The sequence below is a fragment of the Hyperolius riggenbachi genome, chromosome 12 (genome assembly GCF_040937935.1).
Source record: "Hyperolius riggenbachi isolate aHypRig1 chromosome 12, aHypRig1.pri, whole genome shotgun sequence".
NCBI lineage: Eukaryota > Metazoa > Chordata > Amphibia > Anura > Hyperoliidae > Hyperolius > Hyperolius riggenbachi.
The window spans coordinates 201,205,471-201,327,496 of NC_090657.1; the positions used below are offsets into that span (position 1 = coordinate 201,205,471).

Consider the following 122,026-nt stretch of genomic DNA (forward strand, 5'->3'; position numbering starts at 1 on the left):
TGGAATCCGACCCTAGAGGAGGGGGTACTGTAATGATCCGCTCAGCTGGATGCACTGGCAGACCGCTGTTTGACCATTCCTCTAGTCTGTGGGCTCCAGGTCTCTGCAAGAGAGACCTGTCTTTCCATTACAAGTTTCTGGTCTGTTCTGCTGCTGAGGAATTTGCATACACTCGTTATGCAAATCCCCTACCTGCCTCCTTTGATGTCTGGCAGTATAAAGAGCTATGTTTCCCAGAGTCCTTTGCTGGTCATAAGGGTTAGTCCTGTGGAACACTCTTGGAGTGTCAGCCTTGCTCATTGTTTGAAGATTACTTTAGAGTAATTCCTGGAACTGCACTAGGCAGATTCCCTAGTGCAGTTAGGATTGCATATCTGTTTTGTTTGTCTGTTGTGATTGTTCTGTCCCAGCGGTGGTCGCCAGGAAGTCATTCTGATCTTTGTTCTTGGAGTATAGCTGGAGCAGCGGTTGCTACCAGCTATCTCCTCTAATCTGTATTGCCTGGATCGCACTCGCCTTGCGCTAGTGCTGTGGATCCGTCTCTCTCACTTATTCCTGTTTTCGTGTATCTGTCTTGTCTGCTACGAACGCTTGCTGGAGGCTCGGTGAGGTAACCGTTAAGCAAGCGCTCGCGTCCTCTGTTTCATGTTTGTCTGTCGGTGGTTAGTTAGGCGTGCTTGTCTCTGTTGTGCTTATCACACGGAGACCACGCATAAATGCGTGCACTGTTGCGAATGAGTGCGGTGTTCGCGTTTAGTTAGCGTTTATTTTCCTTATCTTCTCATTGTATCATTTGCTGTGCCTTTGCTACTCTCGTGCTCTGCCTTGCTGTAGCCTTGTGTCACCTCTGGCAATCGCCTCTCTCGCGATTGCATTCCTACTTCATATCTGCTGTTGTGTATGCACCGTCGCGGGTTGGCGACTAGTTTGGTGCACACACATACAATCTGTCCCTGTGCTCATCCTCTTTCGCAATCGCTTCTCTTGCGATTGCGTTCTCACTTGGTTTCCTTTGTTGTGTGTCCGCCGTCGCAGGGTGGTGGCTAGATTGGTGGACATACATACATTCCTCATCTGTGCTTATTCGGTCTTGTGTCGCTGTTAGCAATCGCCATCTCTGGCGATTGCCTTCTCACTTTGTCTTCATGGTTGTGTGTTCATCGTCGCAGGCTGGCGACTAGTTTGGTGGACACACATACCCTCTGTCCTCTCTCTTTCAGGGCTATCTTGCCTTGCGTTTCTTCCCTTCGTGCAATTCCTGTCTGGCGTGTGTGGCAGGGTAGAGGAGCTGTTCCTTTGCACTCCACAGCTCCACCTGTCGACAGGAATTTCCCTCTACAGGTGCATTGCACCTTTTGCTGGGTTCCCTCAAATTACTTGCTTGTGGAGGATTTCCGCAATGTCAGCGCACGTCTTGTGCGCTGATCACGGAGAGAATTCCACAATCGTTACACTATGATTTTGGATGTGGGGATTCATCATTCTCTTTCTAGACCCTTATCTTAGCTACAGCCCTTATATATATTTTGCAACCATCTACGGAATAGTTCTTTATAAAAGGCTTGGTTGTCTGTTACAACACCATTTACTTTTGTCACTTATGTATTTTGCTAGGAACAAAGATACCTGAAGAATTAGTGGAGATTTTGATATCCGAGTCCTTCCATTCCCACTCTGAGGGACTTCAGTCTGAAGAGAATGGCTGGTTTACATGAAGATGACTTATATGGATCCTTAGAGATGCAGATCACACCTCATTTCTGATAATATAATACATGATGCACTAAACATGCCTGTTGTGCGGACAAGTCCAGGGTAATTGGTATCATCCCGATTCAATACTTCTGAATTAAGAGATAAAGGGAAGACCATAAGACCAAAGTGAGTAAAGTATGTAGGGTGTCAAGCCCTCATAAATTACTTTATGCAGGTGCAAAGGGTCTCCTTTAATCACAAGCTCCCCCCTTTGATGCCTGACTCACTGGATCGGGCAGCTAGACGGAGCCGAATGCACATCAGGGGTATAGGACACCCCTATGCCTCTCTGGCAATCTGCACGGCACTTTGTAATCCCGATCACCTCGTCATCAGTGAAGCCAATAGCCAGCTGCTGCTGCTCGAGCTGGGGCCCCACTGAATCCTAGCTCCACCCCTAAAGGACCAAAGTGCTGTTGAAAACAGTTAATATTTGTTTAGCATTTTCACATTAAAGGCCGGTTCACACGGGTGCTAAAGTAAGGAGCTTGGTGCTCCTCACTTAAAGAGAACCTGAGATGAGAAGCATCTCACGTTCCATGCTTACCTGGGGCTTCCTTAAGCCCCCTTGAGGCCACTCGTCCCTTACAATCTCCCCTGGTGGCTGTGGACCCTGGCAATTCAGCCCTTCATTGGGCATGCGCCTCCCTCATGCTCCTGTTCCTCAGCCACGGGAGCGCAATGTGCTCCTTTTCCCTCTCCCTGTTTATGGTAAAAGTTCAGTGAGCACCGTTTTATTTACCAAGCCCATGCTGCATCTGGTCTGCTCTTCCTCCTGGCATCTGCATGCTTTATGCCGAGATCCTTCAACTTCTGATGCGTGTCATGTCATCATGAGCCTCCAGGGGCAGCATACAGCACAGAGGAAGAGTAGACCAGATTCAGAGTGGACTAGGTAAATATAACTGCACTTTACAAGGAAGGGGAATCTGGCTATGGTGCGGGGTGGGGGTTCTATCATGATGCTTGTGCTGGTGGCCCGGGCCACTGAAGTTCTGCCCATGTGACTTTATAACCAGTTAGTGAAGCTTCCTCTTGTACCTTTAGAACAGTGTTCCCCAACCCTGTCCTCAAGTACCACCAGCAGAGCAGTGCATGTTTTGTGGAAATCCACACAGAAGTATTTCATCAGCTCTGCTGAGACACTAATTACCTCACTTGTGAATATGTGCCATTTCCTGCAAAACATGGACACTGGGTGGGCCTAGAGAACAGGGTTGGGAAGTCCGGACCTATAATATTTCTCTCCAAGGCAGAGAACACACTAGATGCGATTTTGCATGTGTCCGGACGGCAAAGCGCACACAATTCCACAGGCTATTGAAGTCATTAGTCTTGCTCTGGAAAACGCTCACCGTGTTTTGTGTTTGCGATTTTCCATGCATTTTTAAATCGCATATCTTTCTGCTTTTCCCTGCACGATGTGCACATTTGCATACAGTATATTCTGCCAGAAACGCAGAATTGCAGAATAGCGGCAAAGCTTTAGCAGAAAACGTAAAAGCCAACAGAGACCCGGAAATTGATGGGGAAAATGGCCCTGCAAGTGTGTTTCCTGCCTAAGCAGTGGAGAGGACTATTGTAGTCAATGTTATGAGTACTCACAATGCACAAAAACCTACAGACTGTGATAGGGAGGGGAGCCAAAATCAGAATGTGAACTCTGGCCATACACAGTACTATCCAACTGTACCACAAAATGGCCATACACAGTACTATCCAACTGTACCACAAAATGGCCATACACAGTACTATCCAACTGTACCACAAAATGGCCATACACAGTACTATCCAACTGTACCACAAAATGGCCATACACAGTACTATCCAACTGTACCACAAAATGGCCATACACAGTACTATCCAACTGTACCACAAAATGGCCATACACAGTACTATCCAACTGTACCACAAAATGGCCATACACAGTACTATCCAACTGTACCACAAAATGGCCATACACAGTACTATCCAACTGTACCACAAAATGGCCATACACAGTACTATCCAACTGTACCACAAAATGGCCATACACAGTACTATCCAACTGTACCACAAAATGGCCATACACAGTACTATCCAACTGTACCACAAAATGGCCATACACAGTACTATCCAACTGTACCACAAAATGGCCATACACAGTACTTTCCAACTGTACCACAAAATGGCCATACACAGTACTATCCAACTGTACCACAAAATGGCCATACACAGTACTATCCAACTGTACCACAAAATGGCCATACACAGTACTTTCCAACTGTACCACAAAATGGCCATACACAGTACTATCCAACTGTACCACAAAATGGCCATACACAGTACTATCCAACTGTACCACAAAATGGCCATACACAGTACTATCCAACTGTACCACAAAATGGCCATACACAGTACTATCCAACTGTACCACAAAATGACTGAATAAATAGAACTATCAAATCAGTCAGTTATTTGATTGAAACTTTTCTGTTCATCAAACAATGTTTTAATCAATCTTTTCTATGAGAAAATTGCTGCCATTTCAGTGGGTGCTCTACCTCTGTTTCTTATTTGGTATTACAATTTGAAGGATTTTTTATGCTTAAACATGCGATGCACCACCTCTGTTCACATTGCTAGTAAAAATAAACAAAATGTCTCGTTTCTTTGTAATAAAAAAAATAAATGTAATAAGATGTAAAAAACACATTTTAAAAACCGAAATAAAAACCATGAATAAAATGTTTTAAATACGATGTACCTTGTTGGTGGCATTCAATAATGAAACTAATAAAATCATCCTTGGGCCTGCTTTACATTGTCCAGGGCAGATCTAGATGAGAGTTTAAAAATGATGGGCTTATATTTCTTTACTCCAAATTCTAGTTTTTGCCTTGAGCCATATTAGGTTGCCTGGGTGTGAGTTTCTGTCTTTAGGTTGATGTAGATTTCCATGTGATTGACAAGGTTGGTGTTAATTGCAGTATTGTCCATATGGTCATTGATGCTATGCATTAAAGTGAGTCTGAAGCATAAAATAGAAAAAAAATGGATACTTGCGTAAGGAGGGGGAACGCTCTGGGTCCTATAGAGCCTTTCCATTCCTCTCCTCATCTCCGTGTTCCCCCGCAGGCTCCTCTGTTTACATCTCCACCGTGGGAGGTTTCGGGAGGCTTTGGGAGCCCGAGTGCTTTGGAAGACATGCGGCTCTGTACTGCACACGTGCGAGAGATGGTGCTCGCTCATATGTAGTGTGGAGCGGCCTGTCTTCTGGAGCCCAAGTGCTCCTAAAGACTTCAGAAGCCCACCCGCAGCAGAAGAAAAAGCAGTCTCCCATTGGCCATGGGATGGAGACTGCTAATGGGGGAGCCTTTTTTTTCATTATGCTATAGACTCCCTTTAAAGCAGGGGTCAGGAACCATTTTGTCTGAGAGAGCCATAAACACCACATATTTAAAAATGTAATTCCGTGAGAGCCATACAATATGTTTCAAACTGAGACAGTAAGGCTCACGTCCCTGTTTTTCATGGTGATGTGTATACAGTTGATCCTCTGGGCAGCGTAAGTGTCAGACAAGTCTTCAGCTTCTCTTGGGTTTCAGCAACATCAGCAATTTCCCAGAGGGCCAGACAGGAGAAATACTGACTAACAGCTCGTACAACTAGCTAGCTGACTTTGGAGTTGATTCACTTTGTAGGACGAGATTCCCACACTTTGATTGGCCCAATAGGCTGCCTGTCACTTGACAGGAAGCCTATTGGGCCAAAGTGCAGGGATCTCGTCCTACAACATCACTGGACTTGACAGGATCTAGAGTGGGACAATTAGAGCAGCCTTTAGTTTTGGGGTAGCATGAATAAGTTAGTAGTGCATACTACAGCAGTAGCGTGCCTACTTTGAAAATGTTACTTGCTCTGCCACACTAAGCTGTGCTGCTTGAGCAGTGTAGCTTAGTGAATCAATCCCCACTGATTTGTATGTGAGCCAGATGCAGCCATCAAAAGAGCCACATCTGGCTCCCGAGCCATACAAGGCCTGCGCTACCATAGAGGCAAAGGGGGCAATTGCCCCAGGGCCCCAGAGCTTGTAGGGGCCCCCAGTGGCTACAAGAGGAAAAAAATTTTCAAATCGACCTTATAGTTTTTGAGAAAATCGATTTTAAAGTTTCAAAGGAAAAAAAATACAAATTTTAAAACCTGCCGACTTTTAGGGTTTCTAGCATTTAAGGTGTATTTGCTATTAACCATTAATTTGCAGGATATGTTAAGGAGATCATTGGGAATAAGAGGAAAAAACTATTTTTCAAAAAGACCTTATAGTTTTTGAGAAAATCAATTTTAAAGTTTCGAAGGAAAAAAGTATACTTCTAAATGCGGTAAGTCACTTTTAGTAGCAAACCTAACGGTAGTGTAATTTTACATGCATCAAAAAGAGCAATACATTTCCTGACGAGGCTTCCTGGGGGTCCATACGCAGCCGCAGCGCTCTGGCCAGGAACGGATCTAGACCAAGTTGCGCCTGGGGCAAGGTCAGGTTTTGGCGCCCCATCCAAATTTTGCCGCCTTTTTAAGAATTCAACAAACTGCGCCTGGGGCAAGATACCCGCTTGCCCCCCCCCCCCCCCCACCCAGATCCGTCCCTGGCTTTGGCCAGGGATCACTATACAGCCGCAATATGGCTGCATGAAGATCCCTGCCATTTTTTCCTATTTTCCCAATTTTTTTTTATGTTTAGAGTGTGGGTTTTTTTTTTTTTAATTATGTGGGGTCCTCCCTCCTGAAACTTTTTAACCCCTTGTCCCCCATGCAGGCTGGGGTAGCCAGAGTGTGGAGCTCCGACCGATTGAGGCTTCACACCCTGACTATACCAGCTGCAAAAAAGTCCCTTAATTTTTGTTCCGGGGAATCTGTTGGGGGGCCCCCCAGGTTTATTTTACTCTGGGGCCCCATTGTTGCTTAAACTGGCCCTGGAGCCATAGGTTCCCTACCCCTGCTTTAAAGGGAACCTAAGCTGAGAGGGATGTGGATTTTTCCTTTTAAAATAATACCAGTTGCCTGACTCTTCCTGCTGATCCTATGTCTCGAATACTTTCAGCCACAGCCCCTCAACAAGCATGCAGATCAAGTGCTCTGTCTGAAGTCAGACTGGATTAGCTGCATGCTTGTTTCATGACTGTGATTCAGCCACTACTGAAGGCAGCCAAAGAGGACTGCAGGACTGCCAGGCAACTGGTATTGTTTAAAAGGAAACATCCATATCCCTCTTAGTTTAGGTTCCTTTTAAAGGGCGGTAAAGGTGAGATAGTTGGCACTGCAGCCTAAGATAGCCGATGCTGGGGTGATGTGGGTAGAGTTCACAACTTCCCTCGCTGTGGTGCAACCTGCGTGCTCTGATATGAGTAAAGGCAGCATGCATATAAATGAAGAGGATGAAAAGGATTCCAACATGTGAGGCACAAATTGCAGTACACGTAACAGCGTTTCTTTAACCACTTAAGGACTGCAGTCATAAAACCCCTTAAAGACCAGACACTTTTTTTTCCATTCAGACCACTGCAGCTTTAACGGTTTATTGCTCGGTCATACAACCTACCACCTAAATGAATTTTACATCCTTTTCTTGTCACTAACACAGCTTTCTTTTGGCGCTATTTGATTGCTGCTAGATTTTTTTTTTTTTTTTTTTTTTTACACACAGTTGTCCATTTTACAGAGATATTTCTCCCACCCAGCATGGGTATGTGTAAAAATACACCCCAAAACACATTATACTATAGTACGGCGATACCACATGTGTGACACTTTTTTGCAGCCTAGGTGCGCTAAGGGGCCCAAAGTCCTATGAGTACCTTTAGGATTTTCCAGGTCATTTTGAGGCATTTGGTTTCTAGACTACTCCTCACGGTTTAGGGCCCCTAAAATGCCAGGGCAGTACAAGAACCCCACAAGTGACCCAATTTTAGAAAGACACTCCAAAGTATTCCGTTAGGAGTATGGTGAGTTCATAGATTTTATTTTTTGTTACAAGTTAGTGGAAAATGACACTTTGTGAAAAAAAAAAATTCCGCCAAGTGTCATTTTCCATTAAGTGTCATTTTCCACTAACTTGTGACAAAAAATACTTCTATGAACTCATCATACACCTAATGGAATACCTTTGGGTGTCTTCTTTCTAAAATGGGGTCACTTGTGGGGTTCCTATACTGCCCTGGCATTTTAGGGGCCCAAAACCGTGAGGAGTAGCCTGGAAATCAAATGCCTCAAAATGACTGTTCAGGGGTATAAGCATTTGCAAATATTGATGACAGGTGGTCTATGAGGGGCCGAAATTTTTGTGGAACTGGTCATAAGCAGGATGGCCTCTTAGATGGCAGGTTGTATTGGCACTGAAGTGCAGGAAGCACAGGATGTTCTCAAATTGTGACCTGGACTTGTCAGCAGAGAATATGGGCATGTGATGTATTGGGTGTTTAGACCAATAAGACCGCAATACATTATTTTTGACTAGACCCATATTAAGGAGAAGGCCCCAAAAAATATTACGTTCGGAAACTTGGAGTGGTTTCCACCGAAAAGGCTGGGCATGTGTGAGGATCCGCTCGGCTGCCTGCGCAGGCAGGCAGCGTTTTGACCACTGTTCAGGTCTGCATTCTGCAGGTCTCTGGAAGAGAGACCTTTTGTCAGTTTTGCAGCTTGCTGCTGAGGAATTTGCATACGTTTGTCATGCAGATTGCCTAGCCACATCCTTTGTAGGCTTGCTCTATATATACCATGTGATATCACAGACCTGGGCTGGTCATAAGGGTTAGTCCTGTGAAACATTCCTGGAGTGTCAGCCTTGCTCATTATTTAAAGATTAGTTTAGAGTAATTCCTAGGACTGCACTAGGCAGGTTCCCTAGTGCAGTTAGGATTGCATATCTGTTTTGTTTGTCTGTTGCGATTGTCCTGTCCCAGCGGTGGTCGACAGGAAGTCGTTCTGATCTGTTGTTCTTGGAGTATAGCTGGAGCAGCGGTTGCTACCAGCTATCTCATCTGATCTGTCTTGCCAGGATCGCACTCGCCTTGCGCTAGTGCTGTGGATCCTTCTGGTCTGCTACTCTCTTGCTGTACTTGGATCGCACTCGCCTTGCGCTAGTGCTGTAGATCCTTCTGTTCTGTCTTCCTGGATCGCACTAGCCTCTTGCGCTAGTGCTGTGTATCCTATCTCTCACTTATTCCTGTTTTCGTGTATCTGTCTTGTCTGCTACGAACGCTTGCTGGAGGCTCGGTGAGGTAACCGTTAAGCAAGCGCTCGCGTCCTCTGTTTTATGTTTCTGTCGGTGGTTAGTTAGGCATGTTTGTCTCTTTTGTGCTTAACACGTGGAGACCGCGCATAAACGCGTGCACTGTTGCGATTGAGTGCGGTGTTTACGTTTAGTTAGCGTTTGTTATTTTCCTTATCTTCTCATTGTATATTTGCTGTGTCTTTGCTACTCTCGTGCTCTGCCTTGCTGTAGCCTTGTGTCACCTCTGGCAATCGCCTCTTTCGCGATTGCGTTCCTACTTCATATCTGCTGGTGTGTATGCACCGTCGCGGGTTGGCGACTAGTTTGGTGCACACACATACAATCTGTCCCTTTGCTCAATCTCATTCGCAATCGCTTCTCAGGCGATTGCGTTCTAACTCGGTTTCCTTTGTTGCGTGTCCGCCATCGCAGGTGGCGGCTAGATTGGTGGACATGCATACATTCCTCATCTGTGCTTATTCAGTCTTGTGTTGCTGTTAGCAATCGCCATCTCTGGCGATTGCCTTCTCACCTGTTCTTCTTGGTTGTGTGTTCATCGTCGCAGGGTGGCGACTAGTTTGGTGGACACACATACCCTCTGTCGCTTTGATCTCTCTCTTTCAGGGCTATCTTGCCCTGCGTTTCTTCCCTTCGTGCAATTCCTGACTTGCGTCTGTGGCAGAGCAGAGGAGCTGTTCCTCTGCGCTCCACCTGCCGACAGGAAATTCCCTCTACAGGTGCATCGCACCTTTTGCTGGGTTCCCTCAAATTACAGGCTTGTGGAGGATTTCTGCAGTTTCAGTGCACGTCTTGGGCGCTGATCACGGAGAGAATTCCACAATCGTTACAGCATGGTAGCTTCTTGGATTGGTGGTTGCGTATTGTGTGGCATAAAGGTTGGTCTCAGCTACAATTAAGTCGTAGAGACCAGAAGTGATCAGGAAAAAATATTCTGTCACTGCGGTGGGGTGGGTGACTGTTTGGCCGGGTGATCAGAAGCCCGCAGGGGACAGAGTAGGACCTGATCTGATGGATAGGAGTGCAAGGGGGTGACAGGAGGTGATGGGTGTCTCAGGGATAGAAAAGATACAATCAGAGGACTAGATCAAAAAAGTGATTGTTGGTTGATTGTGTAAGATGTATGTTTTAAGGATGACTGGAGCATGTATGTGGCAGGATGGATGTATAGTTTATGCCCTGGAGCCCCTCCCCCAGCCTGCATCTCCTCTTACCCATCACTTTGCATTCTCCTCCTCCAGCCGAGGTTTACTGCTTTTAAAAATAAATAAAGATGTGTGAATTAAAAATTCTTTCTATGAATGTAAAAGGAGCCAACTCAGGCTGTAAAAGAGGAAGGATTATTGATGTATTGTTAAAGAACAAAATCGATATCGCATTTATACAGGAGACGCATTTTCAGGAAGGGAAGGCCCCAAACATTTTCAATAAAAGATATAAGGAGTGGATCAATAACCCTAACCACCTCAAAAAAACCTGTGGTGTAGCAATTATTATAAGAACAGGTCTTGATTTTTCTGTTGATAAAATATATAAGGACACATATGCCAGGGAACTTATTGTACTGGGGAAGGTAAAGGGGGAACCTGTAACACTTGCTAATATATATGCACCAAACAGAGGCCAAGCGGCTGCTATAATTAATTTTATTAATAAAGTTATAAATAAAGCAAAAGGGACTATAATTTTAGGGGGTGACTTTAATCTACCGCTAAACCCGGAACAAGATACTTCAAAGGGTAGGTCATATTTGTCCAAAAATGAAATAGATGAAGTTCAAAAAACTATTAATGATAATAGAATGGTGGACATTTGGAGGATTAAAAATCCTAATGAAAGAGATTACACTTATTTTTCGCATGTCCATCAAAACTATTCAAGAATTGATTATTTTTTAGTCCAGCAGGATGCTATAATGTCAGTGACAGACGTAAAAATAGGACAAATCACGTTTTCGGACCACGCACCGGTGATAGTAACTATATTATTAGGGAAAAGATTTATGATAAGTAAACAATGGAGATTAGATGTCTCCCTGTTAGACAGTACAGATCATATGCAACAGGTTGCGAACGCTATTAAAGATTTTATAGAATTGAATGAAAAATCTGTCTCCTCATATGGTATCCTGTGGGACACTCTAAAATGCGTTATTAGAGGAACTTTGATCAGTATTAAAAGTAAAATGAACAAAGAAAAAAATAACAAGATTAATAATCTATTAACATCGCTTCAACATGCAGAATGTGAACATAAAAAATGTGCAACTATTAAAACTCTGTCAATAGTGACTGAACTTAGAACAGAACTTAATGGCCTTTTGGATAGTAAATGTTCATTAGAACACAAAAAATTAAAGAAGCAATATATGTTGGGGAAAAATAAATCAGGGAAAGTCCTGGCGGACCTCCTGAAAGATAAAGGGAAATCTAGTTTTATCCACCACATAATTGATAAAAAAGGCACAATAATACATGACACTAAACAAATCTCAAGAGAATTTTCTAAGTTCTATAACGAACTATATAATATGGATGAGTCAAAATTGCTAAACCCCAAAGATTTTTTGGATAAAATAAAACTCCCAAAGATAAGTCTGAAAGATAAATTGGAACTGGAATCCCCGATCTCCCTGGCCGAGTTCTGCAGGACTGTAAGGGAACTGCCCAAAAAAAAATGTCCGGGCCCTGACGGATTCAATGCCGAGTTTTATCAATCATTTACAGACATTTTAGCACCGCTATTTTGTAAACTTGTGAATAATAACGAAAACTGTACAGTTTTTTCGAATGAATCAAACCGAGCAACTATTACGCTGATTCCGAAAGGGGATAAACAGAACCCAAGTTGTGCGCAATTTAGACCAATTTCTCTCATAAATTGCGATGTAAAAATCTACGCTAAAATATTATCAAATAGATTAAATAAAATAATTGGTAATCTCTTGGGGAATCAACAATCAGGTTTTATTAAAAATAAACAAACTAAGGATAATATATATACCGCAATTAATTTGATCCAAAAATGTAGAACAAGAGGGAAAGAGGCAGTGGTGATCGCAGTTGATGCCGAAAAGGCATTCGATCGCATTTCAAGAGGCTTTATCTTTGCAGCCCTGGAGGAATTCGGACTGGGACCAATATTTATTGGGAACATAAGGAAGATGTATAGTAATCAAAGTGCAGGTGTTAAGGTAAATAACCAGACCAGTGACACATTCTCTATCTCCAATAGGGTTAGACAGGGATGTCCCCTGTCCCCCACATTATTTAATCTTGGCATTGAAACAATTATTCAAACCATTCAACAAGATAATGATATTAGAGGCATAAAAACGAAACAAGGCGAAATGAAGATATTGGCTTATGCCGATGATCTACTTTTGACCTTGACGGATCCACTCAGCTCGACTATAAAATGTCGAGATAAGTTTATTCTTTTTGCAAAATACTCAAATTTTAAACTGAATAAAGAGAAAACGGAGATTTTAAATATAGGCTGCCCGATGAAACTTATAGAAGAGATAAAACAAATTAGTGAATTTAGATGTAATAATTACTCGATTAAATACTTAGGTATTAATCTTACCAGTAACCTGGATCTACTTTTTAAGAGTAATTTTTTAAAAATAATGGACGAAAGTAAAAAAAAACTGAGATCTTGGGATCGCCCATGTTTCAATGTAATTGGTAGGATCAGCATTATTAAAATGCTGATCCTCCCCAAACTTATTTTTCTGTTGCAGAGTTTACCGATAGCCATCCCCACTGCATGGTTCCAGAACTGGCACAAGACATTTCAGAATTTTATTTGGAGTAACATTAAGCGTAGAATAAACTACAAACTGACCATGAAAAGAAAAGATCAGGGCGGACTGGCTGCCCCAAATCTATATAACTATTATAAAAGCGTACACCTGACAAGAATCCTAGAATGGAAAATAGAGATTACCTCCGATACAAATAAGAGGATCTGGCCACGGCTGGAGGAGGAGGAATCTGACTTGGATCTTGTTTTTACCTGGATTCCTAAAAACATTAAAAAGGTATATAACTTATCGTCCCATCCTCTGATTAAACCAACCTTAAAGTCATTGCTCTGGATAATTGAAAAATGGCAGGAGAATATGGGGTTATCTCTCATGACAACTTTGCGAGATAATCCAGACTTTCCCCCAGGTCTTGACCCAGCCTGGTTTGGCAAACATAATATTAGTCGGGAAACACGCCTTATTGATATCAGGGGTAGCCGTGTTCTGGGAATTAAATCGATCTTTGAGGATAACAATGAGGTTAGTTTATGGGGTTCTGCCCAGATTCACAGCTTTACTCGAAAATGGATCTCATTGTGTGCCCAAAGGGTGGAACTGAATAATTTTGAAAAACATTTTTATTTGGGAGAGAAAATGAATAAATCAATCTCTAGTCTATACTCAAATATCTGTGCTGCGGATCATAGCCAGGATCTCCCGGCGTATTGTAAGAAATGGGAAAGAGAGTTGGGGTTTAGTCTGGAAGGGTCGTGGCCACAAATATGGGCAAATAATTTTAAAATTCAAGATCCAAGGCTACAATTGATACAATTTAAAACAATTGGTAGATGGTATATCACACCACTTCGTATTAGTAAATTTGCAAGATGCAAGGTGGTGTGCTGGAGATGTGGACAGGGGGATGGAGATACCCTACATATGTGGTGGGGGTGCCCGATAGTCAAAAAATTCTGGGATGATATTTGCCTCCTGGCTGAGAGATTACTAAAAGAAAAATTTGAGCTTACACCAGAAGAAGCAATCTTCAGTTATATAGACACAAAAAAAAAAAAAGTCCCGGATGCTTATTGATTAAAGAATATGGCACAATAGTGGCCAAAAGTATTATTGTTAATAATTGGAAAAATCCGACCACTTTGGATATAAGGGAATGGTTCGTTGGGATGGATGAATTGTGTAGGAATGAGGGGTTGGGACATGCGGCCAACCTTGAAGAAGTGTGGAGAAGCCTCACAACAACTAACTTTAGTTAGATTACCTGAAAGAGAGTGACTGGGGAGAGGAGAGGGGCAAGTGTAAGTGGGTATGGCTGTATGTGTGTAGGATGTGTCTTTGAGAAGGATAGTTAAAATACCAGACTCGGCAGCAGTCGTTTATTGGTGAGGTAGGGTGTGAAAAGAAAGATCTATGAGGCTTGTATATAGCTACTACCAAACTATGATGATCGCACAATTCAGTTTAGGGGCATGGCAAGGAAGGAGTATTGCCAATGTCACATATAACTGATTACTCATGAATTTGGGTCTGTGTGCTGAGTTTGAAAAAAAAAAAAAAAAAAAAAAGATACAATCAATGCATTAGGGAGGTGATCGGAAGGGGATTTGAGGGGGATCTGAGGGTTTGGCTGAGTGATCAGAAGCTCACATGAAGCAAATTAGGGTTGATCTGATGGGTAGGTGTGCTAGGGGGTGACAGGTGTTGACAGGAGGTGATTGATGGGTGTCTCAGGGTGTGATTAGAGAGGGGAATAGATGCAAGCAATGCACTGGGGAGGTGATCAGGGGGAAGGTCTGAGTGTGGACGGGTGTTTGGGTGCCTGCAAGGGGCAGATTAGGGTCTGATTTGATGGGTAGCAGTGACAGGTGGTGACGGGGTGATTGATAGGTGATCAGGGTGTGATTAGAGGGGAGAACAGATGTAAGCAATGTACTGGCGAGGTGATCAGGGGGGGGGGGTCTGAGGGCACTCTGAGGGTGTGGGCGGGTAATTTGGTGCCCGCAAGGGGCAGATGAGGGTCTGATTTGATAGGTAGCAGTGACAGGGGGTGATTGATGGGTGATCAGTGGGTGATTAGAGGGGAAAACAGATGTAAACAATGCACTTGGGAGGTGATCTGAGGGTGGGTCTGTGGGCGGTTGATCAGGTGCCTGCAAGGGGCAGTTTAAGGTCTGAACTGGTGATTGACAGGTGATCAGTGGGCAATAACAGGGGAGAATAGATGAATACAGTAAATCGGGGGGGGGGGGGGGGGGTTGCCTGGGGAGGATCTGAGGGTGTGGGGTAATCTGGAGCCCCCAGGGGGCTGGTTTAGGACCTAATCTAAAACATAGCATTGACAGATAGTGACAGGGGGTGATTGATGGATGGGTGATTAGGGGGGTTATTGGGTGCAAACAGTGGTCTGAGGGGGTGATCAGGAGGGGTCTGAGGGGTGCTGTGGGAGATCAGGGGGATAAGATCAGTGTGCTTTGGTGTTTACTAGGGGGGGCTGCCTCCTGCCTTGGTGGTCCCTCGATCACTGGGACCACCAGGGCAGGAGGCAGCCTGTATAATACACTTTGTAATGTATACACTTTGTTTGCGGCAGATCGGGGTTAACAACCCGCCGGCGCTTCTAAACAGCCGGCATGTTGATGTCACAGGTGGGCGGAGTCTAATGCCGGCAGATGCGCGTCATCCCTGGCTAATTAGTCCCCCAGATGCTGCCTCCGATTGGCGTTACGTGGTCCTTGGGGTGCCACTTTGCCGACGCCTATAGGTAGTGGGCTGTAGGCAAGTGGTTAAAAGTCACATACCATATCTGAAGTGGGTGATGCAGTGAGTGCTGGGGACAAATTGCCTGACGGCCGTTTCATGCTAACAATGCGCTTCTACAGTTTAGCCTCCGTAGAAGCGCATTTTAAGTGCGAAACAGCCGTCGGGCAATTTGTCCCCTGCACTCATCGCATCGCCCACTTTAGATATGCTATGTGAATTTTAAAGAAACGTGGTTATGTGTACTGCATGTTGGAAACACACCAAGGCAATTACACCAAGCGTTGCTTTTTAGTAGGAGGGCTTTTTGGTTCCTTTTATCCCCCTATACATTCCTAGTAGTTTGGGTCATCCTGAGCTGCTTGGTTACTCTGTTGTACTGGTCCAAGCCCTATTTCATACAGCCTTATCAATCCCTGCCAGGTACTGATGAGGACCAAAAGTCGAAAACAGGCTGTCTACATGTGGGTTTGATATGGCTGTGTAAAATTTAAAGCTATAGGCTTGTTATACACTAGCGGTTCTGGATGCTTGCTTGGCTTAACAAGGGTGAAAAGGGATCATTTGCATATTTAGTAGTAGTGCATTGTGGGTAAGCACAAAGGTTCATTTATAACTGAATTATTGCAAATTTCCTTCTGTTTTAAGAAGGCAATTACACCAATGTTGGAATAAAAGCACCCGCAGTGCCAATTATCCTTTTCATTTTCTTCATTTATATCCCTTTAACCACTTGAGGACCTAGGGCTTTCTACCCCTTAAGGACCGGCCACTTTTTTTCCATTCAGACCACTGCAGCTTTCACGGTTTATTGCTCGCTCATACAACCTACCACCTAAATGAAATTTGGCTCCTTTTCTTCTCACTAATAAAGCTTTCTTTTGGTGCTATTTGATTGCTCCTGCGATTTTTACTTTTTATTATATTCAGCAAAAAAGACATGAATTTTGGCAAAAAATTTTTTTTTTAACTTTCTGTGCTGACAGTTTTTAAATAAAGTAAAATTTCTGTATACATGCAGCGCGAAAAATGTGGACAAACATGTTTTTGATAAAAAAAACCCATTCAGCGTATATTTATTGGTTTGGGTAAAAGTTATAGCGTTTACAAACTATGGTGCAAAAAGTGAATTTTCCCATTTTCAAGCATCTATGACTTTTCTGACCCCCTGTCATGTTTCATGAGGGGCTAGAATTCCAGGATAGTAGAAATGCCCCCCAAATGACCCCATTTTGGAAAGAAGACATCCCAAAGTATTCACTGAGAGGCATAGTGAGTTCATAGAAGATATTATTTTTTGTCACAAGTAAGCGGAAAATGACACTTTGTGAGGAAAAAAAAAAAAAAAAAAAAGTTTCCATTTCTTCTAACTTGCGACAAAAAAAAATGAAATCTGCCACGGACTCACCATGCCCCTCTCTGAATACCTTGAAGGGTCTACTTTCCAAAATGGGGTCATTTGTGGGGTGTTTACTGTCCTGACATTTTGGGGGGTGCTAAATTGTAAGCACCCCTGTAAAGCCTAAAGGTGCTCATTGGACTTTGGACCCCTTACCACAGTTAGGCTGCAAAAAAGTGCCACACATGTGGTATTGCCATACTCAGGAGAAGTAGTATAATGTGTTTTGGGGTGTATTTTTACACATACCCATGCTGGGTGGGAGAAATATCTCTGTAAATGACAATTTTTTAATTTTTTTTACACACAATTGTCCATTTACAGAGTTATTTCTCCCACCCAGCATGGGTATGTGTAAAAATACACCCCAAAACACATTATACTACTTCTCCCGAGTACGGCGGTACCACATGTGTGGCACTTTTTTACACCCCAAGTACGCTAAGGGGCCCAAAGTCCAATGAGTACCTTTAGGATTTCACAGGTCATTTTGCGGAATTTGATTTCCAGACTACTCCTCACGGTTTAGGGCCCCTAAAATGCCAGGGCAGTATAGGAACCCCACAAATGACCCCATTTTAGAAAGAAGACACCCCAAGGTATTCCGTTAGTAGCATAGCGAGTTCATAGAAGATTTTATTTTTTGTCAAAAGTTAGCGGAAAATTGATTTTTATTGTTTTTTTCACAAAGTGTCATTTTCCACTAACTTTTGACAAAAAATAAAATCTTCTATGAACTCGCTATGCTACTAACGGAATACCTTGGGGTGTCTTCTGTCTAAAATGGGGTCATTTGTGGGGTTCCTATACTGCCCTGGCATTTTAGGGGCCCTAAACCGTGAGGAGTAGTCTGGAAATCAAATTCCGCAAAATGACCTGTGAAAGCCTTAAGGTGCTAATTGGACTTTGGGCCCTTTAGCGCAGTTAGGGTGCAAAAAAGTGCCACACATGTGGTATCGCCGTACTCGGGAGAAGTAGTACAATGTGTTTTGGGGTGTATTTTTACACATACCCATGCTGGGTGGGAGAAATACCTCTGTAAATGACAATCTTTTGATTTTTTTTTACACACAATTGTCCATTTACAGAGATATTTCTCCCACCCAGCATGGGTATGTGTAAAAATTCACCCCAAAACACATTGTACTACTTCTCCCGAGTACGGTGATACCACATGTGTGGCACTTTTTTGCACCCTAACTGCGCTAAAGGGCCCAAAGTCCAATGAGCACCTTTAGGCTTTCACAGGTCATTTTGCGGAATTTGATTTCCAGACTACTCCTCACGGTTTAGGGCCCCTAAAATGCCAGGGCAGTATAGGAACCCCACAAATGACCCTATTTTAGAAAGAAGACACCCCAAGGTATTCCGTTAGGAGTATGGTGAGTTCATAGAAGATTTTATTTTTTGTCAAAAGTTAGTGGAAAATGACACTTTGTGGAAAAAAACAATAAAAATCAATTTTCCGCTAACTTTTGACAAAAAATAAAATCTTCTATGAACTCACCATACTCCTAACGGAATACCTTTGGGTGTCTTCTTTCTAAAATGGGGTCATTTGTGGGGTTCCTATACTGCCCTGGCATTTTAGGGGCCCTAAGCCGTGAGGAGGAGTCTGGAAATCAAATTCCGCAAAATGACCTGTGAAATCCTAAAGGTGCTCATTGGACTTTGGGCCCTTTAGCGCAGTTAGGGTGCAAAAAAGTGCCACACATGTGGTATCACCGTACTCGGGAGAAGTAGTACAATGTGTTTTAGGGTGAATTTTTACACATACCCATGCTGGGTGGGAGAAATATCTCTGTAAATGGACAATTGTGTGTAAAAAAATCAAAAGATTGTCATTTACAGAGGTATTTCTCCCACCCAGCATGGGTATGTGTAAAAATACACCCCAAAACACATTGTACTACTTCTCCCGAATACGGCGATACCACATGTGTGGCACTTTTTTGCACCCTAACTGCTCTAAGGGGCCCAGAGTCCAATGGGTACCTTTAGGCTTTACAGGGGTGCTCATAATTTAGCACCCCGCCCACTTGCCAGGACAGTTAACAAACCCCACAAATGACCCCATTTTGGAAAGAATACACAACAAGGTATCCCATGAGGGTAATGGTGAGGTCATTGAAAATTTTATTTTTTGTCACAAGTAAACGGAAAATGACACTTTGTTAAAAAAAAATTAAAAAAAAAATTCTGCTAACTTGTGACAAAAACTAAAATCTTTTATGAACTCACCGTGCACCTCACATAATACTTTAGGGTGTCCTCTTTCCAAAATGGGGTCATTTGTGGAATCTGTCCTGGCATTTTAGGGTCTCTGCAATCATTAGATGTATGGCCAGTATTAGGAGTTTCTGCTATACTCCTTATATTGGGTATACAAGTAAGGCACTCTGGGCTGAAAGGAAAAATGAACGGCAAACATACCTTGCTCCACATCAATGGCAGTGATAACCTCAGGAGAGAGACACCCCGTGCCACCCTGCACTCAGGGTGAGCCACCAACTTATGTGACTGGGCCTCAGAACTTTAGTATACAGCATTATGCCTGTAGGATACAGAAATATGCCTGCCAATAGAGATGACTCTGTGTGGCATTAAAGCATCATCATAGGCCCAAATCACATATAAACCGGGGGTGTCCACACTCAAGGGAAATTCAAACATGCCGTCTTATATCGCCAACCCAGGACAGATCAGCAATATCAAGCATGGAAACCGATCCTTCTTCCCACTTTTATGCTTACCCGTTATTTTTGGTTTTCAAGCTCACCTCTCCTCCACCTGGGACATTGTGCGAAAGACCAGTGAGTGTGTGCCTACTCCTGTGTCTGGAGTTCCCTAGGTTCTAATAGTGTACCTGCTCGTGGTACCTCTCAAAGCACTCCCCTATGCATAGGCCAGGCTGGTCAGGACAGCGGGGACAATAAAAACTGGTGTCATTCCTTCTTCCAGTCCTGCTGCAGACACGACAACGTTTTCTTCGGATGCGTTGACCTGGGGCACACGGAATCTGATAGGCGTAATGCCTACCATGCAGTCGGCTAGTTGCATCTGGGGGGGGGGGGGGGGCTGGCACCTCCTGGATACAGGATGTCCAGAATGATCTGTTCCTGAAATTGGAGGAAAGATCCAGTTCTCCCAGCCTTACTGTAGAGAACAAAGCTGTTGTAAACTGCCAATTGAATCAGATAAAAAGACACTTTCTTATACCAGCGTCTTGTTTTCCGGGTATCTAAATAGGGCGCTAACCTCTGGTCATTGAAGTCCACCCCTCCCATGTTGACATTATATTCGTGGACGACAAGGGGCTTTTCAATGACCTTAGTTGCCCGTTGAATTTGGACTGTCGTGTCTGTGTGAATGGTGGACAGAAAGTAAACGTCCCTCTTGTCCTTCCATTTCACCGCGAGCAGGTCTTCAGTACGCAAGGCGGCCCTCTGCCCCCGTTGAAGTCTGGTGGTAACGAGCCGTTGGGGGAAGCCCTGGCGACTAGGCCGCGCAGTGCCACAGCATCGGATTCCTTCTAACTTTAAGTGCTGAAAGAGGGCCACACTTGTGTAATAATTGTCCACAAAAAGATGGTACCCCTTCCGGAACAAGGGTGACACCAAGTCCCACACAACCTTTCCACTGCTCCCCAGGTAGTCAGGGCATCCGACCGGCTCCAATTTTGAGTCTTTTCCCTCATAGACCCTAAAACGACATGTATAGCCTGTGGCCCTTTCACAGAGCTTATACAGTTTCACCCCATACCGGGCGCGCTTGCTTGGGATGTACTGTTTGATGCCAAGGCGCCCGGTAAAGCGTAAGAGGGACTCGTCTACGCAGATGTTCTGTTCAGGGATATAAGCATCTGCAAATGTTGAGGACAGGTGGTCTATGAGGGGCCGAATTTTGTGGAGCCGGTCATAAGCAGGGTCTCCCCTTTCAAGACAGGTTTCGTCGTCATTGAAGTGCAGGAAGCGCAGGATGGACTCAAATCGTGTCCTGGACATGGCAGCAGGGTACAAGGGAACATGATGTACTGGGTTCGTAGACCAATACGACCGCAATACATTTTGTTTCATTAGTCCCAAGTGAAGGATAAGGGCCAAAAAGATTTTAATGTCGGAAACTTGGACTGGTTTCCACCCGTAAGGCTGGGCATACATGCTCTCCGGGTGCTCGGTAATGAATTGTGTGGCTTTACGATTGGTCTCAACCACAATTAAGTCCAGGAGAACCTGGGTGATGAACAGCTGCAAAAAGTCTAGGGCCGTTCCTAGATGAGCTGTCGCCACCTGGACTCCAGACTGGGCGGTGAAAGGGGGCACTACGGGTGCGGCGGAATCAGGGGATTGCCAATCTGGTTGTGCCAGCACCTCTGGGAGTCTATGGGTACTACGGGCCCGTCTTCTTTTTGGTGGCTGCGACGGGGGTACTACTGCACTTGCCACCGTACCAGTTTCCACTTCCATGCTGACGCTCACCACTTCGCCAGGGTCTACGGAAGCACTGGCACTAAGTCCAGGAGATGCTGCGCTGCTGGTGCCTGCCTCACCAAGAAAACTATCAACAGCGCTAGCACCACCCTGCTGCCCTTGAGGCGGATCCTGCGCCACCTGCGGTCTAACGACTTGGGGTCTGGTACGCCTGGCTCTAGCCGGGACCATAGCCTCGTCATCACTATCGGTCAGAGAACCACTGCTTTCTACAGGTTCAAATTCGGACCCGGATGATTCTTCCCAAAAGAACTCATCCGACTGGTCCATGTACCTGTATACCTCGTCATCGGAAAGCCCCCTTCTTGCCATTTTGGATTGCTAAATTTATGGGGTTTTCCTCCGAGACTACCCAGAAAAAAAGAGCACCTACCTAGAAAAAAGGGAGTATTTGAGAGGTATTGGGGTTGGTGGGAAGTGGGGTCTCAGAGGACAATCAAATACAATTACAGCACAATCGACTCCAATCACAGCACAATCAAATCTGATGCACTCGGAAGGTGATGGGGGGAGGGTGGGATTGGGTGTGGCGGGAAGTGGGGTCTCAGGCAATCAAACAATCACGGGGCAATCGAAGCCGATCACGGGACAATCAAATACAATTACAGCACAATCGACTCCAATCACAGCACAAGCAAATCTGATGCACTCGGAAGGTGGTGGTTGGAGGTGGTGGGGGGAGGGTGGGGTTGGGTGTGGTGGGGGGGGGGGAGGGTGGGGTTGGGTGTGGTGGGAAGTGGGGTCTCAGGCAATCAAACAATCACGGGACAATCGAAGCAGATCACGGGACAATCAAATACAATCACAGCCCAATCAAATACAAGCGCAGCACAATCGAATACAAGCGCAGCACAGTCAAAAACAATGCACTTGGACGGTGATTAGGGGGGGGGGGCTGAGGGCGATTTGAGGGGGTGGGGGGTTGATCAGGAGCCTGCACGGGGCAGACTGAGTCCTGATCTGATGAGAGGCAGACACAGGGGGTTACTGATCGCAGATCAGTTAGTGATTGCTGGGGAGGACAGATGTAAACAAAGAGCAGGGGATGTAATCAGAAGGGGGGTATGAGGGCAATCGAGGGCCTGGGCAGGTGATCGGTTACCCCCGCGGGGCAGTTAGGGTCTGCTCTGATGGGTGGGGGTGCCGAGGGGTGATGGACAGGTGATAGACAGGTGATCAGAGGGGGATCAGAGGGGGATCAGGGGGTAAGGTAGCTGTATACAGATGTATACAGTATACAGGGGGGTAGTCTGGGATGGGGTGTGGGGGTGATCTAAAGGTAGGGGGGGGGAATCAGGGGTGACTAGGTGGCAGTTAGGGACCTAAACTAAGGGGCAGCGTCGCTAGTTAGTGGCAGGTGGGGGGGTGGGGGTTTTGTAGGGGTGCAAGGGTGCTAGGCAGGGGTCTGCTGGGGTGATCAGGGGGGGTATGAGGCCTGGGGTGGGTCATCAGGGAGGCTGAGGGCAAAAAACAGCTGTGTTGTATATACTCACAATGTGCTTCCTCCTCGCTGGTGGTCTCTGCAACAATGAGACCACGAGGCGAGGAGGAAGCACGTATAAGGCACTTTGTTTACTTAACAAAGTGCCTTATACATTCTGATTGGCGGATCCCCGAGATCCCTCCGCTCGCCGGCGCTGCTAAGTGGCCGGCAAGCAGAGGCAAAATGCCGGGCTTCCGACTCCCGGCGGAGGATCGCGTCACTGATGACGCGTTTGCTCCGCCCACGCCCATACAAGGACCGCCGCATTTTGTCTATACGGCGGTCCTTGCGGCGTCAGCTTCCCGGCCGCCATTTGTCTATATGGCGGTCGGGAAGCAGTTAAAGGGAACCTAAAGCGAGTCTTCCATATTTTTTCCATTTTTTAAAGGGAAACTTCAGCCTAAACAAACATACTGTCATTAAGTTACATTTGTCAGAATAGATAGGTAATATAATTTTTTACCCACCCTGTTTTAAAAGAACAGGCAAATGTTTGTGATTCATGGGGCTGCTATCTTTTTGGTTGAAAGGAGGTGACAGGGAGCAGGAGACAGTTCCAACTGTCCTGTGTCCTGATACTTCCTCCCAGCTGCACACGCTAGGCTTCAAATGTCAAATTCAAAATGTAAAAAAAAAAAAAAAAAATTTGCACCAAAACAGCAGAACGAGAGTAACAACATCAGAAATCCCATCATGCTTTGCACAGCATCAGGGAAAAAAAGCCCGGGCAGTTTTCTTCTGTGCAGCTAAAAATGAGGCTTGGATAAGAGAAACAAAGTTCTCATGCCGTGAAACTGTTAAAGGAACACCAGGCCTTTTCAGTGCTGCTGAGTCGATTTTTAGTCTGGAGGTTCACTTTAAGCAATACCAGTTGCCTGGCTGTCCTGCTGCTGATCTCTATGGCTGCAGTGGTATCTGAATCACACACCTGACTCAAGTAGCTTATCCAGTCAGACTTCCGTCAGAGCACCTGATCTGCATGCTTGTTCAAGGTCTATGGCTCAGGCCATGTGTACAGTGGTGTAGCAGCCTCTTTGTAATGGGGCTTACTGCACTGCAATGCACCAAATATGCACTTTTAACAGTGCGGTACTAGGGTTGCGGTGTGGTAACTGCATGCAGGTTAACAGGTACAGTGTAGCACACTTTTCATTGACTGTATGCAACGCTTTGTGGCCATAACGTGCAGTACTACCATTCCATTCTGTTTTTTTCCTGTTATACAAGGAATACAGCAGATTGTCCCAGTGTGAACACGGCCTCAGGCTAGGATCATGGTGGGCAGAATCACTAGCATTGTGGAAAACCTATGCTTTTTTGCCCACAATGAAAGTCTATGGACAGCACTACAAAATGCATGGAAAAAGCACATAAGGTATTTCATTGGAGATGCAGAGGACTGCGGTTTTACATGCCTTTTTGATGTTTCTTATTAAATATGATGCTGTATTTTACTCCATTGAAAAAGTGAAATGCACTAAAAACACATGAAAAATGCAGTTGCATACATAAAAGCATGAAAAACTATAGAAACACAAAATGTAAAGAACACATGGTTTTCTGCACTGCCTAGCGTGTTCCTAACCTCGCAGTATTAGAGACACAGGATCAAGGGAACAGCCAGGCAACTCTCTCTGTAAGAACCAAGGTACATCTTCTTGCACTGCCATCAGTTACAATAAACAATTACCGACTTCAACTCATTATAGTAGACAGCAGAGATGGCAAATATGTTGGCAAAAAATCTGGCTTGCATGCAAAAATTTTATGCAGCTTGAATTAAACCAAATGCACCTCCTGCTGAAATTGATTGGCACAGTTCCAAGCTGCCTACAAATCAGGGGTGGTCTCTCCATGAAGCAACGTGAAACACGGGCTTCAGGGCGGCAACAATTAGAGGGCGGCCCCTCACCAAATGTCCCCCCTCCTCACACTGTCCTTCTACCCTCCCTAGGTGCGCAGCGCTGCTTCATTAAACTGCTCTCAGCGTTCCAGCGATGGGATCTCCATCCACCCATCCAGCCTCCTGTATCCATGGCTACAGGTTGGGTCACATGAGGCACTGCTGTAGTCAGAGAGGAAGCAGCACTTCACGTGTAGCTGGTGAACCCATCGCTAATCTGCTGGGGGTGGGTGTATGAGGTGACGTGCATTCTGGGGATCAGATGCTGCAGGCCAGCAGGGAGGAGATGCTGTCTTGGAGGAAGCAGAGGGAGGTAAGCGAGTGGCAGGGCCTACAATGTACAGCCCCATGTGTCTTCCCTATCCGGTCCGGCTTTGCACAGACATCTGTTGGGGGATGAGTGTTGGTGGGGTGCCCTCACAATGTATTGCTTCAGGTTGCAAAAAGTCTATAACCGGCCCTGCTACAACTTAGAAATACATTTCCATGCAGGTCGACATGCTTTTGCTTTGCAGTGCGACATTCTGATTTACAAAGTAGGAGTTATGACGCACCACAACGCTCCACTGTGGTGGACACCTACATAGCGTTGTCTATCGCATTGGACTCAAATACAAAAATGATTTGGCAAAAGACTTACAACTGGGAAATGGTTTAGTGAGTTTGTAAAGATCATCTATAGACACTCCAAGTTTTACTGCAGGAATTTGCAATTATGGGGTAAGACAAATGTATTTCCTCTTTACTTTACAGAGTTGTTGATGTCCACAAGCAGCACCCTGGGTTATTAGCAGGCGCTTGGGTTAGTGTGGTGGTATATGGGTACACAGGCTGTAGAACCTGGGTTTGACTTACAGTGGTAGCAGTGGTTTTCTCTCTAGGTATGGTGTAGATTTGATGATCCATGAAAAATTCATCTCCTAATATCTAGTCCTGGCTTTGGCTGGGGGGGGCGTAATTAGCAGCTAGGCAAATCTCTGGCAAAGTGTAGTAAACCCAAGTTCCAGCCTTCTTGGCTTTTACCGAGTTAGGTCTTCCTTCTACCAGTGATTGAACTATGATGGGAAACTTCAAATCCTGGATGGACTCCAAGTATACTGCTGAAAGACCTGAGTTGTAACTCCTCTGAGTGGAGGCCTTATGGCCATGGACAAGCCACCTGCATCACAGAATAGTATGGAACTGGCCATTGCTTGGTGTTTTGTACATCTGACAATGTTTTTATTTGGCTGCTTTGCTCAGGACAGCCCACTACAAAAGTTATAAATAAAAAAAATGTATCTGACTATTCTTTATAACAAATTACTTTGATCCATTCGATCAATAGGAAATTTGGAACCACAGGGTTTAGAACCAATAATTCTTCTATTGCAGGCTAGAGCAGCAACTGTCTGAGACACCAGCTCCTCTTGTACTTGAACCTGCTCTTGGTTTGGGTTAGTGTTGTGCTATATGGGTACTCAGGCTGTACCTATGGAGACCCGGGTTTTAATCATTGTGGTAGCAGTATTTTACTCCTTAGGTGTGTGTAGATTTGATGATCCATGAGAAATGTATCTCCTGGCATTTAGCTCAAGTGATCATCAGCCAGTAAATGCATTTAGAAGGTGTTGAAAGTTGTGGTTCAAGCCTTGTTGTTTTTTTTTTTTTTTACAAAGTTGAGAGCAGTCAGGAGAAGGAGATAGCTCAGTGGTATGGGTCTCTGACAGCAGTGCTGAGAAGCCTGAGTTTAATCCTGGTGGAGATTCTGGCTCTAATCTTGTTATCTCTTTATTAAGCTGTCAAGCTGTTCTACTTGTGAAATAGGATGGATGAGCACATATGGAGAGGAGAAGGACATAGCTCAGTGGTGTGGGTCTCTGACAGCAGTGCAGAGAGACATGAGTTCAATCCTGGTGGATATTCTTGCTCTAATCTTGTTATCTCTTTATTAACGTTTCAAGCAGTTCTATGTGTGAAATAGGATGGACGAGCAGCTTTGGTCAGGAGAAGGAGATAGTGCAGAGGTAAGGGTCTCTGACAGCAGTGCTAAGAAACCTGAGTTCAATCCTGGTGGACATTGGTTCTAATCTTGTCTCTTTATTAAGTTGTCTAGCTGTTCTACTTGTGAAATATGATGGACGAGCACATATAGTCAGGAGAAGGAGATAGCTCAGAGGTAAGGGTCTCTGACAGCAGTGCTAAGAAACCTGAGTTCAATCCTGGTGGACATTGGTTCTAATCTTGTCTCTTTATTAAGTTGTCTAGCTGTTCTACTTGTGAAATATGATGGACGAGCACATATAGTCAGGAAAAGGAGATAGCTCAGAGGTAAGGGTCTCTGACAGCAGTGTTGAGAAGCCTGAGTTCAATCCTGGTGGACATTGGTTCTAATCTTGTCTCTTTATTAAGTTGTCTAGCTGTTCTACTTGTGAAATATGATGGACGAGCACATATAGTCAGGAGAAGGAGATAGCTCAGAGGTAAGGGTCTCTGACAGCAGTGCTGAGAAACCTGAGTTCAATCCTGGACTCTGACAGCTCTGCTGAGATGCCTGAGATCAACCCCTCTGAGTGAAGACCTTGTGGCCCATGGACAAGCCACCACAGCTCCTGAGTCCCAGGTACGAGAGGGGTGCCTGTAACATAAGTCAATGACACCGGATAGCTTGGGGCCTCTTCCCCCTTACCCCATGTCTATGTGGTCTATCCATCTGACAATATTTGGAGTAGGCTGTCTTGCTCAGGACAGCCCACTTTCATACTTAGTAAAAATTTCCCCCAACCTTTTTTTTTTTTTTTTTTTTGCCCCCCCTGCTCCTAATCTCTCCTCCCTAGGAAACACACCTAATAATGTACATTATTTCCTCTAAGTTTAACTTGCCCAGTAAGGGGATTGAACTCAGGTCTCCAGTATAGCAGGTCTGACCTCCAACTACCTGAGCCACCAGCTCTGGTCATACAGAGACCTCTTCGTCCATCATACTTCACATCTACACTTCAAATCTAACAGCATATCCAGAGAAGCAAATATCCAAGAAATAAAGCCATTTTCATCTAGAGGGACTTAAATTCATGTATCACTGTACCAGTCATGGGCTGAATAAGTCAGAGATAAAACCTCAGAACTGACATCCATTTAGTGAAGCGGCCCAGGGCATTAGTAATCGGGAGATAATACAGCAGTGTGATAGATACCTTAGTTCTAGTCCTGAGGACTCTTTATTGATTTGTGAAATATGATGGACAAGCACATATGGTTAGGAGAAGGTGATAGAGGTAAGAGCTCTGACAGTAATGCTGAGAAATCCTGATATCAACCCCTCTGAGTGAAGACCTTGTAGCCCATAGACAAGGCATCACAGCTCCTGTGTCCCAGGCTCAAGTGGGGTGCCTGTAATGTGTGTTGGAAATACTTGTGGTATATCTGATATTTGGAGTGGGCTGCTATGCTCATGGCAGGCCAATCTAAAAGCTGTGTTTAATGAAATGTTACCCCTTATATGACACTCAACATCAGTACAAACCACTTTTGTTTGACACATTCCACCAACAGGTCATATAGAACCAATTTGGGTCCTCTGAGGGCACGATTCCACTTGAGCGGCGCGCGTCTGCGAGACACGAGACGGCTCTTCCGGGTCTGCGGGGAAAGCAGATGAATCCCATCAGGCATGCAATGCACGGCTATGGGATCCGCAACATCCCGCGCCAATTTGGATGGAAAAGCCAGCCGAATCGCTAGCGGTAGCGATTTGGCCGGAATTACCATTGCACCCTATGGCAGAGTTTCCCCGCACTATTCGCCTGCAGGGAAACTCTGTGGATTCGCGGCGGTTTCTGCTCAGGTGGAAACGCAAGCATTTGGTGGATGTGACAGGATAATCTAGGCCTTAGCATGCACAGAGGCTAACAATGTAGAGAATGTTTTGCCTTGTGTCTGCAGGAAACTCTGACAATTGCCTGTGAGCCATTTTTTAATATTGCATTGACCTCAGAGAGAAACCCCCAAAAGCTCAGGTCAGACTTATACAGTACCTAGTACACACTTTAATGATGGTTGGCCAATCACTGACCAATTTTACCACCTCAATGTAGTAGGATTGTCAACAGACATTGAATACTATGAGCAGATTGTGTAGGTGAGCTCTTATACTGCATGGAGGTGGTTGCTGCACGTGTAATCAGGAAGTGACATTCGCTGAGTAGGCGGTGATCTCATGCGGGGATGTAGCGTCCAAATGGTTGCCATACGCGAAACAAGGAATTGACATCAGAAGATGTGACGCCGCTACCCTGCATGGTGTTTGAAATACACAGAAGTGATGAAGGTGATGTGCCTATTGTATGCAGGGGCAGAGGTACGGCTCTCTAAGGCCCAGTGCACACCAAAACCGCTAGCAGATCCGCAATACGCTAGCGGTTTTGGGAGCTGATTTCAGAGCGATTCTAGGTATGTTTAGATAGGTTTTCTAAACATACCTAGCGGTTTTGCGTGCGTTTTTGTGTAGCAGATTACACATATTGTTACAGTAAAAGCTGTTACTGAACAGCTACTGTAACAAAAATGCCTGGCAAACCGCTCTGAACTAGCGTTTTTCAGAGCGGTTTGCGTTTTTCCTATACTTTACATTGAGGACGAAACGCTTCCGAAAACCGCAAACGCGCAGCAGGAGGCACGTTTGCGGCTTGGCAAAAACCGCAAACCGCCGGTGTGCACCATCCCATTGCAATACATTAGACAAGCGTTTTTAGAGGCGGATGCGGCCGGCGGATCGCTCCAAAAACCGCTCGGTGTGCACTGGGCCTAATAAAAGGATATCAGGAGACCTTTCACTGATACAGATAACATGGATATACTATATGAGGAGGTGTGACCTGATTGGCACTTGGCAGGGGAGACATGTCCTATTTAACCTCCTTGCCAGTTATCCCGAGCTCAGCTCGGGGTAACCTGCGCAGGAGGATATCTCAGGCCCCGCTGGGCCGATTTGCATAATTTTTTTTTTGTTACAAGCAGCTAGCACTTTGCTAGCTGCTTGTAACTTCCGATCGCCGCCGCTCGCCGCCGATCCGCCGCAATCCGCCGCGCCGAGTCGCTCCCCCCCGCCCCAGAGCCCTGCGCTGCCTGGCCAATCAGTGCCAGGCAGCGTTGAGGGGCGGATCGGGATTCCCTATGACGTCCCGACGTCCATGACGTCGGTGACGTCATCCCGCCCCGTCGCCATGGCGACCGGGGAAGCCCTGCAGGAAATCCCGTTCTCAACGGGATTCCCTGCATACTCTGATCGCCGAAGGCGATCGGAGTGGGTGGGGGGATGCCGCCGCTTAGCGGCTATCATGTAGCGAGCCCTTGGCTCGCTACATGATTTAAAAAAAAAAAATTAAAAAAATGTGCGGCGCTGCCTCCTTGCCGGATTTTTTAGACCGCCAAGGAGGTTAAAGGACTTACGAGGCGAAATTACTAAAAAAAGTTAATCACCTGCCTCACCTTTTAAGGCTACGTAGCGTGGATCGGGGGGTTGGCCCTAGAGCTGCGCAGCCACACTCGTGGCCAGGCGGACTGCGCAGCCGCGGCCAGAGGAAGCGGCCATTTTACGAGAGACAAGAGAGCCCAACCCGGGACGTGGGGTCGGTAGCCGGCCCTAAGGGCTAATGAGCGGGGGACCCGGTGGATCGGCACGGAGGGCACGGACGGCGTCCTCCGTGCCTTAAAAGGTGAGGCAAGTGATTAACTTTTTTTAGTAATTTCGCCTCATAAGTCCTTTAACCACTTTACCCCCGCGCGTACGTATTTCTCCGTCCCTTTTTCCATCCTTTAACCCCCAGGGACGGAGAAATACGTACTTTCCGCGCTCCCGCCGCTATCCGCGCTCCCGCTCGTAAACACGCCGCCCGCCGCTAGTAAACACGCCGCCGCCCGCTCGCCCGGAGATAAATGAATGGGAAAATCCATTCCCGTTTGTTGATCTCAGCCCCGCAATGATCCGCTGCCGCTCGGCTGAGCAGCGCGACCATTGTGGGGGAAAAAAAAGTTCTCAGCCTCTTTCTACTTCCTGCAAGCGTCCTTCCGGACGCTTGCAGGTCGCATAAACAAAATGTTACTGTGGCCATCTTGTGGCCAAATAGTAAAACTACATCCAAAGCATTTTTCACATAGAAATAAATTAGTTTAACACACAAAATTAACCCTTTACCTCCCACACTGCCCAAATTTTTTGTCTTGTAATTTAAAAAAAAAAAATTACAATTAAAAAAAAAATACATAAATAGTTACCTTAGGGACTGAACTTTTTAAATATTTATGTCAAGAGGGTATAACACTGTTACTTTATAAACTATGGGCTTGTAATTAGGGATGGACGCAAAACTGAAAAATATGCACCTTCATTTCCAATTAAAATATTGGCGCCAAACATTGTGATAGGGACATAATTTAAATGGTTTTATAACCGAGACAAAAGGGCAAATACATTTCATGGGTTTTAATCACAGTAGCATGCATTATTTAAAAACTATAAAGGCCAAAAACTGAAAAACAATCATTTTTTCCCACGTTTTTTCCTATTTTCCCATTAAAACACATTTAGAATAAAATAATTCTTGGCATAATGTCCCACCTAAAGAAAGCCTAATTGGTGGCGAAAAAAACAAGATATAGTTCATTTCATTGCGATAAGTAATGATAAAGTTATAGACGAATGAATGGAAGGAACGCTGAAAGGTGAAAATTGCTCTGGTGGTCAGGGGGTAAAACCCCTCAGTTGGGAAGTGGTTAAATGGCCACTCGATTAGCTCTGACTTGGGCTATTGCTGGGGTAAACTTTGATAATTGGTTGGGGGGTTTTGTATTATGTAAATATTGTATGTGCACTATATTCTCCTGATGACACCCCGCTATAGGGGTGAAACATTTCTTAAGTGGCACCCTATTTTCATTTATGCTCTATGCACCCACTTTCATTTCTACACCCCAGTTACCTTCTGTGAAGGTGTATACACCTATTAGTAACCCCTATGGGGCCAGATATGAGGAGATACTTACAAATCAGCTGTTCACCAAAGTTGACTTATAGGGCGATAGCTGTAGACCTCACTGCACATGTATATTTATAGGTGTTTATATGTTTTGTTTTATAGGATACCTGAAGTGACATGTGACATGATGAAATAGACATGTGTATGTACAGTGCCTGGCACACAAATAACTATACTGTGTTCCTTTTTTTCTTTCTCTGCCTGAAAGAGTTAAATATCAGGTATGTAAGTGGCTGACTCAGTGTTGACTTAAACAGAAAGTGACTACAGTGCGACCCTCACTGAAATTCTAACTATAAAACACTTTCCTAGCAGAAAATTGATTCTGAGAGCAAGAAAGAGATACAAAGGTGAATTTCTTATCAGTGAGGGTCACACTGTAGTCACTTCCTGTCTGAGTCAGCCACTTACATACCTGATATTTAACTCTTTTTTAGTTTATAGGGAATTAGAGTATTAAAACAAAAACAAAAAAGTATTTGGCTTGAGGAATGCCCTATAAACAATAGGAAAGGAACACAATTATGCAATGACTCATGAGTAAAAGTTAATCTCGGATCCACTTTAAGTCAGAGTGAAGAAAAAAAAAAAGACATCTGCTGTACATTTAAAACAGAACTGACATTCTGCTCTGCTTGCAGAACAATACAGAATCGATAATTGTCTCGACTTCCGTATCATTCATTACATGAAGGTCACCAGATTTAGAGTATGCTAGACAGATAGTGTAGGTAAGCTCTCATACTACATGGAAGAGTTAATATTGGCCAATCAAAATTGTATGTGTGTACACACCCTTAAGCCATTGACAGGCAATTTGGTGTTTTGATGCTACTGCAATAAAATGCACTAGCTCAGGTATTAGGCCTACGTCCTCACAGTAGAAATTTGGAATCTGACCGATTTAGTCATGAGTACTTAACAAATTAAAGAACATACTTCAAACCAAAATGTGCATGACCACCATATATGGAGTAGGATACCAGAAGAGGAACAGCTCCTAAAGCAAGGTGGGGAGTTTGTCTTATCCAATCTGTGCAATCTACCAGGGACCATAAAGGTTGTATATAAGGGCCAGTGCACACCAAAAAGCGCTAGCGTAATCACAAACGCTCAGTGCTTTTTGAAGTGATTTTTCTAGGTGATTCTAGGCATGTGCCTAGTGATTTTCTAATCATGCCTAGCGGTTTTTGGAGCAGTTTGGTGTAGCGTTTTTGATTTTTTTCTTTGTTACAGTAGAGCTGTAACTGGACAGCTTCTGTAACAAAAACGCTTGGAAAATCGCGCTGATCTAGCGCTTTTCAGAATGATTTTCCACTTTCTTATACTTAACCGCTTCACAACTGAGGGCTTTTACCCCTTCAGCATCTGAGCAATTTTCACCTTTCAGCGCTCCTTACATTCATTCGCCTATAACCTTATCATTACTTATCACAATGAAATGAACTATATCTTGTTTTTTTGCCACCAATTAAGCTTCTTTAGGTGGGACATAATGCCAAGAATTATTTTATTCTAAATGTGTTTTAATGGGAAAATAGGAAAACATTTGGGAAAAAAATCATTATTTTACAGTTTTCGGCCATCATAGTTTTTAATTAATGCATGCTACTGTCATTAAAATCCATGTAACGTATTTGCCCATTTGTCCCGGTTATTACACCATTTAAATTATGTCTCTATCACAATGTGTGGCGCCAATATTTTATTTGCAAATAAAGGCGCATTTTTTTAAGTTTTGCGTCCATCCCTAATTACAAGCCCATAATTTATAAAGTAACAGTGTTATACCCTCTTGATATAAATATTTAAAGATTTCAGCCCCTAAAGTAACTATTTATGTTAATTGTTAACTATTGGGGTGTGTGGGAGTTAATGAGTTAATCTATATTGTAAAATAATGTATTTGTATATGAAAAATGTTTTTGGATGTAGGTTTACTTTTTGGCCACAAGATAGCCACAGTAGTTTTTTGTAAATGCATCCTGCAAGCATAGGAAGTACGCTTGCAGGAAGTTCAGGGAGGCTGGGAAACAGTTTTTTTTCCACAATGATAACGCTTCTCATAGAAGCAGCCGATCATTGCGGGGGGGTGGGGGGTTATGGGGTTGAGATCAACGAATGAACAACTCAAATACATTAGCCAAGCACTTTTCAAAGCGCTGGCATTTTGTAAAGCGCTCAGAAGCGCTCTTGGTGTGCACTCAGGGCCGGCCCGCTCATGAGGCGGGGTGAAACTTTTGCCTCAGGCGGCAAAGTTCTAGGGGCAGCATTCGCCCGTCCGTGGGTGCGGAGGGGCCGGCCGCCGAGCTGGAGGGGTAGCTGGCAGGACGGGAGTATTGGGCCTAGCGGTGGGGAGGGGGGTCGGACCCCCCCTCCTTCGCCTGGGTCCCCCGATCTGCGCTCCCCTCCAGCTTTAAATATAGAGTCAGCAGCCGACAGACAGTAAGAGGCACGGGCGAGGACGTGAGGTCAGAGAAAGGGCGGAAGTACCACAAGGGTACTACCGCTGAACCGCCCGCTGCCCGGCCTCCCTCAACGCGTCACTCTCCGGACTCCTCCTCCTCACTCACTTCACAGTGCCACTGCCAGCCACTACCACCACTATTTTACTTTCCTTAAACTTTTGTATGGGGAAGCGGGCAGAGGGGGGAGCGCTAGCGGAGGGGGTGGGGGGAATTTCCGACCCCCCCCCTTCGCGATCGGGGCATGCTCCCCCCTTATGCCTGCGACCCCATAGGGGGGGCGTATTCGGCCGAACAGGGGCCCTGTTCGGCCAGGCATTGAGCCGTTCGGGCGAACCCGAACAGTTTGGCCGAACACCACCAGGTGTTCGGCCGAACTCGAACATCACCCGAACAGGGTGATGTTCTGCAGAACCCGAACAGTGTCGAACACTGTTCGCGCAACACTAATTGTGATTCTCTCTGAATCCAAATGAAACTGCGGTAAAATCGCAATGCAAAATCGATATTTGCGTTCCAAGCGTGAACCGCCCTTCTGATCGCACTCCTGTGTCAATCTGTACTAAACATGTGCGAGTCTTCTCCAAGCATACCCAGTACAACAAAGCTCCTCATGCACAGAGGGAAAAGCTGGATGCTAGTCTATTAAGGTGACCCAACGGGGAACCTTATAGGGAAAGTCACCTCAAGTAGACTAGTGACAAACGACATGCACAAGTGGCTTTAGCTATTAGGCAGGCACAGAGCACATTTGCGCACCCCTAGTAAGGATGCAGTTGTACACAGCAGCAGCTCTGCAACCAGAGGCTTTGCAGGAGGATTGGGGAAACCTTTGGACTATCTAGAGCAGAGGTGGCCAGAGTTTTTAATCCAAGGGCCATATTGCCGCTCTTGAGAGTGCTAGGGGGCGAGCTAGCGATATTAAACACAGTTATTGCTGATTGCTGTTAGGGACACTATGCCTGTGACATTTTGTCAAATAAAACATTTCCACTGCAAATAACCCATATACTGTGTGCAGTTAGCATAGTGGCAGCTGCTAATCAGTGGCTGTTACTGCTGCTGGCATTGTGGCAGCAACTATTCAGTGGCTGTTACTGCAGATGGCATAGTGGCAGCTGCTATTCAGTGGCTATTACTGCTGCTGGCATAGTGGCAGCTGCTAATCAGAGGCTGTTACTGCTGCTGGCATAGTGGCAGCTGCTAATCAGTGGCTGTTACTGCTGCTGGCATAGTGGCAGCAACTATTCAGTGGCTGTTACTGTGGATGGCATAGTGGCAGCAACTATTCAGTGGCTATTACTGCTGCTGGCATAGTGGCAGCTGTTATTCAGTGGCTGCTACGGCTACAGGGGTGGCTGATTATCTACAGGTGAAGCAAGGGGGAGACAGAGCAGCAACATAAGGTGGCCCCTGCATCCGGCTTTGCAGTTACAGCATGCATGGCTTGCACTTTCGGAGACTTCACCACGCAAGAATTCTGGCTGAATTCTGACAAAGGAAGAAAGAGGACCAGTCCCCGATGCCAGAAAACTTTCATACAGCATCTGAGAAGGTTTCAGAATGCCACATAAGGCTTAATGTGCCCGTTCTCAGAAGACTGGCCTCACCATTTCCTTGGAGGGACACACCCTGTGTCGTTGCCATTGAGACTAATGCAACCAGCTAAGGGTTATCTGAAGGCATTTTTCACATCGCAGCACCCTACAAATCGCCACGCTCATTGCTCCAGAGGTGGGGAACATTCTAGAAAAAACTTGCATGCCTCAGACTTTTGGAAGCCTCGCCAGGTGAGAAAAGCTATGGCTGAATTCTGACAAAGGCACATTCAGCATTTCACAAGAAAAAATGGCCATATCTGTCAAACCACAAGGCCCAGAAATACCAAATTTGCGGTGTACTCTCTGGGGACCCCAAGGGCCCCACACAGAAATGCAGGGCCCGCTGGCGCCAACAGAACGGAAGTTACTGAAAGTGCCCTGCCCACCCAAAAATGGACATTGAGGCCCAATGCCGAACTCTGCAGGCCAGGGGCCCTAAGCTTGGCATGCAGGTGGTCCCTTACCTGGTGAAGACACGTGCCATGTTTGGTGCCCCTAGCCCCAAGTGCGCCTGAGCTAGAGCCCAAAAATTGTTTTGGGTTGTTTTGAAAAAGTACATGGTTTTGGACCTTGTTTGGAACCCAATATCTCTGGCTCTGGCCAGGTGAGTCAGAAACCCCAAATTTGGAGTGCATGTAGAACAGCTAGGCACTGGCATCAAAAGCTAAGCTCTGAGCCCTGGGGTTCAAAAGCAGTGAATGCACAAACTTGAACAATTTTTTTTCAATTTTTGGGGTGCATTATCTCCAATTCCAGGGGGGGGGGGCTAGTGTGACCCCACCTGTACCTACATATAGCCCCCAAACTCTAATCCCCACACCTGAAATTTTGGGTCACTCGAGCAAAGGGCCCCTGAGACATGGCCTTCCGAAGAGGAGGCAAGCAGGCACGGAATTCAATAAAATGTGGAGGGCATATCTCTGGCTCTGGGGATGCCAGTGACCCCAAAGTTGGAGTGCAAGAAGGTCAATATGCCTTCTACATACATTTTAAATGTCAACAGCCTGTGAGTTTCCTAACAGAAAAGGCGGCAAACCCAAACGTCCTTTTTTGGGGTGCGGTATCTCTGGTTCTTGGGGGGCTAGCGTGCCCCCGATTATGTCCATGATCCTCTGCTACACACACCTGAAATTTGGGGTCTCTGAGTTAAAGGGACTCAGAGATACAGCCTCCCAAAGCGGGGAAACATGGACCAGAATACATGCTCCATAGTGCCACCTCTGGCCATGAAGGACTTAGTATCCCGGATTATTCTCTAATTAGGAAGATACTCAATTCACTCCCTGGTGGCCACAGGTGGTATTGCAGCTAACTTAGGGGGAAAAAAGTGCAATATTGGCATCTAGTGGCCACAATTGGTGAAACAGTTATCCTAGCCTGCAATCAGCTGCAATGACTCTTGGAACTTCTAATAGGTTGAGGACTTCGATGGTACCTAGAAAAAAAAAATTACTGCAAGTTTCACATGCAGCAGTCTCTAATTATAGAGAATTGACCGCAAAAGAAAAATACCTTATTATCACCACGATGTGTTAAGCTGTTGACTGCCTTTACACACAAGTGAACTTTAATACCACCCCATTCTTTATCCAAAGGTTTTTATATTTTAATTATAACAACAATCATTTAATGCACAGACATTGATGTTGGATAAGAAGGCAAGGTTCAGAGTCACCAATTCATCCCAAAGCTGCTCTCTGGGGGGTTAAGATCAGGGCTCCATGCAGGCCAGTCATCCCTGTCTTTATGGACCATGCTATAGGCCAGTGGTGGCGAACATTTCAGTTGCCGAATGCCCAAACTGTGACCCCAAATCCACTTACTGATCACAATGTGCCAACATGGCAATTTGTACAGAATACTGTGGTTTTAGTTATAAAAAAACAAAAACAAAAAAAACTCGTACATTAACCATTTCAGCCCGTGGGGATTTTTCACCTTATGCATCAGAGCAATTTTCACCTCCCATTCATTCGCTAATAACTTTATCACTACTTAACACAATTTATTGATCCATATCTTGTTTTTTTTCCACCACTAATTAGGCTTTCTTTGGGTGGTACATTTTGCTAAGAATTATTTTTTTATAAATGCATTTTAACAGGATTAGTAAGAAAAAAATGAAAACAAATTCATTATTTCTCAGTTTTCATCCATTATAGCTTTAAAATAATCCACGCTACCATTATTAAAACATATGTATTTTATTTGCCTGTTTGTCTCGGTTATGACACGATTTAAATTTTGTCCCTATCACAATGTATGGCGCCAATATTTTATTTGGAAATAAAGGTGCATTTTTTCCGGTTTGCATCCATCACTATTTACAAGCTTATAATTTAAAAAATTTTCATAGTATACACCCTTCACATGCATATTTAAAAAGTTCAGACCCTTAGGTAACTATTTGTTCTTTTTTATTGTAATTTTTTTTTCCATCAAAACTTTTATTTGGGTAATATTTTGGTGTGAGAAATAAACAGTTAATTTTTAATGTTATTATATGCGTACATTTTAATGTAAAATGTATGTAGATGTAGTTTTACTATTTGGCCACAAGATGGCCACCTTGAGTTTATTTGTTTCGCCATGTGTTTCTCAATCACTGGAAGCACAAGGACGACAGGAAAACTTTTTTTTTTGCAGAAAGACTGAAGCCTCTAGTAAGAGAGCTTCGGTTTTTCAGCTGGGGATGTGGATCGGTGATCGGGAACCATGTTCCCGTTCACTGATCCCAGGGCTACCGGGGGACAGCACGGGGGCACGCGCGTGACCGCGCCGAAGCTTGGCACCGCAGCAGAGCAGCCGCTTGGACATAAGGATCACGTCCGGGCAGCTGAAATGGTTAAAGGCCACTCTACATTTAAAATTCAGCAATCGCCCCATGTATGAAATGCAAAAATTACCCTCATATATAAAATGCAGCAATTTCCCCCACACATGATGCTGGACTGCCCAGCCTGGCTGTCGGTGATGTGCAGGGATGCTCATCCGGATCCGGGTACCCGGGTATCTGACCATTTTTCCGCTATCCGGTCGGATCCGGATTCCGGATACCTGGGGCCGGATCCGGATAGCTCTATGTGGGTATCTGGCCGCATAATCCGGATACCCATGGATACCCGCGGATATCCGGTGGATATCCGGATCCAGGTACTGTAACAAGGGAGATGATGTCATTGAACCAATCAGAGGGCTCCCAGCCAATCAGAAGATCCCAGCAGAAGCCCTAGCAACCAATCACAGAGGGAAACTCTGGCCAGCCCCCCTGTGTAATAAGGAGGGCTGGCATGATGAGACAGATCATCCTTGCTTGTGTGGCTGGCTGGCTGGTCACTGACAGACTTGCTCCAGTGCTGTTGGCTTAGCAAGTGCTGCATGTATACAGTGATAAACCTAAAGCTTTGAGTGCTAAACACCTTCACTACACTATTGTTCTATTGTTTTTTTTAGCTAGCTAGTGTAATTGTTTGATTTCATTCACTCAGTTAGGTCCTGTTTGTGTCTGTGTGTGCTGTGCAGGCCAGCAGGACAGTATAGGTTAGGGAATAGGATTACTGTGTTATTGTATTGTATTATATAGTTAGTTAGTACTGCAGTTAGTTGTTAGAGAGAGTAGTACTGTGTTAGCTTACTACAGATTACTGCAGTGCTGCTGTGCTGAGCATTGTCAGTGTGACAGTTAGACAGATAGTGTGCACCGTCTGTCCTCTACTCTGCGGTCTGTCACTCTGTGCTGATTTGATTTAAAGTCCAACCCCGATTTTATTAAAGTAAAAGTACCCCACATCATCTGGTGACATCATCACGTATAAGTTGTACTATGTCTGCTGGCACCGGCAGCCGGGGGAGGGGCAGCGAGGTCAAGAGGACAGGGAGCAACATTACTTCCACCCTCAGAAAGTCTGCCATGTCAGTGTCGACCCCAGCGGGCAGCCTACCCTCATTCAGCGAGCTTTTCGCTCCAGGCGCCACGATTAAACTCAGAGCTGTTAGCGCAAGGAGTTTGAGGAGGATGTTCTGGGTTTTGAGGAGGGGGGGTATGATGTTGATGATGGGATGAAGGACCGTGACTACCATCCACAGGATGGGGATGCAGGGCAGTTTCTAGGCTAAAATGCATCCAGGGCGAGAGTGTAAAAATTGCGCCCCCCCCACGCCAGAGCCAGGTATAGGTGCCTGCAGTATAGGTTAGCTAGGTCTACTTGCACTCAGTATAGGTAGTGGGCTATAGGTCCCCCCAGTATAGGTAGCCAGGCATAGGTGCCCCGGGATAATTGCCCCCAGTATAGATTAGCCAGGTAGGTGCCTCCAGTAGATGGGGGGAAATACAGAAAGAACACTCTAGGGACAGTGTGACAGGTAAAGTACAGGCATGAGGGGGGGGGAGGGCTTATCTGCATTGCAGTCCCACATCAGACAGGCTACTTGCCTGTAATGTGACTCCTGTCTCTGCCAGTCTCTCACACAAGTCAGAAAGCAACCCTCACCAGGATTGCACTTTTACTTAGCTTTCCTGTATGACAAGAAGACACAGCCAGTCAGCACTAGAGGAAGAGGGAAACAAAGGTGAATGAGGGAGAGCTGGTGCCCACCAACAGTGTGTCTGAGTGTTTTTCAAATCGACAGTGATTTGAAAAGTACTTGGCTAATGTTACCTCATGACGGTGTTCTCATAGCAGCGTTGTGATTTTTTCAAAACTGCATGTAGCATTGTTTGGAGCAATTCATTAAAAAAATCGCTCTGAAAATCGCCTCACAAAATCACACTCACAAATTTCTAACGATTGCTATTGTGATTTTGGCGTGCACTAGCCCAGAGAGAGGAGGAGTGGAGAGAAATTGAGAATAGCCTGCGATGGAGCAGAGAGCTTATCTGCATTGCACATCACACAGAGGCTACTTGCCTGTAATAGGACTCCTGTCCCTGCCAGTCTCACACACAAGTCAGAAAGTAGCCCTCTTTGAGTCTAGGGACTATCAAAAACTTTTCAACTTGTATAACACCTTATCCACACATGCAGTCATAATAACAATGGGGAGAGACCAGACAGATGTTGTTTACCCACAGACCCTCCAGGCAAGCTCTGCATCATGCTGTGTATATTTACCAGCTTGCCTGACCTCTGATTGCACTTTTATCAGCTAGCCTCAAGTTTCACATTGCCTTACAACCAAGGCTGTGGAGTCGGTACAAAAATCCACCGACTCCGACTCCTCAGTTTAGGATTCCACCGACTCAGACTCTTCGACTCCGACTCCTCTAATTTGCATATTACAATCTTGTTGATTGAAAGTATGTAACATGAAATTCGTCTCTTAACTGCCAATGCTTAGGATTTTTAAAAGACAACTGAAGTGAGAAGGATATGGAGACTGCCATATTTATTCCCTTTAGTCATAGATTAAAACTAGTCCTTGGTAAGAGTACTTGTAAAAGGTACAGGCCGGAACAAAGAACATCTATCAGGCCCTAGGCAATGTAATTGTGGGTACATGTAAGAGTGATGTGCAGGTACTCTGCAGGGGAATAAGGAAATTCTTCCTCTATTACACATTCTTCATGCACAATCTGAACAAGGTTTATGGGTTATAGACAACACCTCTGTGTTCAATGTGCACAACATTCTCAGTGGATTCCCTGCAGCTCTGTGGAGAGTGCATATGTAGAGTATAGTACTACTGTGTAACAAAGTAAACCTGAGACAGATGAAATTAAAGTTTTATACATACCTGGGGCTTCCTCCAGCCCCCTTCAGGCTAATCAGTCCCTCGCTGTCCTCCGCCAACTGGATCTTCTGCTAGGAGTCCAGGTACTTGAGCCAGTCTGGCGTAGTGCGCATGCACACACTCCGTCGCCGGAAGCGTACTACACCTGCACAGCACTGTTGCGCAGGTGCAGAACGCTCCTGGCTGTGGAAGTGGCATGCGGCCGGACTGCGCTGACTGGCTGAATTACCAGGACTCATAGCAGAAGATCCAGGTGGTGGAGGTGGACAGCGAGGGACTGATTAGCCTGAAGGGTGCTGGAAGAAGCCCCAGGTATGTATAAAACTTTTCTTTTCATCCTTCTCCGGTACCATTTAATTCGTAGTCACCAAACCAAAGGCTTTATACTTACAGTATAGATGTTATTTCGTATATATAAGAGATTCCTGTGTACACATCATATATACAGTCACAATCAGATGTGTATATCTGACTTTCAAAATACGGGGACTGCTTTATTGAAGCAGCACAAGTAACTGATTTTGATTGGTTTATTTCATTTTTTGTGGCCTAAGCACAACTATTACTCTATGTATAAATTATTTATGATGACTATTATCTGAGAAATAGAACATTTTATCATATTTTCTATTTTAATTACAGTTTAAATTCATTAGGAGTCGGAGTCAGTGCATTTTTTCCCGACTCCGACTCCAGGCACCCTAAATTGCCCAGACTCCACGACTCCGACTCCACAGCCCTGCTTACAACAACAAACCTGAATACACCAGACACTGGACCAGCGCTAAATCACTGAATGAAAGGAGGCCTGGGGGAAGATTGCCCCCCTCCCCCCCCCCTGGCCAGTCAGCATAGCTGTATACAGTGCTTCCCTGAGCTAATTACTCTGCAGTCCCCTGGGGAGAGGGAGGGAGAGGTCACAGCACCCTTTCTCCATCTGCTGCGCGCTCAGGGCTGCCGCACGGCTGCATGGCCCCTAGAAACAGGCCTGTGGGGATGTCAGCTCTGACTCTGAGGAGGAGGATGCGTTGGTGGCTTTGGCACGGAGGATCAGCATTGCAGACAGTGGCCGTGGAATGCAGGACCCACCACATCCTTCTGCCGCTACCACCAGCCGCACCACTCAACCCCCAACCGCCACAGGGAGAAAAGCCGCAGCATCCCATTCAGGCCGCAGGGGAATCTTCACCTCCCCAATCTGGCGGTTTTTCACTCTGCCCTCATTGGACAGCAAGTTTGCCATATGCAATGTGTGCAAACTACAGATGAGCAGAGGTTGTGAACCCTACAAGTATGGCACCTCCAGCTTCATCACCCATCTGGCCAAAAAACATGTTGTTGAGCATGAGGAGTTCAAGAGGCTGAAGGAAGCTGGCGCTGGCTCTTACCGCCACGGTGTCACAGGCCACTACTGCTGATACCACCACCTATATTCAACCCAAAACACAATTGCGGTGTCATTTTTTTTGTTGTCTGGGCTGAAAACTGTCATGTCCCAGTTGTGCGATTGGACTTTGGACACAATGTGGGCTGCAGGACCGCTGTCTGGAACCCAGTCTTGATGTTAATTGACAGATGTTTTTTTTCATTTTATGTCCACCAAATAATAAATTAGTGTTTCCCTTAAAAAACACATGATGCTGCATGCATCATTTACCCTAAAATCCCTTTTTAAAGCTATTTAAAGGGCACTTCCGTTTTTTCTATCCGGATACCCGAATAGGTCGGGTACCCGCGGGTAATTTGGTCGGATATCCGAATTCACTCGGATATCCACAAGGTCGGATCCGGATATCCGTATCGGATCCGAATATCTGGGTACCTGGATCCGGATCCAGGCGGGTTTTAACAAGTACTACCTGAGCAACCCTGGTGATGTGGTAATGATGCAATGATGCTGGCCTGGCAGGTGGGGAGCTGGCTGAGGGCAGGGAGCTGGCTGCAGGGTGCTGGCTGGGGGGTGGATGCAGGGTGCTAGTTGGAGCAGGTTGCAAGGTGCAGGCTGAGGCAGGGGTGCCACTACATACCTCAGATCCATGGTGACCTCCAGGTCCTCGCTGTGCTCCCGCTGCTGTCCTAGCTGCCGCTGCCTGAGCCCCACTCTTTCAGTCACAGTAATAGACCTGAAAATCCGCAGCGACAGCAGAGCCAGAGAAAGTGTACAAGCTGCCCGCGCCCAACGTACTCAAAATGCAGGAAGTGACTGACGTCCCTTCCGCATTTGCAGTACACTAGACGCGGGTAGTGTGTACCTCTCTGGCTTGACTGTTGTCCAGGATTCTGAGGTCTATTATTATGTGTGAAAGAGTGGGGCTCAGGCAGCGGCGGTGGGGACAACACTGGAAGCACAGCGTTCAGCGGTGGTGGCGGAGACAGCACACGTGCCCTCAGAGACAGCTCTGTGTGCTGCCTCGGGCATGAGTGTCATAGGTCCGCCATCACTGCTCTAGTGTGTTCTCATCTGTTCATTTATCAGAGTCGAGTCACTTTAGTTAGGGACTGACTAGACATGAGAGGCTGAGAGCTTCTCTGTGCTATTCGGCTGTGAGCAAGTGCCCATTTAATGTGAAAACTGTAATTTTGCTATTTTACACCTGTACAACATATATATTGTATTGCTGTATAGTTATAATTTGATAGTCAGTGACGTCAGTGTAAATACTGTGTACAGTCACTTAGCTGAGGTCTGTGGGCAGGCCACTGAGGGCAGGCCTGCTAGCCTACTAGGTAGCGTAGCCTAGTAGCCTGTTAGGTTAGGGATTAGTCCTTGATTATATATCAGTTACTGTGTTAGTTTAGTGTTAGACTAGCATTATTTAGCACAGTACTAGTACTACTACAGTCAGTCAGCACTGCAGTATCTGTCTCTCTAAAGGCCCATACACACGTCGGATTTCCGTGAACGACGGGTCGTTTGAAGGTCCCGTCGTTCAGTCGTTCGCCCGCTAAGTCGGGCGTGTGTACAGACTGTCGTTCGCTTGATAAGAGTGAGTTTGAGCGATCCGCCCGATTTAGCGGGCGAACGACTGAACGACGGGATGTTCAAACGACCCGTCGTTCACAGAAATCCGACGTGTGTATGGGCCTTTAGTCCTCACTGTGACTCTGCAGCTGCTGCCTTTAATTGTGTGGCACTAGTCAAGCAGTATTACTGTGTCACACACTGTCACTCTCCTTCTGTAACTCTAGTGCGTTTTCATCTGTTCATTTACCAGAGTCAGTTTTATTTAGTTAGTGACTGACTAGGCGTGCGTGAGGTGAGAGGCTGAGCTTCTCTGTGCAATTTGGCTGTAAGCAAGTGCTCATTTACTGTGAAAATGGCGTGATTTTGCTATGTTACACCTGTAAAAAACATATAATGTACTGCTGTATAGTCGTCCATTGGTAGTCAGTGCAGTCATCCTGCTAGCCAGGTATCCTAGTAGTAGCCTATAGATAGGCTAGGGATGTCTTGATTTTCTGTGTTACTGTTAGTTTATTTAGTGTGACTCCACTAGCATTAGAAGTACTACAGTCAGGACTCAGCCGCATCTGTCTCTCACTGTGATTCTGCAGCTGCTGCCTGCCTGTAGTGTGAGTGTTTGACAGTCAGCCTTAGTGTCACTCACTGTCACTCTCTCATCTTGTCACTAGTGTTCTGTTCATTACCAGAGTCTGTTCAGTTTAGTTAGTGACTGACTGACTGGACAGTTACTGTTACTTATTTTTACTTGTTGTAGACAGTACACTAGTAGTTCACTCACTCAGGGTATCCCCCTCTCCATTTTTTTATTTTTCTTTTCTATAAATTATATTGTGTGTTGTTAAATGTCGGGCAGGGGGAGAGGCAGCAGGAGAGGCAGCGCCATTGTGGCTGCCGCTGGCAGGTCTGTAGCTGGTCCACCGCCAGCCACAGGGCGCTCAGCTCTGGGGGAGGGAGCATAGAGGCGCAATGCCGAAACGCAACATTTTGCGCCCATCTTTGGCCAGTGTCGACGGGACACTCAGGAGAGGCAGGCAGAGTCTGTTGTGGAGCTGATGGCGGAGCCGCAGGCCACTGGTTCCACAAAGACCTCCACTGTCACCAGCACTCCTGTGAGCAGCAGCATATGCTTCCCGATGGAGATCACGTCGACCCCAGTTGCCACACAGCCCTCACTGGACGAAAGTTCACTCCACTTCAATCCAGCATCGGAGAGCACGTTGAGGGCTGTTGTGTAGGAGATGGAGCAGATGGTGGGGACTGTCAGCCAGGAGGCTCTGGAAGTGGAGGAGCTAGAGCCAGGGGATGTTGGGGCAGAAGAGGTGGTTGAGGAGTCAGAGGAGATGTTTGGGGAGTAGGAGTTTGAGGGGAAGGTGGAGTTTGCGGAGGTGTTGAACCGTCCCTACGTGCCACCACAGTTCTCCTCCCAAGGCAGCTCAGAGGAGGAGGCTGTGGCAGAGAGAGGCAGCATGGCAGTCAGGAGCAAGGCCAGAAGAGCGCGTGGTAGCCAGGAGCCACAGCCCACTGCTTAAGCCTCCACCAACACCAGTCAACCAGTGGGAGACAGCAGCAGACACCTCCTTCCACCCGTAGGGGGTGTTCACATCCCCAATTTGGCAGTACTTCAAAGTGTCCACGCTGAATGAGCAAAAAACAACTTTGAGCAGAGGTCATAATCCCACCAGGATGGGTACATCAAACCTTCAGACACACTTGAAGAGTCAGCACAAGACTCAGTCTGAGGGGATCCAGAGGCTTAAGGGCAGTGCAGTTTCTAGGCTAAAATGCACCCAGGGCGAGTGTGTAAAAATTGCGCCCCCCCCCCCCCCCAAGCAAGGTATGGGTGCCTGCAGTATAGGTTAGCCAGGTCTAGTTGCACTTAGTATAGGTCCCCCCAGTATAGGTAGCCAAGAATAGGTATCCCAGTATAGGTAGCCAGGCATGGGTGAGCCAGTATAGTTGCCCCCGCTATAGGTTAGCCAGGTAGGTGCCTCCGGTATAGGTAGCCAGTATAGTTGCCCCCAGTATAGGTTAGATAGGCAGGCGCCCCGGGTATAAGTTAGGTAGGTGCCCCAGTACAGGTTAGCTAGGTGGGTGCCTCTAATATAGGTAGCCAGAATAGTTGCCCCCAGCATAGGTTAGATAGGTAGGTTCCACCCAGTATAGGTTAGATTAGGTAGGTGCCCCCCAGTATAGGTTAGATTAGGTAGCTGCTCCCCAGTATAGGTTAGATTAGGTAGCTGCCCCCCAGCGTAGGTTAGATTAGGTAGGTGCCCCCCAGTGTAGGTTAGATTAGGTAGGTGCCCCCCAGTGTAGGTTAGATAGGTAGGTGCCCCCCAGCGTAGGTTAGATTAGGTAGGTGCCCCCCAGGGTAGGTTAGGTAGGTAGCTGTCTCCCATAATGGAGGGGGGAGCCGGAGCCGTGGGGAGGGCAACCCTCCCTCTCCCTCCCTCTCCTGGGCCGCCCTCCGTGCTCCCCCCTCAGATGTAGAGCGCAGCAGCAGCAGCCAGGGAGGAAGCGCTGTAAACAACATACCGCCCTGCGTTCCAAGCGCTGCTCTCTCGCCGCCGGTCTCTTCCTCGCCGCCTATACGATGATGCACACACTAGTTCCGGCTAACAGGAACCAGCGTGTGCATCATCGTATAGGCAGAGAGGAAGATACCGGCGGCGAGAGAGCAGCGCTTGGAACGCAGGGAGGTATGTTGTTTACAGCGCTTCCTCCCTGGCTGCTGCTGCTGCGCTCTACATCTGAGGGGGGAGCATGGAGGGCGGCCCAGGAGAGGGAGGGAGAGGTCAGGCTGCCCTCCCAGCGGCTCCGGCTCCCCCCTCCATTTCAGCGCCCACCTCCCAACAGCGCCCCGGGCGGCGGCACGGGCCACACGGCGCTAAAACGGGCCTGCTTAAGGGAGCTGGTGAACATGTGCATCCCTCAGCAGCAGCATTGCACCCTACTGCTCATCCAGCAGCAGCACATGAACGCACTGCTTCCCCTAGACTTCCTCCCACCGCTGACATTGACTCTGGTGAAGGGCAGCCAGTCCTAAGTGGCCTCCTCTTCTCCCTTCACTGTTCCCTCCTCAGCATCCTGTGCAGGCAAACGTCAGAGACTGCTCAGTGAGAGCTTTCCGGGTGTGACCAAGGCTCTGCCTCCTGGCCACCGGTGCATCCGGATGCTGAACGGGTTGCTTGCCTGGGCCATGTGCTCCCAAGCTCCTTCCATACTCTCTTGTGCAGGAGGGGAGTGACATTGCATGCACTCCTGCAGTGTGGGATCCCGGAGTGGCAAATCCCCAGCGGTCACTGGTGGCAAACGTGGCCAGTTCGCTTGATCATGCCGTGGGTGGCCTGGTCCATGTCACCGTGGACTCTTGGAGCCGCCTGTTCTGGACAGACTGCTGCCTGTCCTTCACGGCTCACTGGGTCAGCTTGGTGGAAGGGGGTGAGGCAGCAGCATTGAGCACAGCAGCAGCCCAGTGGGTGGTGCCACCCTGCGGGGTCAGGGGAGATGTAGCAGGCTCCTTTGATCTTGTTTCCTCCTCTGGCACACCCACCAAATGCCCCCACCTCCGCAGCAGTGTGAAGCCCCGCCACTGCCAAGCACTGCTGGAGATGACCAGCTTGCGGAAGGAAAAGCTGATAGCAGCTAATGTCTTGGCCGCCTACAGGGAGCAGGAGCAGAGGTGGCTGAACCCCAGAGGCCTCAGAGTCGGATTGGTGGTATCCGACAATGGGGCCAACCTGCTGGCTGCCATCAGCAGGGGAAACCTGACCCACGTCCCCTGTTTGGCCCACGTCCTAAACCTGGTGGTGCAGAGGTTCATGCGCACCTACCTGGGGATGGAGGATCTGCTGGAAGGGGTGCTGAAAATTGTTTGCCATTTCTGCCGCTCCGCCACTGCTTCAGCGATCCTGGCCGACCTGCATCAGCGCGAGGGCTTGCCACCAAACAGGCTCATCATTGATGTACCAACTCGCTGGAACTCCACCCTGGTGATGTTGGAGTGGCTGTGCCAGCACAGGAGGGCTGTCAGATACTACATCATTGAGGAGAATGTCTCTGGCACCACACACCTCCAGGTCATCTGAAATGTGAATTGAAGGCAGATGCATCAGGTGTGCCTGGTGTTGTCTCCTTCAGGGAACCAACATGGTGAGCAGGGTACGGGTATCCCTCTGTGAGTGGGTGCCCATGGTTTGCCTGCTGGACAGGGCAATTTTCGATCTGCTGGAAGAGGGATAGGCAGCCCTGACACAGCTGGATCAGCAGTCAGCTGCGCAGTCCACCTCTTAGGAGGAGCAGGAGGAGGAAGACTCGCACTTGGTGGTAGAGGAGTTGGGGGTCCCTGAGTTGGCTGTTGATGGGGAAGTGCAGCTGCATTGCGAGGGTGGAGAGTGCAGGATGAGAGTCAACGACAGCGGGCACAACAAGAGGAGGACAGGCGTGTTGTCTCAGAGGGGGGTGAGGATAATGATGTGTCTGCTGTGGCACACCTCTTCCTCATGGCTGTGCACATGCTGTACTGTCTGCGCAGAGACCCCAAGGTGATCCAGATGTGGGAATCTTGGACCCACGACTAAAGGACAAGCTGGGTCAGTTTATGCAGTGTGGAGACCCAGAGAATCAAACAAAGGAGTTGCAGATGGCCCTTGTTCACAGACTGGAGGAAGCCTTCCAACCCCCCAGCCCCTGTCCAGCCAACTCAGCAGCCAGTGCCTGCAGCCAGGAGCAGCAGGTGCTGAGGAAATCTGCTTTGTCTGACTAGGCAACTCTACACGGTAGAGCTGCCTAGAGAGGAAGTGTAATCAGCAGCAGCATCTTCATCTAGTCAGCACCAGCCTATGACCCGCATGGCGGCAGACCATATGGGGTCCTTCAGTGGGCTTGACACTGAGGCCCCATGGACTCCATGGGGTACTGGTCAAGAGGCTGGAGAACTGAAGGAAACTGACAAAGTACGCCCTTGAATTATTGTCCTGCCCCCTTCTAGCGTGCTGTCAGAGAGATGTTTCAGTGCGGCCATTGGCGTGGTCACAGAGAAGTGCTCTGGTATGTCCACACAGTCTGTGGACTCGCCTTCCTCAAGATCAACCAGGCTTGGGTTGAAGGTGATTTCCTAGCTCCTGCTGTTGGTGAGAGGAGGACATGTGGGGGCTGGGAATAGTGCTATGGCAGACCAACCGTCAACAGCACAACCTCCTGCAAATGAAATTAGGCCTGGTTCTTATTCTTGCTGTGGTACCACCGCTAGGTGCCATGCTATAATACTGCTGCTGTCGCACGCTACTCCTCCTGCTGCTGCATGTACCTCCTACGGACTGATTCCACTGCTAGAGTCAACAGAAAAGTCCTCTAACCCAAAGTTCCATTTTTGGGGTGCAGTATCTTCGGTTCTTGCAGTGCTAGTGGCCCCAACTTCATTGTGCACGTAGGTCAATATGCCCTCTAGTTTCAAAAGCCTGTCTGGTTCCTAAAAGAAAAGGCCTCCAACCCTAGCTTAGTTTTTTTGGGGGTGTGGTATCTTTACTTCTAGAGTGCTAGTGACCACAAACTTGGAGTGCATGTGAGTCAATATGTCCTCTACCTGAGTACCAAGTTTCAAGAGCCTGGCTGGTTCCTAACAGAATCAGCCTCCAACCCTCTTTTCCTCATAGACTTGCATGGAAAGCATCAAAGTTAGCAGCAGGGCAAGCTGGCCCAAATCTCTTCAGCCTCCCCTCACCCACACCTGTGTTAATTTCTAAGACCTCCTGGCACTCCATGATCCAGTGGCGCTCTCCCCTGTTCGCTGGCAGAAATTACACCAAGTCCTATCTTTTGTGGGCCAAGCTGGCTCAAATGTCTTAAGCCTCCCCCCCCCCCACCCACACCTGGGTTAATTTTGTAAGATCTCCTGTCACTCTAGGATCCAGTGGCACTCTCCCCAGTTCATTGGCAGGACCCACGTTGCAAGCTGGCCCTGTTTTCTGGCCAGAAATTACACCAAGTCCTATCTTTTGTGGGCCAAGCTGGCTCAAATGTCTTAAGCCCCCCCCTACCCACACCTGAGTTGATTTCTAAGACCTCCTGGCACTCCAGGATCCAGTGGCGCTCTCCCCAGTTTGCTGGCAGGACACACGTTGCATGTTTTTTAGGCCAGAAATTTCTTCCCAAAACAGGGCCAGCTTGCAGCATGGGTCCTGCCAGCGAACTGGGGAGAGCGCCACTGGATCCTGGAGTGCCAGGAGGTCTTAAGGTCCATACACACGCCGGACTGGAGGCAACAACGGGTCCGTCGTCACCTCCCGCTGGGTGGGCGTTCCAATGACAGTCCGGTGTGTGTACGCACTGTCGGCGGACTGATACGGCTGTTTCTGTTTTCTCGGCGGACTGATACAACCGTATCAGTCCGCCGACAGTGCGTACACATGCCGGACTGTCGTTGGAACGCCCACCCAGCGGGAGGTGACGACGGACCCGTAGTTGCCTCCAGTCCGGGGTGTGTACGGACCTTTAGAAATTAACTCAGGTGTGGGTGCGTGGAGGCTTAAAGAGACTCCATAACAAAAATTGCATCCTGTTTTTTATCATCCTACAAGTTCCAAAAGCTATTCTAATGTGTTCTGGCTTACTGCAGCACTTTGTACTATCACCATCTCTGTAATAAATCAACTTATCTCTCTCTTGTCAGACTTGTCAAGCCTGTGTCTGGAAGGCTGCCAAGTTCTTCAGTGTTGTGGTTCTGCTATGAACTCCCCCATCCAGGCCCCTCTCTGCACACTGCCTGTGTGATATTTAGATTAGTGCAGCTTCTCTCTGTTCTATTATCTTTTACAAGCTGGATAAATCCTCCTCTGAGCTGGCTGGGCTTTCACATACTGAGGAATTACATACAGGCACAGCTGTCTGCACTCTGCAGGAAGAAATAGCCTGACACTTCAGTGGAATATAGCTGCAGGGGGAAAGAAACACACAAATGATCTCTTGAGATTCAAAAGGATGGCTGTATACAGCCTGCTTGTGAATGGATGTATTTTCTATGTGTGGACATACTGTACATCAATCTACTTCCTGTTTTGGTGGCCATTTTGTTTGTTTATAAACAAACTTTTTAAAACTGTTTTTAACCACTTTTAATGCGGCGAGGAGCGGCGAAATTGTGACAGAGGGTAATAGAAGATGTCCCCTAACACACTGGTCTGTTTACTTTTGTGCGATTTTAACAATACAGATTCTCTTTAAGAGATTTGGGCCAGCTTGGCCCAAAAAGATGGGACTTGGTGTAATTTCTGGGCCAGAAAACAGGGCCAGCTTGCAACGTGGGTCCTCCCAGCGAACAGGGTAAAGCGTCACTGCATCCTGGAGTGCCAGGGGTCTTAGACATGAATCCAGGTGTGGGTGGGGGGGAGGCTTAAGAGATTTGGGCCAGCTTGCCCCACAGCAAGCCGGTTGGGGTTAGGGTTATAGGGGAAACAAAGAAGAAAATGATGCTTTGATGCTTTCCATGTAAGTCTATAAGGAATAACAATAATATTTTTATAGCGCTTTTCTCCCTTGGGACTCAAAGCGCTGTGACCCTGCATTATGGGGAAGGGATAGGGTTGGAGGCTGTTTCTGTTAGGAACCAGCCAGGCTCTTGAAACTTGGTACACAGGTAGAGAGCATATTGACTTACAGGCACTCCAAGTTTGGAGTCACTAGCACCCCAAGAAGTGAAGATACCACACCACCAAAAAATGAAGCTAGGGTTGATGGCCTTTTCTTTTAGGAACCAGACAGGCTCTTGAAACTGGGTATGCAGGTAGAGGGCAAAATCACCCTGTGCCCTGGAATACTGTCTACCTGTGCCCCACCATACTACATTAGCCTGTGCCTTGGCATACTGTCTACCTGTGCCCCAACATACTACAATAGCCTGAGCCCTGACATACTGTCTACCTATATCCCAACACACATCATCCTGTATCCAGTCATACTGTCTACCTGTGCACCAATATACTACATAAGCCTGTGCCCTTGCATACTGTCTACTACATTAGCCTGTGCCCTTGCATACTCTGTACCTGTGCCCCAACATACTACATCAGCCTGTGCCCTGGCACACTGTCTACCTCTGCCTCAACATACTGCATCAGCCTATGCCCTGGCATACTGTCTCCCTTTGCTCCAACATACTACATCAGCCTATGCCCTGGCATTCTGTCTACATGTGTCACAACACACTACATCAGCCTATACCCTGGAATACTGTCTACCTCTGCCACAACATACTATATCAGTATGTGCACTGTCATACTGTCTACCTGTGCCTCGAACATTCTACATTAGTCTGTGCCCTTGAATAATGTCTACCTGTACCCCAAAATTCTATATGCATGATAATATGAGTGTCAGACGAGATGAGAGCACTAGAGACCCTGAGGAAAAGTCACCATACACATTGCCAAGGGAGGGTAATGTGCTTTAATATCCTTAAAGCAGAACTGAAAACATTCGTAAAACTAACTGTTTCACTTACCTGAGGCGTCCCTGTCCTGTCATGTGCCGGTCCTCCACGATCCCCCGTTCTCCCACTGCCAGGTAGTTTCCGTTTCACAGATGGGCCACTGCGTCCGCGCGGCTTTGGCAATGCATATCCTGTGTGTTCTAGTCGCAATAACACTATTGCAGAGGGGAACGCGGAAAAAGGATACACTTTGCAGGGCTGTGCAGGCGCACTGTTCCCTCGACTTAAAAGTCGAGGAACAAAACTAGCTGGCGGCGGGGAATGGAGGATCGTTGAGGAAAGCTGTGGGACAGGCCAGCTGCAAGGGGCTTGCAGAAGTCCCAGGCAAGTGAAAATGTGTGTTTTAATAAGATCTTCAGTTCCGCTTTATCGACACTCAACAGTACGCAGCATTGAAAAAGAGGGTGGTTTGGAACAAGGTTCCCTGTGTCCAGATGATTATACACGATTCAAGAAATCAATTGCACATCCCATATTATCACTTTTTTATGCACTCCCTAAGACACACAAAATGGTGACTTCGCCCCAAGGGAGACCTATTGTATCAAGTAGAGGGAACCTCGCTAAGAAGATCAGCCAATCTGTCGATCGATTTCTGCGCCTATTTGTGGAAGCCTTTCCCTCCTATTTGTGAGACAGAAAAGACGTCCTCACACGTCTACAGAACATGGAGGTGTCTGAGACCACTATGTTAGCGAATGTAGATGTAGAGTGCCTCTACAGTAATATATGTCATGAACTAGGCATTGCAGCAGTCTCACACTTCCTGAGTATGAGAGGTAAACATCTGGAGGCAAACAACAGACTTCTTACGTTTTATACTCATTCACAATGTCTTTCTGTTTAGGGGCACTTCTACCATCAGCAGAGGGTCAGTGCTATGGGCATACACAAATTTGCTCCTGGGCTGGTGGGAGGACACCCTTGTTTTTGGTCAGGATTTGATGTTTTACATGTCTCACATATCATACTGGGGCAGTTCATAGAAAATGTGGTAATTCTATGAGATACATTCCATACAAACAAAGTGTTAGCATTTTTAAAAGCACTCAGAATCGCTCTGTGTGCACCAACTCTAGGTGAGGATAAGAGAGGGAGTGACAGTGAGAGAGATTGATCAAAAAAATGATGTAAATGAGGGAAAATAGCTGAGATTGATGATTATGGTTGAGTGAGGGTGCCTGAGAAGGAATGAGAGTGGTTAAAAAGGAATGAGAGTGGCTGAGAAGGAATCAAAGTGCAAGGAATGAGAGCGACAGAAGGAAAGAGTGGCTGAGACAGAGTAAGGGTGGCTGAAAAGGAATGAGGGTGGCTGAGACAGAGTGAGGCTGGCTTAAAAGGAATGGGAGTGGCTGAGAAGGATTGAGAGTGGTTGAGACAGAGTGAGAATGCCTGAAAAGGAATGAGAGTAGTTGAAAAGGAATGGGAGTGGCTGGCACAGAGTGAGGGTGGCTGAGAAAGAAGAGTGGCTGAGAAAGAAGGAGAGTGGCTGAGCAGGCCTCCCTCACCCCCACTGTTCACCCTGATGTGTCTTCCAACCGTGAATTAAAGGTACTTCACTTTTGCAATCACAGTGCCTCGTTTTCCTTTTTGCCACAGAGTGGCTGAGAAGGGTTTAGAGTGGCTGAAAAGGGTTGAGAGTGGCTGAGAAGGAATGAGAGTGGCTGAGAAGGAATGAGAGTGGCTGAGAAGGAATGAGAGTGGCTGAGAAGGAATGAGAGTGGCTGAGAAGGAATGAGGGTGGCTGAGAAGGAATGAGAGTGGCTGAGAAGGAATGAGGGTGGCTGAGAAGGAATGAGGGTGGCTGAGAAGGAATGAGGGTGGCTGAGAAGGAATGAGGGTGGCTGAGAAGGAATGAGGGTGGCTGAGAAGGATGAGGGTGGCTGAGAAGGTTGAGGGTGGCTGAGAAGGATGAGGGTGGCTGAGAAGGAATGAGAGTGGCTGAGAAGGAATGAGAGTGGCTGAGAAGGAATGAGAGTGGCTGAGAAGGAATGAGAGTGGCTGAGAAGGATGAGGGTGGCTTAGAAGGAATGAGGGTGGCTGAGAAGGAATGAGGGTGGCTGAGAAGGAATAAGGGTGGCTGAGAAGGAATGAGGGTGGCTGAGAAGGAATGAGAGTGACTGAGAAGGATGAGAGTGACTGAGAAGGAATGATAGTGGCTGAGAAAGAATGAAAGTGTCTGAGCAGTAATGATAGTGGCTGACAAGGGCGTAGAAATGGGGATAAAAACCATAGCAGGGGGGGCCCGCAGCAGGATGCCTTGCTAGGTGCTGGAGGGGTCACAGCATGAGGGGAGAGCTTGGTGGCACGTCGGTGGGGAGTGGGGAAGGGCCCCCCCCTCCCTTACCTCGGGCTCTCCCCTCTGTGCTCTCCCCTCCAGCATTAAACAGAGATTCTATGCAGGCGGAGGCGGCAGGCAAGTGGCGGCAGATACATACCTTCCGTGCGCTCCACGGATGCGTCTCTCTCTAGCCTCTGACGCGACTTCCTGTTTATACCGGAAGTCGCATCAGAGGCTAGAGAGAGAGACGCATCCGTGGAGCGCACAGAAGGTATGTATCTGCCGCCGCTGCCCCGCCGCCTCTGCCTGCATAGAATCTCTGTTTAATGCTGGAGGGGAGAGTGCAGAGGGAAGAGCCCTTCCCCCCTCCCCACCGACGTGCCACCAAGCTCTCCCCTTATGCTGTGACCCCTCCAGCCCTCAAAAACGGCCCTGAGCGGGCCCGGGGGGAGGGGCGGCCTAACCTGGGGGGCGCCTGTCACTCACAACCTAACCTGGGGGTCCCTGTCACTCACCTAACCCGGGGGGTCCCTGTCACTCACAACCTAACCTGGGGGGCGCCTGTCACTCACTACTTAACCGGGGGGCACCTGTCACTCACTACTTAACTGGGGGGCGCCTGTCACTCACTACTTAACTGGGGGGCGCCTGTCACTCACCTAACCTGGGGGTCCCTGTCACTCCCAACCTAACCTGGGGGGCACCTGTCACTCACTACTTAACTGGGGGGTGCCTGTCACTCACAACCTAACCTGGGAGTCCCTGCCACTCACAACCTAACCTGGGGGGCGCCTGTCACTCACTACTTAACTGGGGGGCTGCCTGTCACTCACAACCTAACCTAGGGGTCCCTGTCACTCACAACCTAACCTGGGGGGGGCGCCTGTCACTCACTACTTAACTGGGGGGCACCTGTGAATCACAACCTAACCTGGGGATCCCTGTCACTCACAACCTAACCTGGGGGGCGCCTGTCACTCACAACCAAACCCTCGGGTCCCTGTCACTCACAACCTAACCAGGAGGTCCCTGTCAGTCACTTCCTAACTGGGGGTCACCTGTCACTACTTACACTGGGGGTCACCTGTCACTACTTACACTGAGGGGCTCCTGTCACTGCCTGAACTGGGGGGGGGGGGGGGGGGGGCTCCTGTCACTACCTGAACTGGTGGGGCTCCTGTCACTACCTAAACTTGGGGACTCCTGGTGCTACCTTAACTAGGGGGCACCTTTCACTACCTAAACTATCCAGGCCAGCCAGCCTAGCATCACCACCAGCCAACCAGCCCAGAATCACTGTCAAAAAGGCCACAGCATCACCACCAGTCAGGGCAGCATTTACTTCAACCAGCCAAGCACAGCCCAGCATCACCGCCAGCCAACCCAGCCACAGCATCACCGCCAACCCAGCCACAGCATCGGCCACAGCATCACCGCCAGCCAACCCGGCCACAGCATCGGCCACATCATCACCAGCCAAGCCACAGCATCACTGCCAGGCCTTTCAGCCCACACATCATCCCCAATCCAGTCAAAAACAGTATTGTCAGGCACAGCAGCCAATACAGGAGAATTCAGAAGCCAGGTGAGAGGTGTCTACCATATTAAGGGGGCATTCAGCCTATTTATGTGAAATGCTGTCTATTTGTGCCTCATGATTGCTGAATTTGTCTTGTTGGGGGCCTCAGGATTGCTGAATTTGTCTTGTTGGGGGCCTCACGATTGCTGAATTTGTCATGTTGGGGGCCTCATTTTTGCTGAATTTGTCTTGATGGGGGCCTCATTATTGCTGAATTTGTCTTGTTGGGGGTCACATGATTGCTGAATTTCTTGTTGGAGGCCTCATGATTTGTTGGGGGCCTCATGATTGCTGAATTTGTCTTGTTGGGGGCCTCACGATTGCTGAATTTGTCATGTTGGGGGCCTAATTTTTGCTGAATTTGTCTTGATAGGGGTCTTATGATTGCTGAATTTGTCTTATTGGGGGTCACATGATTGCTAATTGCGAGACTATGGGAAAAGCTGAATCATCATCATATGAGACAATAGCATTAAACCTACTTTTTTAGGTTTTTAAAATAGAAAATAAAACTGGGAGGTTGTACAAAATGAATTTATTTTTCAGGAGTAGGATGGATGAAATTGTTTATCTTCACAGTTTATTTTCAACTTGGATTTTCCATAATGTTCATGTATGAGTTAAAACGACTGTACAGTATTTAGGTTAAATTGCTGTTGCCACAAGGGGGCCCAGTGATTAGTAGTTACGCCCCTGACTACTACCTAAACTGGGGACACCTATAGACCTGGCTACTTATACTGTACTTAGAGGGGTGTGGGAATGTTGGAGTGGAGGGTCCTGGAGGAATGTTTAGGTGGGAGGTCCGAGGTCCATGGGGTTGGAAGGGGGGGCCCATAAAATTTTTTTGCTATGAGGCCCAGTCATTTCTAGCTACGCCCCTGGTGGCTGAGACAGAGTGTGAGTGGCTAATCATTGGGTATTTTCACTTTGCGGTCAATTCTCTAGTGAGAGTGAGAGTGTCTGAAAAGGAGCATGAGTGGCTGAGAAAGTGAGAGTGGCTGAGAAGGAATGAAAGTGAATGATACAGAGTAAGGGTGGCTGAGAAATTATATGAGTATCTGAGAAGGACGAGAGTGGCTGAAACAGAGTGAGGGTGGCTGAAAAGGTATGAGGGTGGCTTAGAAGGATGAGAGTGGCTGAGAAGGATAAGAGTGGCTGAGAAGGAGAAGAGTGGCTGAGAAGGAGAAGAGTGGCTGAGAAGGAGAAGAGTGGCTGAGAAGGATAAGAGTGGCTGAGAAGGATAAGAGTGGCTGAGAAGGATAAGAGTGGCTGAGAAGGATAAGAGTGGCTGAGAAGGATAAGAGTGGCTGAGAAGGATGACAGTGGCTGTGAAGGAATGAGAGTGGTTGAAAAGGAATGAAAGTGGCTGAAAAGGAATGAAAGTGGCTGAAAAGGTTTGAGAGGGGCTTAGAAGGATGAGAGTCACTGAGAAAGAATGAGAGTGGCTGAGAAAGAATACAAGTGGCTGAGACAAAGTGAGGGTGGCTGAGAACCAATGATAGTGGCTGAGAAAGAATGAAAGTGTCTGAGCAGTAATGATTGTGGCTGAGACAGAGTGTGAGTGGCTAATCATTGGGTATTTTCCCTTTGCGGTCAATTCTCTATAATTACTAGAGATGGCTGCATGTGAAACTTGCAGTAAATTATCTTTTTATTTTTTTGGGAGGTACCATCAAAGTCCTCAACCCATCAGAAGTTTCAAGAGTCATTGCAGCTGATTGTTATATGCTGCACGGCCATGACAAGAGTGGCTGAGAAAAAGTGAGGATGGCTGAGACAGAGTAAGTCTGGCTGAGAAGGAATGAGAGTGGCTGAGAAGGATGCGAGTGGCTGAGAAGGATGCGAGTGGCTGAGAAGGATGCGAGTGGCTGAGAAGGAATAAGAGTAGCTAAGAAGGAATAAGAGTAGCTAAGAAGGAATGAGGGTGGCCGAGACAGAGTGAGGATGGCTGAGAAGGAATGAGAGTGGCTGAGAAGGATGCGAGTGGCTGAGAAGGATGCGAGTGGCTGAGAAGGATGCGAGTGGCTGAGAAGGAATAAGAGTAGCTAAGAAGGAATGAGGGTGGCCGAGACAGAGTGCGTATGGCTGAGAAGAAATGAGAGTGGCTGAGAAGGTATGAGAGTGGCTGAGAAGGAATGAGAGTGGCTGAGAAGGAATGAGAGTGGCTGAGAAGGAATGAGAGTGGCTGAGAAGGAATGAGAGTGGCTGAGAAGGAATGAGAGTGGCTGAGAAGGAATGAGAGTGGCTGAGAAGGAATGAGAGTGGCTGAGAAGGAATGAGAGTGGCTGAGAAGGAATGAGAGTGGCTGAGAAGGAATGAGAGTGGCTGAGAAGGATGCGAGTGGCTGAGAAGGAATAAGAGTAGTTAAGAAGGAATGAGGGTGGCTGAGAAGGATGCGAGTGGCTGAGAAGGAATAAGAGTAGTTAAGAAGGAATGAGGGTGGCCGAGACAGAGTGAGGATGGCTGAGAAGGATAATAGTGGCTGAAACAAAGTGAGTGTGGCTGAGAATATATGACAGTGGCTTAGAAGGATGAGAGTGACTGAGAATGAATGAGAGTGACTGAGAAGGATGAGAGTGGCTGATAAGGAATGAGTGGTTCAAAAAGTATGAGTGGCTTACAAGAAATGAGAGTGGCTGAGAAGGATGAGAGTGGAAGTAATGAGAGTACCTGAGAAGGAATGAGAGTGGAAGGCATGGGAATGGAAGGAATGAGAGTGGCTGAGAAGGATGAGAGTGGCTAAGAAGGATGAGAGTGGAAGGAATGAGAGTGGCTGAGACAGAGTGAGAGTGGCTGAGACTAAGTGAAGGTGGCTGAGAAGGAAGGAGAGTGGCTGAGAAGGTATGAGAACAAGAGTGGCTTAGAAGTAACAAGAGTGGCTGAGAAGTAACAAGAGTGGCTGAGAAGTAACAAGAGTGGCTGAGAAGTAACAAGAGTGGCTGAGAAGTAAAAAAAAGTGGCTGAGAAGGAACGAGAGTGGATAAGAGAGTGAGTGGCTGAGAAGGAACGAGAGTGGCTGAGAAGGAACGAGAGTGGCTGAGAAGGAACGAGAGTGGCTGAGAAGGAACGAGAGTGGCTGAGAAGGAACGAGAGTGGCTGAGAAGGAACGAGAGTGGCTGAGAAGGAACGAGAGTGGCTGAGAAGGAACGAGAGTGGCTGAGAAGGAACGAGAGTGGATAAGATAGTGAGTGACAGTGGGAGAAAGTGATTGAATATGAAAGTAATATAAATAATATACTTACCTCAGCATCTTGTCTTCTTACTCTTTTCATGAGATTAGATGGCCTGTTACTGGTACCCAGATATTTGTCATAAGCTCTGTAATGAACTTCAATGCGTCGATTAATTGGTATATAAAAGTCTGAAAAAAAATACAAAATAGTAAAAAAAATAAAAATAAAAATGTAACCTAATTTATAGAAATACCAGGTTCAATCTTTTTCAATAACTCAGACCCTTTGATGTTCTCTCAATACTCTCTGGCTTATTTTTGTCATATCGTCTCAAACAAAGCACAATTTCACACAGATAAACACCAACTCTTTTTCCCCAAAAAATGAAATAGTAATAAATAAATAAATAACATCTACTTCTCCTTCTATGTTGGACATCTGATGGGGGAATATCCATATATTATATTCCATATATTATATAGTCCATATCAACCTGCCAGGAAAAACAGATTACATTATTAACTGGATATATAAATTCCTTACTCAACTGCTAAGTGACATGCTAATTGTTTTACTTCATTCTCTTCATTCGTTCTGCGAAAACGCTTACAGAGGCACTTTATACAAAAACGAAGCGCGCAGGTAAGCACCGGGAGGGGAAAACAAAACTTGCAAAAAATTAAAAATCGTTGGCATCAACGATTTTGAATATAGATGTAAACAAAGCCTCACTTTTCAATTGATTTTCCGATCGATTTCCATTCACTTCTATGATGTTGATCGTAAAAACGATCAAAAATTAGATTGGACGTGTCAGAAATTACATATATATACATATATACAGGATCTTCTCAAAAAAATTGCATATTGTGATAAAGTTCATTATTTTCTGTAATGTACTAATAAACATCAGACTTTCATATATTTTAGATTCAAATACACACAACTGAAGTAGTTCAAGCCTTTTATTGTTTTAATATTGATGATTTTAGCATACAGCTCATGAAAACCCAAATATCCTATCTCAAAAAATTAGCATATTTTATCCGACCAATAAAAGAAAAGTGTTTTTAAAACAAAAAAAGTCAACCTTCAAATAATTATGTTCAGTTATGCACTCAATACTTGGTCAGGAATCCTTTTGCAGAAATGACTGCTTCAATGCGGTGTGGCATGGAGGCAATCAGCCTGTGGCACTGCTCAGGTGTTATGGAGGCCCAGGATGCTTCGATAACGGCCTTAAGCTCATCCAGAGTGTTGGGTCTTGCGTCTCTCAACTTTCTCTTCACAATATCCCACAGATTCTCTATGGGGTTCAGGTGAAGCTTTATGGAGATGAAGATTTCATTTTTCAGCACGACCTGGCACCTGCTCACAGTGCCAAAATAACTGGTAAATGGTTTACTGACCATGGTATTACTGTGCTTAATTGGCCTGCCAACTCTCCTGACCTGAACCCCAGAGAGAATCTGTGGGATATTGTGAAGAGAAAGTTGAGAGACGCAAGACCCAACACTCTGGATGAGCAAGGCCGCTATCGAAGCATCCTGGGCCGCCATAACACCTGAGCAGTGCCACAGGCTGATTGCCTCCATGCCACGCCGCTTTGAAGCAGGCATTTCTGCAAAAAGATTCCCGACCAAGTATTAAGTGCATAACTGAACATAATTATTTGAAGGTTGACTTTTTTTTGTTTTAAAAACACTTTTCTTTTATTGGTCGGATGAAATATGCTAATTTTTTGAGATAGGAAATTTGGGTTTTCATGAGCTGTATGCCAAAATCATCAATATTAAAACAATAAAAGGCTTGAGCTACCTCAGTTGTGTGTAATGAATCTTAAGTATATGAAAGTCTAATGTTTATCAGTACATTACAGAAAATAATGAACTTTATCACAATATGCTAATTTTTTTAGAAGATCCTGTATATGCCAAGGATGTGAATACAGCAGTATTGTGGCTGTTCTGGGAATTTCAGCTGTTCAGCAGAAATGCCACATTACCGCAACTCAGAAACTTTAGACCAATCACAGAACTCAGAAGCATTAGGCCAATCAGTGAATGCAGAATTTTTCGGTGAAAGTTGAATTACCGCAGTCATTTTAGACCCATCACAAGACTCAGACACTACTGAGTCCTGCGACTGGCTTACAATTTCCGTGGTATTCCGAATTCTGTGGTAAACTTTCAGATAGAATTTCAGATTTACATGAAATTTTGCATTGTGATTTTGCAAAATGACTGCTCATCATTACATGGGATGCACAATGAGGGGGATATCGGAATGCTGAAAGTAATAGTGAGAGGATACACTGGAACACTAAGACAGGAGGGGACATTGAAATGCTAAGTATAGATGACAGTTTGGTGGGGCAAACAAAGTTTGCAAACCAGTGTTTGCAAATCCCCAAACATAAAAACACTCAATATGGGGTTCCCTGTCTGCCCACAATGCCTGCTGCATGTAACTTGCCCCATTCCACCGTCATGATCTCCCATCATCACCAGAGCATAGAGAACAGGATGGGTGGGCTGTCCGATCACTGTTCCCGGAGCACAGAGAATGAGATAGGTGGGCTGTCCAGTCACCGCCCTCAGAGTATAGAGAGCTGGAGGGGTGGTCACTGCCCTCGGAGCATAGAGTGAAGGCAGTGAGTGACAGGGAGCCCCTTTAGGCAGTGAGTGACAGGGAGCCCCTTTAGGCAGTGAGTGACAGGGAGCCCCTTTAGGCAGTGAGTGACAGGGAGCCCCTTTAGGCAGTGAGTGGCAGGGAGCCCCTTTAGGCAGTGAGTGGCAGGGAGCCCCTTTAGGCAGTGAGTGGCAGGGAGCCCCCCAGCCGCCGCCGCTCCCGCCTCACCTTGCAGACCTCAGGATCAGCGGCGACCCGACCAGTACGAGCGGGCGCCGGACGCACCCACTCTATATGCGGAAGTGATGTCACATCCGCATACCAGTGCGGGCGCTGGGTCCTAGCGCCCGCACGATTGGTCACCGCCTGATCGAGGTCTGAGTGAGGCGCCAGGAGGGAGGGGGGGGGAGCAGCGGCGGCGGCCACAGGGACGGAGGGAGCGGCGGCCAAAGGGGGTGGGCAGCGGCCGGGCGGCGCCTGTCTCTGGCTGCACTGCGTCCGCGCGTCACCGGCTCCTAGCAGTGACGTGACGTCACATCCTTCTGCCTGGCGCCCCCCAATCTGTCACTCTCATCGGCGCCCCGTTCAGCAGAACCGGCTGAACGGGGCAAGAAACTGTTACTCTTAGCAGTGTAAAATTCATAGAAATTTTTTGGATCATTCTCCAATTCACGAATCAAAGCTTCAATTTCCTATTTTTCAAACAGAGGATCCAATTCATTCTTGTCAGGAACTAAACAATTATTCTGGGCATAATTTACAGTTGGACCAGTCTGCAGGAAGCTAGCTGGAGTGGACTTGGCTTGGTTTACTCCTGACAGAGAATCAACTTGACTAACTTGATCACTACTAGGAACCTGATGCATGGTTGCTAAGGGCAATAACAAAACAGAATGAGCATTTTTCTTTACAGAAGGTAATTGCTTAGGGATTCTCAGCATCATGGGATCAAAAATGGAATGTCTTAAACTAGTGCCACTACACAAATGACTGGTTGCTATGGGCAATGACACTGCAGGTTTAGAAAGCTGATTGGAATCACCTGCATCCTGATTGTTTTTGGATACAGCTGACTGGCTAGCTGCCAGGAGTTCATTAATTAAGAGGATATGGTAATGGAGATATTTTTTAACCAGTTATGAATCACAAAGGCTATACATTCTAAAGGTTTGTCTCAAAAAGTAGAGTGATTCAAAACATCAATTGCCCAATCAAAAAGTTTACCTTTAAACAGATTGTAAACAAACAGAACAGCCCAAATAGAGACAGGTGTAGCTTGGAACTCTGGGTTTGACAAAAATCTAACACATTCATGCAAAAACTTGTCTGCAGTTTCAGAGTCAAGCTTTTCAAATCTTTTAAAAAACAAAGAACCATAACTCACTGTGTCAGAGCCCTCCTCCATGTGGGTTTGTGTTAGGCCCATCATAATGTAATGCTGGGGGGGTCATACTTTCTGACCACCCAGCACAACACAGCTAAGAGCTGGATAATGGAAGAGGCTACACAGGCTGCCCAGAGCAACTGCAGCTCTGGGCTTCTGATACCACTACAAATAAGACGCAATGGCAGCGCAGTGCGATGTTGCGCTGGTCTTGCGATAGCAAGCATTCAGACAGAAACAAGACAGGACTATAGATTGGAGCGTAACTAGTAGCAACCGCAGCTCACAGTCACGTCCACAGAAGCAGAGCAAGCAGGCTAACAAAAGTCACCAGCAAGCATCCACACAGGCAAGACTACAGGAAAGAACGTAACTAATAGCAACACAACTATGCTAGCTAAGCATGGGTGGTCACAATAAGCGCAACTTACCAAAACATGCTAAACTGACTAGCTAACACAGTAACTGAAAAATCTCTGTAGCTCGAATAAAGAAAATAACAAAAGACTCAACTAATGGATAAATATATATTATTAAGTCTGCATATATATTTATCAAGAACTAGCTAAGCACAAGTAATGGTTATTAACAAGACGCAGGGCCGGTCCTGGACTTTCTGCTGCCTGAGGCAAAGATCGTAAAGGCGCCCCCCCCCCCCCCATATTTCTACATAACATTACATCCCCCGCACAACCGACCGTGTCCGTGAAGGAAAGCCTGAGTGACGCAGCAAAGTGAGTGACTGACTCACCAGGGATTGGGTCTCCCTCCGGGTCTGGCGGCGGCGAATGGCGGGCATCCGCATCCAGCATGCATCCTGCACTGGCAGGGGACAGAAGGCTGCGGTCTGCGGCGGGCATGCTCCATCTCGGATCTGAGGGATCTCGCGCTGGGCCAGTGAGCGGCGGCCGGCGGCAGCCAGCCAGCATCATCATCGTCACGTCGGCGGCGCTCGCTGTTCAGTGACTGACCATGACAATCAGCCGCAGCCAGGGCAGCATAGCGGGCGGCAGCCGCCGCCATCAAATCAGCAGGCTTAGGCACTAGGCAGCGTCACCAGCGTGCAGCCTTGGAGGAGACAGGAGAGCCTGCAGAGCTCGGAGGCCGGCGGCAACAGTGCAGTTTCTAGGCTAAAATGCACCCATGGCGAGGGTGTAAAAATTGCGCCCCCCCCGGTATAGGTAGCCAGCTATAGGTCCCCCCCGAGTATAGGTGGCCAGGCATGGGTGAGCCAGTAAAGTTGCCCCCAGTATAGGTTAGCCAGGTAGTTGCCTCCAGTATAGGTAGCCAGTATAGTTGCCCCCAGTATATGTTAGATAGGCAGGCACCCCCCCCCCCGTCCCGGTATAAGTTAGATAAGTAGGTGCCCCCAGTACAGGTTAGCTAGGTAGGTGCCTCCAATATAGGTAGCCAGTATAGTTGCCCCCAGCATAGGTTAGATAGGTAGGTACCCCCAGTATAGGTTAGTTAGGTAGGTGCCCCCAGTATAGGTAGCCAGTATAGTTGCCACCTGTATAGGCTAGCTAGGTAGGTAGGTGCCCCCAATACAGGTTAGATAAGTGCCCCCAGTATAGGTTAGATAGGTAGCTTCCCCCCAGTATAGGTTAGATTAGGTTGCTGCCCCCCAGTACAGGTTAGATTAGGTAGGTGCCCCCCAGTATAGGATAGATAGGTAGCTGCCCCCAGTACAGGTTAGATTAGGTAGGTGCCCCCCAGTATAGGATAGATAGGTAGCTGCCCCCCAGCATAGGTTAGATAGGTAGCTGCCCCCCAGTGTAGGTTAGATAGGTAGCTGCCCCCCAGTATAGGTTAGATAGGTAGCTGCCCCCCAGTATAGGATAGATAGGTAGCTGGCCCCCAGTATAGGTTAGATTAGGTAGGTGCCCCCCAGTATAGGATAGATAGGTAGCTGCCCCCAGTACAGGTTAGATTAGGTAGGTGCCCCCCAGTATAGGATAGATAGGTAGCTGGCCCCCAGTATAGGTTGGATTAGGTAGGTGCCCCCCAGTATAGGATCGATAGGTAGCTGCCCCCAGTACAGGTTAGATTAGGTAGGTGCCCCCCAGTATAGGATAGATAGGTAGCTGGCCCCCAGTATAGGTTAGATTAGGTAGCTGCCCCCCAGTATAGGATAGATAGGTAGCTGGCCCCCAGTATAGGTTAGATTAGGTAGGTGCCCCCCAGTATAGGATAGATAGGTAGGTGCCCCCAGTACAGGTTAGATTAGGTAGGTGCCCCCCAGTATAGGATAGATAGGTAGCTGGCCCCCAGTATAGGTTAGATTAGGTAGGTGCCCCCCAGTATAGGATAGATAGGTAGCTGGCCCCCAGTATAGGTTAGATTAGGTAGGTGCCCCCCAGTATAGGATAGATAAGTAGCTTCCCCCAGTATAGGTTAGATTAGGTAGGTGCCCCCCAGTATAGGATAGATAGGTAGCTTGCCCAGTATAGGTTAAGTAGGTAGGTGCCCCCTCATAATGGCGGAGGGGGGAGCCGGAGCCGCGGTGAGGGCAGCCCGACCTCTCCCTCCCTCTCCCCGGGCCGCCCTCCATGCTCCCCCCTCAGAGTGCAGGCAGCAGAGTTAGCGCGCAGGGAAGCGCTGCTGTACACAGCTGTTACTCACCTCCCTGGATCCGATCGCCGCTCCCGCCCTGCTGGTCTCCTCTCTGCAATGTAGCCGCTGCTGATACACACGCGGCTGCTTCCTGTTTACACAGGAAGCAGCCACGTGTGTATCAGCCGGCTAGGTAGAGAGGAGACCAGCAGGGCGGGAGCGGCGATCGGATCCAGGGAGGTGAGTAACAGCTGTGTACAGCAGCGCTTCCCTGCGCGCTAACTCTGCTGCCTGCACTCTGAGGGGGGAGCATGGAGGGCGGCCCGGGGAGAGGGAGGGAGAGGTCGGGCTGCCCTCACCGCGGCTCTGGCTCCCTCGGTCCCTCCGCTATCACACTCACAGCCATGTCATCTGGTGCCGCCCCCCACTTCCTGCCGCCTGAGAAACCCGCCTCACCCCGCCTCATGGGCGGGCCGGCCCTGACAAGACGGACAACAGACAGACAGAATGCTCAGCCAATCTAGTTGATGTTTCAGTGATGGCGACATTCACACTGAGATAGACAAGACTAGGTAGGAGCAAACTAATGGCAACCGCTGCTCTAGTTCATCCTCAAGAACAAGGCTAGAAGGAATACTACCAGTCACCAACACTGTGCTGGCAGAATCTAACTAGCAGGATCAGAAGGATTTCACTGAGCCCCTGCAGGTCAGCAAACATCCAGCAGACATGACAATACAAAGCAAGGCATTATACATTTACAATAACAACTTGCACAGCATAGACCCAACGACAACTCAGAGAGCTGAACGCTATGATGGGCGAGGTCTAAAAGGGGAGGAAGACTTTTATGCCGGCATTGACCAATGGATGCCAGCATGCAAATCTCCACACATTCAATCCTGAGCTGGCTTGATTACGATTTGCTAGCTGGTTGTGAATGCAAAGGACTCTCATAGGAAATACATGCAGTATTATGTAACAACATGCCTGCAGGAAATCCAGGGCGATCTGGTCGCAGCTCAGCTGCAACAAGCAATTGGTGGAATGATGACAGCATTCTGAGCTGCCCAGAACTGCAGAGCAATTGCAAATGACATTGGGCTCTATTCACAATGAGGCATGCGGTGAAGGATTTTTTACCGCAAAATTACCGCCAGCGGTAATCTCCGCGTTTTTTCCACATTGAATAAAATTTTCTGCATGTTTTCCGCATGCACTTCTGATGTTCTTGCTGATCGCATAATATACTTACTGCCGAAATGTGCACGGCAGCGCGAATGGTGTGAATAAGGCCTAAGGGCTTGTTTACACTGAGCGTTTTGGATTCTTCTTTTAAGCGCTAGTGATTTTAGATAAAAGCGCCTGTGCAATGATTTTCTATGAGAGTTTTCACATGTGAGCGTTTCGATTTTATTAAAATCACAAACATGCCACATGTACCATTTTCTGAGCGCTTTAGCTCAATGGAAGGTATAGGGAAATCGCAAAGCTCTTGAAAAAGTGCTTTGTATAGTGATTTCCTGAGTGCTTTTATGAATAAATAGATTGTATTTATTCATTTCCGGGATAAACAGTTCACTTCCTGACTGACGTCAAGAAGTGAAAAAAATCATCACTGAGCAAAAGCGCTTAAAAAAGCGTTTCTCTAAGCAAAAAGCGCTGGGAAAAGCGCTGTAATAAAAAAATAACAGTATAAATCGACTGACAGCACTTGCGATTTGTAGTGTGAACGAGGCCTTAAGACTTGTACATGCTTTCAATTATAATTGGCCAATCACTGACCAATATTACCACCTCCATGTAGTATAAGTTCCCCTACACAATTTGCTATTCAATATCTGTTGACTCTCATACATGAAAATTGGTCACTGAAATTGGTCAGTGATTGGTCAATAGTAATTGAAAGTATGTACCAAGCTTAAATCACATGCAAAAACGTCAATAATACATTTCTATGTGCTGTCCTTGATCTTAGGAAGCATCTCTGATTCAGCAATGCAATTTTTCATTGACAAGGATTGCTACTGTGACACAATTATTATGCAAACATACTTATTGTTTGAAAAATGGCATGTGAGAAATAGTTTGCATTTCCTGTCCTGATGACACAAGTGTGGACATTGACACTAGCACTGCATGAAGCGGAGTACATTTGTCTGTTGTCATGCACGCACGATACAATTTTTCAAATAATTGATCAGAAACTTACACCACTCACGATCAAGAAAATCATGCTGACAAAGAATAATTTTTACTGACACACACCCCATGCAGCTGCAAAATGGGTGTGGCAACGCAAAAGAACATGGGCACGGTGATGAGTGGTACCACACATACATGACCTTAGCAGCCGTGTAAGTGCTCCTACGGAGGAAGTTTGAGCACCGCCATAGTGTTTCCCCCAAATATACACATAATCTGACAGCATTTCACACAAAATGCACGTAATCTGGCAGATTCCCCCCAATATACACATAATCTGGCAACGGTTTCCCTCCAAAATAAACCAATGTGACTACAACAGTTTTAACAATGGATCCATGACTGTTACAAATGTTTTACATATATTTACGGATAATCCATAAAGGTGGCCATACATTAGGGTACTTGGTGACCAGTCGATCATCTGATTCGATTATAGTCAAATCGGACGAAAATCGGTGCTGCCAAGTGCACGCCCGATCGATGATGCGATCAATTTTGTCCTGAAATTGGGGCATGAATTGGTCAGACATGCTGCAAGGTGTAGGGCCGACTTCCTGGATCAGGTGCGCGGCAGTAACAAAGAGCGATGAAACCCCCGGAGCTGTTTCCACAGTGTAAAAATGTACACGTGTGCCGCGTTTATATATTACCTGTCCTGTGTCACGGTGTCCTGCCCCTTTTCCATCAGCCCCATATATGCCATCAGTGTGTGTGATGGAAGAGCGGCGGATTGAGACGCTGGATGGGCACTGTGACACAGGACAGGTAATGTATAAATGCACACGTGCACACTAGGGAACAGCGGAAGATTGGGACGCTGGATGGGCACTGTGACACAGGACAGGTAATGTATAAATGCACACGTGCACACCAGGGAACAGCGGAAGATTGGGACGCTGGATGGGCACTGTGACACAGGACAGGTAATGTATAAATGCACACGTGCACACTAGGGAACAGCGGAAGATTGGGACGCTGGATGGGCACTGTGACACAGGACAGGTAATGTATAAATGCACACGTGCACACTAGGGAACAGCGGAAGATTGGGACGCTGGATGGGCACTGTGACACAGGACAGGTAATGTATAAATGCACACGTGCACACCAGGGAACAGCGGAAGATTGGGACGCTGGATGGGCACTGTGACACAGGACAGGTAATGTATAAATGCACACGTGCACACCAGGGAACAGCGGCAAGGCTGCGCACTGGGTCAATTACCAAAAGATTATAGCATGAAATTGATTGGGAATCGGCCTGTGGTGTATGGGCAGCTGATGGATCTCTCTCTGATCAGAGAGCGAACTATCCCTTGGTCAAATCTGGCCATCACTGCTTGATGTATGGACACCTTAAAGCGGACCTATAACTTTAAAAACATCTCCTGGGGGTACTTACCATGGGAGGGGGAAGCCTCTGGATCCTATTGAGACTTCCCCGTCCTCCTCCATCCCACGTTCGCAGTGCTAGCGGTCCCTGAACGGCATCCATGTAAATATTTACCTTCCCGGCTCCAGCTCAGTAGCGCCTCTAAGCCCGGGGTCATTCGGAAATAGCCAATCCCAATCGGATCTGCTCTAATGCACAGGCGCAATTCGCTTGCACAGTAGAGTGGTCCCGATCGGGATCGGCTATTTCCATCTGATCCCGAGCAGAGATCCGCTACTGCGCCTTCGCTGGGGAAGGTTAATATTGAAACAGCTGACTTTCCTTGTGGTTTCGGGGGTGCAGCGCAGCCACTGTGGGACGGAGGACAGGGAAAGCCTCGATCCAGAGGCTTCCCCCTCCTGAGGTAAGTACTCCCCCAGGGAACGGTTTTGAAGTTACAGGTTCTGTGTGTGTGATATCCCAGCTGCAGCCTCTCTATTGTCAGGGCTGCTATTGGAATGTGAGCTGCCTGCAGCAAAGAGAACATTGGGCTCTATTCTCAAAGAGGCCAAATCACCGCAAAATATTACCGCAAAATTACCGCCATTGGTAATCTCCGCATTTTTTCTGCATTCACTAAAATTTTCCGCATGTTTTCCGCATGCGGTAAAATGAGTGCGGAAACAGCAATTAAACGTGCGGTAAACATGCGGTAAATGTGCGGTAAAAAGGTTGCATGAAAAATAGTTTAAAAAAAAAATTTAAAGTCCACCAAGCACAGCACTTAAGCCTCCAGACATCATTAAAATCAATGGGATGCGAAATATATCACCTACTACTTGTAGGTGGTAAAAAAATCGGTAATTAACGCTGAAATAATGCGCCTGAAATATTTTGTGAATATGTTTTTTTTGGCGAAAATACTGACTTTTGCGGAACTTTTTCCGCTTTACTACCGCACATTTACCGCATATTTACCGCATGCGGAAATAACATGCGGAAAATTTTGTGAATCTCAACATGGCGATGTTTTGGTCGCAAATTTCCCACACTAACTTTACCGCATGCGGGAAGTCATTGCGAATAGAGCCCAATGTCTATACAAGGCTTCCTTAGCCATCCAATCTAGCCTCTGCAATGGGCTCTATTCACAAAACCATGTGCGGTAACTCTTTTTTTGGGTGAAAAATTACCTCCAGTGATAATTCACTAAAAATAGTGCAAAAAGTGAGTATTCACTAAAAATGTACCAAGTGTGATAAATGTTTGATAAAAGTGCGGTAAAACAGGTGATAAAACAGGTGATAAACAGGTGATAAAACCGGTGATAAAACTGTCAGTAATGGGGTATCATTCATAAACAGGCTGTCGGTAGTGCGGGAAAACACCGTTCTTCTCCGCAACCGGTAATTAAGACTTCTGGGTGGCCATTCATAAAGAAGTCTGCCTGTTGCGGAAGAAGTGCGGAGGTGTTCTGGAGGAAGCTGGCGGCAGCGTGGCGGAAGACATGCGGAAACTTAAAAGCTGCCCGATTCCCTCCCTGCGCTGCTCTGTCTGATGCTGCTTGGGAGGTCCCTCCCATTCATTTATATGTATTCCGCCCGCCTATCGCTACTGTCGAGCAAGCGGTATTTTCCTTCCGGATACCGCTTGCTCTAATCTTTATGAATGGATGTGTTTGTTACTTTTTCTAGATTAATCTAGAAAAACTCCGCACAAGGCGGAAATGTATCGCTCTGTCACATTTTCATGCGGAAAGAGCCTTTATGAATGGGGCTTATGCTGAGTGGTCGGGAAAGTCACCGGTGTTAAGCATTTCCGCATGCGGAAATGCTTTATGAATGATACCCAATATGTACGAAAATAAAGCTTTTTTGACCACTGTAGGGCAGCCCATATACTTGCCACCCATTACACAGAGACGACCCAGGAAAGCCTGTCACATTTACAGTGGGACCTCAACTCTTGCACAGGACAGAATGAAAACATATAGAAATGCACCCCGTATGTATATAATTTAGCCTGTCTAATTCCCCCTCATCTGTGAATAATCACAACTGTAATTTGAGCTCTCAACTGTGCCAGCTGGCTGCCTCAGCAGAGCAGCTAATGTGTAAACACAGGATGTTAACCCAATGTCTGCTTCCATGAACGCAGGAAGTACATACACTGGAAATTGTTTGCTGGATTTGTATCAGCTGTAACAAAGAAATGTTTATCTTTAAAGGTAATTATGCTGTTGCTTATCTTTTAGAACAGAGAAGAATTTCCTCCTCGGCATCTATTAAATCATCTAAAAGACTATACTAGGTCTGAAAGTGCGCCTTGAGATTAGACACACTCGTCTTTTCTGCCTTCTCTGTAAAACTGACATAAACTCGAGCAAAAAAAAGCTCAAAAGGCTCCATCCTGAAGGCCAAAAGCAGAGAAGTGATAATTATCACCTACCATTTGTAGGTGATAAAAACATCCTTAATTAACACCAACTTTTCAATTGAGAATCTCAAATTGGAGATAAATTTGAGGTAATTACCACACTTTTACCGCATGAGGTAAAACATTTTTGTGAATTTGAAAATGGAGATATTTTGGTCGGTGTTTATCACTACCTAATTTAACTCATGCGGTAACTCATTGAGAATAGAGCCCAATGCTGGGAAAAGCTCCTGCAGTCAGCCACTCACATAACCATCCTCACGTTACCACATCCTCACGGGGCCAAATCGGAGGGAAAAGTAAACTGGAGAGATCAATGGCCAAGGGGAGGGACAAAGGCTGAGGCTGGGTTGCAGTGACTGGCTGGCTAAACTGAGGGGTGGGACTGTCTCGTAAAGCAGGGAATTCATATTGCAGCATGTTGGGGGCGGGGCATGTCACTAGCATCAGCCTACAGCTGTCACTGTGGGCTGAGGCTGAGCCTGTCACAATAGATTCCACTGCCCCCCTTGGCCAATCACTGACAGGGGGCGTGGATTTCATGTCAAAAGGAGGGAGATTGGAAAAAGCTTGAATAGCTCTGCTTCCTGCACATGACTTGTTTCAAATGGATTCCTTTGGTGTGGAATCCCTCAGCGTGCTGCCTGTCTCCCCTGTACCTGCCATCTTATGCCTGCTCCAGCAGGGACAGCAGCAGAAGCTAGCCTCATGCCTCAGCATCCTCACAGTAACTAGCTGAGCTCACATACTCCCTGTCAGGAGCAGCCCCATCACACAGCAGCTGCCCTCTTGTCACGCTGCAGAGAGCTTCCACCATCACACAGGGAGATGTGGGGAGAGGCAGTGTGTAGCAGGGAGAGGAGAGCTGAGTTTAAAAGTGTAGGTAAGTGGCCAACTGCATTAGGACTGGGCTTGTGTCAGCTAGCTTAGCACAGCAAGAGTAGCCACCAGCACAACTTAAAGGGATACCTGAGGTGAGAGGTATATGGAGGCTGCCATATTTATTTCCTTTTAAGCAATACCAGTTTCCTGGATATCCTGCCAATCCCCTGCCTGTAATATTTTTAGCTATAGACCCTGAACAAGCTTGCAGCAGGTCAGGTGGTTCTGATTGTTCTAACAAGATTAGCTGCATGCTTGTTTCTGGTGTGATTCATGCATTACTGCAACCAAATAGACCAGCAGGACTGCCAGGCAACTGGCATTTTTTAAAAGGAAATGCATATGACAGCCTCCATGTCTCTTTCATTACAGTTGTCCTTTAAATAATATATGTGAGGCAAATTAAAAAGGAGTGTTAAAGGGAACCCAAGGTGAGAGGGATATGGTGGCTGACATATTTGTTTCCTTCTAAATAATTCAGATTTGCCTGGCTGTCCTGCTGATCCTCTGCCTCTAATACTTTCAGCCATAGACCCTGAACAAGCATATGCTGATCACATGTCTATGACAAATCTGACAGGATTAGCTGCATGCTTGTTCTGTGTGTGATTTACACCCAACTGACCAGAATTCTCAGTAGGACTGCCAGGCACCGGCAACTGGTATTGTGTAAAAGGAAATCCATGTCAGCTTCCATAGGTCTCACACCTTGGCTTCCTTTTACATCAGGGATTTATCTACATTCCAGTAAGTAGCTGATGCCCCCTTTCCCACCAGCCATATTTACCTTTTCTCCAATAGATCATCAGGAGGGTCTGTATGGTGGATATTGTGGAGAAGCCCCTCCAACAGTGTGATGGCTTTGACCCTCATTGCATGGTGGGAAATTGTGGCTTTTTCCAACCAACAAGCAAACAATATCTTTGTCTGTGCATAGAACTCCGTAATGAACATTCTGCGCAGATCACCTGGCAGAACTAAAGATGTCACTCACCATCAGGGATATATTTCAGAATGTAAATCAGGGAGAGCAAAGATTTTACAATGAGAAACCACTTGCTAAATAATCGATAGATGAATATTGTAAACAATCAGTAATTATGTTGTCATTTTCACTACAGTTCCTCCTTTAAATCAGCTTAGCTTTACTTACCTGGAGCCTCCTCCAGGAATAGAAGTCTTGTGTAGTCCTCGCTGCAGTTCTGCCGCCACCCAATGGCCTTTATTCATAAAGCATTCCCGCATGCGGTAATGCTCAACACAGCTGACTTAACCGACCATTTAGGGCCCATTTCCATTTGTGCGGTGGGAATCGCCGGGGTAAAAATTTGCATGCGGTTGCGAATTTCGCATGTGGCTGTATGCAAATTTTCATGTGAATTTGCATGGATGACGATGTATGCGAATTTAACCATGGCAGTGCCTGGGTGCTTTTCCATTGATTCCATGCAAATTCGCATACCAAAACCGCATGCAAATTCCCTATTAAATACATTGTATGCGAATCTCCTAGCGGTATGCGAATTCCCTGGCTCTGCCGTGCAGATTTTTTCTGCACAGAAAATCGCTCAGACATCCTGACACGTGGAAACACACCCACTTGTATTGTCTATGCAAATCTGCATGCAGATTCGCTCTAGTGGAAACGGGCCCTTAGCAAAGTGTCCATTCATAAAAGCTGTTTCCGCATGAAAAGCTACAATTCCTGAGCAGTGCGGGAAATTACCGCCTTGTGCGGAGATTATCACAACACATGTCACTGAAGGTTAATTCATAAAGATTAGAGCAGGCATGGGAACTGAGAACACAGACTGTTTAGAAAAGGAGATAAGCCAGTGCTAACAGGTAAGCTAATGTGGACACAGACCTCCCAGGCAGCTGCAGTGAGAGCAGAACAAAAAGGGCATCCTGGAATACCAAGGCTGTTTTTTTTTTGTTTTTGTTTTTTTTACCCCTTGGGTACCTGTTTTCAGATAAATTTCACATCAGAAAGCCTGCATGTGTAACATTTCTTGAAGGTCTTCTAAGCTGCAGCAATTAAATAGATTGTTTAGAAAGACTATTAGACAGATTCAGCGCAGATTCAGGGCAAGGAGAGGCAATTGGAAAAAAAATGTACGTCTAAAGGGATGCTGGGGCTGCCTCCTTTATACTATCTCTGTCTCTGCACAGAGGAAATGTATCAGCTCAGCTAGTACCACTAGTTTAGTGCGGGAATTCCCCTATTATCGCAAGTGTAAACTTTTTTTATTTTGGGGTATGTTCCCTCCAAGATTTCCCCCCCCCCCCCCCCCCGCAAATGTTTTATGAAGTCCATTCTTCCTTTGTCCCCCTCAGCAGTGGCTTCTGTGCAAGCATGGGTGTGTGCGTGCAATGCTGAGTTCTTGTGCCTGGGAGCATTCTGCACAAGTGCAGAACACTCCCAGCCACAGGCGCATGAGCGGTGCATGCACCCATGCATGTGCAGAAGCCAGTGACCACTATGGAGTGGACAACAGAAGAATGGACGACAACAGAACTGCTGTGAGGGACACAGACTTCTAGGAGCTGCAGGAAGCCCAAGGTAAGGCCTCTTTCCCATGAACTGTTTACAGGCAGTGAAATGCCTCTCAAATGCTCACAACTGCTTGCTGCCGCTGCCTGGTAACTGCTTCTTGCTGCATGATAACTGCTTACTTCTGCCTGGTAACTGCTTGCTGAGCACACAGCTCAACAGTTCATGGAAAAGAGGCTTAAGTAAAGCTACATTGATTTCATTTGCCTCATGTTTCCTTTAAGTGCACCTGTAGAATTTGTGTACCAAATTGAACTTCTCTATAAAGGGAGATTTGGAACTTGCTATGCTAATGGGGGTTTGGGAGCACCATCTCTTACCTGGGGGCTGCTCGCGTAGCCCCCTTGTCCCTGTGATGATTGCCAGCTGCAGCTTGCCGCACCTACAAGAATCCCACTGTAGAATGTGCTCCTGGCCACACTGCATACTACAGCTCCCAGTATACATTGCGGCATGCATTGTGACTGGGAATATACTCTACTGCAGGATTCTTTGAAGTAGCTCCTAGTAGGTAAGTAATGGTGGAAAGCATACTAAGTCAGGAACCTCACTTATGGCAATTCCGTTTGCAAGAAAATAAAGGTTTACATTCTTTTTCTGAACTAGTGCTCAATGGGCTCTATTTACAATAAGCAGTTGGGTAAAAAAAAATTGGAGATGAAATACCTCATGCAGTATTTTACACTTTTTATGCCAAATTCACAAAGGTTTTTCCCATGAGGCAGAAGTTTGGTAATTTACCGAACAAACTGCCTCAATCCACTAAGCCCTGGTCGGTAAGTTTCCCTTACCAGCCTTCTAGCAGGGCAGCAGGCAGGGAGCTGTGTGTGTGACTCAGAGGTTTTCCAGACTGTGCCGCCTGTCATCCCTTTAGATGTGCTGGAGCCACCAGGGGGAGCTGTTCTATGTGCTAAAATACAAATATGCACATCTAAAGGGATGCCGGCAGAGTTGTAGCTTGTCTTTGCATTGATACACTGCGGGCCCGTTTCCACTATCGCGAATCCGCATGCATTGTCCGCTTGCGGATTCGCATAGCCAATACAAGTGGATGGCCCTGTTTCCACTTGTCAGTAATCCTGAGTGTTTTTCTGTGCGGGAGAAATCTGCATGGAAGAGCGCTCAGAATTGGCACCCCGCACACACCGCTATGCGAATCGCCGCTAATGTATTTATTAGGGAAATCTCATGCGGTTTTGGCATGCATATTTTACCGCAATTTTGCATAGAAACTAATGTTAAATCACACAGGCAGTGACATGGTTAAAATCGCACAAATACTAACCTATGCAAAATCACGGTAAGGTACTTATCCGTTAGCCAGGCGTATCCTCTAGGTGGCGACAAAACTCCACCAGAGTTGCATCTTTCCCTACTATCCATGTCGGCCTGGAGGGGGAATAGTAATTAGCGCCACCTAGAGGATGCGCCCGGGTAACGGATAAGTACCCACGGTAAAATACGCATGCGGAATTGCACCCACATACATTTTCGTCAGCGGCGATTCCGCACAAGTGGAAACAGGTCCTGAAAGTCCCACCTGCATACCTATTGCATCCAATTAGCATGAGAAGGAGGCTGTGTGGCTCTCCCTATTGGCTGCCAGGTTCTCCCCAAAGGCTGTCTGTTAAGTGACTGCACAGAGACAGCATAAGGAGAACAGGTTGTCGGCTGCTGTGGGCTGGAGAAAATTACCAAACGCTTTTGTCCGGTAAATGAAGTGTGGAAATCATTGTGAATTGACATTTCTTGGCGTAATTACAGCATAAGTCAGTAATTTACCTCACTAGTCGGGAACTGGTTTTTTTTTTTTGTGTGCTGAAACAAGTTTAGTGAATAGTAATTTGGGAAGGTGATCAGAAAAATCAGCTGTTTTGGGCATTAACTGATGCGGTAGTGCTTTCTGAATAGAGCCCATTGTACTTTAAAGTAGGGATGATCAATGAAAGTAAGTTCATGCAGACTTGTCTAAATGTTTATGCAAATATCTGCAGCTTGAAAATTGACCAATCAATTGAATTTGTGTGGGACTTGACTGGTCAAATTTCAAGCTGAATATATTTGCATAAAAATTTACATACATCCTGAGCTGTGGAGCCGAAGTCAGTTGAAGCAATTTTGGTGCCTGGAATCATTGGTTTCACTAAACCGAGGAGTCAGAATTGGATGATTTTTGTACCTACTCCACACACAGCTCTGCATAAATCTGCATGAACTCAAATATTTGCATCTCATTGATCATCCCTACTGTTAAGGCCTCCTTTCCACAAACTGTTGAGCTGTGCGCTCAGCAAGCAGTTACCAGGCAGCAGTAAGCAGTTATCATGCAGCAACAAGCAGTTACCAGGCAGAAGTGAGCAGTTGAGAGAGTTAGTCATTTCACTGCCTATAAACAGTTTGTGGAAAGGAGGCCAAAGTGTACAAGCATTTATACTTGGCACTTCCTGCAGCCCCCTGTAGGCTGTGGGCTCCCTCGCCATCCTCCAGGGCTGCTCCGTTCCTCCGCTGGCTGGCCTGGTTTAAGGGAACCTTAAAGGAGTTCCTTCGCGAATGATAAAAAAAATAAAAAGTGGTTTATGCATAAACTATTAAACATCCTTCTAAAATAGTGTAAAAAGTTTTTTTAAAAAATGACTGGTTTCCTCAAAGCAACATGTAATGTAATGTAATTAGTGACGGATGTCGGACTGGGAGGCTAATCCATTTGATAGGGGTGTTTTTTTTTTACTTGCATTTCACAAACATAACTGCTGCCTAGTTTTCAGTTGAGTAATCTATTGCCATCAGTTGCAGTTACAGTGATAACGGCTGATCTCTGCATATTTTCTTCTTGTATTCACACACACACACACAAAGGACCCACCCCCCTCCCTCCCCTCCCTGCAGGAATGGCTAAAGCACATGCCGATAACTATTCAGTGAGTATGTCAAATGTTTACATAGTTGCCCGGCAACCAGACGGCATCTGTGCAGAATAGTTCGTATCTTCTGCAAGCGAGTTATCTGCTATCAGCTGTAGTGTGTCCCCTTATTGAACTGCTCGCTTGCAGAAGATACGAACTATTCTGCACAGATGCCGTCTGGTTGCCGGGCAACTATGTAAACATTTGACGTACTCACTGAATAGTTATCGGCATGTGCTTTAGCCATTCCTGCAGGGAGGGGGGTGGGTCCTTTCTCTGTGTGTGTGAATACAAGAAGAAAATATGCAGAGATCAGCCATTATCACTAACTGCAACTGATGGCAATAGATTACTCAACTGAAAACTAGGCAGCAGTTATGTTTGTGAAATGCAAGTAAAAAAAAACCCCTATCAAATGGATTAGCCTCCCAGTCTGTCATTTACATTACATGTTGCTTTGAGGAATCCATTCATTTTTTTGAAAAACTTTTTACACTATTTTAAAAGGATGTTAATAGTTTATGCATAAACGACTTTTTATTTTTTTCATAATTCGCGAAAGAACCCCTTTAAGGCCTCTTTTCCATGAACTGTTGACAGGCAGTGAAATGCCTCTCAAACTCTCACAACTGCTCACTGCTGCCTGGTAACTGCTTGTTGCTGCCTGGTAACTGCTTGTTGCTGCCTGGTAACTGCTTGTTGCTGCCTGGTAACTGCTGACTGCTGCCTGGTAACTGCTGACTGCTGCCTGGTAACAGCTTGCTGAGCACACAGTTCAACAGTTTGTGGAAAAGAGGCCTAACTGAGGGATATGGATGTTTCCTTTTTAAACAATACCAGTTGCTTGGCACTCCTGATGATCTCTTTTGCTGCAGTAGTGGCTGAATCACACACCTGAAACAAGCATGCAGCTAATCCAGTCTGACTTCAGTCAGAGCATCTGATCTGCATGTCTGTTCAGGGGCTGTGGCTAAAAGTATTAGAGACACAGGATCAGCAGGGGAGTCGGGCAACTGGTATTTTTAAAAGAAAAATCCATACACTTATCAGTTTAGGTTCCCTTTAAAGCCGTGACTGGGCTCAGTCATGTTCCCCTGTGTATACCTGACTGTGTGCAGCCCCAATGGTGCTTCTGTGGCATGTTGTCTGCGCAGAATACTCCTAGCCACAGGAGTGCGGCCACAGATGCATTTGTCATGCATTTGCAGAACTTCCATACCTCCGAGCTGGACAGCGGATAAATGGATGGGACTGGGAGGATGGTGAGGAAGCCCACGGCCTACAGGGGAGCTGGAGAAAGCACCCAGGTAACTATAAATGCTTGCAGTCTGGAAGTCTTGGGCAGAGCCGGGACAAGGTCCTCCAGCACCCAAGGCTAAGACACCAAAGTGCGCCCCTCCATCCCTGCCACCCCAGCCATCACACACTCATTGCTATTAGACTAAGAGGCGCCACAGGGCCCACAACCTCCCCAACACCTTAATATCTAGTTATATGGCTTGCAGTCACTGCCATGTATCCCCTTTTCTTATTTCTTTCTGCTTCAAACACAATTAGGAATGACAGCTGAATGAATTCTGCGCCCCCTCCTACACTGCGCCCTGAGGCTGGAGCCTCTCCAGCCTATGCCTCGGCCCGGCCCTGGTCTTGGGTTTCCTTTAGGACAGACAGGAGGTTGAACTGTGTGCTTGTTGGGCAATTCAGTGTCCCGTCTGCTGCCTGCCAGTTGGTATGGGTCAGCCATCCTGCAGCACAGTAGGTCACACAGCATAGCATCACCAGGTCAGTTGGCCACTCAGCCAGCTGACACAACACAGTCCGCATCACCAGCTCATTAAGCCAGGAAGCACAGTTCCACAAGCTTGTTAAGCCAGCACTGCTCCCATCACTGCCAGTCCAGCCAGCACAACCTCACCAGCAGGCCAGCCGAGCACAACACCCAGGCCAACACAGAAGCTCTGCCATTATTGTAAAATGCTGCCTGTTTATGGTTTTTCTATGTGGGAACACGTGTCACAGCTTGACTCTGGCCTGGTGCCCCAGATCTCCCAGGGCCCTAGCAATGCCCCTGGTCAATGAAATGGCAACAATTTTACATTTATGTTTTATATTGATTGGAAGCAATTTTTTTGAGTACATTTAAAATCTGTGCCGGTAGACTTGGGCGCAGGATACAGCTGCTATATGGCTGATCCTGCTTCTGCACAAGTCCGGGCCGTTTTAATTACTATTACCCCTCCAGGCCGCCATGGATATTGGGGGAATGAAATAATTCTGCTTCCAGCGATTGCTGGAGGCTGAATTAGTGTTTTTGAACCCCCCTGGCGGTCTATTAAAAATCGCCAGGAGGCAGCAGAGCATTTTTTTCTTAAATTTATTTATTTTTTAAAATCATGTAGCGAGCCCAGGGCTCGCTACATGATAGCCGCTGTGCAGCAGCATCCCCCCCCCCCCACCCTCTTCGATCGCCTCCGGCGATCTACGATCAGGACATCCCATTCAAAGAACGGGATTTCCTGGAGGGCTTCCCCCGTTGCCATAGCGATGGGCGGCATGACGTCATCGACGTTGTGATGTCATTGGGAGTCCCGCTCTACCTCTCAGCGTTGCCTGGCACTAATTGGCCAGGCAGTGCACGGGGTCTGGGGGGGGGCGGCACGGCGGACAATCGGCGCAGAGCAGCGGTGATCAGAGTGCACACGCAGCTAGCAAAGTTCTAGCTGCGTGTTGCAAAAAAAAAAATTACGCAAGTCGGCCCAGCAGGGCCTGAGAAATCCTCCTGCGCGGCATAGCCCGCTCTAATGGCGCCGACGTTACTCAATGAGTGCCCCTATAGACTGATTCCCATTATAGTCTATGGCGGCGCTGGCTGCGCCCAAATCTAGCAGAGCTGAAAAGCACTGCTCCGATTATTTTTTTTTATTTATTTTTTTTTTTTTTTCTCCTGCTTAGAATTTGGCTTTCATTCATAAAGCATTTCCGCATGTGGAAATGCTGAAAACAGCAGACTTTACCGAGCACATAGCAAACTGTCAATTCACAAAGGCTGTTTCCGCATGAGAAGCTGACATTTCCGAGCAGAGCGATAAGTTACCACCTTGTGGTGAATCTCTTAAGAAATGTAACAAAATGTCAATTCATAAAGATTAGAGCAAGCGGTATGCAGACGGGGAATACCCGCTCCCTTGGAAGTAGCGATAAGCATGCGGAATACATTTAAGTGAATGGAGACAGACCTCCCAAGCAGCAGCAGAGAGAGCAATGCACGGAGGGACTCCGGCAGCTTCTCTGTTTCCGCATGCCTACCGACAGCCTTTTTCGGGAGATCACCGCACTTGTATCGCAACTGGCAACCTTTTTATGAATGGCCACCCAGAAGTCTAAAATACCAAAAGTGGTATTTTCCCGTGTGGATTTTTGTTACCGAACTCACTTTTATGAATGATAGCCTTTGGCAATTAAAATATAGCCAGTATTTGTTATAGAGTCCCTGACTAGTGATCGGCAATGAAATGCAAATGATAGCAAGCTGGTGCAGTATTATGCAAAATTTACATGCAAATGTATGCATCTTGAAAATGAACAATTACCATGGCAGGATTTATCTGGCCAATTTCCAAGCTGTATATATTTGCATATAAAATTGCATGATCCTTCATCAACTTGTTAGCATTTGCATTTAATTGACCCTCCCTGCAACTGCATTGTGGGAGTTTCCGCCTTCTGCACGCAGGTGGTCTTAGCTTCAACTATAAGCTGTTTTCTGACCACCAGGGGAATTGGTCTGGTGTGAAGTGCATTCCTGAAGGTTTTTTTTTTGTTTTGTTTTTTTTTGGGGGGGGGGGGGGGGGGGAAATGATGTGTTATTTTGGAAGGTGGGTGGGTTAGACAGCAGTATACATGGTGGATATGCTGCTGTGGTGGATAACAGGTCTGTATTAAGTGTGTGTGTATATAGAGATGGTCAATTGGATATCAATTATATGGGTCCTGGATCAATCTAATACTTTCTATTGGTTTTAGATGTTGCAGACCTGCATATTGCATGTAGGGATGGATGGGCAAAATTCTCTAACTTGATTTTGTAGCAAGTTTAATTTGATGCTTTGTGTGTGTTTGTGTTCTTTTCTCCTTTAATGCATTTAAAACCCAGTGCAATGTAAGGGCCTGAGCATGTTTTGTGTCCACTTTTAAGCGGACGGAAGCATACTAGTGTATTCAGACCCTGAGGCCAGAAACCCACTAGGAGCAACTTCTAATTGCTAGGGATTTGAAAAGGCTCTTGCTAATGCAATGCTATGGGGGATTTATTATAAAATCACACCGCTCAAGTGGGATCACACCCATAGCATTACATTAGCAAGAGTTTTCAAATCGCAAATCGCTCAGTAAATCACTCCTAGTGGGTTTCTGGCCTCAAGCTGTATATATTCAAAATTTGCATAATGCTACTTCAACTTGAAATTATTTGCATCCAATTGACCATCCTTATTGCTAATCATTCTGGCATCAGCAGTGTCTGATAAAACTGAAGAAAAAAATAATTTTCTTTAACAGTCCCCCCCCCCCCGTAATATCTATATGTTAATCCTTTGACTTCCACCTGTAGCGATCAGTTGTTGCTAGGGGATAGTTTGGGGCCCCAGTGCTCTACAGATGCATAGCTCTGCCATTGTCTAGCACTGCATGCATACAGCACTGAGGTACTTGACCTGTCCCCCAAACAGCAATCACATCTCATCATTACTGACATGCAGGCTGGGGATAATGGTCTGCTGCATGGCCAGCTAGTAGTGAAATACACTATCCTTTGAATCGGGAGGGGCCAAACTGTGGGACTTGTCATGCAAAAACTGATTGTTTTTCTGCATGTTTCTTACTAAAAAAAAATCCATTAAAATAATAATTATTGTGGAAAATATAACCTGTGAAAAGCCTAGTAGCTTGTCTTTAGGTTATTATATTTTGAATGTATGGGCCCATATGCAAGTCACTTTTTCTCCTGAGTTACCTCCTAGAATTTTTTTTTTTCTTCAAATAACGTTTTAGAATTTACAATTGAAAAAGTACTATCCAAATCATTTTGAGTATTTTCTTGCTTGCTGGGGGCCTCAAAATGCATTTTCTAGCAAGGTGTGAAAATCTCACCTAGGAGACAGTGAATTGCATATGGGCCATGAAGTAACAGCTCAGGAATGTGAAGTGGTGAAAATCTCATTTCCTTTGGTGTCTGACGGATTATTTCAGTGCATGGAAAATGGATGCCAGATGTGATACAGATAGCATTCATTATTATACTGACCAGTGAAGCCTGGTAAACACTTTCAATTATTTTTGGCCAATCTCTGACCAATTATTCCACCTCCATGTAGTAGATGGACCCTTTCACTCTGGGGCGGTGCATGGAATGAATGCACTGCTACCGCAGTCCGGTACAAACCTATTGGGTAAATCACATTACCAGTGTTGCGGTCCCCCGGAAGTCGTCGCTCTGACGCTGGTCCTGAACCACGTTACAGCGCAGTGACCTGAGTCAGCCCGTTAGTAGTTAGTCTATGGCAGTGATGGCTAATTTTGGCAGTCCAGCTGTGGTAGAACTACAAGGCCCATGAGGCATTTCAATACTCTGACAGCTCTAAGCATAACTCGGGGAGGCAGAGGCCTTATGGGATTTGTAGTTTTGTCTCAGCTGGAGTGCCAAGGTTAGCCATCACTGGTCTATGGCAACGTGAGTATTTATTTTTAAAAACTTTTCAATGCGATGTAGTAGCGCAGAAGTGTGTTGTTATAATATGCTTCCGTGCACTTCCTGCTTGGCCAGATGAGGAATGCTATGTAGTAACGCGGTATTCTCCTGAAGGCCTGATTTTGGCGGCGGGGGCATCCTGCCTTTTTGCAGTATTAAAGGATACCCGAACTGAAATGTGACATAATGAGATAGACATGTGTATGTACAGTGCTTAGCACACACATAACTATGCCGTGTTCCTTTTTTTCTTTCTCTGCCTGAAATAGTTTAATGTAAGGTAAGTGGCTGACTCAGTCCTGACTCAGACAGGAAGTGACTACAGTGTGACCCTCACTGATAGGAAAGTGTTTTATAGTTGGTATTTCTTATCAGTGAGGGTCACACTGTAGTCACTTCCTGTCTAAGTCAGGACTGAGTCAGCCACTTGCATACCTGATATTTAACTCTTTCAGGCAGAGAAAGAAAAAAAGGAGCACAGCATAGTTATTTGTGTGCTAGGCACTGTACATACACATGTCTATCTCATCATGTCACATGTCAGTTCGGGTATCCTTTAAATCGGTCTAAGGGTTTACAGCTATGGAAAACGCATATGCGATTCTGCCTAGTGTGACCAATTTTACCACCTCCAAGTAGTATGGGGGTAGGAACAGTGATTGGCCAATTATAATTTAAAGGTGTATGCGTGTGTACCCGGCTCAGATCTAAGCAAGATAACTGTAAGAGATAGCGGAGCCGCCGCCAGAGCGCACGTGGCGGCGGACTCCGCATCTCAAACTGGGGCCTCCGCAGTCTTACTGGTGGGTGGAGTAGGGCAGGCGGCGGAGTCCGTGAGCTCGGCGAACTCCGCCGCACAGTTGCTGCCTGGGGGGGTCGCCCGCTCTCTTGCCGGCACAGTCTCCTCATTATGCACGCACGCACGCACGTGCGAGGAGACAGGAACTTTATTCCTCTAGAAGGGGAGTCAGCTGACCAGGCCGGTCAGCTGACTCCAGCAGTAGTGTGGATTGGCTGGGGCTCTGGGGCGGCGCTGAGTAGCTCTCTGGCTACATATAGGACTTGCTGGTCAGTAGCAAGTTGTCTGCTGTCGTGAATACTTAGGTGTAAATGCTCAGACCTTAGCTCAGTCCCTAGGTGTTGATACCAAGGACTTCACACCTCACTTAGGATTATATTATATATTTATCTGTGTTTTGACTCTGGCTATCCCTGACTACTCTCTTCTCTTACCAATCTTGTACCTCTGCCTATCTGATTCAAAGTTGCCGACCCTGCGTTTTTTTCCGACTCTGAATCAGCCTTCCGTTACTGTACTGTTGCCGAACCTCTGCTTGTCTGACCTGTTTTCCTCCAGTGGAACGTCTCCCACTGGTGGGCTATCTCTGAGGCTTGCCTCTCCGAGACGCCTGCCCTGGCAGATGATTACTGTCAGGGGCCGAGATTCCTCTCTCTGTCTGGTTTGAGGATCTCACACATGGGGTTCCCATTCAGAGGTAACCACACCTCTGAGGAATTACCGTGTGGTGGATATTTCCACAAACGTGCAAATTATTACTGTCTCATTGTCAATTATTGTATTAGGCGTCCAGAGGTTAGTTGCACTTGTATTATTGGTGATTCTGCAGATCATCGATAATCGGGTGACATCTGTATTGTTGGCGATACTGCAGATCACCAATAATCGGATTCTCTCTGGTTGCTGACACCGATCCTTACAATAACATTTTGTATTAGCTCAGAACCATTAGACCAGTCAACATAGGGTGACCATGCGTCCTCTTTTCCCCGGACAGGTCCTCTTTTTCAGACCTGTCTGGGGCATCCGGCCGGTTTTTTGAAATGTCCGGGGAAGAAGAGAGCCTTTCGGAGCAGAACACGAGCCGGCTCTTTAAAGTGAGCCGAGCGGCCAAGCACAAGAAAGAGCCGATTCATCTAAAGAGCCGGAGACTGAGACTAGTCTAGCTTCTGTGGAGGCGCTGATTGGCTGCGGCGGCCAGCAGTGGTGTCTCTAGGGGCGTGCGCAGAGGCGGATCGCTCTGGGTGTCACCATGGCAAGGGGCTGACACCCAGGCAGAAGTGCCAGTCAGTGATGTCAGGGACCGAGCAATATATGCCTAGAGGAGTCTGCAGGTTCGGAAAGGGGGACCGACTTCATTCCTCCCATGCCCCTCCCCCCCTCCTGTGTCTCTCATGTTTGCAGAGCGCAGTGTGCGGCTCAAATGATACAAACTCCATCACCTACCCCTGATGTTCTCTCCGATTGTCCATCTTCATCACCAGCGCCGCTCTCCACTTCCCAGTTTCTGCATTCCACGTTATTACACTGGACGTGCAGGGAGAGCAGGCAGAGAGCGCACGGCTGATAAAGAACATGCACGATCACAGAGAAAACTTCAGGGGCAGGTGGGAGAGAGTTATCATTTAAGCTGTGCTCTGCAAATGGGGGCTCACGGGGAATGAGTGAGGGGGATGGGGGTTAGGTTGGTCTTTTCTGCGTGCAAGGGGAGAGGGGAGCTGGCAGTCCTGACTCCTAAAAGCTGCAGCAACAACTTTTACAACTCCCACAGCAGCTGTTACATGCCTGTGCAGTGTGCAGACTCGAGGGTGAGTGCTGAACTGACTAGAGCAGTCACAAGCAGGGCTGTCAGTGTAACTTGCTGATCCCCCTCCCTCCCCCGCAATGATGCTTTCCCTGTGCAACAAGCTAAGTGCACGGGGAGGAGAACTTATAGGGCACACGCTGCATGGTGCTGGAGGATTAGATGTCAGGTATTATTTGCTGCAGCTCCTGACTATCCTATCAACTTTTATTGCTCTTTTGTCCTGACTCCTCAACCCTTCCTACTCTAACAGACCCTTTCCTCACCTTCAGCAGGCTGCAGCCAGTCACCTCTCTGCCAAATGCTACTTTCTCCCCTCACTTTTAGCAGCTTGCTGTAATTTATCATCCTGCTGTCACCCTCCCCTGCTGCTAGCTCTCTGCTACCCTTTCCTTGCCTGCTGTCTCTTCTTTGCTACCCTCCCCTCCTCTCCCCTCACTGCCTCCCCCTGTCCCCTCTATACCAGCCTCCCCTCCCCTCCTGTCACCTGTATACCGCCCTCCCCTTCTGACACCTCTCTGCCACCTTTCTGCCATCCTTCCCTCCCATCACCCTCTCCCCTGCTGACCCCTCTCTGCCACCCTACCCACATGTCACCTCTATACCACCCTTCCGTCGCCTGTTGTCTCCTCTCTGCCACCCTCCCTTCCTGTCACTTCTATGCCACCCTCCCCTCTACTGCTAACCCCCTCTGCCACCCTCCCCTCCTGTCACCTCTATACTACCCTCCCCTCCTCTGCTGTCTATCTGCCACCCTCCCCACCTGCCACTTCTATGCCACCTTTCACCTCACTGACATCTTATGCAGCACTTTACAGAGTACATAGTCATGTCACCAACTGTCCTCAGAGGAGCTCACAATCTACTACTACCATAGTCATGGTTTAATGTACTACCATATTATTATGTATTTATACAGCACTGACATCTTCTGCATCACTTTACAATGTCACTGACTCTACTCAGAGGAGCTCATAATCAAATCTTTCCATAATCAAAGTCTAATGTCTCTACCATATTAGTGTATTTATATAGCACAGACCTCTTCTGCAGCACTTTACAGAGTACATAGTCATGTCACTGACATGGAGCTCACAGTCTAATCCTGTCATGGCCTAACCTCTTACCATATTATTATTATGTATTTATATAGCAGGGATATCTTTCTCCTCAGCACTTTACAGAGTACATAGACCTTTCCCTCAGAGCAGTTCACAATTGAGTCATAGCCATATTGGATAGTGGTAGCTGTCACTCTCACTCTTTCCTTTTTTGGGGGGGAGGGGGGGGAGGTGTGGGCGGAGGGTGCTCTCTGAATAATCAGCACCGGGTGTCAAATACACTAGGTACGCCACTGCGAAGGAGGCGGGACGCAGACAGCGGTTGGAGAGGCGGTCTGTCGGTCTACTGTAGCGGGTTAGGTTGCGCTGGTATGAGAAGAGAAGTGATGGAAGAAGCTGCAGCGGAGTTGGTGAGACCATCCCTATATAAATATAGATGTGTATTTGTAGATACCTCCATTTATGTATGCACGTGGCGGGACTGCCCTTCTGGTATACACATGTATAATATATTGCTGAGACCCTCACTGTACTGTACATATGTTTGTGTGGGGAAATGTGCTGTACATCTCATAGCATTTGTGGGGAAATGTGCTGCCAATCTCATTGCATTTGTAGAGAAATATGCTGCCAATCTGATTCCATTTGTGGGGAAATTTGTGGAAAAAACAAACGTCCCTCCATGCCCGCGAAGTTGGACAGCACACTGCTAAGGTCTTGTATATTTGGCCCCGCCCATGACCACGCCCACATGCTGTTGTGATCGTTCTCTTTTTTGGAAATCAAAATATGGTCACCCTAAGTCAACATATTTAATATAATGCTGTCAGAAGGGTGTGGGATGGATGAATTGGGTAGGAGAGGCTTTCAGGGGTGTGCACCAGGTGGATCCAAGAAGTTTAATTACTACACAAAAAGTGATATCTACTAGGTAAGGTCACTAACGATACAATTTGTTTACAAACGATTCCTCATATGAATGATTTAAAATGATTGTTTGGCACTACTAATGGACAAAAATCTCATAACCAATCTGATCAGATTAATTTTATTAATTTTTTATTTTTTTAAGGATTCTGTCAATCTGCTAGAACTGGTTAGGAGATTTTTGTCTATTAATGGTCCCAAGGTAGCATTTCCAAATATTCATGTGAAGATTTGTGCACAATAGTTTGGCAAAATGTACCATTAGCGGCCACCTTTTTAAAGACTTCCTCATCTTCACTTAAAGTATATTCAGCGTAATGAAGTCCTGGAAGGGATGGTATGGCCCTGATCTCCACATGGAGGTTGTCTGGGATTACATGAAGAGACAGAAGGATGTGAGGAGCCCTACAGCCACACACACCAACTTTTGATATAGATTTTTCATCTGTTCATTCAATGCATTTTTTTTTTTTTTTGAAGAAAATACATACTTGCATTTTTGACAGCATTTTTTGTATGTATTTATGTAAATGTCTAAAATATAGAATGATTAAGTTACAAATGCCAACATAATTGTTTGTGTGTATATATTATGCATGGGTACACAATATGTGTATAGTATGTATACACAATACATGTGTGTTTAATGTATGAATATAGATATACTCTGTATACACAATACGTTTGTGTATAGTGTGTGTGTGTGTGTGTGTGTGTGTGTGTGTGTGTATATGTGTACACAACACGTTTGTAAATTCTGTATATACACAATACATGTTTGTATATATTGTGACTATGTATACTCAATACATGTTAGTGTATCTTATGTGTTTATATACTATGTATAAACACAAATGTTTGTACATGTATGTGTATATAATATGAATACACAATGTTTGTATATAGTGTGTGTTTATACTATGCATACACAATACATATTTGTATATACTATTTAGTATGTATACACAATACATTTTTATATAATTATGATGTATTAATATAATGTATATACTATATATACACATTACATGTTTGTGTATATACAATATGTTTGTATATATTGTGAGTGTATATATACAAAATACAGATTGCATGTAGTATGTATACTCAATACATGTTAGTGTATATTATGTGTGTATATACTACTGTATGTATACACAATAGGTGTTTGTGTATATGCTATGTATACACAATAGGTGTTTGTGTATCTGCTATGTATACACAATAGGTGTTTGTGTATATGCTATGTATACACAATGCGTGTGTTTGTTTATGCTATGTAAACACAATGCGTGTTTGTGTATATGCTATGTAAACACAATGCGTGGGTTTGTGTATATGCTATGTATACACAATGCGTGTGTTTGTGTATATGCTATGTATACACAATGCGTGTGTTTGTGTATATGCTATGTATACACAGTAGGTGTTTGTGTATATGCTATGTATACACAGTAGGTGTTTGTGTATATGCTATGTATACACAATAGGTGTTTGTGTATATGCTATGTATACACAATAGGTGTTTGTGTATATGCTATGTATACACAATAGGTGTTTGTGTATCTGCTATGTATACACAATAGGTGTTTGTGTATCTGCTATGTATACACAATAGGTGTTTGTGTATCTGCTATGTATACACAATAGGTGTTTGTGTATCTGCTATGTATACACAATAGGTGTTTGTGTATATGCTATGTAAACACAATGCGTGGGTTTGTGTATATACTATGTATACACAATGCGTGTGTTTGTGTATATGCTATGTATACACAGTAGGTGTTTGTGTATATGCTATGTAGTCACAGTAGGTGTTGGTGTATTTGCTATGTATACACATAAGGTGTTTGTTTATGCTATGTAAACACAATGCGTGTGTTTGTGTATATGCTATGTATACACAATAGGTGTTTGTGTATATGCTATGTATACACAATAGGTGTTTATGTGTATGCTATGTATACACAATAGGTGTTTATGTATATGCTATGTATACACAATAGGTGTTTGTGTATATGCTATGTATACACAATGCGTGGGTTTGTGTATATGCTATGTAAACACAATGCGTGGGTTTGTGTATATGCTATGTAAACACAATGCGTGGGTTTGTGTATATGCTATGTAAACACAATAGGTGTTTATGTGTATGCTATGTATACACAATAGGTGTTTGTGTATATGCTATGTATACACAATAGGTGTTTGTGTATATGCTATGTATACACAATAGGTGTTTGTGTATATGCTATGTATACACAATAGGTGTTTGTGTATATGCTATGTATACACAATAGGTGTTTGTGTATATGCTATGTATACACAATAGGTGTTTGTGTATATGCTATGTATACACAATAGGTGTTTGTGTATATGCTATGTATACACAATAGGTGTTTGTGTATATGCTATGTATAAACAATGCGTGTGTTTGTGTATATGCTGTGTATACACAATGCGTGTGTGCGCGTATATACTGTGTATACACAATGCGTGTGTGCGCGTATATGCTGTGTATACACAATGCGTGTGTGCGCGTATATGCTGTGTATACACAATGCGTTTGTGCGCGTATATGCTGTGTATACACAATGCGTGTATGCTGTGTATACACAATGCGTGTGTGCGCGTGTATGCTGTGTATACACAATGCGTGTGTGCGCGTGTATGCTGTGTATACACAATGCGTGTGTGCGCGTGTATGCTGTGTATACACAATGCGTGTGTGCGCGTGTATGCTGTGTATACACAATGCGTGTGTGCGCGTGTATGCTGTGTATACACAATGCGTGTGTGCGCGTGTATGCTGGGTATACACAATGCGTGTGTGCGCGTGTATGCTGTGTATACACAATGCGTGTGTGCGCGTGTATGCTGTGTATACACAATGCGCGTGTGCGCGTGTATGCTGGGTATACACAATGCGCGTGTGCGCGTGTATGCTGGGTATACACAATGCGCGTGTGCGCGTGTATGCTGGGTATACACAATGCGCGTGTGCGCGTGTATGCTGGGTATACACAATGCGCGTGTGTGCTGGGTATACACAATGCGTGTGCGTGTGTGTGCTGGGTATACACAATGCGTGTGCGTGCGTGTATGCTGGGTATACACAATGCGTGTGTTTGCGTGTATGCTGGGTATACACAATACGTGTGTTTGCGTGTATGCTGGGTATACACAATACGTGTTTGTACATATATGTGTATTTACTATGAATACACAATGTTTGCATATATTGTGTCTATATTCCATGCATACACATTGCATGTTTGTATATACTATGACTGTATGTAGTATGTATACACAATACATGTTTGTGTAATTATATAATGTATGAATATAGTGTATATACTATGTATTACAGTTTGAGACTGTCAAAAATGAGTTTTTACAAAGTTTGCTGCTAAACTGCTTTTAGCTCTTTCAGTTGTATGTGATGTACTGAAATATTAGAAGCACTTCATACGTTTCAAAGGCTTTATTGACTATTACATGAGATTTATGCAGAAAGTCAGTATTTGTGGTGTTGGCCCTTCTGTTTCAGGACCTCGACTAGGCATTCTCTCTAACTTCTGGGTCAAATCTTGACTGATGGCAATTGGCAACCCATTCTTTCATAATCACTTCTTTGAGTTTCTCAAAATTAGTTGTTTTTTTGTTTGTCCACCCACCTCTTGAGGAATGACCACAAGTTTTCAATGGGATTAAGTTCTGGGGAGTTTCCAGGCCATGGACCCAACATTTGAATGTTTTGGTCTCCGAACCACTTAGTTATCCCTTGCCTTATGACACGGTGCTCCATCTTGCAGGAAATTGCATTGTTCATCACCAAACTGTTGTTGGATTGTTGGAAGAAGTTGCTGTTGGAGGGTGTTTTGGTACCATTCTTTAATTCGTGGCTGTGTTTTTTGTCAAATTGTGAGTGAGCCCACTCCCTTGGATGAGAAGCAACCCCACACATGAATGGTTTCAGGATGCTTTACTGTTGGCATGACACAGGACAGATGGTAGCACTCACGGTTTTTCTTTTCTTGACAAGCCTGTTTCCAGATGCTCCAAATAATTGGAAAGGGGCTTCATTGGAGAATATGACTTTGCACCAGTCATCAGCAGTCCAGTCACCATACTTTCTGCAGAAGATGAATCCTCTTTTGGAGATGATCCTGATGCTTGCTGGAATTTCTTGGACACCCTGAAGCCTTCTTAACAAGAATTGAACCTCCATTCTTTGAAGTTCTTGATCCTATAAATTGCTGATTTGGACGCAATCGTAGAAGCCACAATATCCTTGCCTGTGAAGCCATTTTTATGCAACGCAATGATGGCTGCATGCATTTTTGGTGAGCACTATGGTTAACAATGAAAGATCAATGATTTCAAGCATCGCCCTCCTTTTTACATGTCAGGTCTGCCATTCTAACCCAATCAGCCTGACACAATGATCTCCAGCCTTATGCTCGTCAACATTCTCACCTGAGTTAACCAGGTGATTACTGAAATGATATCAGTCAGCAGGTCTGTTAAAACCTCCCTGGTGTTCAATTTCCCCAGGATTTTTGTGCAAAAAGTGATAACATTTATTTTTAAAACTTTTTTTTTTTTTCCCCCCTGTAACTTGCCAAAATGTGTCAAGCATGGGTCTAGTATACAGTACAGGAGAGTATTGATGTGTATGCATGTTTATACTGTTCACAGCATGTTTTTATAGACAGATATATCTGTCCATACCGCTAGGGAGATTAAAGAGAATCTGTATTGTTAAAATCGCACAAAAGTAAACATACCAGTGCGTTAGGGGACATCTCCTATTACCCTCTGTCACAATTTCACCGCTCCCCGCCACATTAAAAGTAGTCAAAAACAGTTTTAAAAAGTTTGTTTATAAACAAACAAAATGGCCACTAAAACAGGAAGTAGGTTGATGTACAGCATGTCCACACATAGAAAATACATCCATACACAAGCAGGCTGTATACAGCCTTACTTCTGAATCTCAAGAGATCACTTGTGTGTGTTTACCTTCTGTCCCCAGCTTCTCTCATGCACTGAACATTACAGGCTTCCTGCAGACAGCTCTACCTATGTCGTTAATTCCTCAGTATGTGACAGACCAGCTCCTTTCACAGCCTCCAGAGGAGGATTTTTATCCAGCTCTCTTCTATCACTGATAAGATAGCAGAGAAGCTGCTGGCTTATGTAAATAAAACACACACTGGAGTGTGCATAGAGGAACAGTTCAACACTGAAGAACTTGGCAGCCTTCCAGACACAGGCCGACAAGTCTGACAGGGGAAAGATACATTGATTTATTACAGAGATGGTTATAGTAGAAAGAGCTACAGTAAGCCAGAACACATAAGAATAGGTTTAGGAACTTGTAGGATGGTAGAAAAAAACGTTGTAATTTTTGTTACAGAGTCACTTTAATGACCGCAATGAAATGCAGTGCAAAGGTTTATTGGAATTAAGTTAATTTTCATGGCAAAGGAGGACTATGCAATTCATCTGAACACTCTTCATAACATTCCGGAGTATATGCAAATTGCTATTATAAAAACTTAAGCACTAACTTTTCTAATTTCCAATATTTTTGACAGTCTCAAAACTTTTGGCCAGGACTGTACACAATGGGCTCTATTCTCAATGAGTTACCGCATGAGTTAAATTAGGTAGTGAGAAACACCGACCAAAATATCTCCATTTTGAAATTCACAAAAAAATATTTCTCCCTAAATTACCTCATGCGGTAAAAGTGAGGTAAAAGTTTGGTAATTACCTCAAAATCTATCTCCAATTTGAGATTCTCAATTGAAAAGTTGGTGTTAATTAAGGATATTTTTTTTTTATCCGCTACAAATGGTAGGTGATAATTATCACTTCTCTGCTTTTGGACTTCAGGATGGAGCCTTCTGAGCTTTCTTTGCTCGAGTTTATGTCAATTTTACACAGAAGGCAGAAAAGACGAGTGTATCTAATCTCAAGGCGCACTTTCAGACCTTGTACAGTCTTTTAGATGATTTAATAGATGCCGAGGAGGAAATTTCTCTCTGCTCTAAAAGAGAAGCTACAGTATAATTACCTTTTAAAGAGAACCCGAGGTGTGTTTAAAGAATGTTATCTGCATACAGAGGCTGGATCTGCCTATCCAGCCCAGCCTCTGTTGCTATCCCAAACCCCACTAAGGTCCCCCTGCACTCTGCAATCCCTCATAAATCACAGCCGTGCTGTGAGGCTGTGTTTACATCTGTAGTGTCAGTCTCAGCTGCTCCCCCCCCCCCCGCCTCCTGCATAGCTCCGGTCCCTGCCCCCGTCCCTTCCCTCCAATCAGCAGGGAGGGAAGGGATGCAGGCGGGGACTGGAGTTCTGCAGGAGGCGTGGAGAGCAGCAGACTGACACACTATAGAGATAAACACAGCCAGCTCTGACAAGCTGTCAGCAGCGTGGCTGTGATTTATGAGGGATTGCAGAGTGCAGGGGGACCTTAGGGGGGTTTGGGATAGCAACAGAGGCTGGGCTGTATAGGCAGATCCAGCCTCTGTATGCAGATAATATTCTTCAAACCCACCTCGGGTCTCTTTAAAGAAAAACATTTCTTTGTTATAGCTAATACAAATCTAACAAAAAATTTCCAGTGTATGTACTTCCTGCTTTCATGGAAGCAGACATAGGGTTAACATCCTGTGTTTACACATTAGCTGCTCTGCTGAGGCAGCTAGCTGGCACAGCTGAGAGCTCAAATTACAGTTGTGATTGTTCACAGATGAGGGGGAATTAGACAGGCTACATTATATACATATAGGGTGCATTTCTATAGGTTTTCATTCTGTCCAACAAGAGTTGAGGTCCCACTTTAAATGTGACAGGCTTTCCTGGGTCGTCTCTGTGTAATGGGTGGCAAGAATATGGGCTGCCCTAGAGTGGTCAAAAAAGCTTTATTTCCATACATATTACTGACAGTTTTATCACCCGTTTTACCGCACTTTTATGAAACATTTATCACACTTGGTACATGTTTTGTGAATACTCACTATTTTCACTATTTTTAGTGAATTATCACTGGAGGTAATTTTTTCACCCAAAAAAAGTTACCGCACATGGTTTTGTGAATAGAGCCCAATATGTTTGTATATATTGTGTGTATGTAGTATGTATATACAATATATGTCTGTATATATTGTGCATATGTGTACTTAATGCATGTTAGTTTGTATGTACTATGCATACACAATACGTTTGTATAGTGTGTGTATGTGTATATATACACATGGTTTTATATATTGTGTATGTATACGCAATACATGTTAGTGTATAGTGTGTATACTATGCATATGTATACACAATGTTTCTATATTTTGTGTGTATATACAATACATGTTTGTACATATTTGTATGTATTTACCATGTATACGATAAATTTTTGTGTATGTTTGAATACACAATATATTTGTATATAGTGTGTGTATGTATATACTATGTATACACAATACATATTGTGTGTTTGTATACTCTGTGTATACACAATACACGTTTGTGTGACTCTATAATGTGTGAGTATAGAGTATATACTATGTATACACTTTTGTTTCTGTATTCCGTGTGTGTATACACAATTTTGTTTCTATATTCTGTGTGTGTGTATACACTATGTATACACAAATTTGTTTGTATATTCCGTGTGTGTGTACAGTCCTGGCCAAAAGTTTTGAGACTGTAAAATAAATGGGTTTTCACAAAGTTTGCTGCTAAACTGCTTTTAGATCTTTGTTTCAGTTTTTAATGCGATGTACTGAAATGCAATTCTAAGCACTTCATACATTTTTAAAGAGAACCCGAGGTGTATTTAAAGAATGTTATCTGCATACAGAGGCTGGATCTGCCTATACAGCCCAGCCTCTGTTGCTATCCCAAACCCCCCTAAGGTCCCCCTGCACTCTGCAATCCCTCATAAATCACAGCCGTGCTGTGAGGCTGTGTTTACATCTGTAGTGTCAGTCTCAGCTGCTCCCCTCCCCTCCCCCCCACCTCCTGCATAGCTCCGGTCCCTGCCTCCGTCCCTTCCCTCCAATCAGCAGGGAGGGAAGGGATGCAGACGGGGACTGGAGTTCTGCAGGAGGTGGGGAGAGCAGCAGACTGACACTATAGAGATAAACAGGGCCAGCTCTGACAAGCTGTTTGTCAGCAGCGTGGTTGTGATTTATGAGGGATTGCAGAGTGCAGGGGGACCTTAGGGGGGTTTGGGATAGCAACAGAGGCTAGGCTGTATAGGCAGATCTAGCCTCTGTATGCAAATAAAATTCTTCAAACCCACCTCGCATTCTCTTTAAAGGCTTTTATTGACCAATACATGAGATTTATGCAAAGAGTCAGTATTTGCAGTGTTGGCCCTTCTTTTTCAAGACCTTTGCAATTCGACTGTGCATGCTCTCAATCAACTTCTGGGCCAAATCCTGACTGATAGCAAGCCATTCTTTCATAATCACTTCTTCAACTTTCTCAGAATTAGTTGGTTTTTGTTTGTCCACCCGCCTCTTAAAGAATGACCACAAGTTCTCAATGGAATTAAGATCTGGGGAGTTTCAAGGCCCTGGACCCAACATTTCAATGTTTTGGTGTCTGAGCCACTTAGTTATTACTTGCCTTATGACACAGTGTTCCATAGTGCTAGAAAATGCATTGTTCATCACCAAACTGTTGTTGGAAGAAGTTGCTGTTGGAGGGTGTTTTGGTACCATTCTTTATTTGTGGCTTTTTTTTTTTTTTGTCAAAATTGTGAGTGAGGCTACTCCCTTGGATGAGAAGCAACCCCACACATGCATGGTCTCAGGATGCTTTACTGTTGGCATGACACAGGACTGATGGTAGCACTCACAGTTTTTCTTCTCTTGAGACAAGTCTGTTTCCAGATGCTCCAAGCAATTGGAAAGGGGCTTCATTTGAGAATATGACTTTGCTCCAGTCATCAGTATCAGTCACCGTACTTTCTGCAGAAGATCAATGTGTCCCTGTTATTTTTGGGAGAGAAGTGGCTTCTTTGCTGTCCTTCTTGACACCAGGCTATCTTCCAAAATTCTTCACCTCACTGTGCATGCAGATGCGCTCACACCTGCCTGCTGACATTCCTGAGCATCCTCTGCACTGGTTGCACTCCGATCCCACAGCTGAAACCTCTTTAGGAGACCATCCTGGTGCTTGCTGGACTTTCTTGGACGCCCTGAAGCCGCCTTAAAGGACTTCCGAGGCCAAAATTAAGAAAATCACACTGTACCTTTTTATTAGCAGAATCCACGGAGGACATTCTGCCCGACCTCTGCTCCGTTCCGCCATCAATGCAGGTCTTTCCGTTCCCCTATGGCTTGACCCGATTCCACCTCTAAGATGGCTGCCGCCATGCTCTGCGGCTGCGCAGTTCGCTTTGCACTTGGGGAGCAAGCCGGGACCTAATAAGCGGCGGGAGGTGGGCAATAGGCTGCGCAGTCGTGCTAGCGGCAAAGCGTACTGCGCAGCTGTGGAGCATGGCGGTGGCCATCTTAGAGGTGGAATCGATGCGACCTGTTCGGTGGGGTTGGGCCAAGCCATAGGGGAACGGAAAGACCTGCATTGATGGAACGGGGTGGAGGATGGGCAGGATGTCCTCCGTGGATTCTGCTAATAAAAAGGTACAGTGTGATTTTCTTAATTTTGGCCTCGGAAGTCCTTTAACAAGAACTAAACCTCTTTTCTTGAAGTTCTTAATGATTCTATAAATTGTTGATTTAGGTGCAATCTTAGTAGCCACAGTATCCTTGCGTGTGAAGCCATTTTTATGCTATGCAATGATGGCTGCATGCGTTTCTTTGCTTGTCATCATGTTTAACAATGGAAGGTCAATGATTTCAAGCTTCACCCTCCTTCTAACATGTCAAGTCTGCCATTCTAAGCCAATCAGTTTAATGATCTCCAGCCTTGTGCTCATCAACATTCTTACCTGAGTTAACAAGATGAATACTGAAATGTTCTCAGCAGGTCCCTTAATGAAAGCAATGAAATGCAGTGGAAATGAAAGGCTTTTAGGGATGAACAGAACAGAACAGAACAGAACAGAACAGAACAGAACAGAACAGAACAGAACAGAACAGAACAGAACAGAACAGAACAGAACAGAACAGAACAGAACAGAACAGAACAGAACAGAACAGAACAGAACAGAACAGAACAGAACAGAACAGAACAGAACAGAACAGAACAGAACAGAACAGAACAGAACAGAACAGAACAGAACAGAACAGAACAGAACAGAACAGAACAGAACAGAACAGAACAGAACAGAACAGAACAGAACAGAACAGAACAGAACAGAACAGAACAGAACAGAACAGAACAGAACAGAACAGAACAGAACAGAACAGAACAGAACAGAACAGAACAGAACAGAACAGAACAGAACAGAACAGAACAGAACAGAACAGAACAGAACAGAACAGAACAGAACAGAACAGAACAGAACAGAACAGAACAGAACAGAACAGAACAGAACAGAACAGAACAGAACAGAACAGAACAGAACAGAACAGAACAGAACAGAACAGAACAGAACAGAACAGAACAGAACAGAACAGAACAGAACAGAACAGAACAGAACAGAACAGAACAGAACAGAACAGAACAGAACAGAACAGAACAGAACAGAACAGAACAGAACAGAACAGAACAGAACAGAACAGAACAGAACAGAACAGAACAGAACAGAACAGAACAGAACAGAACAGAACAGAACAGAACAGAACAGAACAGAACAGAACAGAACAGAACAGAACAGAACAGAACAGAACAGAACAGAACAGAACAGAACAGAACAGAACAGAACAGAACAGAACAGAACAGAACAGAACAGAACAGAACAGAACAGAACAGAACAGAACAGAACAGAACAGAACAGAACAGAACAGAACAGAACAGAACAGAACAGAACAGAACAGAACAGAACAGAACAGAACAGAACAGAACAGAACAGAACAGAACAGAACAGAACAGAACAGAACAGAACAGAACAGAACAGAACAGAACAGAACAGAACAGAACAGAACAGAACAGAACCTTTGTGGGTTTAGAGTTAAGACCAGGAGCAGTTGCGGCCTGGAGGTGCCTCGCTGGCCCCGACCCGCGGTCCGCAGCGTCGGCACCCCAGGCCTGCGGCCTGGAGGTGCCTCGCTGGCCCCGACCCGCGGTCCGCAGCGTCGGCACCCCAGGCCTGCGGCCTGGAGGTGCCTCGCTGGCCCCGACCCGCGGTCCGCAGCGTCGGCACCCCAGGCCTGCGGCCTGGAGGTGCCTCGCTGGCCCCGACCCGCGGTCCGCAGCGTCGGCACCCCAGGCCTGCGCATTTTCAGCAGCTTTTTGAGAATTATAAAATGTGGAGAACTGCAGTGCATCTTTTGAACTCTTTATTGCAGCTGCAGTAATGTTAATCTGCTGCTCCTCCCTCTTGCCATGGTATATTAGCCTCCACTGCTCGTTTTGTGGTTTTCACCTCTCAATCTCTCAATTGTACAAATTTCCTCCAACCATGCTCCAGCGGGCCACAGTCGGTCACATTGTTGTGATAGTTAGTACAGCATGGTCACAGGCGTCCCAGCCACCAGGCAAGGACAGACGGTGGACTGGAGTGCCGGGTGGGGAAGGGGAGCCACCACGGGGGGGGGGGGGAGAGCCCACCTTCCCACCTTCCCCCGCCAAATTGTGTGACCCCCTGTGGTGAACTGGCTGCAGCATAGACGCCGCGCCAGTTCATCCCCGCAGCTCCGCCTGCATAATCTTCCGGCAGGCAGGGCTATGGCAAGATGGCGTCTGAAGCCCTGTACTGGAGACTATTTGTGTCTCCAGTACAGGGCTTCGGGCGCCATCTTCCCGTAGCCCTGCTATCTGCCTGTCTGCAGGAAGATCGTCGGGGGAGCTGTGCCCAGGGAGAGGAGTCTTCTGCAGGTGAGTAAATACTTTACTTTGTATAGGTGATTATACATTCAGTGAAACACTGCCCACATTAGGATTATTTCCTGGGGAATGCTGGCCACATTACGATTATTTCCTGGCGAACGCTGGCCACATTACGAATATTTTATGGTGAATCATTGCAGTCAGGGGCGTAGCTTGGGGTGGGCGGGGTAGGACATGTGCCCCCGGGCGCTGGGTCCCCAGGGGCGCCCAGACGTGACTGTGAGTTTTTTTTTAAATACTGTATATATTTAATTATTTTCCTGCGGAGAGCAGGGTGAGCGATAGGCAGAAGACTTACTCTATTCCCGCCACATAGAGTGATCTTTGCTCTGCTACTCTGGTCTATTCTAGAATAGAGTATAGGCCTCTTACACAGTAAGACGTTGCGTTTGATGCAACGTTAAGGTCGCATAACGTGCCCATTGAAAGACTATAACTTGGACGTTATTTAGCAGTGCGCTTTGTGCACCGTTTTTGTCGCACAGTGATAGAACGAAAACAGCGCATGCGTAAAAAAAAAAGAAGAAAACATTACTGAGCATGTGCAAACAGTCTAACGTAGCTAAAAATGTGTATAACGCATAGCATGCAGCACTTTCATTTAACATGCAGCGTTAGACACCAACGCAACGTCTGCACTGTGAACAGCCCATTGAATTTTCATTGCTGTAAGTTATTGTGCGTTACATGTTGTTGTAACGTGCGACTTTAACGTCGCACTGTGAAAGAGCCCTAGGTCTTCTGCCACCTGCTCGCCGCTCCTATCTGGAGGGGGGAGCGAGAGAGCGGGGGAGCCCCCTGTGCCTCCCACTTCCTCTTCTCTCTGCTGCCACCCCTGCTGGGGGGCACCTGGCTACCTATTCTGGGGACTACTATACCCCTGACTACATATACTGGGACATATACTGGGACATATACCCCTGACTACATATACTGGGGACATATACCCCTGGCTACATATACTGGGAACCAGAGCCGGGACAAGGTCCTCCAGCACCCAAGGCTGAGACACCAAAGTGCGCCCCTCCATCCCTGCCACCCCAGCCGTCACACACTGATTGCTATTAGACTAAGAGGCGCCACAGGGCCCACACCCTCCCCAACACCTTAATATCTAGTTATCTGGCTTGCAGTCACTGCCATGTATCCCCTTTTCTTATTTCTTTCTGCTTCAAACACAATTAGGAATGACAGCTGAATTAATTCTGCACCCCCTCCTACACTGCGCCCTGAGGCTGGAGCCTCTCCAGCCTATGCCTCGGCCCGGCTCTGCTGGGAACATATACCCCTGGCTACATATACTGGGGACACATATACACCTGTCTACATTTACTGGGGACACATATACCTCTAGTTACATATACTGGGGACACATATTCACCTGGCTACATATACTGGGGACATATACCCCTGGCTACAAATACTGTGGACATATACCCCTGGCTACATATACTGGGACATATACCCCTGGCTACCTTTACTGAGGACACCTATATCCCTTGCTACATACACCCCTGGCTACATATACTGAGGACACATATACCCCTGGCTACATATACCCCTGGCTACATATACTGGGCACATATACCCCTGGCTACATATACCCCTGGGCACATATACCCCTGGCTACATATACTGGGCACATATACCCCTGGCTACATATACTGGGGACAGCTTTACACCTGGCTACATATACTGGGGACACCTATAGACCTGGCTACATATACTACGGGCCGCTATACACCTGGATACATATACTGGAGACACATATACCCCTGGCTACATATACGTGGACAGCTATACCCCTGGCTACATATACTGGGCACATATACACCAGGCTACATATACTGGGGACAGCGATACACCTGGTTACATATACTGGGGACACCCAGGGCTGCCATCAGAAATTTTGGGGCCCCTCAAACATCATCAGGCCTGGGCTCCCCCTCCTCCCTGGGCCTACCCACTGGCTGCTGTGCCCACCCACTAGACACCCCACCCCCATGTCTGTGCAAGAAGTGCGCAGCGGCAAAAAATGTGCATGGCTCCGACACTGATGAAAGCAGCATGCACAGCGTGATGTGGCAAAAAGTGGGCATGGCCATGGCATATTGTGGGTGGAGCCAAATACTAGCAAAATACAGGTAGTCCCCGGTTAACAAATGAGAAAGGGACTTGTAGGTATGATCTTATCCTGTATCCGTTCTCTTTTGCCCCCTCTTTTCTTCCTGTGCCTCTTTTGTCTGCCTCTGTTCCCCCTGTGCTTCTTTTATCCCCCTGTGTTACCTCCTGTCCCCTTCTTTCTCAGCTCGTCTACTTCCCCTAGCCAGGTATAGGTGCCCCTATAGTGCTGGAGCGCGGTGTGCTGGTTAGTAAGCCACAGGTTTGCAGCCAGCACATGCAGCCCTTCCAGCGCTTTGGAGGGGGGGGGGGTGCAGGGCCCCCAGAAGCCCTGGGCCCCTCACTGCAGTGTCAGTTATCCCCCCTGATGGCTGCCCTGGGGACACCTATAGACCTGGCTACGTATACTGGGGACAGCTATACACCTGGCTACATATACTGGGGACACATATACATCTGGCTACCTATTCTGGGGACACCTATAGGCCTGGTTATTTCCACTGGGGACACCTATAGACCTGGTTACCTATACTGGGGGCACCTATTTTGGGGGAACTGCTGCCAGATTAACTGTATTTTTTAAACCTTTTACACCACTGCTAAGGTCATGTATATTTGGCCCACCCCCTTTTTTGGCGTGGCGTGCAGGTCCTGGCTTAGAAGGCACATTCATAGTCTTTGTCCCCGGGCGCTGAAAGCCCTAGCTACGCCTCTGATTGCAGTATTATAATTTTATGGTGAATCATTTCTGCGTTAATATTATTTTCTGGTGAAAGATTGCCTCATTACTTTTAGCTTAGGGTGAAACATTGCTGCGTTATTTTTATCTACATCAGGGGGGCACCACACGGGGGAGGGGGGGGTGCCACAGGTTTTCTCGCCTGGAGTGACAAAATGGCTAGAGACGCCCCTGGGCATGGTCATATTAGTAAACAGTAATTACAGCCTGACTCGCTGAACCACATGGTAGCAGCAGCCAGCTCTGTAAGGGCGAGTTCAAATTGGGAGCACAAATCGTGATTTTGCTGCACAATTTAAAGTTTTTACTGTGATGTGAGTCCCGCTCAATAGAATGAGAATCACAGCTCCGCCCCATGCTAATGCCTATGAGAAGTGGGGAAAAAACTATGGATCACAGCCTAGGTCCAATTTGAGAGGGAGAGAGAGCAATAACTATAGAAATAAAAATAAAATAAAAACTAGCAATTGCAGCAGCTATCACAGACCACTAAAAGAAAGGCCTATTTGTGTGAAGAAATGGAGGTAAGATTTATTTGTTTGCTAAGTTGCATGGCCCTGCAGCGAGCAGTTAAAGCTGCAGAGTGCAGAAGTGAAAAATTGCATGGTTGCAAGGGGGGGTGTAAGTCTGTAGTCCTCAACTGGCTAAAATATTTGCTTTTGATTCCCCCCCCCCACCCCTCCAGTGACTCTATCTGGGTTTTTGGACACTGTAAATCATTATTTTTTTTAAGTAATTGTGGCTGCAGGGATACTGTGAAGGTTTTAGACATTTGCCTATCGTTAGTCAATGGGGCATCACAATGTTTTGTGATGTTCAGCCACTCCTAATCACAGGCAACTGCTAACAAGGCTTTGTGCTGCCCATAATTATTCATACCCCTGGCAAATTTTGACTTTACGTTACTTTTATTCAACCAACAAGTAATTGATGGGAAATGACATAGGTGTCTCCCAAAATATAATCTGATGTACAAGAGGCATTATTGTGGGGAAAAATAACATACATTTAAACAAAAAGTGACCAGTCCAAAATTATTCATACCCTTCAAACTGTCAGTCTGAGGGGAAATCCAAAGTTCTATACCATTCCAAATAGTCCAAGCTGTTCTAAAGCATCCTAATTACCCTGATTGATTTGGAACAGCCTCAGGACCTACTACACTATATTGTCTCTCCCCACTCTTCTTGAACCAGACAATAAGGGCCCTCTCACAGTATAAAGCGTGTCGGAAGGGGGCAATCATTTTCCTGTGCACTTGTACTTTGCGATTGTGCCAGCAGTAAAAGTTGTATTGAATGGTGTTGTATGGCATTATGGCAGAAATGCCACATTCAGAGAATGGGATCAGCTGTTCTCGGGATCTGGGATCAGCGATGGTGTCCTTGCGGTTGCATGTGGCTCAATAATCAGATGGAAATTCATGCAGTGTGAAAGGGGCTGCATACTTCCTGTTGGCGTTTGGATGTGTTTGGAACTGAATAACCTCTGTATGGTGTAGCTGCTGGCATTATTCTGACATCCGTAGCAGCCAATCAGGAGCCAGATCTGCCTGACCAGGTTAGACTCCTGCAATGTGTGATGTGGAGGAGAATATATTCCTGCGATGGTGCTGTGCTCATACAGAGGTCATTCAGCTGTAACGAGCAACATAATGGCGGCTCAGGAAAGCCTCTGTTCTGTGTGTTTAGGTGGGAGCCGTGAGCGTCTCTAGTGCAGAATCAACACGATGACAGCAGACCGTGCTGAGCGAGAGGAAGATGGCAGCCCGGAGATTGTATCGAGCGGTAACATCTTGGGATCTTTTACGGAGAGCAAACAGACACGAGACCTGATTGTCAACTTGCAGATGTCCTGTATGGAGCTGGTGAGCAGAGAGGTGTGCGCGCAGAGGTTTAAAGGTGACCGAACCTGACTACGAATCACTAGATCCATATGTGTGTGACTACGGGACATAGTGAGTCTTGCTGATCCAGACTCTGTTTGGGGGTGGAGGTGGGATTACTGGGGTAATAGATTGAACTCTGCACTTGGGGATTAGGCAGGGGTAGGAGATAAGAAGCCTGTATGTCCATTGTCGGAGTCTCACCATCCTCTCTTCTTTTGTTGTAGTTATTATGGACTATTATCAGGAGCAGCCTTACCTTCTGGATCCACATCTAGGTAAGCTATTTTCATAACTGTCACAGGAGCCCTAGTGGTCAGACCGCAAATTGCCTTTCAATCGGTTTCAGCACACAGGCCATGCAAGCTTTGGTTGCGATCTTTGCGCAGAAACAGACAGAAATTTGGGCAGCAGCCTGACCAGAAGGGAGCCTGTGAGGTACGGTAATTACAACTTTACACACTATTTCAGGGTATCTGCCACCACCACTGGTATGGGCCAGTGGACCCGACTGACTGGTCCTGCGAATAAAAATGGTTAAACGCACTCTATTCTGTCTAGATATTAACAATAGTAGTGTCTCTTCAGAGACCTGAGTTCAGTTTCTGTGTATGCTGAATAATAGGGTAGCGGAACAGTGAATGACTTTGATAAAGTCTTTATTCACGGCAATATAAATAATTAATATATACAGAAAATTATTAAAATCAACAATTATTGAGACATGAGATAACACAGTATGAAAGTAAAGGGGAGAAAAAACGGATACTTAGAATTCATGAAGAGGTGTCCTTTTGTAGGAAAACTTGTAAAGTTCTTGGTTTCAATCAAAGTTCAGAGTTCAGACCAGGTGGATGCCAGCATATCCTCAAGCTGGCACAGATGTGATCAAAATGGAGTTTCAGAGCAAAATTCAAAGTTCAGCAAGATGGCCGCCAACCATGTGTCCTCTGGCTGGCAGCAGACCATTCTCATATAGATGGAATTTGCAGGACTGAGCTGCCCGGGCAGCTCATTTCTTGTAATTGAGCTGAGTTCAGAGGTGGACTTCCAGGGTCGGCCCCTGGGCCGGATTATGGTAATCACATCTGGGCAGGGGCTTTCATCAGCCCCATAACCCTGACATTTTCTCTAGGCCGACCTACGCGGCCGGCACACAATTACATATTATCGATCCCCAGAACCTACCGATTAATATGATACCTTGGATGCGGGTGCTAGGGCATATGGTTACCGAGGGGCCCATAACTCCTTAACCGAAGGAGGTATGATTATGATTTGTATACCGAGACGTTGATCCAATTTCAACGGATCTGAATACACTCCTCCCACCTCTGGGTGATACTCGTTTTTCCTTTAAGAAGCAGAAGTCATAATTCCCATGCTTCATCATTTTAACTCCTGGAGACAGTTTGTCTGGTGAGCAGGAGGAAGCCCCATTTGCTAGTCAATTCACATTGAGGTGTGAGCTGTGGGCTCATCCTGTCTTCCCCAAAGGCAGGACACTGGCCTTGTGGTTCTTAAAGAGACACTTAAGTAAAAAAGTAAAAATGAGTTTTACTCACCTGGGGCTTCCAATAGCCCCCTGCAGCTGTCCGGTGCCCTCGCAGTCTCCCTTCGATCCTCCTGGCCCCGCCGGCAGCCACTTCCTGTTTCGGTGACAGGAGCTGACAGGCTGGGGATGCGAGTGATTCTTCGCGTTCCTGGCCACAATAGTGCCATCTATGCTGCTATAGCATATATCATATACCATATAGCAGCATAGAGGGTGCTAATGTGTCTGGGAGCGCGAAGAATCATTCGCATCCCCAGCCTGTCAGCTCCTGTCAGCGAAACAGGAAGTGGCTGCCGGTGGGGCCAGGAGGATCGGAGGGAGACAGCGAGGGCACCGGACAGCTGCAGGGGCTATTGGAAGCCCTAGGTAAGTAAAACTCATTTTTTTTGTTTGTCTTAAGTGTCCCTTTAATAGCATCTGAGCGAGATCAGCTTGGTCAAACTGAGTTTTACACCTCTGGCTAAATTAGCAAGTCACAGGGCCAGTTCCCATGAAAAGATTCTGCTAACTATCTCCTATGAAGACAACAGAGACCCCCCAGGCTGGACTGCCTGGTATCCAGACATGAGATTCTGATTTGGCAGCGCAACGACAATCAAGGCAGGACCCCGATTGCGGTTGCGTTTTCGTTTCTCATGGCTGTTCCGTGATAATAATCATAGCCAATAGAGTCAGGGCCAGCAAGGCACCTCCAGACCGCAGAGAAATGTTGCTAATGTTAACAGTGTGGAGCCAGTTGACACTTAACTTTGTAAACAGATCACTTTGTGAACCTGTCAGGGCCGCTATATCAGGATCATCGCTTCAAAGTGATAGGTTCAGATCAGGGTCATGGCTACAGAGTCATTGCTTCAGATCAGGTTCATGTTGTCAGGACTCCAGTCAGTGGCTCAGATCAGTCATGCCGTCGAGTCGTGGGTTCAGAACAAGGTCATGGCTACAGTGTTGTGGGTTCAGATCAGAGATGTGATTTTGTATGTGATTTTGTTCCTGAGCTTCGGCTGGAGTACACTTTTTAAGATGCTGACAAGTCTGGCCATGTGCTTGCACTCCGGGGGTCGGTAAACTTAAGGCACATACCCTCTACACAATTTCTACTATGATTTTTACAGCGACCAGAGGTGTTTTTTTTTTGAGTAATAAGCAATTTTTTCCGTGATCTTGCAACATGGGCACAGGCATGCGATTATGCAAACGTTTTGTGACGCGTGGCTAGAACTACGGTCATGGGGATCAGATCTTTAAAGTCCCCGACAACTCCTGTGCAAACTGCCGCAATCGTGAACTCTTATACACCCCTAAGGTTTGCCATCTCGTGTACCTACTGGCAGGAAGATGGACCGGGGGGCGTGGCTTGGATCCATCCTCCTGCGTCGTCAGGGGAGTATTCAGCTTTACAATAGAGAGAAACAAGTGGAGGAGGATTCCAACAGGGCATTACCTTTTTATTCTTGATTTGTGAAATATATATTTAAATATATTTTAAAGTACTTAGAAACTGTCCAAAGACAATTTGCCTATCAATGTGCCGTAATGGCAAAAGATGTTCTGCACTATGTCCATCCGGAAAGTGACAAAGGACCTAACAAAGACGTAAGGACACTGAAATGTGATGTCAGTCCTCTGGCACGCCAACAGTGTAAGGCATCTTTGATCCAGCATATGGACCATCGGAAGCTGGTAACGGCAGGCCATGGCACCGGGCAGACAAACTGTGCAGGACATCTTCGCCATTCTGGTGCATTGATAAGCGAACTGTCTTCAGGCATCTAGTAAGTGCTTTTCATCTTTTTTATGAATTGTGAAAATAAAAGGTAATACCTTATTGGAGTAGGGCTGCACGGTTTTGCGGTTTTAAACTGAAACCGCGGTTTGTGTGAAGACTATCAGTATCCGCGGTTTTCAGAGTGCCCGCTATCTGTACGCTTGTACGCTTGGCCGCATGGTCCACCTACCGCTGCGCTGAGGAGATCCACTGGCCAGAAGCAGTGCATATTTATGATTAATGAGCCGGGCAGCAAGGGGCGGATCCACTCGAGGGAGCGGCACACAGCTTTACCAATCTCTGGATAGCAATGGAATGACGGAAGTGGTAGGTGGAGCTGTATGCTTTGTACAGCTCCGCCTACCGCTAACGTCATTCCATCACTATCCATCCAGCGATTGGTAAAGCTGTGTGCCGATCGCTCGAGTGGATCCGCCCCCACTGCCCGGCTCATTAACAATCATTAATATGCAGCGCTTCTGGCCAAGCAGTGGATCTCCTCGGCACAGTGGTAGGCGGACCATGCAGCCAAGCATACAGGGCACAGCGGGCACTCTGAAAACTGCAGATACTGACGATCACCAGATCGTCTTCACATGAACCGCCCCCCCCACTGCCCTCACATGAACCGCCCCTCACTGCTTGGCTCTTAAGCAATCATCCGCCGCACATTGTTTATTATTAAGCCCCCAGCCCAGGGTCATCATAGAGGACTTAGTTCACAGCAGGCTAATTGTGCATTGCCTGAAATACAATGCACAGCTAAATGGTCTGACACAGAGCCCGCCACAGCTAGGCTACACCCCCCTTTGCCGCCATCATACGCTCCGGATCATGTTGTTCAGCCCCCTGCCATCAACCTGACAGAACCTGACCCCGCCCTCATACACGGGCCATGCATGCTAAAGCTTGTTTTGAAAAAAATTGTGGAAAAAAAAATCTTAATCGCAATTTCTGAGAGAAAAATCACAATTTCAATTATTCCCTAAAATCGTGCAGCCCTATATTTGAGTGCTCATTCTTTGCTGTAGTGTGTGATCAGAGCTGGACTTTGAGGAGCAGGACAGAGCAGGCATTACAGTGGGCTCATATCTCTATCTCTATCCCACATCGTTTGCTTATTTGAAAACTTACAATGGAACTGAGATTTTTGGGGGCAAATCGTATGTCTCAAGACAATAAGCTGGCATCCCAGGGAGTGCTCTGGCAGTAAACGGACATCCCAGGGAGTGCTCTGGCAGTAAACGGACATCCCAGGGAGTGCTCTGGCAGTAAACGGACATCCCAGGGAGTGCTCTGGCGGTAAACGGACATCCCAGGGAGTGCTCTGGCGGTAAACGGACATCCCAGGGAGTGCTCTGGCGGTAAACGGACATCCCAGGGAGTGCTCTGGCGGTAAACGGACATCCCAGGGAGTGCTCTGGCGGTAAACGGACATCCCAGGGAGTGCTCTGGCGGTAAACGGACATCCCAGGGAGTGCTCTGGCGGTAAAGGGACATCCCAGGGAGTGCTCTGGCGGTAAACGGACATCCCAGGGAGTGCTCTGGCGGTAAACGGACATCCCAGGGAGTGCTCTGGCGGTAAACGGACATCCCAGGGAGTGCTCTGGCGGTAAACGGACATCCCAAGGGTCTGACATCTCAGGATGCTCTGGCGGAAAACGGACATCCCAAGGGTCTGACATCTCAGGATGCTCTGGCGGTAAACGGACATCCCAAGGGTCTGACATCTCAGGATGCTCTGGCGGAAAACGGACGTCCCAGGGTGCTTCATAAGACCAAAGCTGTAAGCAGCTCCCTACCAAATAAAGTGCAACATGCTCTGGTAGTGGAACTTTCACCCAGAAGTCCAAACATGTAGCAAAGGAGTCTTGACCTGGCATTGCCTTGCAGTAAATATCAGCTCTTCTATTGAGGAATCTTGCAGGATACAGCAAAGGTCAGCAACAATGTGACATTTTGAGAAGAGCCTCCTCTCTTTCTCAAGCTTGCTAGCCCACTAAACATCAGAACAGCAAATCAGCCTTCAATGGACAGGGACCAAACAGAGTGCCTGGAAACCTGAAGGCCAACCAACCAAATTACTGTGGGCAGTCATATCACAAGATCCCTAATAAACTGATGGATAACGAACAATGCGGGTTTTATGCACATGTGCCCACGCATGTGTATATTGCTTATTTGTTTTCCGGCACAGTCGTGAGTTTTTTTACGCATTTCATGCAATGTTTTTTTTAACTTCCCGTATGCCACACCTTCCCTTTGGTGATTGGTGATTTGTTTGTCTGCAGTTCCCCATCAGGTCTGTTTTGGGCTGATAGTTTGGGAGCTGTGATGTCATTTTGACAGTCAATTGTGGTTGGTTGTCCTTCGGACACCCAGGCACTTTGATTGGTCCCTGTTCATTGAAGGGGACTACATAAGGCTGATTTGCTGTTCTGATGTTTAGTGTGTTAGCAATCTTGAGAAGGAGAGGAAGCGCTTCTCGAAACATCACATTGTTGCTGTCCTTTGCTGTGTCCAGCAAGATCCCTTAATAAAGGAGCTGATCTATACTGCAAGATGGTGCCAAGTCAAGACTGCTTCTTTGCCTCCCAGGGTGCTCTGGCAGTAAACTGGCCTCCCAGGGTGCTCTGGCAGTAAACTGGCCTCCCAGGGTGCTCTGGCAGTAAACTGGCCTCCCAGGGTGCTCTGGCAGTAAACTGGCCTCCCAGGGTGCTCTGGCAGTAAACTGGCCTCCCAGGGTGCTCTGGCAGTAAACTGGCCTCCCAGGGTGCTCTGGCAGTAAACTGGCCTCCCAGGGTGCTCTGGCAGTAAACGGGCCTCCCAGGGTGCTCTGGCAGTAAACGGGCCTCCCAGGGTGCTCTGGCAGTAAACGGGCCTCCCAGGGTGCTCTGGCAGTAAACGGGCTTCTTAGGGTGCTCTGGCAGTAAACTAGCCTCCCAGGGTGCTCTGGCAGTAAACGGGCCTCCCAGGGTGCTCTGGCAGTAAACGGGCCTCCCAGGGTGCTCTGGCAGTAAACTAGCCTCCCAGGGTGCTCTGGCAGTAAACTGGCCTCCCAGGGTGCTCTGGCAGTAAACTGGCCTCCCAGGGTGCTCTGGCAGTAAACTGGCCTCCCAGGGTGCTCTGGCAGTAAACTGGCCTCCCAGGGTGCTCTGGCAAAATGTATTATAAATACATACTTGCCTAAGAAGTGGTAAGCCTCTGGATCTTAATGAAGCTTTCCTCGCTGTCCTATGGTCCCCTGTTGCCGTACGTGGACTCTTCAGCTGATTAGGTCTGCACTCCTCTTCTTGCATGTGGCCTGTCCTGTGCCATAGCAAGAGTGGCTTATGTCACAGGCGCAGTATGGCCACACTCATGCTTGAAGAGGGTTGTGGTCCTGATCAGATTACAGACAAGCTCTTATTAGTAGTCTTTGGAGGGTCTGCCCTCAGCGATGGGGGACCAGAGGACAGCGAGGGAAGCCTCAGTTTGACAGTCGATTGTGCATCCCAGGGTGCTCTGACAAACCAGTGTTATATATTTCATGTCTGATCAGCTGTTTTTTGCAGGTCAAAACATTTCCCACACTCAGCATATCAATGTCTTTTTACCAGTGTCAGATATTTCATGGCTGAGCAGCTTATTATTGCAGGTCAAAACATTTACCACACTCCAGCACAGCAATATGTCCTCTCATCAGAGTAAGAGATTTCATGTCTGGAGTGTGGTAAATGTTTTGACCTGCAATAAGCTGCTCAGCCATGAAATATCTGACACTGGTAAAAAGACATTGATATGCTGAGTGTGGGAAATGTTTTGACCTGCAAAAAACAGCTGATCAGACATGAAATCTCTTACTCTGAGAGGACATATTGATATGCTGATCAGCTTATTATCGCAGGTCACAAAATGTCCCATACTCAGCATATCAATATGTCCTCTCGCCATTGTGAGATATTTCATGTCTGATCAGCTCAATGTTGCTAGTCAAAACATTAGCAACACTCAGCATATCCATGTATTCTCACCAGTGTCAGATATTTCAGCTCTGGCAAGCTTATTATTGCAGGTCGAAACATTTCCCACACTCAGCATTTCAAGATGTCCTCTGACAAGCGTCATTAATATGCTGAGTGTGGGAAATGTTTTGACCTGCAATAATAAGCTGAACAAACATGAAATATCTGTCTTCTCACCAGTGTCAAATATTTCAGCACTGACTGGGAAATGTTTTGACCTGCAAATATCAGCTGGTCAGTGCTGAAATATTTGACACTAGTGAGAAGACATTAATATGCTGAGTGTGGGAAATGTTTTGACCTGCAATAATAAGCTGAACAGACATGAACTATATGACACTGTTGATAATACATTGATATGCCAAGAGTGGGATATGTTTTGACCTGCAACAATAAGCTTGTCAGAGCTGAAATATTTGACACTGGTGAGAATACATGGATATGCTGAGTGTTGCTAATGTTTTGACTAGCAACATTGAGCTGATCAGATATGCTGAGTATGGGACATTTTTTGACCTGCGATAAGCTGATCAGCATATCAATATGTCCTCTCATCAGAGTAAGAGATTTCATCTCTGATCAGCTGTTTTTTTTGCAGGTCAAAACATTTCCCACACTCAGCATATCAATACATCCTCTGAGTGTCAGATATTTCAGCTCTTACAAGCTGACACTCATGAGAGGATGTATTGATATGCGGAGTGTGGGAAATGTTTTGACCTGCAATAAGCTGAACAGACATGCTGAGTGTGGGAAATGTTTTGACCTGCAAAAAACATCTGATCAGGCATGAAATCTTACTCTGGTGAGAAGACATATTGATATGCTGATCAGCTTATCGCGGGTCAAAAAAATGTCCCATACTCAGCATATCAATATGTCCTCTCGACCATTGTTAGAAATTTCCTGTCTGATCAGCTCAATGTTGCTAGTCAAAACATAAGCCACACTCAGCATATCCATGTTCTCTCACCAGTGTCAGATATTTCAGCTCTGACAAGCTTATTGTTGCAGGTCGAAACATTTCCCACACTCAGCATTTAAATATGTCCTCTAACAAGCGTCAGATATTTCATGTCTGTTCATCTTATTGCTGGTCAAAACAGATCCCACTCTTGGCATATTAATGTCTTCTCACCAGTGTCAAATATTTCAGCACTGACAAGCTATTTGCAGGTCAAATCATTTCCCAGTCAGTGCTGAAATATTTGACACTGGTGAGAAGACCTTAATATGCTGTGTGGGAAATGTTTTGACCTGCAATAATAAGCTGAACAGACATGAAGCATATTGATATGCTGATTGGGAAATGTTTTGACCAGGAACTTAGATATTTCAGCTCTTACAAGCTAAGTTCCTGGTCAAAACATTTCCCAATCAGCATATCAATATGCTTCTTACCAGTGTCCGATATTTCACGTCTGATCAGCTTATTATTGCAGGTCAAAACATTTCTCACACTTAGCATATCAATACATCCTCTCATGAGTGTCAGATATTTAAGCTCTTACAAGCTGAGTGTGGGAAATGTTTTGACCTGCAAATATCAGCTTGGCAGTGCTGAAATATTTGACACTGGTGAGAAGACCTTAATATGCTGAGTGTGGGAAATGTTTTGACCTGCAATAATAAGCTGATCAGACGTGAAATATCTGACACTGGTAAGAAGCCTATTGATGTGCTGATTGGGAAATGTTTTGACCAGGAACTTAGCTTGTAAGAGCTGAAATATCTAAGTTCCTGGTCAAAACATTTCCCAATCAGCATATCAATATGCTTCTTACCAGTGTCCGATATTTCACGTCTGTTCAGCTTATTATTGCAGGTCAAAACATTTCCCCCTCTCAGCATGTTAATATGTCCTCTCACCAGTGTCAAATATTTCAGCACTGACAAACTGATATTTGCAGATCAAAACATTTTCCACACTCAGCATTTCAATATGTCCTTTAACAAGCATCAGATATTTCATGTCTGTTCAGCTTATTATTGCTGGTCAAAACATTTCCCACTCTCTGCACATCAATGTATTTTCAGCAGTGTCAGATAGTTCAAGTCTGGTCAGCTGATTATTGCTGGTCAAAACCTTTCCCACTCTCTGCACATCAATGTATTTTCAGCAGTGTCAGATAGTTCATGTCTGTTCAGCTTATTGTTGCTGGTCAAAACATTTCCCACTCTCTGCACATCAATGTATTTTCAGCAGTGTCAGATAGTTCATGTCTGTTCAGCTTATTGTTGCTGGTCAAAACCTTTCCCACTCTCTGCACATCAATGTATTTTCAGCAGTGTCAGATAGTTCATGTCTGTTCAGCTTATTATTGCTGGTCAAAACATTTCCCACATTCAGCATATCTATGTCTTCTCACCAGTGTCAGTTATTTCCGCTCTGACAAGCTATTTGCTGGTCTAATCCTTTCCCACACACACACACCTTTCAATGTTTTCGCAAGTGTCAGATATTTCAGCATTGATGAGCTGATATTTGCTGGTTAAAACAATTCCCACACTTAACAACATATCAATATGTCCTCTGACCAGTGTCATATAATTCATGGCTGATCAGCTTATTATTTCAGGTCAAAATATTTCCCACACTCAGCATATCAACATGTTTTCTCACCAGTGTCAGATATTTCACATTTGCTGGTTGAAATGTATCCTACACTCATCTGACACTGATGAGGGGACCTATTGATATGCTGTGTCTTGTCTGATCAGCTTATTATTGCAGGTCAAAAAGATTTCCTACATTCAGCATATGATGTCATCAGTTTATTTTCCCCTCTGGTTTCCTTTAAGTAATACATGTATTTATACAGACCTATGTATAAGACCTGAAACGGAGACAACTGAGGAGAATAGGATGAGTGACAACTGGGTCATCTGCAGACCAACAGCACAGTGCACCAAATAATGTCTGATGATCGGTTTTCATTCATGTTTGGCTTTCTGTTTCTTACAGGCAGCATGTTGGAGCTCTCTGGCTACTTCTTGCCATCTCACTATCAATTGTTTACAAAAAGGATATGTTGTGGCGAGTGCACTCAATGAAAAAAGCCGTGAACCATATACAAAAAAGATGGTGCAACATCCAGAATTAGTAAGAAATATCATTCAATTATATCAGGAAGAAGCAAAGCATTCCAGGAGCAACCGATCCACTATAAAACTTGAACTTTTAATATACTTCTTTGTAAAAAAGACATTGGTAATCAACGGCTAAAAATTCAAAAAATACAAAACAAGTAATACTTAGCAGGTCACTGCAGATGTTTTAGAGGTGCGGAGGTGAAGTCGACGGCCGTTTCGCCCCACAATGAGGGCTTTCTCGAGATCTCACTAGCAATGTTCCCCTTTGTAACATGGCTTTATATCTACGTCAACAAGGAGATGACATCATGGCCAATCAGTACTATAGAGAGAGGAGGATTTCTGCAGGAATGCCACATTACTGCAACTTGTCATTTTAGCCCAATCACAGAACTTAGAAGCATTGGACCAATCAAAGAATGGAGAATTATTTCAGCGGAGTGTGTTCCAGTAAATATTCCTGTACATTCCGCTCATGATGATGAAATTCAGTCTCAGTGGAACCTTCCCTGGGACATCTGCCCTGTCCACAAAATAAAGTTCCAGTTTTGCCCTGTAACATGGATAGTTCAGAATCCTTCTCATAAAACTTGAAAAATGATGTTCCTGAGGTCTTGTCTGATGTCCTGGAGACCTCTGAGTTCCTCCCAAAGGGTGCAGAACTTGTAGGAGATGTCTCCTGCCCCTCAAGTCCTTCTGAGGTGTTGCCCACTTCAGTAGGCATTGCTGTTGTGCTGACTACCTTTGCAGCTCTGGTGGAGCTTCACTCATATGTAGTCAATGATGATATTATTGTCACAGAGATTTCTAGGTTTGAGTCCAAGCCTTCTTTTGAAAGTCCAGTGCTTGAGACCACTGCTCGTGGTGATTCCCTGCCCAGTTCTTGGTTTTGGTCTTGTCGTAACGGACTCTGAGGTTGGCAGTTCCTCGACGTGTCCGGAGGTTCCCCTTGGGCTAGTGTACCCCGATGTGTTCTGTGACCCAGAAAGCCCAAGTGTGTCTCGGTTGCCAGCCTGCTCAGATGCTTCCTTGGTGGAAACCTGTTCTGATGTTGCCTGCCTGCATGCCCAGAGTTGGTCCCTGAAGGCCCTGGTCCTGATGCTTGTCCTGGTAATTCTGAATCCAGAATTGTCATTGGTTCCATAGGGGTTCTTGATAGTTCTCCGTGTGAGCCTGGTGACCGTTCTGCCCTCCTGGGATCTCTGCGGAGCTTCAAAGTGTTCTGGGAGATCCTGGGAGAAATATTTCCTGGTACCTTGGATGAGATCAGCAGTGGGTGCTTTGTGGAAAGGGACACTTCGAATGGGTATTGTGGCAGGTTTGGTATTTTTGGACTGTCCTTGGAAGGTGGTGGGCATGGCTCGGTGGGTGTCGATGGCTTCTTCTCTGGCATTCACAGTACTGATGGGTGTTACGCTGAGACTTGTGGTACTGATGGGCATGTTTCGGTGGCTTCTCCTTCCGATGAGGTCTGTTTCGGGTGGGCTGACTCTGGAATTGGGCCTTGTCGGGCTGCCCCAACCTTCATGAGTCTTCAGTTAGTCTTTTGCAAATATCAGTTTAGAGGCTCGTCTGGAATCCGACCCTAGAGGAGGGGGTACTGTAATGATCCGCTCAGCTGGATGCACTGGCAGACCGCTGTTTGACCATTCCTCTAGTCTGTGGGCTCCAGGTCTCTGCAAGAGAGACCTGTCTTTCCATTACAAGTTTCTGGTCTGTTCTGCTGCTGAGGAATTTGCATACACTCGTTATGCAAATCCCCTACCTGCCTCCTTTGATGTCTGGCAGTATAAAGAGCTATGTTTCCCAGAGTCCTTTGCTGGTCATAAGGGTTAGTCCTGTGGAACACTCTTGGAGTGTCAGCCTTGCTCATTGTTTGAAGATTACTTTAGAGTAATTCCTGGAACTGCACTAGGCAGATTCCCTAGTGCAGTTAGGATTGCATATCTGTTTTGTTTGTCTGTTGTGATTGTTCTGTCCCAGCGGTGGTCGACAGGAAGTCATTCTGATCTTTGTTCTTGGAGTATAGCTGGAGCAGCGGTTGCTACCAGCTATCTCCTCTAATCTGTATTGCCTGGATCGCACTCGCCTTGCGCTAGTGCTGTGGATCCGTCTCTCTCACTTATTCCTGTTTTCGTGTATCTGTCTTGTCTGCTACGAACGCTTGCTGGAGGCTCGGTGAGGTAACCGTTAAGCAAGCGCTCGCGTCCTCTGTTTCATGTTTGTCTGTCGGTGGTTAGTTAGGCGTGCTTGTCTCTGTTGTGCTTATCACACGGAGACCACGCATAAATGCGTGCACTGTTGCGAATGAGTGCGGTGTTCGCGTTTAGTTAGCGTTTATTTTCCTTATCTTCTCATTGTATCATTTGCTGTGCCTTTGCTACTCTCGTGCTCTGCCTTGCTGTAGCCTTGTGTCACCTCTGGCAATCGCCTCTCTCGCGATTGCATTCCTACTTCATATCTGCTGTTGTGTATGCACCGTCGCGGGTTGGCGACTAGTTTGGTGCACACACATACAATCTGTCCCTGTGCTCATCCTCTTTCGCAATCGCTTCTCTTGCGATTGCGTTCTCACTTGGTTTCCTTTGTTGTGTGTCCGCCGTCGCAGGGTGGTGGCTAGATTGGTGGACATACATACATTCCTCATCTGTGCTTATTCGGTCTTGTCGCTGTTAGCAATCGCCATCTCTGGCGATTGCCTTCTCACTTTGTCTTCATGGTTGTGTGTTCATCGTCGCAGGCTGGCGACTAGTTTGGTGGACACACATACCCTCTGTCCTCTCTCTTTCAGGGCTATCTTGCCTTGCGTTTCTTCCCTTCGTGCAATTCCTGTCTGGCGTGTGTGGCAGGGTAGAGGAGCTGTTCCTTTGCACTCCACAGCTCCACCTGTCGACAGGAATTTCCCTCTACAGGTGCATTGCACCTTTTGCTGGGTTCCCTCAAATTACTTGCTTGTGGAGGATTTCCGCAATGTCAGCGCACGTCTTGTGCGCTGATCACGGAGAGAATTCCACAATCGTTACACTATGATTTTGGATGTGGGGATTCATCATTCTCTTTCTAGACCCTTATCTTAGCTACAGCCCTTATATATATATTGCAACCATCTACGGAATAGTTCTTTATAAAAGGCTTGGTTGTCTGTTACAACACCATTTACTTTTGTCACTTATGTATTTTGCTAGGAACAAAGATACCTGAAGAATTAGTGGAGATTTTGATATCCGAGTCCTTCCATTCCCACTCTGAGGGACTTCAGTCTGAAGAGAATGGCTGGTTTACATGAAGATGACTTATATGGATCCTTAGAGATGCAGATCACACCTCATTTCTGATAATATAATACATGATGCACTAAACATGCCTGTTGTGCGGACAAGTCCAGGGTAATTGGTATCATCCCGATTCAATACTTCTGAATTAAGAGATAAAGGGAAGACCATAAGACCAAAGTGAGTAAAGTATGTAGGGTGTCAAGCCCTCATAAATTACTTTATGCAGGTGCAAAGGGTCTCCTTTAATCACAAGCTCCCCCCTTTGATGCCTGACTCACTGGATCGGGCAGCTAGACGGAGCCGAATGCACATCAGGGGTATAGGACACCCCTATGCCTCTCTGGCAATCTGCACGGCACTTTGTAATCCCGATCACCTCGTCATCAGTGAAGCCAATAGCCAGCTGCTGCTGCTCGAGCTGGGGCCCCACTGAATCCTAGCTCCACCCCTAAAGGACCAAAGTGCTGTTGAAAACAGTTAATATTTGTTTAGCATTTTCACATTAAAGGCCGGTTCACACGGGTGCTAAAGTAAGGAGCTTGGTGCTCCTCACTTAAAGAGAACCTGAGATGAGAAGCATCTCACGTTCCATGCTTACCTGGGGCTTCCTTAAGCCCCCTTGAGGCCACTCGTCCCTTACAATCTCCCCTGGTGGCTGTGGACCCTGGCAATTCAGCCCTTCATTGGGCATGCGCCTCCCTCATGCTCCTGTTCCTCAGCCACGGGAGCGCAATGTGCTCCTTTTCCCTCTCCCTGTTTATGGTAAAAGTTCAGTGAGCACCGTTTTATTTACCAAGCCCATGCTGCATCTGGTCTGCTCTTCCTCCTGGCATCTGCATGCTTTATGCCGAGATCCTTCAACTTCTGATGCGTGTCATGTCATCATGAGCCTCCAGGGGCAGCATACAGCACAGAGGAAGAGTAGACCAGATTCAGAGTGGACTAGGTAAATATAACTGCACTTTACAAGGAAGGGGAATCTGGCTATGGTGCGGGGTGGGGGTTCTATCATGATGCTTGTGCTGGTGGCCCGGGCCACTGAAGTTCTGCCCATGTGACTTTATAACCAGTTAGTGAAGCTTCCTCTTGTACCTTTAGAACAGTGTTCCCCAACCCTGTCCTCAAGTACCACCAGCAGTGCATGTTTTGTGGAAATCCACACAGAAGTATTTCATCAGCTCTGCCGAGACACTAATTACCTCACTTGTGAATATGTGCTATTTCCTGCAAAACATGGACACTGGGTGGGCCTAGAGAACAGGGTTGGGAAGTCCGGACCTATAATATTTCTCTCCAAGGCAGAGAACACACTAGATGCGATTTTGCATGTGTCCGGACGGCAAAGCGCACACAATTCCACAGGCTATTGAAGTCATTAGTCTTGCTCTGGAAAACGCTCACCGTGTTTTGTGTTTGCGATTTTCCATGCATTTTTAAATCGCATATCTTTCTGCTTTTCCCTGCACGATGTGCACATTTGCATACAGTATATTCTGCCAGAAACGCAGAATTGCAGAATAGCGGCAAAGCTTTAGCAGAAAACGTAAAAGCCAACAGAGACCCGGAAATTGATGGGGAAAATGGCCCTGCAAGTGTGTTTCCTGCCTAAGCAGTGGAGAGGACTATTGTAGTCAATGTTATGAGTACTCACAATGCACAAAAACCTACAGACTGTGACAGGGAGGGGAGCCAAAATCAGAATGTGAACTCTGGCCATACACAGTACTATCCAACTGTACCACAAAATGGCCATACACAGTACTATCCAACTGTACCACAAAATGGCCATACACAGTACTATCCAACTGTACCACAAAATGGCCATACACAGTACTATCCAACTGTACCACAAAATGGCCATACACAGTACTATCCAACTGTACCACAAAATGGCCATACACAGTACTATCCAACTGTACCACAAAATGGCCATACACAGTACTATCCAACTGTACCACAAAATGGCCATACACAGTACTATCCAACTGTACCACAAAATGGCCATACACAGTACTATCCAACTGTACCACAAAATGGCCATACACAGTACTTTCCAACTGTACCACAAAATGGCCATACACAGTACTATCCAACTGTACCACAAAATGGCCATACACAGTACTATCCAACTGTACCACAAAATGGCCATACACAGTACTATCCAACTGTACCACAAAATGGCCATACACAGTACTTTCCAACTGTACCACAAAATGGCCATACACAGTACTATCC

The 122,026-nt window shown here is 46.2% G+C and overlaps 2 protein-coding genes across 6 annotated transcripts in view; both read left to right on the forward strand.

Moving 5' to 3' along the window:
• LOC137541177 (tubulin-specific chaperone D-like) overlaps positions 1-3,545 on the forward strand; it is a 15,791-nt gene extending 12,246 nt beyond the window's left edge. Inside the window, exon 3 of one of the 2 annotated variants that reach the window (XM_068262351.1) lies at positions 1,615-3,545. In XM_068262351.1, the coding sequence (XP_068118452.1) occupies positions 1,615-1,715 (101 nt within the window). In that variant the 3' untranslated portion in view covers positions 1,716-3,545. Of the gene's footprint in view, positions 418-1,614 lie in introns of those variants that run through there. The other variant, XM_068262352.1, reaches the window with a different exon arrangement.
• A 23,168-nt stretch (positions 3,546-26,713) lies between these two features.
• LOC137541174 (tubulin-specific chaperone D-like) lies at positions 26,714-121,627 on the forward strand. 4 transcript variants are annotated; one of them, XR_011025095.1, is made up of 4 exons: positions 26,714-26,832; positions 105,906-106,081; positions 106,327-106,377; positions 119,702-121,627. XR_011025095.1 is itself a non-coding variant. In XM_068262348.1 (4 exons), the coding sequence occupies exons 2-4, from the start codon at positions 105,944-105,946 to the stop codon at positions 116,475-116,477; spliced, it is 312 nt and encodes a 103-aa protein (XP_068118449.1). In that variant the 5' UTR covers positions 26,714-26,832; positions 105,906-105,943; the 3' UTR covers positions 116,478-121,627. The 4 variants fall into 4 exon arrangements, 3 of the variants coding, with proteins under 3 accessions (XP_068118449.1, XP_068118447.1, XP_068118448.1); XM_068262348.1 differs by having other exon boundaries at positions 105,906-106,115; positions 116,389-121,627; XM_068262346.1 differs by having other exon boundaries at positions 105,906-106,115.
• The last annotated feature ends 399 nt before the right edge of the window (positions 121,628-122,026 follow it).

Excerpts from the sequence above, each read along its gene's own strand:
- LOC137541174 (XM_068262346.1), top strand. The coding sequence starts at position 105,944 with ATGACAGCAGACCGTGCTGAGCGAGAGGAAGATGGCAGCCCGGAGATT. Across the intron at positions 106,116-106,326 it reads GTGCGCGCAGAGGTTTAAAG|TTATTATGGACTATTATCAG; the intron begins GTGACCGAACCT and ends CTTTTGTTGTAG. Across the intron at positions 106,378-119,701 it reads CCTTCTGGATCCACATCTAG|GAACAAAGATACCTGAAGAA; the intron begins GTAAGCTATTTT and ends GTATTTTGCTAG.